This window comes from Crocodylus siamensis, chromosome 3 (genome assembly GCF_052110815.1).
Source record: "Crocodylus siamensis isolate JL-2025a chromosome 3, ASM5211081v1, whole genome shotgun sequence".
In the NCBI taxonomy this organism is placed as follows: domain Eukaryota; kingdom Metazoa; phylum Chordata; order Crocodylia; family Crocodylidae; genus Crocodylus; species Crocodylus siamensis.
The window spans coordinates 154,188,183-154,327,271 of NC_143397.1; the positions used below are offsets into that span (position 1 = coordinate 154,188,183).

At 44.4% G+C, this 139,089-nt stretch overlaps 3 protein-coding genes and 1 long non-coding RNA gene across 4 annotated transcripts in view; 1 reads left to right on the forward strand and 3 right to left on the reverse strand.

Annotated features, from left to right (window-relative positions):
- The window catches only part of ZNF407 (zinc finger protein 407), a 468,516-nt gene extending 450,334 nt beyond the window's left edge, over positions 1 to 18,182 (reverse strand). Inside the window, 1 exon segment of the mRNA XM_090039571.1 lies at positions 17,999 to 18,182. The gene's annotated coding sequence lies outside the window, so the exon portion shown is untranslated.
- A 144-nt stretch (positions 18,183 to 18,326) lies between these two features.
- On the forward strand, positions 18,327 to 25,635 carry LOC149869015 (uncharacterized). The gene is made up of 3 exons (XR_016441377.1): positions 18,327 to 18,511; positions 21,536 to 21,593; positions 22,348 to 25,635. It is a non-coding gene; the product is annotated as an uncharacterized LOC149869015 (long non-coding RNA).
- A 14,353-nt stretch (positions 25,636 to 39,988) lies between these two features.
- Positions 39,989 to 77,258, reverse strand: LOC149869016 (cytosolic non-specific dipeptidase-like). Its single transcript, XM_090037297.1, has 12 exons — positions 77,156 to 77,258; positions 72,586 to 72,696; positions 67,528 to 67,671; positions 65,321 to 65,483; positions 60,872 to 60,948; positions 60,576 to 60,773; positions 59,113 to 59,197; positions 52,321 to 52,481; positions 50,692 to 50,856; positions 43,925 to 44,066; positions 41,547 to 41,694; positions 39,989 to 40,116 (listed from the first exon to the last, which is right to left on the reverse strand). The coding sequence occupies exons 1-12, from the start codon at positions 77,192 to 77,194 to the stop codon at positions 40,053 to 40,055; spliced, it is 1,497 nt and encodes a 498-aa protein (XP_089893423.1). The 5' UTR covers positions 77,195 to 77,258; the 3' UTR covers positions 39,989 to 40,052.
- Positions 77,259 to 79,158: 1,900 nt separating this feature from the next.
- LOC149869017 (beta-Ala-His dipeptidase-like) lies at positions 79,159 to 103,799 on the reverse strand. The gene is made up of 12 exons (XM_090039572.1): positions 103,705 to 103,799; positions 103,419 to 103,535; positions 96,273 to 96,413; positions 95,224 to 95,377; positions 92,142 to 92,230; positions 87,140 to 87,337; positions 85,712 to 85,796; positions 84,711 to 84,871; positions 82,297 to 82,461; positions 81,862 to 82,003; positions 81,554 to 81,701; positions 79,159 to 80,427 (listed from the first exon to the last, which is right to left on the reverse strand). Exons 1-12 carry the CDS (start codon positions 103,744 to 103,746, stop codon positions 80,310 to 80,312), a joined length of 1,560 nt encoding a protein of 519 aa, XP_089895698.1. The 5' UTR covers positions 103,747 to 103,799; the 3' UTR covers positions 79,159 to 80,309.
- Positions 103,800 to 139,089: the final 35,290 nt, after the last annotated feature.

The following is a 139,089-nucleotide window of genomic DNA, read 5'->3' on the forward strand; positions in this document are numbered from 1 at the left end:
ACAAATACAGTCAAATATTTACATAAAGGATCTGCAAATGATGCAGACGAAAATTTCATGACGTAGAGGGCAGCAACTGTAGGCTTTGCAGCTACATACCAATAACAAAAAAGATAACAGAGAATCACCCGAGCTTGACCACAAGTTACCTCAATTCATCATAATAAGGTAACGCTCTAGCAACGCAAAAGAAAGAAAACAGCCAAAATAAATAAATAAAGGGGCAAGGTGGGAATACTTTTAATGTAGCCCTTCTTATTCAGTCAGCACAAAGATAATGCTAAGGGCTGAACTGCAGATCAGTACAGGTTTCCCCTCATTTTATGCGGGTTCTGCATGTGCAAATTCACTCTTATGCAATGACCCTTTTTATACCAAAAATTCGTTATATGCAAGGTAAATTCACTCTTATACGATCAGTGTGGTGGAAGCCCGCAGTCACCTGCTTTGTGCGGTGCATTGTGGGAGTGATGCACCAAAATATAGTCTCCAGCATGGATCTGTGCTTGCCTCTCATCGTCTGCGACACGTGTTTCTGTAGTTGCCAACTGAACATTCACCACCATCCTATGCTTGTGTGTACTGTCTGCTGTTGGTGAGTATCAAAATTGTCTTGTAAAAGTGGTAGATACAGGTCTGGGGGTCAATACAGCAGAGATCTTGGAATGTATCTCTATTTGTTACACTGTAAAGTGGGTTCTCTTTATGTGAATTTGAGTTATGCGCCATTTTCCAGGAACACATGTACAGCATAAAGTGAGGGAAACCTGTACAACAAGGCAGCAGGCTAATGGGACACAACGCAACCTCTTATTGAGCTACACTGGCTACCAACAACAGAGAAAGAGAAATCCGGTTGCTAAGAGATACTATTACTTTAACTATGCATGGATGGATGAAGACTTGGTTCTAGGCCCCACAAGTCACCAGCCAGAACAACACTCCGAAAAGGATGAGAAATGCACACTTCCATAATGATTACATTCCACGCTACTCTTGGGACAATGCAAAATCATGATCCCCTTACCCTAAGCATGTGGTAAAGCCATATTTGAGCTCTAGACAAACATACCTTACATCTAAACCAGCCCATTTGCACAAACGTTTTATAAGGCATATGCTCTAACAGCAATTTCCCAGCCCCACAATAAATAAATCAATAAATAAATAATCATTTTTCAAATGAAAGCTGTTGCATACACAACCATGAAACCTGAAACAAATTACACTGGAAAGAACAGATGCTCAGGTGACAGGAGCAAAATATGTACTGGGCATTCCATCCCTCCGTTCTTCCTATTTTCACTGTACTCATTTTGGTTGAAAGAGATCAAAATTGACAAGAACTCACCTTTCAAAGAGCTTAAGTCAAAGGGGGGCAAAATACAGCTGGTGGGCTGCACCAGGGCTCGGAGCCCTGGCACCGGAGCTCCATGGCAGTGGCAGCAGCACGCATGCCTTGGGATGCATGGAAGGAAAGAGGCCTGGGGCAATGCAACCCTGGCCCCTTCGCGACCGTACGCCCCAGAAAATTTAGAGCAGTAGTATTTTTCTGTCCCAGGCTGCCTCTCAAAGATGACAGGAGCCAGGGGCAGTAGGACCCAAGAGAAACCACGGCAGGACCCTGAACAGTAAGGCCCGCCGGGCCCCTCCCTCACCCCAGCCAGAAGCCCCTGCCTAGAAGAGGCTTCTGGCCTGGGACCATGATGCAGTTTGTGCCTCCCTGTATAGGAATGGGAAACTCAGGTAAGAAGGGGATGGGGACCACGAGTGATTGCCCCAGTCCTTGGGGCCAGGCTGGTGTCCAGGGCCAGCATTAGCAGGGCCCAGAGTGGAGCAGCATGAGTGCGGGCTGGCACGAGTCTATGGAGCCTGGCTGGACTGTGCCAGCAAGGAGAAGGGGAAGGTGGTCCAACTCCATAGAGCCCCAGCCAGCTGGGACCCTGCACTCCTGTCACCGTGCTCTGGGCTCCACCACTGGCTCAGGGAGACAAGCGCAGGCCCCACACTCCAATCCTGCTGTTGCTGGCTCCTACGCACTCGCTCACTCCCAGCCCCCATACCACCCCCTGCTTCATGGTACAGGTGGGGATTAGCGCGCACAGCCCCGACCACGTACACCCCACACTTACTTGCCCATCTGGGCTGAGCAGCAGCAGTGCAGGACAAACCACTGCTCAGCACAGGAAAAAAGCACCCCTGCCCCCTCGTGGCCACCGCTTCCTGGTGCAGCTGCCCGGAGCTCACAGGGGGCTGTCCTGCGTCTCCCCTGAATCACCGCCGCCTTTGGGCTCCCCATAGGGCAGCAATGGCAGCACACAGCAGGCATAGGCAGCCCTGTGTGGACTCCGAGTACCTGCACCACGGAGCACCGGCAGCAAGAGGGGATGGGACCACTTTTTTCCATGCTGAGCTACAGTTTGTCTCATGCTACCACTGCTGAGCCTGGGCCCCGCACCAGCTAGACTCCCCATCAGGGCTGAGCAGCAGTGGTAGCAGCACCAATGGCTGGGCAGAAACTGCTGCTCAGCATGAGGGGAAGCAACCCACCCCCCCGCTGTCATCAGACAGCTTTTGCTTTGACCACCAGGAGTCCACGCCACGCTAGGCTGCAGTACGGTTCCTTCACTGCCACTTGTGAGCTGCCCTGCAGCTGCTCCACAGTCACTGCTGCCACGCTGGGTAGCACAGAAGTGACTGCGAAGAAGCCGCACTACAGCCTAGCGTGGCACAGGCTCCAGGCAGACACAGCCAAAACTGCCTGGTGGCAGTGAGGGACAGCTGCTTTCCTCCACGCTGAGCAGCAGTTTCTGCCCAGGAGCACAGAGTCTGGGCCTGCAGGGGCTGTATGAAGCCAGGATGTGCTGCTCAAGCAGGGATTGGAGGAGCCAGACCGGGTCCATGGACTCCTGCTGGCCCAGGCCCCATGCTTCTCCTGCCCCGCTCTGAGCCCTGCCAGTGCTGGCCCCTCTGCACTAGCACAGGCCCTGCACTCCTGCCCAGCTGTTGCTGCACTCCGCATGCCCACTCGCTGCCCCATCCCCCACCTGCCACAGCCATTTCCCCACTTCCCCCCTGCTCACCCGCTGGTGGCTCCAGCACCACCTGGCTCCTGGCTACATCGCTGGGACTGCAGGAGTGGCTGGGACATGGTGCTGGAGCAGCGAGCAGGCATGGGGATATGGAAGCGGCAGGAGAAGGACAGCAGAGACAAACTAGGAAGTGGCAGCAAGCAGGAGCATGGGGCCCCGCACCAGTACCCCGGGGCCAGGAGCAGCAGGAGCGTGGAGCCCAGGCTTGCAGGAGCACTGGCAGGGGCTCTGCCTGTTTCAGTGGGGTGAGCTGTGGGCAAACCCTCCCCCCTCCACACAAGCCACAACCCTCCCCAGCTTCCTTCCCCCACAAAATCCATACACACTACACAACCACATCCCTCACACCCATCCACCCCCCAAAAATCCCACACAGACACCCACACCCTCCCCCACATAATACAAAAACAACATTTCATTTTAAGCTAGTATACTATCACCTCTCTGTACACTACACAAACACATGTAAACCAGGACAAAAATATTTTTTTAAATTAAATTAATGAATCGTGTAGAAAGTTTCATTTTTAGAATATAATTTGGTATTTTTCTGGTTCCGAGGTGGCAAACCCCTGTGCTGAAAGGAGTACTTCTGGGTGGCAAAGGTCAGGGGTTAGGAGGTGGGACTTCTGGTCCCAAGATAGTAACAAGGGGAGAGGGCACGACAGAGCTATCCATGTGGCCCTTGATGACTTGCCAAAACTGAGTAAGCAGCCCTCCAGCTGAAATAATTGCCTGAGCCTGAATTAAGGGAATCATCTCATACAGATACATGAGGGCAAAAATCTGAACGGCACTGAATAACAGAATAATTTTTTTTTATAAGGTAGTAAAACTTAGGGACTTCAGTCGTGATGCTGTCTGTCTAAATTGTCATTAGATGGATTGGATAATTTTCTCTACCCTTTTGCCATCCAGCCTTCTAAATGAGTTAAAAGAAAAAAAAAAAAAGAGAGGACTCAACTTCAGTGTGACCCCCAGTGATGCTGGTATGTATTTTGAAAATTACCAGGAGTACTGAATGGTACACTCCTCTTCAATCTGTAATAAAACATCAAAGAATAGAGCCCTGTAATTCACTATGAACTGAAATCACAGAACTCAACTGTGCACTTTCAAACAAGTGGTTTATTGCTCTGGATTTAAAATGCAAAGTTTCCATTATATTTAATAATTAAAATGCATGCTGTGTTATGGTTGCATTTGGTGACTGAATTAGTAGTACCCCAACTGAGTTAAACAATGCCTTTTTCCTATTAGGGTTCATATTACCATATCATCTATTTGTTTAAGAAAAGGAAAGAAAAAAGCACAGCAAGGAAGAAAGAATAAAAAAGAAATATGAATATCAAACATACTGAAAGACAGTGAGAACCAAGACAGTGAAAAGACCTGGCATCAGCAAAATATAAGCTAACTGAAAGTGGAGCAATTGAAGTATTTATGCATTTAAAGTTTCTGTGTCTTAAGAAACAGAATGTTCCCCATTTGTCAATAAGGAGTCACATTCGAAGTTGTAGAAGTAAACGGTTTGAATCTCAGTGCCTTCTCTTAGATACAATCATCACAAATTTATGGGATACAGACATCACTGTCAATGAATGGACTCTCACGGGCTGTCAGCTTCTTAATCAGGGTCTGACTTTGCTGGAAAGTGTGAAATTATGTAATTACCTACGCTTGGCAATTCTGATGGTTTAGACAATTCCAACACTCAGAACATCTTCCCGCATTTAAAAAAATAAAAATGTTCATGCAATTTGGTTCCAGGGAACACATTATTCTGTGTGGTTTCTTTCTTTCCTGATCCTTTGGTTTTAGTAAGCTTATTGAAAACAAAACTGTGGTATTATGTTAAATGATTTTTCCTTCCGAAAAGGTACCATTTAGTAAGGAAACAGAATTTATAAAGGATAAAGAATTAAAAAGTAAAGCCAAAATCCTGACCCCACTAATGCCACTAGAAGTTTGGCCATCAATTTCCACATGGTTAGAGCTTTAACTCAAAGAGGTCTAATGAATAAGAGAGATGTAATAATAACAGCAATCCATCGAGATCTAATAACAACAATATCAGCCTAATCAGGTATATGCACCACTCCTATCAATGTGTATTATCTGAGCTCTTAAGCAAATCAGTATTACATCTCTTCATACAGAGTTCTGTACTATTGCACTGTATTTATACACAAGCTTAAGAAATAAACTCTAATCTTCATGATAAATCTAAATGTTCACCCTCTAATTAACCCTCTGTATGCCAAAATGCAAACTGTGTGGTCTCTTAACACATTCAGGTTAGCAATACCCCAGGCGATAACAAACTGAGTGAACTCAAAGGAAATGCTTGACCAGTCCCCACTCCTCCCATATTCAAAGCTTACCTGGGGACAGAAAACTGTGAAAAGTCCATGTTCCTGCCACAGCCTACCACAACCCAATTCAGTGTCGATTAGAAATGCCTGCCCTTCCCCAAGATGTCTCTTGAGAACATACCGAAGAAAGTCAGCCCCTTGTAGAGACCTTGTAGATCTTCAAATCCGACCCCCTGCCTGGGCAGGAGAAAAACTGGGCTCAAATGACTCCAGCCAGGTAGGCATCACGCCTCTTCTTAAAGACCCCCAGGGTAGGAGTCTATGATTCTACGAACAACGCATGTCCCCAGCGGCTGGGAGGGCACGGCAGCAGCAGGAGCGCAGAGGTGGTGGGAGTGCGGCAGCAGTAAGTGGGGGGAGCTCCCACAGACACTGCTGGCAGCATCAGCAGGGGGAGGCCGGGAGGGGGCTTGACAAGCGCCAACCAGGGGGTTGGCAACCACTCACAGACGCTGCCAGCAGCAGCAGTGGCGGCCAGCAGGGATCACGGACCACCCGCAGATCCCGCTGGCAGTGTCAGCAGCAGGGTGGCAACTGGCAATGATCCGCAGGCACGGCACCTTTTTGTAGGGGGTGCACCACCATGTTCAGGGGGTGCACATGCACCTGCATGCACCCACTACGCCTTGCCCCGGCATTAAACAAGCCAGAAAAGGCAACTTGGCTATGCATATATTTAGGGGTACAGGAAAGCATATGAAATAAATGCAAATCAAAGACAGTTTGGATTTTCTTAGGGTATAAAGCTAGGTTCTGTTCTATCCAAACCATCTAACTGTAGGTGATATTTAGGTAAAACATTTGAATTTTGTTTAATCTCTTGTAACAGTTAAAGTGTTGAATTTATAAGATACAGAGACTGTTTTGGTCTGATTCTGATCACAGTCAGACTGATCATAGGAAAGTAGAGCTGAAAGGAACCTCATGAGGTCATAAAGTCCACCCCTCTGCTCAAGGCAGGATCATCTCTGACCAAACCCCATCCCAGGAGTAGTCAACCTGCCCAGCATGGGAGACCATTTTGCTCAGCATGCCACAGCCAGCCCAAGTTCTGGGCAGCTACCAGAGAGCCCTGGCTTGCAGCAAACAGCCAAAAGGCAGTAGACAGCATCTGCCCAGAGCCTGGGCTGGCTGTGGCAGATAGCCGGGAGGCTACAAATGGCTGCACCAGAGCTCGGAGCCCTGGCACCAGCTCCGTGGCAGCAGCAGCAGCACACGTGCCTTGGGATGCACGGAAGGAAAGAGGCCTGGTGCAATGCAACCCTGGCCCCTTCTCCAACGTGCGCCCCAGAGGCACACATGCAGCTGCCGCCACCATGGAGCTGGTGCCAAGGCTCTTGCAGCCTACCCACTGCCTGCTACAGCTGCCCAGAGCCCCAGCCCGGCTCCATGGTAGCAGTAGGTATACACACCTCCAAGAAGATGGCAGGGGAGTCTCTGGGTTTGCGCTGTCCCAGCCCCTTCCCCACTATGCAACTGAGGCCCACAGGCAGCTGCCACCAGCCACAGAGCTGGGCCAGGGCTTGAGACCCCAATGCAGCCGTTTGCAGTCTGCCCACTGCCTGCTGTGAGCAGCCCAGCCTCCGTGGTGGCGGCAGCTACATGCACAACGCAGGGCACGTAGCAAGGAAGGGCAAGGGCAGTGCAACCACCCCACCATCCACCCAGACATGCATGTGCACCTGCCAGCAGCAATGAGGAACAGGCCCCTCACAGTTCTCCTGCTGTCTGCCCCAGCATAACAAGGCAAGGTGTGGGTTGAGTTTGCAGTGTTTTTGGCAGTCCAGCCAAAAACATTGCCCACTCCTGGTCTAATCCACTCAGAAAAATCCCAGGGAATGGAGATTCCACAGGTTGGCAAGGTAGCCTGTTCCAGGTTTGACAATCCTCACCATCAAAGTTTCTCCTCATCTCCAATCAAAGCTTCCCCTGCTGATTTTTTAAAACATTGCTCCTAGTCCTGTCTCCTATAGCCCCAGAGAAAAGTCAACCTATAATCTCTTTAGAGAAAAAAAATTCACCCTGCAGGTATTTGAAGATCGTAATCAAAGGCTGATGGGTGTTAATAAAGAAAATCCATTAACTTAAATATAGTTATTCTGCCTTAAACTCAGGCTGAACAATAAGATTGTGCGCCCAGGTTTTCTTCTCTTTGGGCACATCTACATGAGACATTTACTGTGGAGCCGACTAATTAATACCTCAGGTAAAACATCAGTGTCTACACATATGCTCCTATTAGGGTGCAGTAAACTAATAAACGCCGCCATAGGATAATACTTGTCAATACAAGTACTATCCTGCAGCAGCATTATTTAGCACGCTGCAACACACATGTAGACACTGCCTGCTGGCTAGTCCCGCACTGAAGCACTCTCGTGCCCCAGCTGGCCCTTCCACAGCATGCTGAGCCAAGGCAGAGGAGCCCCGGGCTGGCAGGCTGCAGTCCCAGGCATATGTGCATACATGGCACCAGGAAGAATAAACTCCAGGACAAACTGTGCCAGAGTTTATTCAGCTGCTCTAATAGATATAATATAGATGTGCCCTTTCTGATTAAATCACATAAATATATCATACTCAAATCAAATCTATGCAATTACTGCTGATCCTACTACATGCTGGTTTTAAAAAAAAAGCAAACATTAAGCACTAACAAAAAAGGAAATCTCAGATGCAAAGAAATTTCATAAACCTTGGAAGGTTTCATTTCATAGCCCTATCATTTATCTAAATTTTTTTTAAACGTAAGCACAATCACAGTATCTGACTACCTACATAACCTGCAAACATTAAGGACAGAAGTAAACTTGAAATTTGTTATGGAAACTGGCATCTCTAAAAAAATGATCGAGACTGTACCCTCGCTTAAGAATGCTTAAGTGGTAACCTAAAATGCGGCTCAGACCTCAGTCCATAACTTTATGGATTCCTGTACATCATGGAGTTGAAAACAGACCTGAAAACTATATGTTTTACCTTTAAAATGATATAGATGGAAGAGCATTTAAGCTCTGTAGCTCAGATACAGACTTATTCCTAATTACATGCATTACATTTGTTACTATTGTATACCATCATTAAAAGCTGTAACCTGTTAAAATGTTCACCTCAATGAAAGGTATTGTGCAAAAATATCTTTTCCCAGTTTAGGTAAAAATAGGGCAACTCAAAATTCTAAGATAAGAGTAACTAAAAGACTATTTATTAAGGTCTATGGTATAAATTCAAAACATGAAGCCTAACACGCTTAAGGAAGAAGGAATTTTTTAAAGCATTCATTAGCTTCTCATCTTCAAGTCTCCAACTTGTAAATAATTTAAAATGAAAATTTGAACAACAGGGAAAAAAAGCAGAAATGCAATTCAAATCATCCCATTGTTATACTAATAAAACTGAAAACTGAAAAAAAGCCTGGCAGATCTTGAAGACAACATCCATAAAACATTTTTATGTACCATATCTTTGAACTAGGGCATTATGCTAGCACTGGATTCAATCCAAAAAAAATTAGCTCTGACTTGTAAAAATCAGGCTGCGCCCAGTAAAAGATATGTATGCTACCCCAGCATTTTTAGCATTCAGTGCTTTTGCTTCTGACAGTGCTGAAACAACAAACAAACTAAAAAAAAATGCTTCTAGGTACCTTAGCATTTTTTCCCAATTTTAACTTCTTCGAAACATACAACTCATTTAACAATTTACCTGACAAAAGGCAAGAAATTCTCTTACTTTTCATAAATGAATATATCTGGGGAAAAGGAAAGAATTGTCCTTTCTGGCATCCTTTTCCCCACATGGGGGCTCTAGAGGAACTAGGGTCCGAAAGTGAAGAAGACAGTGAAATAACTATTTTAGGAGGAGAGAGAGGCAAAGAGTGACCATCAATGCCTTCTTCTGCAACTTTTCACACTCAACGTGAGTGTGGCCAAATACCAGCATGCATGCCACAACTGGCACTGTCATCCTTTGTGTAGCACATGGTAGATTGAGGAGATAGCAGGAAGCATACCAGCAGATCAAGTTGGAACAGAAAACAGAGCAGCTGATCAGGCAAGGAGCACAGGGCAAAAAGCAAAAACCAGACCAGCAGATGAAGCAGGGGAAGGGAATTGGAGTGGCACAGAGGGAGGCCATGGGGCTTACCTTTGTGGTACAGCTGCCAAAAAGGCTGGGTCTCACTGTCCTACACAAACATACACACACATAAAATATGAAACTCATGCAATGCAACTAGTGAAAGTGCCCAGAGGAGTACCACCTTTATTAATAAAGCACTTCCGGATTTCCCTAAAGCAGGAGCCAGTAGCCTATGGTCCATTGGCTGGATCCAACCCCCAGAGACCTAATCCGGCTCGTGGCAGCATGCAGTGGCACAGGGCAGAAGAAGTGCCTCTGCAATGTCTCTTTGCCACATGCCATGGATCTCTTGTGCAGCATCCAGCAGGCAGCTGCCCCAGCCTTCCCTGCTCTCTTGCCCCACCCACTACTACAACCTGCACTTACCCCACCACTGAACTCAAGGTTACCTATCATTACTGGTGACACAGTAACCTCAGGTTGCAAGGGGGAGAAGGGGTGCGAGAGCAGTACTTGGCATAATGCAAGGGCTGGGGCACTGCATGGGGGAATCAGTGGCCCATGGTGGTGACTGGCTGTCAAGGGGCAGCCCACTATTCTTAAAGGTTGCCAGTTCCTGTCCCGTACCATATCCAGACCATTCTGGCCTAGCAGAAAACCTGGAGCAGGCATAGCAGCCTGGGGCAAGCTGAGAAGCACCACATCACGAATGCTACAGGTTGACACGAAGTTCAGTAGAGTGCATTACACGGAATTGCAAAATGTTATTTAAGGTCAATACAGGAAGCATTCAGTGTGCAAGTGTAAGGAGAGAAAAAAAGATGACCCTGTAGAGCAGCGGTCTCCAGCCTTTTTAAGTAGATTACCTTTGGCATTTAAAAGCAACCCAACATCTACCGTGAGCTGCCACCACCCCACCTCACCCCTGCCCAGCAGATAAGTCTGTGGGGAGGAATGGGGGGCAGATCGAGAAAAAATTATTTGGGAGCACACTTTTCCAACAGGTAAGTCCCACCTAGCCAGGACCCCGCTCAACTTACCCCTGCTCCTGCCTCTGCAGCAGTGTCCCTCACCATGGGGGCCTCAATCTAGCCCCAGCCCCTTCCCTCTCCCACAGGCTGACCTGTTGGGCTGCAGCGGGCACTCAGCCCGCCACCCCAGCCTCAGATTGACTCCAAGAAGGTCCGAGAGCTATCGCAAGAGGCTCCAAGATCTACCAGTGAATCGAGATCCAGTGGTTGGTGACCACTGCTTTAGAGGTATTCTAATTTTGCATCTCCATACGCACTCCTGGAAAGGGTCACCAAAAGTATGTAACCTCTCCGATAAAAGACAAAGGTCCAAACCCACAAGGGGACCTGAGTGGGCAGAGAACCACTCAGATAACCCAGCCTAATCTTTAGGCACCAGACTCCTGGAGGGGAATTCGCAACCTGAAGTGAGGCGCTTCTGTGATGCTACAAATTGGGTCCTGCATCATGCTCCAGATACTTTAGAATGGGATTCACAAAAGCCAGCACACTAAACTGCCTGCAGAAAAGACCAAAACCCCATCACTGTCCCAGGCTTTGGCATCTCATGGTAGTCCCAAGTTAGGCACCCCCATGAGACTGAGAAATGTAGTCCCAATTCTTCTGCATTTAAGTGCCTGAATCATCCCTTTGCAGAAAGGACTGGCTCATTCTTCTTTTATAACACAACTAATGGTGATGGCTCCCACCTCAGTATGCAACAGCTTAGTGGTACAGGCACCTGCATACAAAGTAGGAAAGGACAGTTTAATTCTCTCCATGGCCTGATGAGGTTTAAAACCACATATGCTGAAGCCAATTTCCTGGGAGGTGCTAGACTGTTAGCAAACTGCCACAGTACAGGAAAAAAATGAAAGAAAGATTTATGATGCCAGAAAAGAAAGACCAAGAAGGACCATAGTCTAGCATAGCACTGAGGGCACTCATCGGGGAATAGGGAGAACTGCATGTCAGTCCCCATTCTCCTTAGGAGTTTTACACAAACTAGGTTGGGGGGGGGAGCAAATTGTTAGCAGATGTGACACAGATTAGCCCCATACTCGCCTCCTCTGCTCCCTGTCCTGTGCTCCCTGACCAGTCTACTGCTCTGCTGCATGCCACTTGATCTGCAACGTACCACATACAGAAGCTGCCTATGCCACTTGTGGTGTACATGCCATAAGCTAGTCATGCTGATGCTTCTGCATTCTCCCCATCCTATCACTCCAGTCACATACCTTGCACTGCTTCTAGCATGGAAGCCTAGCTTACAGCAAGAATAATAGAGTGTCACCACTTTAACATCACCTGTATTTTGATGTTGAAGGCTGCCAACTGGGAGATGAGACACATAGGTTTGAAGCCCTCAAGCAGCAGAGAATATGAAACATAGCACTTCCCCTACTTCCTGGGGAAGTATACCTAAGACTTTTCAAAATAGCAGTACTTGTGTTGAGTTCAATCCTGTCAGCACGTGCTTGGCCTGGTCTGAGCATGTCTATCAGATCAGATCCCTCAGGAATCTCTAGAACAGACGCATCTAGTTTCAGAAACCCAAGTGGGTTTAGGCACTGAGATATTCTGCCTTACCAAGAGAGGGAAATCCCAGGCATTCACAGGATCAACACTCTAGGCACCTACAGAACTTTTACTGTTGGGAATTTAGGGACTTGGGGCCTTCTAGGTGCCTAAGGGGTGAGGCAGGAGTTTTGTGAATTTTATTCTTGGACTTGGTTACATAAATTCAGCCTAAGTCCAATCTTAGATATCTATGGCCTCTGCTACACATTACATGTATTACCCAATTAATTAGTTAATTGCACAATAAATTTAGACTACCCCCAAGTGCAAAATAGTCATCACATGATAAAAATGACTATACAGCTATAAAAAAGAGCCAACCAGCCATAAAGTTAGTGCTTGAAAATGTTTAACAATTCTATAGCTGGTTTCTGTCCAGCTTTAATTTTAACATGCAGCAGAGCCATAATGGCTTTGGTGGAGTAGGGCTTGAGTCCCCTTACTCATAGTTGCATCTGATGCAGTAAACTCTTATATAACCAGCTACAAAGAAGGAACAAAAGATCCATCTGCTTTCAGATGCATGAATTTCCCTTAAAATTTAATCCCAAAATAACCCAGCTATTTTTTACAGTGTTTTGTAAAAACTGTTCAGATTCACTTGTATATTTCTGGTTTTAAAAGGCTCAACCAGGGTTTTGGATCTAACTCTAAATTTCTGTTATTGAGATATCTGTACACAGGGAATGGGAGATTTGCGCACACAAAAAAAGCCAGGACAGGTTCATCTGCATCCTAGACTATGTGCAATTCAGATATCAAACATATAAACAACCTACACTTTTGCCAATCTAAAAAGCAGAATGCCGAGCCAGTACATATAAGATATATACTCCGGCTAAACATTTACATCTTTAGATTTAAAAACTGGTTATGATAGGTCTACAGTGCAACTGAGCCAACAATATTTGTAACCTTCCAGCCTACACAACTGTAACCCATAAGGCACCAGACCCTGGCTGAGCAACAGACCAAATTATGCACAGGGGAAGAAAAAAAAAAATCAGCCTTCTGTAGAACAAAAAAAGAAAAAATAATAATAACAGTTCTGCCATGTGTTGCCACAGAGCTATCACCTTTTCTAAGATGTTTTGGCATTTGCATCTTTGTAAAAATGAAAAAAAAATGAGCCAGTGGATGAAGAGTTTTCTTGCACTGGAGTTTAAGAAGTGGAATTAAGATGCATCTCTACAATTCAGTGTGCATTCCTGAAGGTATTCTCTTTAACAAAAACCTACAGTAGGGTTTTTAATTTTCTTTTAAAAAACTTTGGAAACACGTGACAACTTCTGAGCTTCTCTCAGAACACTTGACTAATTGCCACAAAAGACAAAAGAATCCACTTTAAACACAGTTATAGCTCTGACAGTTTCATGGTTTCTAGGGTCAGAAGGGACCTGAACAGATCATCAAGTCCCCTTGTACATGGTAAGAATCTTAGTCTCAGAAGTAATAACTTGCACTAAAAACAAAGCAGGAAATAAAGCAAGAATCCCTAGATTCAATTAATAATCCCAGAGAAAGTTCTCTCTTCAGACACGTAATTCTATTCTGCGGAACAAATGAAGCCTGTAGTTTCAATGGACGCAGGTTATTCGTGGCTGTTTCATACCTTAAATATTTGGGAGCATTTCATTCCTTATTTTAATCATATATAGGAAGCTAAATATACTAATTCATATCTTGGTGAGTCCCAGTCTTTTATTCCAATGTCTATTTATTTTTTACTTTTAATAGTGCACATTCATCAATACAAGTCTCTTTTTTGTTTGTACAGAACAAAAGCACGCCTACGGAAAATAGAACAAAGAACGTTCCAGAATTAGAAAAAAAATATAGGGTTTAGCGATTTTTCCACCAAAAGATTTACAAAAACTTTGTAGATGTTTTGTTATGCAAAAAAATTCCACCAGCTCAAGACTGGGTCAGGTAACACAGAAGTCTCTTATTGTTGTCCATATAGTACAACGCTTATGCCTAACCTGAGAACTCTGTTTTCCAGGGCTACTGTAGTCATCATGACCACAAAACATTATAACTTACTTGATGCATTTATTTGTTAAACATCTTTTATTTGTATAGGGAAGTATTATCTGTTGTTTGTTATACCCTAATGAGTAATTTTCCATGGAAAATGACACAGCTTTATAATATGGTTCCAGCAAAATTTAGATACAACTTCTGTAGCAGTGGCTCGCACATGCTATCCATAGTCAGGAATCCCAGCTCAAACACAAAACAGTACCCACAACATACTACGGTTTCAAAATATTCTCAAGAGTAACAGTGCTTCATTGGCCAGCTGGCAATAAATAACTCATCCAAATTAATGTTACACTGTACCTGTGCATTTCACTAGACAAAGTAAAACCTAGAGTAGTGGCCACAAGGCCCAATGGCACTTGTAAGCCAGTCAGCCCCAGCTTCTCTTTCTAAAATAACACTAAAAGGGAGCCAATAGCTATTGTGATCTCAATCTGGTCATTCTGTGCCGTCTTATCGCGCACATTGTGAATGATGGCTCGTGACCTAAAACATGCAGTCTGAGAAGCGTGCACAATGTGATTTTAATGCATACCCAAATGAAAGTTTCAATTTATCTGAATGGATAATGAGGAAATCAGCTATAGCTTTAATCACATGGAATACTACTGAAGTTAGGACACTTCTGGCTTTATTTCTAATGATTATTATCTACTATAGCAACTTCCTTTTCTTTGAAAACAAAGTTTTTGCGGTTCTGCTGCCAAAAACAGGCAGAAAATAGGGCAGGGTGGCACCTTAGAGACTAACTGGTTCTAAGAGGCACGGGCCTTTGGCTCAGGGCAAACAGTGGTAAGTCTATACACTGAATAGTGGCACCACCTGCAAGTACCCTCTTTTCCCTGGGCAAGTGACAACCATCAGCCACACAGTATCATGTTAGCAGACCCTAGCTGGAATTGGGACTGGCTGGCAGGGACCATCTGTCAAGCCTCCACCTTGGGCTGGAGGTGGTGTTGACAGCCCACATATGGTGTTGAGCATTGATGGTCATTTGAGCTGGCAATGCATCAAGACAGAGAACCTTCCGCACCTTTCCCTTAAGTACATCGGGAAGCCCTGAGCTGGGGGAGGTGGTGCTGTCTCTCTCTAATGGGTGTTAAGTATTGATGGGCATTTGGGACGGCGACATCCAAGGCCCTAGGTCTCTACTGCCATACCTTAGGGCCTTCAATCTGAAACAGATTTGACAGATGCCTTGTTTGGCAACCTGCCTACTTCTCCTAGCATCAAGTTTTGCATCCAAGTTTGACTATCCCCTGCTCTAATTTTCTCTATCCTGTCACTTCATGTCCAAGTTTCCCCTTCCTGCTGTGCTCTACAGCTAGGCAATCTTGTAATGATTAAAATAACCATGCAGTCAGCTAACAGTTGAAAAAGGATTCACTGCCACCATCACTGGACTTATGTCTCAGGTTGGACAGGCTGCCTGGGGCTTCAGTCCTGAATAACCCAAAACAAGTCCCTCTCAGGGGTCATCCTAAATAGACAACAACCTATTTTGCCAGATGCTACATAAATATACATAGGAAAGGAAACTCAGAATTATGGGTCCTCATAGAAACATTTCATGCACCTACTTGGCCATAAACTTGACAGCACGTACAGAAATCCAAGACTGCATACATGCAAAGGATCAACTTACAAATACAAAATAAAGAGCACCATATTTCTTAATCTGTTTAATCTTCAACCATAATACAAGTCTCATATTTCCTGTAAAGAGATGTACTGACCTGCCAAAAAACTGTTCCATTAACTCACACGCTTGGGTCCATTCTGTATTTAATGTGAGAATGGGGCAAAGTTTTAATTTTTAGAAGTTTTCAACTAAGAACATGTTCATGAAAATAAATCAGAAATGACTGAAGCTATTAATACACAGCGGTTTCTGCAGGACCGTAATAATAAAGATTTGGGTCAATGTTTTAACTCAGGTCATTTAAATTACATTTCCCAAAATGCTAATAAAACTGACATGTTTGAACATACTGAAAAAGTCACAGTCCATCATCCTGATGTCACATCAGTGCATTTGACTTTTTTTTTAAATGTATGGATTATTCAATTACTGCAGCCTCCATATATTATATATAAAAGCTACAACCTGATTATATATCCATGTAGTGATAATTTATGAAATAAGGATAGGATGATTATACTGTTACCTCTAGGAGAAATATAACTCACAGTGACCAATCTAGGAGATTGCAAGACTAAACTGAAGCCTGTAATCATCTTCCTTTTTCAAAAAAGGGTGCAACCTGTTGAAAATGTAGCTGCCCAACTTTAAATGCTCCATCTTGATTCAAGCAGGTTATTTAGACACCAGCAGTTCTCAACCTTGTTTTCACTCAAGGCAGCAAAGAAAGGCCTTATCTTAGCTTTCTCATTTCTTGACTACAGAAAAGTAATAAGAGCCCTGCTGCAAAGAACTCATGAAATAGAAATCAGATGCTACTGATCCCTATTTGAAATCTCTCATGAGTGATGCACAGATATTTGCACTCAAAGTGCTAATAGTGCGCAGCACCAGCAACACCCTTAAAAGACTCGCCTAGCACCCTTGTTGAGAACCAGTTTTAAACCACAACGGGAAAATGGGTCCTTCAGTGACTGTGGCTGCAATCCTCCCTAATTATTTCAATCTCCTGTCTTAGGTCTTGCATTCTGTCAGCACAGCCAAGGGGGTGAGATGATATGCCGCAAGCACGCCAAACCCACAGAAACGTAAGTGGTGTTAAAACTTGCTATGGGCAGGTGAATGTTGAGAGTTAATAGCAGTCCTTGCCCAACTTGCCAGGACTCCTGGGCTCAGGTGGAGAGGGGGACAAGGGGGTGCTGCAGTTGGTGCCTTCTGGGATGATGGAGGGCTGCAAATTGCTTTGTTTAGCCTCCATGGAGCAGGCTCAAGCTACCACAAGGACAAGTGAGGTCACTAGCCCAGTTCACCGTCACCTTAAGTGGTGTCACCATGACACCCTTGGAAGGCAGAGAGCACCAGGGAGGGTGCTGTGCAGTGCAGGGACTGGTGTATTCCCAGCCCTTGGCATAGTCTGAGTGCAAATGTGACCCTACTGAGAGGGGCTACTGCACACATAACATCGCATATTCACAGTCACAGTCGTATCACATCATTGCTCCCTCAGAGTCTAGGTCCCTGGCCAGCGCCCCGCACCCCTCACGTCACTACCCAAGAACAAGCCCCAGGCGCATGCGCACCAGGCCCGCACATCTTTCAAGGAGCAGCGGCGTGAAAGCCTGCGATCCCAGACAACGGTCTACGCGCACGCTCGCTCCCGCTCCCCCACCCCGCCACCACTGCAGCGCATGCGCAACCCCCTTTCCCGTGTCCAGAACCCTCGACACCGCGGCCTGCCTCTGCCCGCACAGCTCAACGGCCTCGGTGCAATGTGCGCCTGCGCGCTCTGTCTCCTGCTCCCTTCCTCCCCCCCACACTGAGCCCATCTGCTGCAGGAGGGAGAGCGGTCTCCACCGCTGTCGTCGCCAACCAATCGCCGCGCGAGACCTTCTTCCCGCCCGCTGCCCTCCAGCCACTCACACGCAAAAGAACGGCTTCTGGGGGCGGGACGTGGAAGCGGATTGGCTAGAAGGGGGGGAAAAAAAAAAAACCAAGAAAAAAAAAACGACGGCAGCGCAGAGGCCCAAAAAGCCCGAGGGAAAGGGCCGAGGCCACCGCCGGCCAGCGGCAGCCCGATCCCCCGCCAGCAGTGCCTACCAAACTCGCGAGCCGCGGCTTAGCTGCGGGCGCCTCCCTACGGTGGCAAACGACCGCGCCCCGTTCTCCTTCGCTTACCGCATGGGGGGAGCCGTCCGCCTCCGCTTGTGATGATCTTGGTCACAAGTGGCGCGCCGTAGATTCGCCGTCTTGCGTCACTCCGCGTCGCGCGGGGAGGAGGAGTGGGAGGAGAGGAGCCCGCTGGGTGCTCTAGTGACGTCAGGGCCGCATGCTGGGCCGCACCAGGGGCGCCAACGACCGCCCCGTCGCCATTTTGTTCTGCCCAGCACACAAAATACGCGCGGGGCGGGGCAGGGAGGGACGGGCGCAGGCCGGGTACTGTTCTCCGCCCGTCGGGTGGGTCGGAGCTGCGATTCCCTACACGGGAGAGGGCGGGGCGGGGGAGTCACGCACCCGGGGCTTGGAGGGCACGAGCTATGAAATGCTGGTCTTGGAAGCTCGGAATGACCGTATTTGCTGTAGAACTGGAGTGCGCCGAAACTATGCAAATGAGCATGCAAATAAGCTGCCGCCTATATGCTGTGAGCACCGGGTCATTGGCGTTGAAGCACGTGTTTCTTTTGAGGCCAGGTGAGCAGTGACAGGAGAGCAAGCCCAAAAGTTACTTAAGACTTTATACAGGTGCAGATTTAAGGCATTGTTTTCCAGCCCCGGGCACCTTACCTCAGTAACAAGTTTCCACATGCACGTGTTAAAGCCTTCCCCCTCCTTGTACCTCGTGCAGCTCACTGCCACGGCAACATTCCCCAGTGTGCCTATCTGTTTGTGACAGCACACTTGTGCCATGGCACGCTGGGTGAGAAACACTGATTTAAAGACCATTAGCCATTTTTAAGGTGCATTAAGGGCTTGGGTCTACACGTGCGTGCCCTTGATGCACGTTTAACAAAGCTATCCGCGCCTACATTTGACGATGTCCTAAATTTAGCTGCGAATAGATAAAGAACCTTAACGCAGGCGTAGACAAGCTAAGGCACATTGGTGCTCTGTGTTGGCTGACTTGGGGCTAATGTGAGTCCCAAGTCAGTCTCCTCACCAAGTTAATATGCCTTAGTGCATGCACTTGTCGATGTGTACCTAAATCGTGCATTGGGCAAATGGGCATTAAGTTTAGGCATGTGTAAAGGCATATGTAGACATGCCTTCTGAGAGTGACTTGGGTTTTGCATGTTGCATCAATTAGCCACTTTAAAACTTATCACAGTCTGAACACTTACACTATTATTGATTGTACATGGTACAAAGGTTGAAATATTGTATGCATACAATAATTATTATACACCTGGTAACACCCCCTGTACCCTATAGCTTGTGTGACATCAACAGCTGCAGGGGTAGGCCTCTCTTCCTGCACCACTGCACCGTGTCAGTGCGCAGCACCTCCACCCTAGCACTCCCACCCTCCCATGCATGGGTGGGCCCTTTGCTGCTGCATCTGGGAGGCAGTCCCCACCCTACACACAGCTTATTGTCTGCGGGCTTCTCTGCTGCACCATGCTCCCTCCACACTGTAGGCTGTGCATGTGCACCATGGCACCTTGTCCTTCAGGATGGAGAGGGAGGAGAAGCCTGGAGGTCCTGACTACAGCAGTAGCAGGAGGGATGAGGGGAGCAGTTGGCTAGTTTGGGCAGCCCTGCCTTATAATATTGTCCCATGAAGGAAGCAGCACGTTTGCACCTTTCCACAACAGAGCTGCTAGCGTTAGAGGAAACAGAGTAGGTTCACATGAGCAATGAAGATCAAAAATATTCAGTCTTTTCTCATGAAAGATGTGATAGGCATATTTCCTCAGAAAAAGAAACCTAGTTGAATGGCATCAAGATAAATGCAATAAGACAGCAGTTCCCAAACTGTGGGTTGCAACCCCAAATGCGGTTGCAACTTCAGCAATTGGGGGGCTGCGAGATTTGCAACATCAGCAGGGCGTGGGCTGCAACGGGACTGGACCAACTCAAGGCAGGAGCCACCTCCGCAGCCAAGCGGGCAGGACCCAGCACAGGAAGGAGTGCTACGCTGTTATGGCCGCCAAGGTGAGGTGCAGCAGTAGCAGCGGCACAAGGTTGTGCCTCCACTGCTGCCGAGTGGGCAGGGGCACCTCAGCGTGGCGGCCATGGCAGCGCAGCGCTCCCTCCTGTGCCAGGTCCTGCCCACTGGGCCACAGAGCTCCCGGGGGAAGGGCAGTACAGCAGGGAGCCCCAAACCTGCAGCAGGCAGCCGGCATCCTAGGCCCCCACCACTCTGGGCATGCTCTGGACATGTCACCCACAGGGGAAGGGTGGGAGCCCGGCTCCACACTCCGCTCTGGTCACAGCAGCTGCTGCCTCCTGCAGGTGGTAATTGGGGCTTGGACGTTGCTGGGGGGCAAGGATCTACGGGCCCTGGCTCTGGGGTACCTGAAGGGAGTGGGAGGCTGCAGGTTGGGAGGGAGAGGTACCAGCTGGACTAGGGGCGTGTGGGTTGGGAAGGAGAGGTACTGGCAGAGCCAGGGGCTGCAGGTTGAAATTGAGAGGCACTGGCAGAGTGTGGATTGGGAGTGAGAGGCACCTGGCAGGGGAGGATGTGAGCTGGCAGTGAGGGGCCATGTTGAGGAAAAGTTTGGGAAGCACTGCAATAGGAGGTGACCTGGAAGGGGAACACAAGAGTGAAAGAAGGAGGAAAGGATGAAACAATTTAGATAAACCCTAAATAGGCAGCCTGGATACTGTGTTTGAGGCAGGTTGACCACCTGTCCCAAATTGGGCAGGACAGTCCTTCAATGGGAACCTTAAGTCCCAGTTCCAAGTCGCACAACTCCAGGATAGCATTTGTTCCCAATTCACAGCCTCATGCAGGGATCCACGGGAAAGGACAGGTTTCCCCTTGCGGGCTGGTAGTGTTTCAGCCAGGAGTAGGATGTAGGGGGCACTTCATGCATGTGTGCACTTGCACATGTGTACATGGCTGGGAACATAGCCTGGAGAGCAGCTCCCTACAGGTAAGTCTGTGTGAGGGAAGGATATGGTGAGGTGGGGCAAACTGAGGTCCCTATGGTGAGGAAGGCAGTGGGGCAGGGGCTGGGTGCACTGCCCAGCCAGGGCACTACTTGGGGCCAGGGCAAGAAGTGGGACAGAGCTACAGGTGATTCATTAGGAGGCAAGGGTCATGGAGAGTAGGTTCCCCACCCCCACCCACAGATTTGTGTGCAGGGCGGATGCAGGCTGTTCATTGGGGCTCCTCACCCTGCTGCCTTACCCCCAGGGGACCCTGTGCTGGCCACACCACCATGGCAATGTGTCCTCTGCCCTCCCGACAGCAGCAGGACAGCAGCAGCTGGAGTTGTGCCCCCTGCTGCTGCCAGGCAGGCAGGGGGCATGTGGTCGGCACAGGGATCCGGAGAGAAAGGCAGCAGGGCAGTGAGTCCCGAGCTCACAGTGTGCAGCCCACATCTGTCCCCCACTCCGCTCAGCTCTGGTCTGGTGGTAGCAGCGGCAAGGGATGTTGTGGAGGTGAGCATGTATCCCACCTTCCCCTTTTGAAAAGGTGGTCACCTTAATTTGAGGGTCTGTTGATGTAGGCTCTTCTAGGAATCTATTTTTTTGACTAATATATTTCAGGAGCAGATGTTGGGAAGGAAAACAACTGAAGTCCTTTGTAGACAGTTGAAAGAAAAAGGTAATTTTACTTCCTGCATTTCCCCAACCTGTTTTACTGTTTAAATCAAACAATTTTGAAAATCTTAATGTTCAAATTAAAGCATGGGCATTGCTTCATTATCATTGCATCTATAATTCTCCCAAACATCTCAAACCATGCCTTCCAATTTGTGGTGGCTTGGCAGGCTGGATAGAGGGGATCTGTGGGCTGGATCTGGCCAACAAGTGGTATGATTGACACCCATGCCTTAAGCTGTTCAATAAGAATAGCTGATAGCAGTCATTGAAAAAGAAATAGGAATCAGGTCTCCACCATTCAATGGAAGGTATTAACCTCTAAGCTGTGGACTCATGTTCACATGTACTTTCTCAAATTTCATTAAAGTAAAAAATATAATATAACAGGGGGGATTCTTAATTTTACCAAGTAATGATTGAAACTACCAAAGCCAAAAAAAAAATCCTAACAATTAATCACCTGGCCTTTAACCTGTTTTGAATGTTAAGAATATCCTGCATCTAATTAACAAAAATTGCCCATTACTATATGTGTGTTTGTGTGTGTGTATATACAGTTAAAAATATACACAGTTTAATTTGTGTGTTAAAATAAAATCCCAGAAACAATAATTAGCAAGCCACTAAAATGTATCTGCACCATGCTATTATGTAGTTATGTGCGTTTATGTATACCTATATATTATGTATGTGTATGCATGTATGTATATATATAAAAGAAAAGGGAGAGGCAATTTCTTATTTTGTTTTTACAGGAAACAACGCTAACTTGGATGATTAGTTCAGCTAACTTGGATGATGGAACTTTTGGTGTTAACAATTGCAAGCAAGGAGACAAATGGATTGGCTGACACACACTGGCTGAACAACACACGTGCCATGACACAAACTCTGGACAGTAAATTCAGCACCATTGTATCCATTATCAGTTGTCTAAAACATAATGATGTCTCTTTAGCTATAAGAGTGTGTAATGTAGGAAGTAAAGTTGTTGATCTGGTCAAGCAGTGTTTATTGCAACTACAATCACAATAATGGCCTCATCTGTTAAACACTACAACCATTATTGCACATCCACATGAACAAAAGATAAGACATGTCATGTGGAACTTCTTACAGTTTGCTAAATGTAACCAGACCCCATCCCTATACAAAGAGGGAGGTGTCAAAATTCTAATGGCAGTCCCCAGATGCAATAATTCTCCTGGAAAAGTATACTATGCAAGCAGCATGGAAATCTTTGTGAATAATGTACAGCTGCTCCTCGCTTAACGTCATAGTTACCTTCTTGAAAAATGCAACTTTAAGGTAAACAATGTTATGCGAATCCAGTTACATCACAGTAGTTACCTACTAGCAGGTGGCAGCCAAACAACACTATAACCAAACATTGCGCAACTTTAGACAGGTATGTTCTCTAATAGATCTAATAGTAATAACAAAACAACGTTAACCGAGGCGATGTTAAGTGAGGAATACTTGTATATGTGCAGCATTACCCTAATGTTTGCCTGATAACAAAAGCGGTGTTAAAAGTTAATCAAGCTTGATGTTCAAAAAACAAAGGATGGTGGCTCTGTGAGTGCTATGCCTCTGTCATTGTCAATACAGTGTGGTTTGGGATATTCCCATTTTATAATACAGGAAGAAACCTGTCCAAGAAACTGGGAAAGATTCTGCCTCAATATAACAACTACAATGTAACTCAAGAACCATGCTTTTTTGCCAGCCAGTAATGCAAACACTCTATGTTTATCACTCCTATTAATAATATAAAGGATTTGATAATTGACTTATTTCCCCCCATCAGAGAATCACACCTATACCTACAAGGCCTAGTAAAACATAAAAAAGAGTCTTTCATTCCCATAGCTGAACACATACAATAACAAATCCCAGACACAGGAAAGGTACGAGAAGAATTAAAGACACCAGAAGATGTCACCTTACATCTAGCAGTCAGAACATTAAGTATGGTATTAATTAATGCAAAGAATAACTGTGATTGTGCTAATTGGGTTGTGCTGCTGTCTGCATCACCAATACCAGAATGTTAAATTATGAAACCAGATTGGAAAGAGATTAGCTTTAGCTATAAGTAAGGCTGCAGTAACCAATGATACTCATCTTACCTGACACTAGTACTCAGTCATTAACCAATGTTATTGCACTATGCTTTGTGTCATTGTGTACCATAACCAGGCATCATTCATCAGTTATTACTCAACTGTTTTATTTGTGGATAGTTTTTTCCTTCCTCTCAAGGTACAAACTAAGCCAAAACCAGTAAGGCTAACAGAGCTGCAGGAATGGATGTCATCTATTCCCACTGGACTATTGCACCAGAACTGTGGGGCTTTAGTGAATATGTGCAATCATTGCAGAATATTGAAAATGGGACTAAAATTATTAGTGTCTCATTCTGGCGAAGTGGTTCAGTGGGAATCTGCTCTGATACCAGAGGAGCCTAAATATGGAGACTGTCCAGAGAAATTATGAGTCAGAAAAATATCAACAGTAAATTATCAGCAACTAAAATGCCACCTGGAATGCGTGAAGACACAAGCAAGGCAATGTCACCTCTATGAACGTCAGGTTTCTTTGGTTTCTAACTTTGGGGCTCTGTGCATATTCTTTATATACATACATATTTTATAGTATGCACATGTGTATTTAGACTCAAGTGTCATAATTTAGTATGGCTTATGTATAAAGTGTTCCAGATATCCATAAGCAGGCCACTCCTTTTGACTTAGGTCCTAGACCAAACCTGTGGGACAAGCTGCTGGGTAAAAACTGTCTACAGGTTGTATGAGGAAATGTGAAGACAGGCATAGACAAATGGGGCATGAATATATAGACTGATGTAATAAGGTAACCTCAAAACAGTGTCTAGCCTGCTCAATTACCTTCTGTCTGTACATTAGGTTTTTCCTGGATCATGAGTAAACATCCTCCGCTATAAAAAGACAAAAAGGAGGGGATGTAGGCCTCGCTGGAACATTGATCAATATATACTGCTCACCCATAGGATATAATGGAGAAGGTCAAAACAACCTATAACTTTGTCATTTCTGGCCTGATTTCAATGGAACTTGTAGCAATGGTAGCGCCTTCTGAGGGCATGAAGCCTGCCAAGTGTCAAGGAGATAGGTGCAGGGGGTCAGAGAAACTGCACCCCAAAGTCTTGAGAGCAAAACTTGTGTCATGCATATGTGTTAAGTCACAGTGGGGTCAAAACTGCAGGCTTGCTAGCCCCTGCTGAAGCCACAAAGCCTGCCAGGTTTCAAGGAGATAGGTGCAGGGGGTTCAAGGAAACTGCACCTCAAGCTGTGGACAAGCAAAACTTGTGACATGGGTGACACTGTTTGTGTTAAGGTATAGCAGGGTGAAAGCTGCAGGCCTTCTAGGCCCTCCTGCGGCCATGATGCCTGCCAGCTCTCAAGGAGATAGTTGGGGACTCTGGGTTCTGGGGCCCTGCACCTCTGGCCGCAGGCAGGCAAAACTCATGACATGGGTGGGTGACACTGTGTGTTTAGGTGTGGTCTTCCTGGTGCTGGGGCCTCTGCACAACACAGCAGCATGCCCCAGTGAGGTCTCCTCCCATGCATCCTCTGCTCAGTCCACCACTGTAAACGGCGGCAGATAAAAATAACTTAGTTGGCTCAATAGCAATAACACCAGCAGCATCTAAGGTACTCAGATGGAACTGTCAGGCCCTTCTTTCCTCTCAAGTAGGAGCACCTAGTGTGTGTCTGTTAAGTGCGCCCTCACTGTGTGACTATGTGTGTATGTGTGTGTGTGTATTTGTGTTCAGGTGCACCTGTCCTGGTGCTGGGGCCTCTGCACAACACAGCAGTGTGCCCCAATGAGGCCTCCTCCCCTACAGCCTCAGCTAAGTCCACCACTGTAAACAATGGCAGGTGAAAATAACATGGGTGACTCAACACCAATAGCACCAGCAGCATCAGAGGTAGCCAAACGGAACGATCACACAACCTTTCTTGTTATAAAGTGTAGCAAAACCCCTAGTTTTTATTTTATTTTTTATTTATTTTAAAATGCATTCCCTCCCCTTCCCCAACCATTTCTGATGTTTTCTCTGCCTCTCTATTCCCTATAGATAAGTATAAGTGAGCTCAGACTTAGGAAAAGGTTTAACATTTTTATTTTGGGAGCAAGTTTTTGGTTTTGGATATCCACTGTTTTATATTGTATAATTATTAGGTTTGTACTGATTTTTACTGTTGTATATTGTGTTATTATCATTTCTGTATTTGTATTGTTTCAAATGGATATTGTATGATTTAGGCCTGTTTTTGTAAGTGAACCAAAGTCATGTCAAGTTTCCATTTTATATGACAAGCCTCCATCTTCTGTCCTTTGCCTGGCATCCCATGTTGCAACTGTATCAGTCACATACCCCTCACATGTAAATTGGTTCCCGGATGAATGAGAACGATTGGGAATGATTGAAATACAATGATAGCAGGCCTCTACTGAATGGCCTGTAATGACTGAGCCATCACCTCGTATTGATTCATCCAGGAACCACGGACCTCACCCAGGAACAGAGACAAGAACCCAGCATTTGAAAGACAAAAGACCCTGCAGAACCAACAACTCTACCATTGTACCCTGCCATTACAGACACCCAAAACTGCACATCCCTGCATGGAGAACACATGCTCAGTATGCCAGGGGCTGACCCTTGCCTGAGCATGCCTCCTGTCACTGGGGTCACACAAGGTCTGCCCCTATAAAAAGGGGCAGTGAAGACAGACCCAGTGGGACCAGCACCACGCCACACCACCTATCCACCCAGAGGCCCTGCCGGCAACCCCCTCTAGACAACACCTACAGGACAAGGACCCCTTTCCAGCCTGGGATAGGTAGATATTACCTGCACACCTCCTCCTACAATGTAGACTCTCTCTCTCTCCTCCTGGACTTCATTGGACTTCAGCCCGTGCACCAAGCCTCTCTAACCCCGCTGCGTGTGTGTGTGTGTGTGTGTGTGTGTGTACCAATAAGACATTGTGTCACCATCTCCCCAGTTCAATAAAACCACTGTCATTTGCAACACCGAGTTGGGCTGCGTGTGTGTGTGTGTGTGTGTGTGTGTGTGTGTGTGTGTGTGTGTGTGTGTGTGTGTGTGTGTGTGTGTGTGTGTGTACACCAATAAGACATTGTGTCACCATCTCCCCAGTTCAATAAAACCACTGTCATTTGCAACACCGAGTTGGGTCATGTTTTACTGAATCCCAGTCCTTCCTTATCTTAAATTCCAGCCTCATTCTCTCTCTCTCAGCTCCAGCCCCCCCGTTCTGCTAGTTTCCTGATCTCCTCCCAATTCCATCTCCCCTTTTCTGCCACCTCTTAGCCTCTTTGCTTTCCTGCTGTCTTTCAGCCTCCCATGCCATCTACTGCCTTTTCCCTGTGACCTTCTGCTGCCTTTCTCTGCTTTCCCGCTGCCCTGCCACCATTCAGTCCCCCCTGCTGCTTTTCCTGTGATTCTCTGCTGTCCATCTCTCTGTTTTCAGGCTTCCCCCACACCTTCTGTAGTCATCCCCTCCCCCCCGCAGGTTCCCAGCTCCTCATGGCTGTCCTTCAATTTTCTCCAGCAGCTGAAGCCTTTCTCCAGTTCCCAGCACCTAATGCTGCGCTAGAGCCATCCGCTGGCTCCCCACACCCAGAACCCCTCTTTAACATCCACACTTTCCCTTAGTCCCATTTTCCCTCTCCCCACCTACCTTTTCAGCTCCCCTGTAGCTCTGGCTCCAGTCCCAGCCCCTGTGCCAGCATCACTCCCCTGTTCTGTAGGCTTTCGGCATTGTCTTTTAATCAATTAAGATCAATTAACCTAAAGTTACCCCTGAGCCTCAGTTCTTTAGTCTAGGCCCCTCTAGTCTACTGGTTCTAATCCCAGTCCTGGTGACTTTCACTCCCTACACTTCTACTTTCTTACCTTAGCCTTTCCGCACGTATCCCAAGTACACCAGGCACATACATACATACATACACATCACAACACCCAACTTAAGAACTCACCTGTGTGTATGCGTAGGTGGGTGGCATGTGTGTGAATTAGTGAATAGACATATATAGATATCATTTTGTGTGTGTGGTATATGAATTACTAATCCACGTATGTGTATTGGATGTGCAGGTGTTGGTACCTGATTCTGTCTAAATTTGGTGTGTGTAGAGTGTATGGGCTTAAACTGGTGATAGGTGTGCATGAACCTAGACTGGTTATTTTGAACGTGTGTGTATCTGAGTTGCAAGTGTGCGTGTGTGTGTGTGTATGGCGTTGTGTGCATGATATACAAATTAGTGATCTGTGTCTAACTTTTGGGGTGTATATTGTGTGTGCTTGAATTGGTGATAGGTATGCATGTGTCTAGGCTGCTTTGGATGTGTATGCACCTAATTGATTTGTGTGTTTGTATATATACAATTGTACACCATGCCCTCCTGTCTAACAGCGCAATATTGAAATCCTGAGCGTTGCCCTGACCCCTCAGGGCAACAAAAGAAATGACAGCAAGAAGTAAAGATATTGTGTTGCATATCTGTTACACATGGTGTGTCTGATGATTTACCTTGTGTTTTATGTTTATTATGAAAAAAAAATGGAATAGTTAGAGAAATATATCTTAGGAAGCTTTCAGGCCAAGGAAGTACCTGCAGTTGGTGTGTCTCGTGGTCCTGGATGGAAGGAATAGTAAAGAAGCCAGAAGCTGACCTGGCACACTATGCCAGCAAGAAAGCCAGTCAGTGAAAATGGAAATGGAGGCATCAGGGGGTGAGGGAAAGGCTGGGGTGGGGAAAAGGGGATGTAACAGCGCAGATAAAAGTGCAGAGGTACCTGGGGAGTCAAATGTCCAGCAGGTTGCAGTGTGCCAGAATTCCACTGCATACCTGCCTTTCAGCAGGGGATCATTGGTCCTGGCATTTATGGGGCTGCCTCACCACCAGTCCCACCACACCTCCCTACCCTGGCAGGCTGCAGTTTTAGTGGTCATGCCTAAGACCTGGGGGTCTCCTCCTTCCCCATAGCCCCAGCCCATACCTCCAAGTTCGTCCTGGCAGGGTAGTGAGCTCAGCAGGGACATGTTCTTCCCCTGCTGGCTCGTGATGTATTTAGTGCCCCCTCCAGCTGAGAATAGGGCATTACCTGGTTTTAAAAAAATGAAAAAAGGAAATAGCTGTGGACAGAGTGAGGAGGGTAGCATTCAGTCTGTTTGCCCCTGGAGCTTGGAGAACCCTAGCAGTGGGAGGTTCACCCTCAGGAACACCAGTTGCTCCACCAAACCACCATCCAAGCAGGTGCGGTGGGGTGTCACTACATCCCCAGCGATGCTGAGCACCCTCTCGCTTGGAACACTGGTTGGTGGACAGGACAGGTTTTTCAGGGCAACTGTGGCCAGATCTAGCCACACCTGGCTGCACCTTGCCCAGTTGGCTAAGGGGTTGTACAGCAGTGGCTCCATGTCCTCGGCAAGATAGGCAGCCGCCAAGGTGTGAGTGCTACCTGCCTGATGCTGGGGTCTGGTGGCTCTGGACCCCACCATAGAAGCCATGCCCTTTGCCCATATTGGTAGTACCTGTGGTGGAGGACAAGACTAGCTTTTGGATGGCATGCTAGCATGTGACAGTGGATCCCCCTGCCTGCCCCATTTTGTTTCCCTGACTTTCTTTACCCGCGCCTCCATCTACTGATTCAGCCTTTGCCTGCCACATACAGTGCCCTTCACCCTGGGGTCACACATGGTGGCCAGCACATGGACTGTACTGGACCTCAAAAAATCAAGCCATTTCCTGATGCCCTCCTTCAGCCGCCTCACCAGTGCCTGCATGTCTGGTGACAGCCGTCTGCCCCATACAGGAACATTGATCCCCTAGAAGTTCTCCATTTGGCTTTGAAGTTCCCTCACTACAGGGATCACCTAGCTAAAGAGGGCATCAGCAGCCCTGAGGCTCTTGGTGGCCTCGAGGAAGGGCTTGAGGACCACCAAGATCTGGGAGATGGTATCCCATTCAGCTCTGTTCAGCTCTGTTGATCCCAATCTCCCTGAGCAAGGCCATCTCATGGATGGCCTTCTGTTGCTCCACCAGCCTCTCGAGCACTAGGTATGTGGAGTTCCACCGAGTCGCCACACCCTGCATGATTTTGTGCTGAGGGATGTTCAGCTCTTTGTTTATCCCACAGCATCTTGACCCCCTTGATGCTCCGGTGTAAGTAGCCCTCCACCTTCCTGCATCTTGAAATGAGCTTGCTGGTAGTGGCAGCGCCATCACCGGCAGCCCTGTCCCCCTCCAAGGCATCCCTGACAACAAAGTGTAACTTGTGTGCCACACAGCGGATGCCAACAAAGTTGGCATCACAGACTGCCTTGATCATATTGGCCCCATTGTCAGTGACCATGAACATATGGGTGAGCTGGCCCTGCCTAGTGAGCCACCCTTTCACCAAGCAGTTCATGGCTTACTGTGTGGGACTCATCCATCACCTCAGCTTGAAGGACAGCCCACTGACAGCCTGACTGGTCACACCAGTGCCCTGTGAGGGAGAGGTATGCATGATCTCCGCCCAGGCTGCTCTAGATGTCCGAGGTGAAGTGTAAGGTCACCTGTGTACCTGCCTTGCACAGCTTCTCCCTCAAGTACTCCATGTATGCCTCATACAGGGAGGGCACCACTGTCCTGCTGAAGGTAGTGCATGCAGGCACTTGGTATGATGGGATCATGAGCACCATGAGCCACCTGAACCCTGGCCGCTCAACTAGGGAAAATGGCTGGCCATTGACAGCAAGCATCTCCCCACTGCTCTAGGTGAGCTTGCTCACCTTTGGAACACGCCCCGCTTTCTGTCTGCCTTTCCCCTACTATTCCAGGGTGGCCTACCTTTGCTTTGGGGGTACAGGGGCTTTGGAGCGAGCGGGAGATTTTCCTTTGGGCATGCTCCTGCTGGTGCCAGGCTAAGGAGGAGCAAATGCCTGCAGAGATGCATCAGCATCCCCATGATGCTCATATGTTTTGTTCCCTTGCCCAGCTGGTTTTGGCTCAGCAGTGCAGGCAGATAGCATACATGGGATCATCTGCCAGCTCAAAATGATCCCAGACCATACTACCCGCTTGGTTCTGGGGTGCGGATGCATCTGCAGGTGCTGCTGCTGCACTTTCCCCCTCCTCAGCAGGTAGAGCCACAGCAAGAGGAGGAGTGGACTCAGCTGAGTCGCTTGCCTCCACCTCTGCATCAACCTCCTGCAAAGTGCCTTTTGGGGAAGGAGACCTGGCTCAATGGGAAACTTGAGGGGTGTCCAGCACAAACTCAGCTGATTCCCCCTCCTTCCCCAGAATTTCCCTTGCTGGGGCACTGAGATCCAGATCCAGCACCAGCTCTTCTTCTAGCACTGGAAGGCTCAGCATGGGAAGAGACATAGGGGTGGAGTAGGCTGCTGTGCTGGTGCTGCTGGTTGTGGTTGTTGTCATGGTGGGGGTAGGTTATGGCTGCTGCACATGAAGGGGATGCAGTCTCAGGCATAGGCAGTGGCAGTGGCACTGCTCCCCTCTACTTGCTGCTTTTAGCAGCCTCATCCCTTTTAGCTCTAGGAAAGATCCTGAATCTCAGTTTGGTGGTGGGGGAACTCTCCCTCTACCCCCACTTCCACCCCTCCCTGAAGGCTGGCCAGTGTGGCCACCTGCTTTCCCACCATGCTTCATGATGTGTTTCATGTCTTCCTTTTCAATAAATATCTAAATGTATTTGCGTTCCTATATAAATTTTAAAATGTAGGTGTGGTGCAGTCAAGAAATTTATGGAAGTGATAGAAATATATCTGTCTCTATATATAAATTCAGAAATCTAGGTGTAGGTGTGGTACAGTCAAGAAGTTTATGAAAATGATAGAAATATATCTGTCTGCATATATAAAGTCAATAATGTAGGTGTGTGTGGTACAGTCAAGAAATTTATGAAAGCAATAGAAATATATCCGTCTCCATATATAAATTCAATAGTGTAGGTGTGGTGCAAAGAAGGAATATATAAAAACTAATATATACAGTAAATTCCTATATAAAGTAAATTCTATAGTAATCCCATCCAATCTAAGTATAAAATTCACAAGAATAAATCAATTAATATAACAATAAAACAAAAGCATCTACAAAAAAGAAGGTATTCTGAAATCCCTCTTGCTAGGGTAGCAACCAGGGAATCCTTTAGAAAACCAGTGCTGCTAGCCATAGTGGTCTGATTGTGAGCTGCTAGAACAGACAGCTCAGTAAGTCACCCAAGGCAGAAAGCAGGGCACTTCAAAAAATACTGGTTTTTATGCAGTTTTTCTGTCCCTCCCCCAGAGCACTGGGGTTGGAAGGGACCTCAGGGAGGGGTGAGAGTCACTGGCCAGCTAGACAGTCAATAGTAAGAGCACTCCTTCCCCCGCAACCTTCCTCCCTCCTCCTTCCCCTTAATTTACTTTCTCTTTCTCCACAGGGAAGCCATTGAAGGTAAGCCCAGTTTCATAGTCGAAACTCGAAAAGTTTCAAATTTTTTAAAACGTTTTGACCTGCCCTGTTTTGTTTGACCCTATTGCGAGCCTGCCTGTTTTGTTTCAACTTCACTGTTTTGAGGTCAAAATGGCTCAAAACAGCGTCAAAACAAAACAGGCAACAAAATTTCACACAGCCCTAATGTGTAACTCCTGCCAGGAGATGGGATGGGGAGACAGCTCTACAAAGTGTAGCATAGCCCAGTACCAGAATGATAAGGCTGGAATGGGAACACCCAGATCAGGATTTGAAAAAAGCCCATGGTACAGGACAATTTAAGCTATTCAAGGTACAGATGAAATGTAATATATAATTTGTTTTGATCACTGTATAAAAAGAGGGTTGGAAACTATAGGAACTTTGTAGTGGCCTAGGGGAGCCTGGGTGGTGTTGTGCCAACTACTTTGTCACAGGCACAAATGCATTAACATCTGGTCTGATGTGCTTGTTAGGCCAAAATGTGTTAGGGCTGAATCTTTGCCATGACATAAGTCTGTGGTCAATCTTTAAAACTGCAGTTCCTGAAACTATAATACTGACAACATATTGATAACACACAACACAAGGACAACAGCAACAATGACAAATACTAATGGGGTGTGTCCAATCTTCTATACCTGGGGGCTGTCTCACTTGTTTGTAAAACATTTGTGAGAGGTGTTCGCAAAGGAAGAGACTAGATCTCTTGAGATACCTTCCAGTCTAGGATTTCTAAATCCTACTTATTTGTCTAAGTCCTTTTGTAATTTGGGCCCTACAGTTTATGTAAGTAAACTACTAAAATATTTGCATAAATCAGCCTTTATGCAAGCAAACTGTCTACTTGAATTGTTGTGAGTGTTTTAAAACTTCAAGATTGGGCCCCCAAGTCTTTAATACTCTACAGCTTGAAGAGAAGCCTGAAGAGGGAGCCATCGCTATTGCAGAAGTAGCAATATTAAGGGAGTATCTATATTACTGAGGATAAACAGATATGTAACAAACTCAGGTACTTTTCATTATTTCTTTTTTTAATAAGTACTTATAAAATAGTAAAGATGGAATGTATGCAGGAAAATTTAATGCATTCAATGCATTAAGTAAAGAATGTTAAAACAATTATGAAAATTAAAATATATTCATCATTTATTTTGAAATTAGTCTATCAATTAAAATAAGTTAAAATGAGATCTGCATTAAATTAATGTTGGTATAAATAAAAGCTTAGAATGTTTTTAATGTATTTTATTTTATTTTAAAAATAAAAGCTATTTTGAAAATACCATTATAAGTTATTCTGCCATCCTTGCGTTTGCAAAACTATTATTGATTTCATTATGAATACTTCTTGTATAAGTAATACAGGTTTTCAATGCCTAAGGTAAGCAGGGTGGCCATCACAGAGGACATTCCAGTTTTTGCTACTGTGTCCTCTATTGATACAAAGCCTGACACCTTTATGTCCTCTATTTTTCTCCTGATGAGAAAAATAGAGGACATAAAGGCATCCGGTTTTGTATCAATAGAGGACAGAGGACAACCAGACTGTCCTCTACGATGGTCACCCGAAAGGTAAGTAATGAATTAGTAACTCCATGCAATGTAGTCAGAAGAAGGTATTGTTTCTGCAGAAAAAGCTTTAATATTCTCTATTTTGTAATTTACATTAGAAGTGGCACAAGCCTCACAGTTAACATAACTAGAAGTCTTGTGTTATACCAACCCAACATCATAATGGATTTATTGTGATCAGTAGATTTAGTTTTGTAAATCTAGAATTACACCAAAGTAAAGGAAAACAGAATATATCCACATATAGCTAGTTCTGAGAGTCATTTATAAAAATGAGAAAAGCAAGGTCTTTTGGATCAAATTTTACATGGTGCAAAATAAATTATGTAAAATAAATTATGAAAAAATAAATTAATAAAAATAATTATATCAGAAATTACTGTAAATTATAAACAAGAACAGATTGGAAAGAGAATGTATTAAAGAGAGAAAAGAAGGTAAGTGTTAAAACCAAAAAATAAAAACCGAAGGAAAAATGGAATTTAAAGATATGGTGATTCTTGCGCTGTTCGTTCAGTTTAGTTATACACTGACTATGGAGAATAGAATAGAATAGACTAGATTAGGGTCTATAGCCATTAAAATTTTTTCACTACTCTTATAATAGACTAGAGTTTCATTATGTAATTACATATACTGTGCTGATTACTGGTACATATGAGAGAAAAAAATCAAACCACTTTAACATACAAAATACAAATATTCATTCTACGTTGTTGTGTGATGTTAGATGGAACACCAACCCCCACCCTCAAAAAGCTGCTTGCTAATGCAGGGTCCAAAACATTGTATTAAGTACAACTCTTTCAGAGGTCTTTATAAGTTCATATTATTCAAGTAATAATAAGAACAAATAATCAAAGGCATTCTTTTCATATTTCAAAAGGACAATATTAAATGTTCTATGTGAACATGGGAACCCAGTAAAGATGCTGTGTACTGTATTTCCAGGCAGGTAAATGAGGTTTTACTCTAATTCCACTTCTCCTTTCTATTGTCAAAGGAGTAGAAATGTTGTAGAAATTAAATGTATAAAGTTCCTAGCCATGTTGTAAAATTGGTGATTACATTATTTGTTTGTGTAAGCCACTTGAGCCAGGCTCTTAAGTCAGTTAAACTCTCAGTATGGGCTCAGTTAAAAAAAACAAAAACTGAAGACTGAATTCATTTGGTAGACTAGCACCTGATGCTAAGGATTCCACTTGAGGTCAGAAAGGAATTTAGTCATTGCACCTTGGGAGGAAAAACCAGCACCATGCATATGGGCTCGGTAGTGCTACACTGGTTAGCTCTACAGATGAAAGAGTCTTGGGGGTCATGATTGACCACAAGATGAACATGAGCCTTCAGTGTGATGCTGCGGCTAGTAAAGCAAGCAAAACACTGGCTTGCATCCATAGATGCTTATCAAGCAGATCCCAGGATGTCATTCTCCCACTGTACTCGGCCTTGGTGAGGCCACAGCTGGAATACTGTGTCCAGTTTTGGGCTCCGCAATTCAAAAAGGATGTAGAGAAGCTTAAGAGGGTGCAGAGGAGAGCCACGCACATGATCAGAGGTCAGGAAAACAGACCTTATGATGAGAAGCTGAGAGCAATGGGGCTATTCAGCCTGGAAAAGCACAGGCTCGGGGTGATCTGGTGGCCACCTATAAGCTTATCAGGGGTACTCATCAGGATCCGGGGGAACGACTGTTCACCAGAGCTCCCCAAGGGATGACAAGATTGAATGGTCACAAACTCCACTGTGACCAGTTCAGGCTGGACATAAGAAAGAACTTCTTCACTGTCTGAGCCCCCAGTGTTTGGAACAGACTGTCACTGGAGGCAGTTCAAGCACCCACTTTGAACACCTCCAAAACACATTTGGATGCTTATCTTGCTGGGATCCTATGATCCCTGCTGACTTCCTTCCCCTGGGGTGGGAGACTGGACTCGATGATCCTCCAGGGTCCCTTCCAGTCCAAATGTTTATGAAATCTAGGAAAAAATCTATGAAATGACTAAGAAAATATAGATTGCTTCTTCATTTATACTAATATCTGAAGCAATATGAAAAATATCACTGTTGTATTAGGGACTGTATCCTTTTCTCATTGACATATATGGTCCATGGGCCAGATCTAGACAATGTAGCTGTCATGTCGCCTCCTAGAGCAAGGTGGGCAAAATACAGCCAGCAGGTCATATCTGGCCTGCCAGGCAATACCATCTAGCCTATGGGGTCCCTCCATAAGCCCCCTGTAAGGCATGGCACCCTGTTCAAATTTGCTGATGACACTAAGATGTGGGGGGATATGGGCACGCTAGAAGGAAGCAACAGACTACAATCAGACCTAGACAGGTTACAAGGCTGGGCAGATGAGAATAGGATGGGATTCAACACAGACAAGTGCAAGGTGATGCACCTCGGGAGGAACAACTGGCACCATACCTACAGATTAGGGAACTCCCCTCTTATCAGCACGGAGGCAGAAAAGGATCTTGGAGTCATCATTGACTCCAAGATGAACATGGGCCGGCAGTGTGGGGAGGCAGTCAGGAAGGCCAACCGCACCTTGTCATGCATCCACAGATGCATCTCGAGCAGGTCCAAGGAGGTGATTCTCCCCCTCTATGCGGCACTGGTCAGGCCGCAGTTGGAGTACTGCGTCCAGTTCTGGGCACCACACTTCAAGAGGGATGTGGACAGCATGGAAAGGGTCCAGAGGAGGGCCACTTGTATGATCAGGGGACAGCAGGGCAGGCCCTATGAGGAGAGGCTACGGGACCTGAACCTGTTCAGCCTCCAAAAGAGAAGGCTGAGGGGGGATCTAGTGGCATGTTATAAACTAGTCAGAGGGGATCAGCAGGCATTGGGGGAGTCCCTGTTCCCCCGAGCACTGCCAGGAGTGGCTAGGAATAACGCTCACAACCTGGCAGAGCGTAGATTTAGGCTGGATATCAGGAGGCGCTACTTCACGGTCAGGGCGGCTAGGATCTGGAACCAACTTCCAAGAGAAGTGGTGCAGGCTCCTACCCTGGGGGTTTTTAAGACAAGGCTAGATGAACATCTTGCTGGGGTCGTTTGACCCTAGTGCTCTTTCCTGCCATGGCAGGGGGTCGGACTAGATGATCTACTCAGGTCCCTTCCAACCCTAGAGACTATGAAACTATGGCCCCAGGCTTCCCCTCTGCAAGCTGGGGCCTTAATGCAGGAGGTGAGGCTCTGTTTGCTAAGCAACCCCCCATCCCAACCTGGCCTGTCCCATCCCCAGCCCTGTGCTAGGGGGCTTTAGAGACAAGCCTCTGCCTGGAAGAACTTTTTCCTGATCACCCCAAAGCTATTTCCAGACTCCCTGCTTGCGAGACTTGGAATTCAGGTATGGGTTCCACTGGGCCAGGGCCCCGGACTTCTACTGAAGGAAAGGGGATGGGAGTGCAGGGAGCTGTGCACTATGGAGCTGGGTGGGGCTGTCCCTGCATCCTGCTACCACATGCAGCTGTGGAATGGGGTGGGAGCATGGGACCTGCATGCTATGGGGCCAGGCTGGCTGGCCCCACATGCTGCTGACATGTACAGCCAGGGATTTGGGTAGGAGCTGTTTATTATGGGCTGGGTGGGGCTGGCCCCAAACACTGCTGCCACCTGTGGCCAAGGACTGGGGTGGGAGTGCAGACAGCTGTATGGTATGGGGCCAGGTGGGGCTGGCTCCACTCGCACCATGTGCAGCTCCAGGGACTTGCACACTCCAGGGACTCCGAGGACCCCTCCAGACATACTCACACACTTCCACACACTCCACCTCCACCATACCCCCAATACACACACACATCCTCCCACAGGCCCCCACACACTCCCAACCTCCCAGCCCTCACCGCACACCCCCACCCCAATCACATGCCCCACACCCACACCTCTCCACATCCACCAATGCCCAACATCCCATCATATGCAATATACAAAAGTAAGGCTGTATTTTGAGCTATTATGCAGTCTCTAGATACACTATGCAAACACATAGATTAGGACAATTTTTTAAAAATAAAATAAGTGATAGTAGATGTTTGATTTTTTTTTAGTCTATAATGTGGTTTTATTTAGTGTCAAGATAGCAATCCCCCCCTCCCCCACCACCAAAAGAAGTACTTTCGGGGCAAGGGAGGGATTTCTGGTGGCAAAGGTCAGGGGTTAGAGGCAGGACTTTTGGTCCCGAAATGGTGACCAGTGGGAGGGCACCTGTCAAGGGGCAGGGCTACCCTTGCAGTACTTTACAGCTCACCAAAACTCATTAAGCTGCCCTCCAGCCAAACTAATTGCCCACACATGTCCTAGAAGAACCAGGAATTCAGAGGTGTGGCAAGAGGATGTTGGGCCTACCACCTAAATTGAGACAGAGCCCCATCTCCAGGTAGCAAGAAAGTGATTACAGGCCCACCTGTGAGGACTGAGCTAGCTGATGAGGAATGATTAGCTGGCCCAGAGGAAGTTAAAAGCTCCCAGGGAAGAGAGCTACATGGGGAGAGAGACAGATGGCTGTGAAACTAGAGGCTGGAGCAGTGAGCCAGGGTACTCTCTCCATGTCTGGCAAAAGGCCACAAGGTTTGGTTTACCCCTTTATTATTTGTACTTTATATTTGCAGACTCACAGTTTATGCTGTGCTCTGTGGATGGGTTCACCCAGGGAAAGACTGTGTGGTACAACCAGACAACCTGCTACAAACTCCTCATAGCCACCACTACTATCCACCCTGTGGCAGAGGCAGGGTCCCAGCCCCTTCCACGCTCCTGTAGGAATAACCATGCTGGCCAGAGACTCACCTGTCCAGGTCTGGATACACGGCATAGCCGTGGTGTGCAGGGGAATGCAATCCCAGGGGCTGGCAATCCCAGGAGCACAAGAACACCTGCTCTAGTGAACCGGCTCTGATTGGCCCATGGTAAGAAGCGGGCAATTTAAAGGGAGGATGCTAAGGAGAGCCCAGTGTTTGGTGTCCCCAGTGGAGAAAATGTCACTGGAGATGATGGGAGGGTACAAGCCCCAAAGAAGAAGACCTGTGTGCCGGAACCTTGGGAGCTGCCAAGACTGGGACAAGGCCTGAGCAGGGATCGGCTCTCTCCCCTGGAAAGATAAGTAAACGGGGACAGAGAAAGGAACAGAACGGGTCTTCCCCTGCAGAAATCCAAATTAATCTCCTAGGGGAAGAATACCTGGGGAAAACAGTTGATGTAAGCCAGCCAAAGTAGAAGGGAAAAAGAGACAGGAAGTGAGCTGGTCTGCAGGGAGGAGTGGGGACCAAGGAGAAAACTGAGGCAGCCAGCATAGAGAAAAAAAGTTATACACATCCTGCTGGTGAAAGAAAAACCAAGCAGAATCATGCTGCCTTGGAGAAAGGGAAAAAAGATCCAGGAGGTGTACCCACAAATTTTGAATTATAAAAATAATACAGGGAGAAGAGAACCGCAGGTAAAAAGCCTTCTCTAACATTTAACTTTTTCATATCAGTGGGAAACTTTTCCATATCAGTGGGTGAGAAGATTTGATTTAAAGTTAAGGGGAATCCTGCTCTCATTTTGCAGAAAAGAACAATTGAGAAGATACAAAGTCAGAGGGTCTGGGGCCTGCAGGGGAGGAACTACTAATGAGTTCATGAATATAATTCTTACTTGAACTCATGGGGGAAGTCATATCATGATGAAACTGGCAAAGAAAGAAGACAAGGCACTGTAAGTTAAAACCAGAGAGAGAGAAAGATCAGGATAGGCTCCACTCAACATCCATGGAGAATAGCGACCATCCACCCACGAGGAAAAGGGCAGGGTATAGGGGAGGTGAAGCCTTGCAAAAAAACTGGTCTCTTTCTCCCTTCTACTTTGGCTGGTTTACATCAACTGTTTCCCCAAGTATTCTTCCCCTAGGAGATTAGTTTGGACTTCTGCCGGGGAAGACCTGTTCTGTCCCTTTCCCTGCCCCCGTTTACTTATCTTTCCAGGGGAAATAGTTGATCCCTGCTCAGGCACAACAAGATCAGATGGACTGGCAAGGCAGAACATTCATCCTACCGAATAGATATTTCCCATCAAGATGTAGCAAATGAGTCACACCCCAACACCACATCCAAATCTGGCCAACAAGGAGCCCTAAGATCAAAATCCAGGCTAGGGGAATTGGGTGAGTTTGACACCCCTGCTTTATATGATACATAATGTTCATTTTTCATGTTCAATTTCTAGAAAAAAAAACAATTTAGGTTTACATTAGAATCTGAATTATATTTACTAATATATATTTATCAGACAAGACATCCAAAATTATATGGAATGCACACAGTAGTTTTTATTAAGACGTATTATGCCACAGGATGTTTTTCTAGAGAGTTGCAAGTTCTTGAAGAAAAGCTGCATATAGTTTTGTTCCCTCAATGAAATTGTATCTATAAGAAAACAGAGGAAACAGAGTAACTTAACTACAAAGCATGGGAGTTCTTCAGATACACACACATACTTGCTATGCTTCCAGGAGCCAGGATCATGGCTGGAGCCCCTTGCCACATCCCCTCCTTAGTCTCTGGCCCAACTGAGGGGGTACAGGGGTGATGAGTAGGGGGTGCACCCCCTGTGTGTGGCAGTGCACCCCCTGCGGGCAGTCACCACTTGCCACCCCACCACCAGCACCGCCAGCAGCATCTGCAGGAGGTCCATGATCACCCCTGGCCACCGCCACTGCTGCTGACAGCATCTGTGGGTGGTTGCTTGGTTGGCGCTTGCCAACTCCCTCTGTGCCGCCAACAGTGCTGGCAGCATTTGCGGGTGCTCCCTGCCCACTGCCACCGGCCTCCTGCCACTATGCTCCCACTGCTGCAGGGGCAGCCATGCCCCACCAGCTGCTGGGTGCACGTGCCGTTCATGGACAAGGGAAGCCTGCACCAGGGTTGGCTCTGCCTCTAAGAGCTGGGAGCCAAAAGCATGGCTGAGGGGCTCTCCTCAACCAACCCACAGACTGAGGACAGGGTATGGCTGATGGAGCTGCCATTAAACTCCGAGTGAAACCAGTGTCCATCTTACATACACACTTCACTGGGAGAAAAATACAAGCCTTGTGTCTTACTTCACCTGTCTGAAGAGAAGCTGGAGATTTGTATTCAGATTTCAAATAAAATATTTTTGGTCCAGAATTAATAAGGTAACTATTTAATCATTTTTATTCAACTATTGCTGAACATGAAAATAGATGGCCATGGATTTCCTTGCAAGTAGATCTTTATTTCATTGAAGTGTTGTGTCTCTATTTCAGCTTGAATTATTCACCACATTTATCTCTCAGCTGCTTCTAGTAACTCATATGTAATTCAAGTATTTATCACAGGTTCACTAAAACAAAACATTCACTTGCTACCATGCATCTTTTATCAAACTATTATTCCTTTCATAAACACAGGAAATTCTATGTAACCAAGTATACAGATATTGTGATAAAACCAATGTCAACTTAATTTCACTGCTCTTAGTCATTAGAACTGCAATATAAATGTCGAATGAATCAACAATGCTATGTAAAGGGACTCTTCAACCTGGATTTTATAACTGACTAATTCTTAAAAATTCCTAGTAGATGATAGCTTAGCTGTTTAAACAATTCTAGCTGGGACAAATTCTTTGGTGGGAGGGAGGAACCCCTATGTATACATCGGAGTTATACATGAAAATTTTAAAAAGTGGTGTCAGTGCAACATTCTCTTAAAATGCTAGCAAGGGGTTTTCGTAAAATTATATTTTAAAAAAATCACTAACATTCAAAGTAGCTTATTTCCCCCTCCATTAAGGTGTTCATTTTCATGATTCTTAAGGAAGAGAGTAAGAATACCTGCTGATCTTTTCATCTTGCCCATGCGTAGCATCATCTGGTCCTCCTATTCCTAATAACATTATACTCTTTCCAGTCAATTCCTCGAAATGTGTGACAATTGGAATTGTCCCACCTGCCCGGATCATTTCAGCCTCTTTGCCAAACACTAGGGAATGGAGAAAACAACATATGCTTTATAAAAATTAGCCTGATCTTTAGAAGCTAAATGTAATGCCCTTTCTGCCTATATATCTGGGTATTTTAGCACATTGTTCTACTACAAGACTTGATTCCTACTTTTTTTTTATGAGAATATCTCATAGATATTTTCTTTGTCTTTTAGAAAAGCTACTCATATCTGATGTTGTTAAGCCTGGGCCCAAATGATCGACTTTTTATCTCTGGGGTGTGCCCATTATATAATTTTAGATCCTGAACCTACAAATGACTGCACAACAGACCCTGGCTACCATCTGAAGTGTTGAAGCCAGTAGTACTAAGGGCTTAGTATTCAACCAAGTATTGAGCAGCTTCAAATAGTCAAATTACTGAAAAGTGATACGGGCAATCAGTGAATAGTTATGTGTATGATATATGATCATTCAGTACACTGGAATATTAATGAAATATATAACGTCCAGGGATCCATGTTTCCTGTTCACCACAGATTTTCTCTTTTTAAGGAGAAAAATGCAGGAAACCACAGGTTTCCTCTTGCAGGCTGACAGAGTTTCAGCCTTCAAGGGGCTGCTTGAGGCTGGGAGGACCATGAGAAGAACCATCAGCTGGGGGTGCCACATGCATGTGTGCACACACATACACGTGACAGCTAGGCCGCAGCAAAGTGCAAGTAAGTCAGGGGCAGTTGGAACTGAGGCCCTCACAGTGAGGGAAGGAGTTGGGCAGGGCTGGGGCTGGAGTTTGCTGCCCAGCCAGAGTGGTACATGGAGCTCAGGGCTGGGGCAGGAATTTGTGGCCATGAGGCCTGGGCAGAGAACGGGACAGAGCCAAAGGCGGCTTGTCCAGGGAATGGCGGGGGGTCAGCTCCCCATCACTGTGCATGCTCCCAGGGAGGGAGACTTGGAGGGGCATGTGCCCCCGAGATTTGTGTGCCTAGCAGGGGTGGATATGTGCTGACCGGTGTGGACTCGAGGCTCCCTGCTCTGCTATCCTTGCCCAAGGGGCTTCCATAGTTCAGTATATGCAACTGATCATGGCAGGGCAAAGCAGGGTAGGGACACTCATTGCCACTGCCAGAAACCCTGTGCCACCACGTGGCAAGGCGCCCCCTGCCCACCTGGTAGCAGTGGTGGTGACATGGAGTTGTGCCTCCACTGCTGCCAGATGGACAGGGGGCACCCCACCATGATGGCATGGGGCTCTTTGTGGTGGCACCAAGCCTCCCTACCCTGCCTTGCTATGATGGCTTGCACATGCTGGGCTGTGGAGACCCCTGGGGCAAGGACAGCTGGGCAGGGAGCCTTGAGCCTACAATAGCCAGCCCACATCTCTCCCACCCCCACAGGCTCCATTCCAGCTGTGTTGTCCATGGGGGAGGGGGAACTCTGCTCTGGCTGAAGCAGCCACCACCTCCCATGGGTGGCAGCCAGGGGTTGGGCACTGCTGTGGGGGGCAAGGGGCGATGGGTCATGAGCAAGGGGCAGAAGTAGGGCTGGGGGGTTGGGAGTGAGGGGCACTGGCAAGGCCAGGGGGCTGTAGGTTGGGAGTAGGTTGGGAATCCCAGTAGGGCTAGGGAGACAAGAGGTTGTGAGTGGGGTTTGAATGGCACTGGCAGGCCCAAGGGGGCTGTGGATCAGAAATGAAAAGCACCAGCAGGGCTGTGGGGGCTGTGGGTTGGGAGTGAGGGGCACCAACAGGGGCAGGGCACTGGCATATTGTGGCTGCTCAGCACCACAAAGCATAGGGGTGGGGATGGGGGGAGAACCACAGCTGGACCCATATCTTGGTGAATGAGGGGGCAGGGAGAGCTCTGATTTTTTATTATTAAAAAAAAAAAATCAAACACCAAAATATATAGGTATTTATAATGTATCATATATAGTGGCATTTCACTTTAATCATGGAAAAACACAGATTTGGAGGTTTTAAATCAGAGAATTTGGGGGAGGGGAGTTAATGAGAGAATTTGTAATTTTTAAACAGAGAAAACCCAGGATCCTTGATAATGACCAAAGGCTCAAAACAAATAAATATTATGATGTGGACAGCCATGTAAAAAAGTATAATTTGATATGAACACATCATATGCATAATACAAGCACCATGTGCATGATTCAAAATGAGGCACATAACCTGGTTTACATTTTGTAGTTACTACTTTTGCAGTTTTATAGTTTCAACTGTGCAATGTAATTGTCCAGTAAAAGTGACCAAACCTCTTTTAATTGCTTTCCTTGCTGCCAAAAACTGAGGATTATTTATATCAGATAGCCAAGGTTTAGCTCCCGCAACCTGGGTTATTTTAACACTGTTAGAGCTCTTCCGTTCAGCAAATTTCTTGTTCAGATAGTCTATCACCTGAAGGAAATAAATGTGTGCATAATAAAGTAAATTGTGTTCATGTGTTTTAAAATGGTGACTTGGCACAACAAACTCATGTAGGAGATGGTCAAGCCCAAGCATCCCACTGTTAGGACACAAACTGAAAGTGAAATGTTAAGTGTGACGGGCTAGCTGGCAGTGACCTAGCCCAGGGGTTTTGAAAGGGCAAAAGATGATTGGAGGACTTGGGATTCCCTTTCTACACCAATAAGGCCCCAGAGACTCACCCCCCCATGTCCCGATTGGTCCCTTGGGTCACCTGAGGGGGATAGAAGGGGCAGCATGGGCTGATGCAGGGGAGAGACCAGCGAGGGACAACAAGGAAGGAGCTTCACAGAGCTGGCAAGAGCTGAGCCAGTGGGTCAGGAGCAGTGCCTCGGAAGAGCCTGAAAGAGCAGGACCTGCAGGCAGCAGTGGGACCCTCAGCAGTGCGGTGTGTGGCTGGCAAGAGAGGCTCCCCATTGGGCTCCAGGATCCCCTATGAGAGGCTGCACCCAGCAGGAGAGGCTTCCCCCACTCCAGGAAGGATCTGAGCAGCGACCTGAGAGGTTCCCAGCTCTGCTTCCAGCTCCTGGGCGCAGTTTAAAAGGGCCCGCCAACAGCAAAAAAAGCCCGTTAGGCTCCAGAGTGGCAAGAGATGCATGGGTGAAAGCTTGGTGCTCCTCCACTCCCCCGAAGCCCCCTAAACACCCCCCAGCAGCCACAGAGCCCCCCACCAACCCCCAGCACATCCAGAGGCAAGCACTGCCCATGGTGGGAGGGGGTTAACCCCTCAGTGAGTGGGCAGAGGTGGCTGCATGGAGCTGGGCCGGGTCAAGCCATGCCCAGGACCCTACTTCGCCCAGCCCTCCAGGGAGCCACATGACCGGAGCCATGTGAACAGGCTATGCAAATAGGCGCACTTGCCTGCCGGTGCATGAGTTAGCACAGAGTTCGCGCAGGAGGGTGTGCGGGAGGGCCCGAGACCCTGCCTGCGAACCCCCCAGGGTAGACAGTCCCAGCCGTAGCCAGCCTACCAGAGGCATGACATGGACGGGCACACGTCGCACCCTGAGGGTCCCCTCAGGCTCTGTGGCCCCTCCTTCAGGCACTTCAGAGATGGCCACCCAGACGGAGCCCATGATTCCAGGCTCCATGCAGATGGAGCCCCTGGCTCTTGGCTGTGTCGGCTGCCTGTCTCTTTTTCAGGCTCTGGCAGCTGGGAGCATGGCCACCTCCCCATGTGGGTTCTGCTCCCTTTTGGGGTCTCTGGCATGCCAGCTGGAGGAGCTCCAGGCCACAGTCCAGAGACTGCATGCCATCAGGGATTGTGACCAGGAGAGCAACTCCTACTGCCAGGCCCTTCTCCCCTGGGAGCTGGAGGGTAGACCACCATCTCCCTCCAGGACAAAGGAGGACTCCGGGACTTCCCACTCTGTCCAGTCAGGGGCATGGACCAAGGTGGTCAAGGGCCCTAAGGCCCGCTGCACCAAGGCCCCTGCCCCGCCGGAGCTTAGCAACAGGTACACACCTCTTGCTGCTCCAGCAGAGCCTGCTGAGTTGCCAGCTCCCACAGGCAACACAGGCTCAACTGCTACAGTCCCCGCTCTCCCCAAGACAAAACGTAAGGTATTTGTTGTGGGAGACTCCATCCTGACGGGGACTGCGGGGGCAATCTGCCACCCCGACCCCTTAGTCTGGGAGGTCTGCTGCTACAGGGATTTGGGAGTGGGGCTAAAGGGTCTGGGGGAACAGGTGGTGTTCTCGTCGATCCTCCCAGTCTCAGGCTATGAGCTGAGGAGGGAGAGGAGAATCCACGTAGTCAACCAAAGACTGAGGTGCTGGTGTCATTGGGAAGGCTTTGGCTTCCATGACCACAGCCCGCTCTTTGGTGAGAGAGGCAGTGAGCTGCTGGGAAGAGATAGCCTCCACCTCTCTCCCCTGGGGAGGAGGGTCTTCTCAGCCAGATTGGCTGACCTGCTCCACCGGGCACAGGGGCTACCGCCACTGCTGGCTCGCTGAGCAACCCTTGCAAAGCCAGAGGGCCAAGGCACTTAAGGGAGCCCACCCTTGTCCCAGCCCTGGTACAATCTGTGGGCAAGGCAAGAGCCCCCAAGGGGACACTTGCCTGCCTGTACACAAATGCCAGGAGCTTGGGGAATAAGCAGGAAGAGCTTGTCCTCCTGCTCAGTACAAATAAGTATAACATCATAGGGATAATGGAGACCTGGTGGGACTCCACCCATGACTGGACCTTGGGTAAAGATGGCTATACCCTGTACAGGAGGGATCGTGTAGATAAAAGGGGAAGAGGTATAGCTCTCTATGTTAAGGAAAGCTACATGTCCCTGCAAGCTGATATTGGTGACCATGGTGGACGACTGGAGACCCTCTGGGTTAAAATCTGTGGGGAACATGGCACAGGGGACACAACAGTGGGAGTCTACTACGGATCTCCCACCCAAAGTCCTGAGCTTGACCAGGAGTTCACCTGGGAACTGGCTGAGGCTGCATGCTCCAGGACCATGGTTGTCATGGGTGACTTCAATTACCTGGATATCTCATGGGAGGATCACCCAGCAAAATCCGAGTGGTCACAAAAGCTCATGCATGGATGACTTCTACCTGACTCAAGAAGTATATGGGCCAACAAGAAGCAAAGGACTGCTTAACCTGGTACTGGCTACTAGGTCACTAACTGGCGACCTAGCGATCGATGGGAAGCTGGGTGACAGCGACTATGAGCTGATTACCTTCACCATCCACCGTAATGGCAAGTCAGTCAGCAACGCGGAAGTCCTTGACTTCAGAAAAGCCAACTTTGACAAGCTCAGGAGGCTTGTCAGTCAGGCCCCAAGGGACCATGACCCCAGGGAGAGGGGAGTTCAAGAAGAGTGGTTGCTCCTCAAGGGAGCGATCCTCAATGCATAAGCTAAGTCTATTCCATCTCAGAGGAAAGGCAACAAGAGGGCACAGCAGCCCCTCTGGCTTTCCAGGGACCTAGCAGACCTCCTGAGGCTAAAAAGAAAGGCCTACAAAGGATGGAGGACAGGATTCACCTCCAAGAAGGATTATTCTGCACTGGTCCAGTCCTGCAGGAAACAAATCAGGAAAGCCAAGGCTGCAATTGAGCTCCAACTAGCTTTGAGCATCAAGGACAATAAAAAGTCCTTTTTCAGATATGTGGGGAGCTGGAGGAAAAGCAAGGGCAACGTTGGACCCCTGCTGAACCAGATGGGGCAACTGACAACTGACACCCAGGAAAAAGCCAACCTATTAAATGGGTACTTTGCGTCAGTCTTTCATCAGTCCCATGGGACGCCCATGCCCGCTACAGGACAGGGAGGTCCGGGTAAGGGAGATCCCCTGCCCTCCATTAATGCTGACCTCATGAAGGAACATCTTGAGAGGCTGGATATCTTCAAGTCAGCTGGCCCTGACAATCTCAGAGTACTCAAGGAGCTGGCGAGCATCATAGCCCAGTCCCTGGCAAGGATCTTTGAAAACTCCTGGTGCTCTGGTGCCTGAAGGTTGGAAGAAGGCCAATGTGGTGCCTATCTTCAAGAAAGGGAGGCAAGTGGATCCAGCAAACTATAGGCCCATCAGCCTGACTTCTACCCCGGGGAAGATCTTAGGAAAGTTTATTAAAGAGGCCATCCTTAATGGACTGGAAAACGTCAACATCCTAAGGGATAGCCAGCACGGGTTTGTTGCGGGTAGGTCTTGCTTGACCAATCTCATTTCCTTCTACGACCAGGTGACCTATCACCTGGACAAGGGAGAAGAGATTGATGTCATATATCTTGACTTCAAAAAAGCCTTCGACCTGGTATCCCACAATCACCTCTTGGTGAAACTGCATCCACCATGATCTGCTGGCTGGGAAATTGGCTCCGTGGTTGGACCCAGAAGGTAGTAATTGACAGAAGTCAATCATCATGATGCCCTATGACTAGTGGGGTCCCCCAATGCTCTGTCCTTGGACCCATATTGTTCAACATCTTCATTAATGATTTGGACATTGGAGTCAGAAGCGGACTGGCCAAGTTTGCCGATGGCACCAAACTTTGGGGAAAACATCCATGCCAGAAGACAGGTGGGTGATCCAGGCTGACCTGGACAAGCTCAGCAAATGGGCGGACAAGAACCTGATGGTGTTTAACACCGAAAAATGCAAGGTTTTCCACCTTGGGAAGAAAAACCTGCAGCATCCTTATAGGCTCGGCAGTGCTACGTTGGATAGCACTACGGAAGAAAGAGACTTGGGGGTCATGATTGACCACAAGATGAACATGAGCCTGAAATGTGATGCTGCGACTAGTAAAGCAACCAAAATGCTGGCTTGCATCTATAGATGCTTCTCAAGCAAATCCCAGGATGTCCTTCTCCCCCTGTACTTGGCCTTGGTGAGGCCGCAGCTGGATTATTGCATCCAGTTTTGGTCTCCACAATTCAAAAAGGATGTGGAGAAGCTTGACAGAGTCCAGAGAAGAGCCACGCACATGATCAGAGGTCATGAAAGCAGACCTTATGATGACAGGCTGAGAGCCATGGGGCTCTTTAGCCTGGAAAAGCGTAGGCTCAGGGGTGATCTGATGGCCACCTATAAGTTTATCAGGGGTGACCACCAGTATCTGGGGGAATGTTTATTCACCAGAGCGCCCCAAGGGATGACAAGGTCAAACGGTCATAAACTACTACAAGACCGTTTCAGGCTGGACATAAGGAAGAATTTCTTTACTGTCCGAGCCCCCAAGGTCTGAAACAGCCTGCCATCGGAGGTGGTTCAAGCACCTACATTGAACACCTTCAAGAGTAAATTGGACACTTATCTTGCTGGGATCCTATGAACCCAGCTGACTTCCTGCCCTTTGGGCGGGGGGCTGCACTTGATGATCTTCTGAGGTCCCTTCCAGCCCTAATGTCTATGAAATCTATGAAATCCTCCAATCAAAGGCCAGGCAGTTTGACATGAGGCCGGGGCTCTGGGAAGGTCAAGACCCCTAGAAGGCTGGAGTAATGCCACCAGTGGTGGCTGTGTGGCAGCCTTTCTTTCTATCACATGGGAGATCTGGGTTCAAGTCTCAGCTGAGGTGACTTGGGGTGAGTGAGATAACAAGCAGCAAATCTTCTTGCAGTGGAAAGGGGCCATTGTGTTTTCTCCCCCCTCCAGGGACCAAGGCCCTATATTTCCTTGTCATTTGACATTTTGCATTTTGTGCCTTTTTATATTTCACCAACCCATATTGTTTGCTCTGCTGTTTGTGTTTTATATTTTGTTAACCCTGTTTTTTGTCAATGATTGTAAGTGTCTAACCTTTGTTGAATCCTGCCCCCTTGAGGCATCGTAGTGTCCACTATATCCTCTGATTTATGCCTATTATGTTCCCAGTATTAAAAGGTATATGGTTAAGTCCCCATTGGTGGTCTGGCTCTGCTCTATAGAGGGAGGAGAGTCCCTACACCTCCCACAGTGCTTGTGCACCTGCTTTGATCCCTTCAGTTGGAGAGGGTGTACTCCTTGGAGTGCCGCCCAGGTTACATAAGAGTCTGGGAAGAGAATCCCAGCTACATTGTTCTTGTATTGCCATCAAGCATCAACACCTGAACTGGCACTTACAGCCTTTTGTTGCCCAATTTTATTAGCAGGTCCTATTCAGAAATAAGTTCTATACAAGGGGTGTTAAACCCATCTGGGCCTGCAGGCTGGAGGAGTGGCAAGGGGCCAGTCCATGGGCCAAATTATGCCCATGGACCTTCCTGCCCTCCTCCCTTCCCTCCATGCCATATTGGGGACATTTTGGCCAGTCCAGGACCATCCTGTTTGCAGCACGCATTCTGGACTAGCCAGGAGAGGACACTGCGTGCAATGTGGATTCCGAATGAACTAGAATGAGCACCATGGGCAACACCGGTCCTGGAGTAAACTCCACATGTAGTGCAGTCCTGGACCAGCTGGGACAGGCACTACGTACAGCGTGGACCCCAGAGTAGCTGGACCAGGCACCGCACATGTCATGGACCCTGCCTGCAAGGCCAGTCCAGTAGCATGTTGGTTAATTCAGATCTAGGGGTAGCACCAAGGGGGCTGGATGATGGGGTTCCATGGACTGTGGGCCTCATCTTTGATACCCAGACTTGGCCAGAGACAGCAGTGGCAGGCAGGATCCTTTCCCTCATGCCTGCTCCCAGGCTGGAAGGAAAGTGATTACAGGCCTTCCAGTTGAAAGTGGGAGATGTCCATGCCACAGAACTCCCTCTGGATCCGCCTCTTGAAATAGTCATTAGTGTCAATGGGACATTGTACATATTGCTTCATCTCGAGTCAAACAAAAGCTAGAGACAGTATTGTTTGCTGAAGCTGGTAGTTTCTATTAATCATCCTATTGCAATTACATGCCAAAGCTCCTGAAAAATTTTTCATTTGATGTGAATTAATTGGAAACTGAGGGCTTTTAGCAAGTTGTCAGATCAGACCCTCAGATGGATAAAGTTCCAGTGTCCTCTCATGCAGGCAATAAAGAACTAGAGACCACTTTCTCCAAAGGATCATTGGTACAGTGTGGGTCAATGTGAAAAGTGATACAGCAGGAATTAATAAAAAATAGATCCATAACTGTACCTGTTTCTTCACTACAGAAGGCTTCATGTTTGGAACCTGACGTATTGAAAATTTTCCAATTACTTTTGCAGGGATTACAGTCTTAGTTCCAGGTGCAGAAAAAGCTCCTGTAATTCCATGGATGGAAAGAGATGGATAGTGTGATCTTCGAAGTAATAATTCTTCCTAAAGATGTGAAAAAATGTAAATGCATCAAAGCAGAGGTGGCATGTAATTAGCTAGCACTTCATGTTATTTCACAATGACAGATCACCTAAATGATTCCTAGACAAGTGGCAACATCAGTATTATTATTCACGCATACATAGTAAAACTGTGGGTTCTTTAAGTACGCTATATATAAACCTGCCTAGAGATTGACAATGCCAAATTTTCCATGACTTGTTTTTTAAAACCAATTTATTATAGCAACATGAAAGAGATCTATTTATTAAAGCATAATATCTATTATGTGTGAAGATGTCCAGCTTCCAAACATTTAGCTTTCTGCAACTATACAAATCATCTTTTCAAGTCCACAAAAGGAAATCGTAAAAAAAATAAATCTGATGTAAATGTTAGGTTTGATAGCTATTTTAACTACACATTTTACTGTGGTATTTATGATATCAGATCAAGCTAGAAATTAGTTTTCATAACAAACACACCACATCTGAGATTTTATATTAATTTGACATCTAATTCCAATGAGTATTTTCTCATTTTTATGAGTTCTATTAAGATGAATGGTACTATTAAGGTTAATGGTATTAGAAGAATAGAAGTGACATGAAAATAAAACAATGGCCAATACTTAATGAATAAGTTAATTTGAAAGATTATTTAAGCAATATTTTTGTTGGAAAAATTACATTCTTAAAATGTTATTTTATAAAAATCCATGTCCATATTTTCACACATTGATATATCAGATATCACAAAGGAATGTGTCTTTGCTGACAATATGCTACTTTTGTGGTAGAGATTCCAACACAAGTTCTGCCAGCCCCCTTTCCTCAAGAGTCAGGGCTTTTAGCAGATTAAAGAATTGGTAGTAGGCCCAAATTCTTTTCTCAGTTGAATGGGTATAATCCTCATGAAAACATCTATTTTACCAAGAACATAATTGTGTCCTTAGAGTTCTGGCGATATATGGATCTGTCAAAAAGTGAAACTATTCTTGGCAACCATTACTAGTAGTAGCATTGGTGCGGCCTCTACAATCATTATTATTTAATATTTGCAATGAAGTTTTGCACAGAAAGCATTCTGTTAGTTCCACACACAAGTCATTTTTCATGCCCTGAATAGCCCTAAGATTACAAATTACACAAAGGTTCTGAGAAGAATGATAGGAAAATTAATGCACAAGCTTCCTCATACAAAATTGCCCATTTTAAAGTAGAGGTTTTTAAAAAATAAACTGATAACCATCAATTGGTTGACTTAATATACCAGTTTTAACAGAGGTGGTGCTTGAGGAGAGGTGTGAAAGGACCACTGATCTGAGGGCTTGATTCAAAGTTCAGTCAATTCATTAGAGACTTCCATTGACTTCAGTAAAACACACAATTTGATATTTCAACTGAAAAGTCTGAAACCAGTCCAGGAAAATTCTATTACTAAAATAAAAATATAGGTATCATATACCTTAGTTTTGTAAAGAAAGTGTTTTATTCCATATTTGGCCTTGATCTGATCTACGTCATATTCATTTTCTTCATAGAGTTTCTTCTCTTTTTCTGTGAGAGGAGCTACAGCTTCATAAATTCCAGGGACCAGGATCTGCCCAGCAGAATCAACAAGACTGTCTGGAGAAAAATCCAACTGACTTTTAAGTGATTTAGAAATATAATTTTCATGTCCACTAAACACTACAGGGATAATAGAAATCTGCAAGACATTTTTGAACAAAGCCGTTTCAAAACTCTACAGAAATTGTTTGCGCTCCTAATACTCTCCGTGATCTTCCTGTTAGCTTTCACTGGGTGCATCTACACATGCATTTACTCCAGCCTTGATTTACTGTGCAGTAAGCTACTAGACAGTGGGTATGTCTACATGTTCATTAATGTGCCTTAGATACTGCACATTTAGTTTAGTACTTCCTTAATAAAGTACTAACTAAATGCACAGTGCCTAGAGTTACCGCACAGTAGCACCAGCACATGGTTATTTAGTGATGTTACTGAATATTAGCCTAATGACACTACACAGTTGTATTAGGCTAATGCATAGTAATCTCATGTAGACATGCCCAGTAAGGGTTTTTGGGTAGGTGTCTACACATAGAGAGATTAGGGAAAAAAATTTGTGCCAGGTCCCTGCAATATGCTCCTGTGGCCACTGGGGGGGAACTCCAGGATCTGGCCACAGCTGCCAGCACCTGGCAGCCATCTTTAGAAGCCAACTCCACTCTCTGCTCTCTGGGAAGCCCCTTCCCTGCCCAGGAGAAGTGTGCCCAGCACAGGCACAACACGTGGCAGCTCCCTCCTTCCCCACTCTGCCTTCCTGTGCCATGGCTACTCTATCCACTGCCCCAGCAATAATGACCATTGCCTTGTGCTCCTGCTGGCCATGGTGCTGGCCCTGCTGGCACCCAGGAAAGCCATGCACCCACCAGTGGGGGTCAGGGCACCAGGTTTGGGAGGCCCTGACTGACCACCTCCTCCTGCACTCCCTGCTCTAGCCCACTTGCACCATTGCCCACAAACCCTCCCACCTCTCCCTGCCCATCCCTTGCACCACGCTCACTGCAGGCACATGTCAGAAGAACAAGCTGGAGTACTGTGTCCAGTTTTGGGCTCCACAATTCAAAAAGGATGTCGAAAAGCTTGAGAGAGTCCAGAGGAGAGCCATGCGCATGATCAGAGGTCAGGAAAACAGATCTTATGATGAGAGGCTGAGATACATGGGACTCTTTAGCCTGGAAAAGCGTAGGCTCAGGGGTGATCTGATGGCCACCTATAAGTTTATCAGGGGTGGCCACCAGGATCTGGGGGAACGTTTGTTCACCAGAGTGCCCCAAGGGATGACTAGGTCAAATGGTCATAAACTACTACAAGACCATTTCAGGCTGGACATAAGGAAGAATTTCTTTACTGTCCGAGCCCCTAAGGTCTGGAACAGTCTGCCAGTGGAGGTGGTTCAAGCACCTACATTGAACACCTTCAAGAGTAAATTGGATGCTTATCTTGCTGGGATCCTCTGACCCCAGCTGACTTCCTGCCCTTTGGGCAGGGGGCTGCACTTGATGATCTCCTGAGGTCCCTTCCAGCCCTGATGTCTATGAAATCTATGAAATTTATTTCCTTCGCATATAACAGGCCTCCCTCTCCCCTCCCTTCCCAACACACACAGCCCCTTCCTTCCCTTTCCCACCCAACACACACAGCCCCTCCACCACCCACCCCACCCTCCAACAATAAAAAATGCTCTTTTGTGAAGAAACTACATAGAAAGTATCTTTTCTGTGGAGTCCCAGAGTGAGGGTGGGGCACCTAGGGGGCAGAGCCCAGGGACATGTGGCCAGTACCCTGGCCTCTGGCCATTCCCCTTCCAATCCACACACCACGATGACCTCAGCAGGCATGGGGTCCACCCAGGACAAAGGCACCCAATTCTCTTCTAGTGTGGGCGGCTCCCCCTCGAGCTGGTTGAGTCCAGGCCCAGCAGAGCCGATGTCTAGTCCTGGTGCTGCTCCACGGAGCTCTGGCTCCACTCCTGCTTGAAGCTGGGGTCAGTGATGGGCCAGGGCCAAGGTGGCTAGCAGTGGACCCAAATTGGGGCCAAGCCAGGGGCTCCAGCAGGTGGGCAGTGGTGGAATTCCTCCTCACAGGCCCAGGTGGGATCCTGCCTTGGAGGTGGCAGGTAGCTTCCAGGGGGGCCACTGGGCTAGGGCCAGGGACCAGGCAGCTGTGGGCACAAATGAGACCGCCAGGCCCAGGATGGTGTCCAGCATCTGACAGTCATCATCAGTGGCCTGCATAGCTCCCCCATGCTCATCTTGCAGGCTAGCTGCTCTGCTGTGCTGCTGCCCAGCCCAAGGTGCTTGGGCTCCTGGACAACTGGAACCAGGAGCTGCCCATACCCCCACCCTCCCCTCAAAGATTTTCTCTGAGAAGGCACCCTGCTGCACAGTTGCTGTGCCCTGAGTGAGCCCCTGCTGCATATGCCTCAGCTGGCACCCAGTGAGATGTTTGTGTAGGATGAGGGGTGCCTGACCCATTATGCCCTGCTGCTGCTGCTAATCTTCATGGTGCCCTGGGTGCACCTGTATTCCTGGTATAGGACCATGAGCTATGATGGAGCAGAGGCAGATCCCCTGTCCTCCTCCCCTCACTGCCCTGGAGGTGCCAGGGCAGGGCAGGGGCTTGGGTAGGCCACCCATGCTGGAATACATCATACAGCTGTGAGCTGGATTGACCTTTGTGCAACACTGCTGCACCCACCAGTTGTGCTATCACTCCTACATCCCACCCAACAGAGCCTCATAAATGTGGGTGTTGGAGTGCCCACCCTGCTCAAACTGGCACAGCACCTTGTTACCCCAGAGCACCATGAAGTCGTCAACCTCTTCCTGATTCTAGTTGGGGTCCCAGGTGGAGGGCACAAGTGTACATACATGGGCAGTGCTGGGACCGTATGAAGAGGATAAGGCCATGCTGCTGGATCCTGTGCCAGCCCTCTGGACTCCCACATGGCTGTCCCTTTGTTGCTGACAGCTACCAGCAATGCCCACTGCAAGAGCAAAGCAACAGACTGGCAGCCACGTGGCAGAGGCTATTCCCCACAGCACCTGCAGGCATAGGACAGGCTGCTGGGGTGTGCAGCAGGGAGGTGGTGCTGGCACTGCTGTCAGAGACAGCCGACAGGCAGCCCTGGGGAGCTGGCAGGGCTGGTCAGGGGCTGCAGCAGCCTGCAGCCCATTCAGCACCCATCTGGTCTGAAATCAGTGCCTTGGCAGCTGGTGGCAGCTTAGTACCTGGCAGCACTGCTGCAGTGCTGGGAGGTAGGCACAGCAGGGCTGTGGCCTGCCCAGGGGGATAAACAGGGTCTGTAGTGCTCTCAATCTCCCTGGTATGTGCGCCTCAGGGCACAAAACATCCGCAGGCTTTTATAGCAGACAGGGGCTGCCAGATGCAGCCCAGCTCTGGAGCAGGAGAAGCTCTTAGGTTGCGGTCCCCTGGTGGCTATACAGACCTGGCAGCGAATTTGCTGCCAGGTTGCGTCTACACATGCATTAATGTGCAATTACTAATCACGCTTAAATTTGCTACCTGCATTTACAGGTAACAAATTTAAGTGGCATTAAGGGTTTTTACTGTGCAGTAAGCATGTGCATGTGTAGATGTGCATACCTACTGAACAGTAAACTATGCAACTGCACAGTAATGCATCTCAGGTAGATGTGCCCACTGTAACATATAACTGTAGTATCTAATGAGAACCATTTAAAATGTATTTGTTAAGTTAGAGCTGTCCAACTTGTGTGGTCAGGGGCTGCATAACCTGGAGGCTGGCACACCCCAGGTTCCATGCTCTCTGCCTCCAGGGGCAGGAGCAGGAAGTAGAAGCTTGAAGGAATAGGGGTAGCCAGAGACCCTGACAACTCTAGCAGCAGGTATGAAGGGGAAAGTGATAGTGATAGCTGGATATTAATTCATTAAGCAGAATAAAAATGTATAGGTGTCCTGAAGTCATATTTCTGAAAAGTACAAATGACAGACTATCTATAATATTTCAGAAATTGGGATCATGATACACTATTACTTTAGTTTGTTTTCATTTTCTAAGCCTAGCTTAAATATGTATGTAATTTTTACCACTATAGGATGCCATCTAATAGCTCAAAGCACTGACACCTACCAGATAGAAATCTGGTCAAAAATTAATTTTTGTCTTTTGGGACAGTAAAGATTGGATAGGTACCACACTTTTACCTTGGAGAAAGTAACTTGTGACCCTTCCTTATGGAAAAAACACTGTTGACATTTCAGAGGGAGTTTCTTTTTGAAGGAAAAGTCTCCAAAAGATAGACTTATGAAAAAAGACAGCAAGAGAGAGAAAGTGCACTTGGATAGGGATGGAGGGATGTCAGTCATCCTGAGGCTCTTAGAAAAACCATTGGAGAAAAACAAAGATGAAAATAACTATACTTTACTTTTGAAAACTAAAGTTGTTTTCTTAATTAAGTTTATAATTATATTGCAATAACTAGAGGTGAGTGCCTGTCTATTTTGGTCTAAATCACTTAATGGGACAATCTCAGGAGAGAAACATGTATACACTTTTGCAGATACTTTACAGATACTGGCACTTAACATAGTAAAGTGATAAGCACATTGAAGATGTCATTTGGAGATGAGACTGAAAGACTAAATTAGGTCCAGTTAAAAGTTTTTACTTTGGATAAATAGTGCTGGACACTTGCATGCAGCAACATCCTTCCTTACTTCTCAGCTTGACATTTCTACAACTTTGTAGCAAATCTAAATAACACACCCTGAGATGAATAAATAACATGGGTCAAAGTATGTTTCAGTGCAAGAAACAGTAGATGAATACATGAAAAAAAAATCAAAGCAATCTGAGTAAGCCTAATCTTATATATTACACACTAACAGACTGTAACCTAGCTAACTCTGAGATAAGTGATCTCCTCAGACTTTCATAGTTTTATGGTGTTATTTGTATAATGTGTTCTCACTGCATTAGTTTCCTATATTGAGGAACCCAGGCCTCCTTTACTGATTTTCCATTAATTTCATCAGAACCCTCTTTACCAATTTTTAGTGGGTAGTCTTTTGAGATTAATGTGTTTTTTATGAACTTTGGTGTAAATCTGTGTTTACTAAAACAAAAAAAGCAACTTTCACACTTATTTGGATATCTAGACCTACTAGATAGAAATTAAGAACATCCAGTATCTTTCAGCAAGGACATACTCCCTAAAAATGATAATATTTTTAAAATTAAAACATCAACCTTAACACTACATTAATGTAATTGATTCCACTTGCTGTAAGAACACTGAAATAATCCCCTGTGTAGCAACCTACACGGAACTTGATATAGCAGAAGTTGCTGAGGGAGGAGTTCGGAGGCACCAAGTCAGTTAGTGTGCCCATAGCTAGAGTGACAGATGCAGCTGCTGTACCTCTCTGGTGATTCAGTTGGTTTAGTTCATTAGTTCCCAACCATTGGAGACCTGAGGCATCCCTCACTGTACTCAAGGCACCCCTTGAATAATTCCAGCACTTAGCTTTTACTAATTTTTTGACAAGAGAAAAAGAATAGAGCAATGTTTCTGTTGCAAAGAACTCAGAAAGACCACAACAAGTCAAAATGTTTTTAATACTGTACTATGGATTCACAGAAGTTTAGGGCTGGAAGGGACCTCATGAGATCATTGGGTCCAGCCCCCCTGCTTTTGGCAGGAAAGACTTCTGGGGTCAAATAACCCGAGCAAGGTGTGCATCCAGTCTCCTTCTGAAGATCTCCAGGGTAGGTGCCTGCACCACCCCCACATTAGAGGACTCTGTTTCCAGTTGCTTACAACTTTGCAAATAATAACTGGGCAAAAAATATCTGTGCCAGGTAACTGTCTATGGCTAACCTTTCCCTTTCTCTCTCCTTTTTATTTTTAATATTTTTGCTGGGAAGATGGGGGACACCTAATTGAAATCTCTGGGTTTATCTTTTGTATCGGGTTCTCACACCTAACAGTGCTAATATTATGTGGCACCCTTGAAAGGATCTCAAGGCACCCCAGAGTACCACAGCATCTTGGTTCAGAATAACTGTCTTAGATTAACAAACAGTTCTGTCACATTCTGATTCAGCATGCAGCACATGAATCAAATCATACTGGGGCTGTCGTGTTAACAAATAAACTAAAGTAAATACACACTGTGTTGCTTTAAAATAAAGTAAATATAAAATAAAATTCTGCTACCTTCACTCACATTGAGCCATTCTTTTTTGTGAGTATATTAAATAGGATAATTTAAATGAAGTACGCAGTCTAATGAAGTAAGCCGTCTAATTTAAATTAATCTGACCTTATATAATGAAACTGTATCCCTAAATGAAATTTGAAAATTTGCCTACTACTTGTCTGGAATGGTTTAGATGAAAGAGAGTCTGCCTTGACCAGAGCTTTGGACTAGCTAACTTCCTGAGGTCACTTCCAATCCTATTTTTCAGTGATTCTAAACCAGAATCCTCAGGCCTTAGTAAGAAAAAAATCCAATCAGAATGAATACGAATTTTGTCTGGTAATGTCAGGACTGAGATCACTACATTTAACTTGTGTGTTTTATGTTTTTGTGCCTTAAATTAGTTGGTGAAAGCAAGGGCAATATCTGACATGCTTTGAAAAGGAACGAGACAGACATGGAACATTACATTTCATATAAGTTAGACTGAAACAGTACTTACTTAACAGAAATATTAAGTCATTCATTGCTTCCTGTACTATTCCTCCAAAGCCTCCTGAGTGCAAATCTCGTTTAGCACATTCCACCTACAGAACCAGGGTAGATTAACACACTTTAATCTTTCCTTGGAAAAAACAGAGGTAAGCCTGCCAAAGTTTTCCACTGAAATCAATAAAAAGTAATTAAAATCGATGGTAGCTCTGTTCCAAGGTATTTCAAACATGTCTCCACAATTCAGATCCCATTGTTGTGTTTATGAGATGTTCATGTTTATCACTCAGGAAAAACAGCATATGTACAAATGTCTTTAAATACCATGCATACAATTTACAATTAAGAAAAAGAACATTTATCCATTTCCTTCTTCCAGCAATGACAGAATTTGGGGAACTGAGCTAGAAACCACTTTATATTAGAAAGGGAGACAGATATTTTAACATTTAATGGCAGTTCACACATCTTTAATTAAAAATATTTTTTGGGTAATCAGGAGGAAATGTTCAGCACAACAGTTATGTGCTCAATGCAATTTTTCCTGTCCTGCCATCGGTAGAGGGGCGGGGTCTGACAGTTTGTGATATCGCCTTTGCTTTAATAAAAAAAGTCTGGCATTTACCTAGCTAGGAAGCTGGCACACTATGAAGTATCTGCACAGTACTAGTGTTCCAACTGCCTTGGCAGAGGCTGAGGGAGAAAACTTTTCTTGATATTAAAATAATATTTATGCAAAATAAAAGGTACTTGGATTAAAATAACATAATGTGTTTTTCCTTTATTTTCTTTAAATTAATAGTTTACGCCTTTCACCTTTTCCACATTATCAGAATGTGATTTTTTTTGTCTGTTTTACCTCAACAAACAATTAACCTTACCAGTGATAAATCCAAATCACTTGTATCTCATGATCCCAGATAAATTCCTACAAGAACTGAGCATACAGGAAATCCTTAATTAATTAGCCCATGCTTGTAAAGTCCTTTGAGTATAAAGGCAGATATTGTCTCCCCAGTTAAATTTAGGCAAGTTTGCACTGGTATTACTGAGAGTATAATTTGACACATAAAGCAGTTACATGTGACCTGTCTTATTACTGTTATTTCTATGTGACAGTATTAGAAAGCAGCAATTCTTTCAGTTCAGCATTTAAGTTGTAGCCATGTTGGTCTAAGGACATAGGCAGGCAAGGCTCTTTGGGTAGATGTGATATCTTTTATTAGACCAACTCAATATTTATATTAAATATTTAATATATTTATATATTTATAAATATATTCATATTTAATAATTTATGTTAAATATTGTGTTGGTCTAATAAAAGATATCACATCTACCCAAAGAATCTTGCTTGCCTATATTTTCTAGGGCTATTACTTCACAAACCTAAATTCATATGAATCTTCTTTATGACAATCAGATAATATGCAGTAGTCAAGGAAAAACCCTGAACCTGTTTACATACTATACCTCAAGAAAGAAGTAGCAGTTTCCTCTTGTTCCATATGTAATACCAGGTTTGCTGCTGAGCCAAGGGGTGTCAGTGACCACAATGTAATCAACATCAGAAAAAAATGTAGTGTTTTGTTGCTGAAGTAGTTCAGGTAACCCTTGGGATCCTACTTCTTCCATGCCTTCAAGCAGAAGCTTAACATTAACTGGAAGTTCCTGACAGAAAATGTTCCAAACAGAGGCTTAAGCAATTGGTTACACAGTTAAAAATAGTGAATTTATCAATGAGAGAAGAGAAATATCACATCATGCACCTGAAGTGCTTCAATTGCATTTAGTACAGCCAGAACTTGTCCTTTGTCATCAGATGTACCTCGGCCATAGAGACTGCCTGGAAATAAAATTGAATGAAATTAGATGTAATAAAGGCAATTCCTATTAGACAGTGTGGGTCTTGGGGCTGCACAGATACGTAGTACCTGTGCCCAAGTCAAAAGAATCCTGTTTGGGTTTCAGAACCCATGCAAACTGCAAGGACACATACAGGAAAACCATTAATGCTGGGGGTACTGGGAAGGCCCTAGGGGGGTACACATGGGCAAGCAGGGACAGAGCACTGCCACCCACCACCCTGCGCTGCCTCATCCCAGGAGCAGGGCTGGGGTGGGGCAAGGCCATCAGTGCCCCTCTGTGGGCTGCACAGGCACTGCCCAGATGGTTGGACTCAGGGGGTGGGGGGAAAAATTTCATGCACTGCTGCCATCCACTACCCCACACAGCCACTGCTCCGCATTCAGCCGCGCCTCCCACCCCGCCACACTTTGTCTGGCCTCCAGGGGTACGCTTATTTAAAAAGTTTGTAAACCCCTGCATTAATGCATTTAACAACTGAGTACATTGGATACAGAAATCACTGAGATGCAATAAATAACTAACACCCAGGGAATCAATTTTTAAAATTAATTATATTTTAAACTATGAATGAAGAGAAAATCATAATTGAATTCATACTATATCCACCTTTTTATTGCCATCTCACATACATTTAAGGCAGTGTTTTAACATGTTGTGCCTGTAGATCAGAGTTCTACATGTGCCACAGGGAAGAGGAACCTCAGCCAGGGCTGTTTGGTCCTGAAATATTATATATAACTCCATCACTCACTCTTGGCCTTTACAAATTCCAGTATCTGGATTTTTAATTTAAAAATGATAAAGTCCACATATACCTATTTGGTGTTCACTGTTGGGGATTACTCCCTTTGCACACTTGCTTCTAATAAATGTTCTTTGTTACACTATAATAAGTGAGTAGAAGAAAATGTGTAATAAGCTGAGCAGAAGAGGCTAAAGAATGCTTTTTCCTAATGCTGTCTTTCACACACTGAAAAAAAATAATATAGCAAAAACAATGTAAGTGTAAGTGTACTAATATAAATAACAATATAACAACAAAGATAAGTGCCATATGTTGCACCATGTTCTTGCATAAGTGCATCACAAACAGGTCTAGGGAGGTGATACTTCCCCTCTATGTGTCATTGGTCAGACCACAGCTGGAGTACTGTGTCCGGTTTTGGGCGCCGCACTTCAGGAGGAATGTAGATATCCTGGAAAGGGTTCAGAGGAGGGCCACCCATCTGGTTAAAGGCCTACAGGACAAACCCTACAAGGACTTATTGAGGGACCTGAATGTCTTCAGCTTCCGCAAGAGAGGTGATCTAGTGGCCGTCTACAAACTCATTGGGGGGGAAAGCAGAAAATAGGGGTACAATGTTTACCAGGGCACCCATCGGGGTACCTAGAAACAATGGCCACAAACTGAAGGAGGGCAAATTTAGATTGGACATCAGGAAAAGATTCTTTACTGTGAGGGTTGCCAAAATATGGACTATATTTCAAAGGGAGGTGGTGCTGTCCCCTTCCTTGGAGGTATTTAAGAGGATATTGGACAAACACTTGGCTGGGGGTCATCTGAACCCAGCACTCCTTCCTGCCCATGGCAGGGGTTCAGACTTGATGATCGAATAGGTCCTTTCCGACCCATGAAATCTATGAAATACTATTTTGTGTTGTTATTTTGCCCAGCCCAGAAGTTGTCACAGACTCAGAACATCTACCCACAGAAATCACTCATCAAAAAACAAACCTTTGAAATGAGGGAGGTTCAAAAAGTATAAATGGCTGAAATCTGTATCCTGCCCCAGAATACTCCTGCTACTCTGACTATGAGAGACTTGTAGGATCATAGGAAAGTGGATCTGGAAAGGACTTCATGAGTTTATCTAGTCCAGCCACCTGTTCAAGGCAAGGTCATCCCTGAATAAACTATCCCAGTCAAGTGGCTGTCTAACCTGCTCTTGAAAATTCTCAGAGATGGAGATTCCACAACTTTTCTAGGTAGCCTATTCCAAAGCTTAACCATCCTCATAGCCTGTTATCTGCTCTTAATATTGGGGACTCAACCAAATACACCCGTCTCTTCTGGGAGTTAGCTAGAATCTCCAATCCTTTCCCTTCCACTCTGACTTCTGCCAGCAGAGCATCCCTACTTTTCAGTCATCACTATATTGTCCTCATTCCTCCTCCACCTCCTGGTTCTGTTATCTCTTCTTTTCTTCTTCTGAAATTAACAGTAGATCTCTTCTCCCTTGCTAGTCCATCTTCTGTTTCTGCCTGGTTTTGTTCTTTGTTTTTTAGTTCAGAAACCTGCTCGTCCTCTCTATTTCTCCTTCGTTTGACTGTCTCTTCCTCTGCTTTGTTGTCATGGCTACATACTTCCATGGTTCACCCTCCTTGAGGGGTCTGCCAGCCAGGTCTTCTTGTTTAGCAAGTGTCTGCAATTTGTTCAGCTACATGCGCATCTTCTTTTCTCTTCTCCACTAGAGCCTCAACACCGCTTCTGCACTCCAGCATTCTTTCTAGCAGTCTTACCACGTCTTTACATTTTCTCTTCCATGAGTCTGTCAGGTGACTCCTCATGTATACAGAGCAGTCTTCAGGTACCAACCTAAGGATAATGAACCATTTCTCCCGCCAGCCCTGCTTGTTATCTCTGCTATTTTTCAGATTTCTCTGCTGCTGTCTTACTCACCATCCTTCCTATGAACATCTACACAAAGACAAAACTCCGTTTGCTGTCCTTTGGTCATTAGGGTCTCACTCGTTGTGGCCGCTTGGATGTTCAGCTTCTTTTCTTCTAATAAGCCCCACCTTTTCATTTAGGCTCAACTGTGATCAAAGGCTGGGATCATGCAGGAATGGGTCTTTCAGCCTCTCACCTGCAAGGTCTCCAGGCGACTCTGGATACACACCCTGAAAACTCCCCACTGTGGATGAGTCCCTTTGTATATAGCTTGACTAGCGCTGCACACACCTAAATGGTAAGCTTCTGCCTCGAGGCACTCGTCTGCCATGACTTGATGGTAATAATTGGAGAATTCTCTCCCAGAGAAGGAACAACTTGCTCTACCATCAGGGCTGTGTCCAATATTTCAAATAATCAGTTATGGCCTGTAACAGAGTCTCACAAGCCTTACAGGGGGCTTCTCTAACCCCCAGTACCCCCACCACAGTCCTCTGGGTTCAAGTACAGGCTCCTGCTGTTAAAGCATCACAGCTAGAAGCAGCCCTCAGTACCTTCCTGGATGACTCCCAGGAAGCATCTGAAATCCATTAGAAACAAAAATATGGGTTGAGGTATTCCTCACCCCTGATTTCCATTGCTTTCCAATGCAGGGTTTTTCCTCTCACTACTGCTCGTGTCCTTTCGGGCTCTCGGCCCTGCACTCTCAGCCTATCAACGCTTGTTTCTGGTCCCCAGCTGTAGCTCATCTGTCCTGTGTTGAGGGGAGACACCTGGGCTGAGTTAACATCCAGTGACTCGTCCCCTAAGGTTATAAACAGCCTGAGCTGTTCCAGCCCCATCTTAGGGTTTCCAAATAGGGCCTTCCCTTTCCAGGGGTTCTGTCTCTGAGTGGGAACCTGAAGGAGGCTGGCCCATCTCTGTGTTCTCCTGGGGCTCTCTGTAACACAGGCTTTCCCTGCTGGGATACTTCTCCCCTTTGCTTGAGAGTAATCTTCAGGTAAGGTTTTAGTTCTTTCTGTGTTCCCTAACCTGTCTAGGGACTTCTCCTGTTTGCTGCCTCTGAGCAGGCTCTGCAGTTGCCCTGTTTCAACTGCTCCTGTGGCCTTTCCCTTTACTACTGGGGACACTTGACTTCCAGAAACTAAGGGAAAGGGAACGAGCATCAGTTTTCCTCCTCCCACTCTCCCTACCCTACTACACACACCAACCAAGGAGCAGGACACTCTCTCTTATTGTAGCTTTAGAGGTAAAATTCCCCTAAGAAGCTAGGGGGACTTACGATCCTAGGATCCTAGATCCCACTGACTATAGTAAATTTAGGGCCAGTTAACCTCTCATATCTGTGACAAATATAAATACAACATATACAACCTAAATTTGGCCCAAGATCTTCTATGCAACTATTTTTGATAAATTTTTGTTTCATATATAAGGAAAGTTATAAGCTTTTAATATGGAAGTGTTTTACAGACAAGGCATGCAGATCCTAGGACGGTTTCTCTTTTACCTAAACAAGCTATTTGCTTCTATGTTAACCTGAATGGATTTCCCTTTTTTATTCTTTAACAGATAGGGAAGCTGCCTTAATACATAAAGGGTCCAACTGTTGCTGCAATACGTCAAATGCCAAAGCTGTCTCTTTGTTGCGTATTCTTCAAGCAGCCCAAGTACTTACTGTTTTTTTCTGTTAATATATATGGCTCGGTTAACCATCCATCCTCAATTTTTGCAGGCTGCACATCCAAATGCCCATAGAAACAAGCAGTAGATTTTTGGGGATCATTTCCAATGCTCGCAAGAATAACTGGTGGTAAAGAGATTTTATGTCCATTGGGTAGCTAAAATAAAATGTACTTTATTATATAAATTGGCGTGATTTTTCAAAACAAACTGCAGAATAGAAAAGGGTCTTAGGAGCATGCAAATCATTTTGTTGCAAGACGATGATCCAATACCGGTCATATAATGTGAAAGCCAACACAACTGGTGAGTACACTGCCTTAGTTTGAGAGCAAGGAGTCCTGGGAGTTCAAGTGGCTGGAGATAAAAGCTGTTACTTGCACCTAAGTTCTCCTACATCTAACCTTCTGGAATCAGGAAAGTAAATCTGTTATTCCAGCTTTTCTCAACCCCTGGGTTGCAACCCAAAAGTAGGTCACAAGCATATATGAAAGGGTTGTGAGCAAACTTTAAAAATGTATTCTTCTTTAAAAGAGGAAATGTGGGTTTTTCCCTTGCAGGCTGACAAAGTTTCAGCCTTCAAGGAACTCATCAAACTTAGGGCCCCCAATTTCCCACCCATGCCCCACCCCCACCCCACACACCCACCCTTTCCCCCACAGACTGGGGCCTGTTTTCTACTTTGTCTATTTATGGGGTTGACTGGTCATCAGTGTTTACAAATGGGTCTTGTATGGCAGGGAACCTGCAGTGCCTGGTGAGTCAGGGCTTTTATTTTTTATAGATTGCATAGACATTAGGGCTGGAAGGGACCTCGGAAGATCATCGAGTCCAGCCCTCTGCCCAGGGGCAGGAGGTCAGCTAGGGTCAAAGGATCCCAACAAGAAGAGATTTCAAAGCATCCAAGTGCTTCTTAAAAGAGTCCAGAGCAGGTGCTTACACCACCTCTGGAGGGAGTTTATTCCAGGCCTTGGCGGCTCAGACAGTGAAGTTCTTCCTTATGTCCAGCCTAAAACAGTCTTGAAGAAGTGTGTGACACTTGGACTTTGTCATCCCTCTGGAAAACAGGTGTTCCCTCAGATCCTGATGCGCGCCCCTCATGTACTTAGAGGCTGCCATCAGGTCACCCCTGAGCCTGCACTTTTCGAGGCTGAAGAGTCCCATGGCTCTCTCTTTTTTGAAAGAGCCAGAAGCTGGGGCTGGGTGGGGGTGGGAAAGCGGGTGGGGGATGTGGCCTGTGTGATTCAGCTGATTTGGCAGCAACCAAATCTCCAAATCAGATTTGGCTGAATCTATTCGGGACAGTGATTTGAAATACCCAATTGAATCACTGTCCCCCAAATTGGCTGAATCCGAATCTGAAGTGAATACTAGCCGCTTCACACAGGCCTACTGGATATGCCAATACAGAATACTAGATAAAGGATGAAAGGCCCGGTGTGTGCCACCCAACTAGAGGTTGGGTGTTAGGCCACATATATGAAGGTCTGGTGTGTGCCCCAGGTTGGAGGCGGGGTGCTAGGCTGGGTATGAAAGGCCTGGTGTGTGCACCAGAAGGGAGGCCAGGTACAAGGCCAAGAAACATCTGTAAGGCATGGGGCACATGTAAGGGGAGGTTGGAGAGTGCATCAAGGCCCTTGGCATCAGAACAGCGAGCAATGGGCAGCCTCCCACCTTAGAAACAGCAATTATATTTATTTCCATTAAGGCATTGCAGGTGAGCAAGGCTGGGGTTTAGCCCTGAACAGGCAGGTGGCCAGCACTGAGACCTGACCCTTAAAGGCCAGCCTGTTACATTCCGGTCCAAAAATAGTTGAGAACCACTGTGTTATATGGTCTCCTGGCATCCCTTTTCTGGGTCCAAGGAATGAGTGGGAAGAATCCTTATAACTAGTAATTAGTCCATCCACTTCATAAATCTAATTTTTAAGTTGACAATGGCCACTGAATTTCTGAATCCTTAACCCACCAGGACTACTCTGATTGTTCCTCTGTATATAAATGAGGCTGCTACCTTTTTAAACTTCATCTTATTTACTGGTAGAAAAGACAAAGGAAGAAAAACCTACTTACAGTATTACCTTGTTTTACAGGGCATGAGTCTTAATTTTGTGTAGCATGTACATAACTTTTGTGTAGCAGTATACAAGACCATACTATAGATAGTTTTATATTCTGAAGAAACAGAAAAAAATACAATACCTCTTGCATGCCCAGTTCCACCATCTCCACCGTTCCACCTAATGTCCTTATGGTCTCTGCTGCTAAATGCATCATGTTTATCACAAGTGGTCTCTTTAGAGGGTCACTAGAGTCGCTTTCTATAGCCACCCAGTCTTTAAGTCTCTGTACAAGAAGAACATTACAAGTCAGTTTCTATATGAAATTGTCCTTCTCTGAACATGGAGCCTTCCGTCTGCTTTATTTTCAAAAACAGGGCTTTTGAAAGCAGGCCAATCCTGCGCTGAGCTGTGTGTGGATGCAGGAGTCATTTTTCCCCTTCCTGCACTGGGATCTTATTTAATTCACATCCTCTGCCAGCAAAATGGGGTCAGAGGGGCAAACTGAAGTACTCTGGGTCAAGATACAAGGGGGCCATGGGGAAAGGAATCTAATGGTGGGGGTCTACTACAGACCCCCCAACCAAGGGGAGGAGCTGGACCAGGAATTTTCGGGCCAGTTTGCAGAGGCACTTAAGGCAAGGGATGTAGTTGTCATGGGTGATTTAAATTACCCAGACATCTGCTGGGAGGAACAGTCAGCCAGGTCGGACTGTTCCAGGAGGTTCCTGGCCAAGATACAGGATCTCCACTTAATTCAGGAGGCGCACAGTCCCACCAGAGGAAATGCCCTGTTGGACCTGGTCCTGGCCACAGGCGTTGACCTGGTAAGGGGCCTCCTGGGTGATAGTGATCATCAATTGCTGGAATTCACCGTCCAGCGCAGGGTGTCAAGGGCCTGCAGCAAGGTGGTAGCCCTAGACTTCAAGAGGGCCAACTTCAATGAGTTGAGGAGATTAGTGGGAGAGGCACTGGGGTTCTCAAGGGCAGGGGAACTCAGTGCCCAAGATGAGTGGTTGTTCCATAAGAAGATGATACTCAGGGCCCAAGGGGTGACCATCCCAACAAAAAGCAAGGGGGGCAGGAGTGCCCAAAAGCCCCCCGGCTCACCACGGGTGTACAGAAATGCCTGATTGCCAAAAAGGCAGTGTACACCCGGTGGAAGGGGGGTGCTATCTCTGCAGAGGAGTATACCTCCTCTGCTTGGGCCTGTGGGGGGGCTGTCAGGAAAGCTAGGGCAGACATAGAGCTCGGAGTTGCATCCAAAATCAAAGATAATAAAAAGTCCTTTTTCAAATATATAGAGAGGATGAAGAAAGCACCGGGAAATGTGGGGCCCCTGCAAGATCCTCTGGGCAATCTGGTGATTGCGCCAGAGGAGAAAGCAGACCTCTTTAACCAATTTTTCACTTTTGTTTTCTTGGGCAGGGACTGGGACTTCCCCACCGTGATGCAAGACAGACTCGAGCGGAACGCCTCCAGACCTCAGGTTGGGGAGGACTTAGTTAGAGAGCTTCTGGAGGGGCTGGACATGTTCAAATCAGCGGGTCCAGATGCTCTCCATCCCAGGGCATTGAGGGAGCTAGCAGGACCCTTGGCACAGCTTTACGAGCACTCGTGGTGCTTGGGACAGGTGCCGGATGATTGGAAGGTAGCCAATGTGGTCCCCATCTTTAAAAAAGGGAGGAGGGAGGACCTGGGCAACTATAGGCCCATCAGTCTTACCTCAATCCTAGGGAAACTCTTTGAGAAGATCATCATGGAGAACATGTGCAATGGGCCAGCTTCAGGGATGATGCTCAAGGACAACCAGCATGGTTTCATTACAGCCAGGTCATGTCAGACCTACCTGATTGCCTTTTATGATCAGGTCACAAAAGCATTGGATGCAGGTGTTGCCGTGGATGTAGTCTTTCTGGACTTCATCAAGGCCTTTGACACCGTCTCCCACCCCATCCTCATTAAAAAATTGGGCGAATGTGGCATTGATGCCTACACAGTCAGATGGATTGCAGATTGGCTGAAGGGTCGCACTCAGAGGGTGGTGGTGGATGGGTCATATTCGACCTGGGGAGAAGTGGGCAGTGGAGTCCAAAGGCTCGGTCCTTGGGCCCGCGCTGTTCAATCTCTTTATCAGCGATTTGGATGATGGGGTGAAAAGCACCCTGTTTAAATTTGCTGATGATACCAAAATTTGGGGTGAGGTGAGCATGGTAGTAGGAAGGGAAAGACTGCAGCAAGACTTGGATAGGTTATAGGGATGAGCTAACAATATGGGATGCGCTTCAATACTGACAAGTGCAGGGTGCTGCACGTGGGCAGTAGTAACCAGCAGCACACTTATAAGATGGGAAACTCCCTTCTTGAGAGCACGGAGGCAGAAAGGGATCTTGGAGTCATTATTGACTCCAGATGAACATGGACTGACAATGCAAGGTCATGGTTGGCAGGGCTAACCGGACCTTGTCGTGCATCCACAGGTGCATCTCAAGTAGGGCCAAGGAGGTGATCCTTCCCCTCTATGCAACACTGGTCAGGCCACAGCTGGAGTACTGTGTCCAGTTCTGTGTGCCCCACTTCAGGAGGGATGTGGACAACATTGAGAGGATCCAGAGGAGGGCCACCCAAATGATCCGGGTACAACGGGGCAGACCCTACAATGAGAGACTGCGGGACCTGAACCTGTTCAGCCTTCACAAGTGAAGGCTGAGGGGGGGCCTGGTGACAATCTATAAACTTGCTAGAGGGGACCAGAAGGGTTTGGGAGAGACCTTGGTTCCCCTAGCGCCCCCTGGCATAACAAGGAATAGCGGCCATAAGTTGTTAGAGAGTAGGTTTAGATTAGACATCCGTAAGAACTACTTCACAGTTAGGGCGGCTAGGATCTGGAACCAACTTCCAAGGGAAGTGGTGCTGGCTCCTACCCTGGGGGTCTTTAAGAGGAGGCTTGATGCCTACCTGGCTGGAATCGTTTGATCCCAGTTTTTTCTCCTGCCCAGGCAGGGGGTTGGACTTGGAGATCTACAATGTCCCTTCCGACCCTACTTCTATGATTCTATGAATTCAGAAACTGAAATTTACATTATACAAAGTGGCAACATATGACTTAGGAGATTTGCTTTATGCCACATTTGTTGACAGGGACAAAAATAACCTTCTGCTGCTTTTTACTAAGGTTAAAAGCAGACATCATTTTAGTAGCAGCATCAGTTGTGGTGAGATACATCCTGGCACAGTGGATCCGACTGATCGGCAAAAACAGATGTCATTGTTGTCCTGAAGGGTCAGGCCCCTCCTGCTCCTGTGGGGCAATGGCCCCAGGTGCCCTGCTCTGACTTGGAGTGCAGCAGCTTGAAAGCATACCCCAGGAACCCCCTGCAGGGTGATTCCTCAGGTTCAGCAAGGGAAACTCCCATGGGGGTTCTTCACACTTGCAGACCGTGCCCCAACTCGGACACAGCAGTGAGATAAGCATGCCTGGGGAATCCGTCTAGAGGGTCCCTGAAGACCCCCAGAAGTGCCTAACATCATTTGCAGATGCATACTGGGGCTTCAGAGAAGACCTTGAGTACACAGGATCAGGTCCTGGGAACACCTTAAGAGTGTGTGTAGCTCCAGGCTGCCTGCACTTTCCTGCATAAAGCAACAGGTAACTGCCACAAAAAAGGAGCACAAATTTATACCATCTCTTGTCATGGCCACAATTTTGGCCATTTGTGGTGTGACAAGGGACATAGACATCTGTTTTCTTGGGCTTTGTGCCTCCATAAAATATATACATATGGCAGCACAAAGGTAATGTCTGTTTTCAACCTAACATTACCCTGTAAAGGCAATGTTATTGAGAGAAATTGAGCTGTATTCTGTTGTTTCTTATGCCTCCTTAACAGAATTGTTTGTGTATAATATTCCTACCCATTCCATGTATGGGCCTGCCCATGTGTCATCATATCAAAGACATAATTTTGAAACAGTGAATGATATTGTACAGGGTCAATGTGAGTTTAGTTTCCCCCTCATCACCCTTATTACTGAAGATCTGTTGAAGTGGCCTGGGTCTGCCACACTAATTCATATTGTGTTATTTTATGAGTTCCCCTATTAAAATCAATGGAAAGCCTAATATTCACACTTAATGGGAACAGGGGCAAGAAAGAGGCTTCAACCCTACAGTCCTATGAGGCCATTTGAACATTTAGACTGAAAATTAATGGCAGCCTCATTTAAATATTTTTAAATTGAGCTTTTTAATAAATTAAATATGTAAATGCATACAACCCATAACGGCTTCTGTGTTATTAATTCTGGTATTGCAATCCATTTATTTTATGTAGTCCCCACGTTCCTGTTACTAAGGCAGTGCAGCTTTATTGTACTCAGGCTGTAAAATTGGATAGCAGAGGTCATTACGGGAACTATAGGTTTGGGCAGCTGGGTAGAGGACAGTGAGTCATTTTGTAAGAGTGAAGAGAAATGAAGCAGCTTGGAGTTATTCTATAAGCACATTAGCTGAATGTTTCTGCTAAAATCATTAACAACAGGCTAGGTAACAATTTCAACATAGAGTGTAATCTTTAGGTTTCAGGGGTAATGATTGGAGATGAATGGGACAACTCCCACATCAGTGGCATTGTTTCAGGTGGCCTGCAGTCAGAAAAACATTTCAGCCTTTTGGCCTCAGCTTATGCTTTCAGATTTTCTTCTCAACTGCACTAGAATATATACATTAAAGCTTGCATTTCAGAGCACACTCTTACCATAACAGTTTGGCAACAGGCACATTCTGGAAAATTTTCTATAGTCTCAGATTCTGAGCAGCCTCAACAAAAGCCTTGCAGACTTAACCCAGGCAAAAAATGCTGTGGAAAATATTGAACCCTTTATCATCTCTCTGTACTGTTAAATAAAAACAATTTCCTGTGTGTTGCACTTTTAGAAAGGTGAAGTTTATATCCAGAAAGACACAGAAAATAGTCTGCAAATTAAAATATGCAATAATATTATACAAAATAATTCCTTGTATCCTTTTTAATAAAAAGAATAGCAAAGAATATTACTACCAGAAGGAAAAAAGCAAGTGTACTCTGATGATTAATTTATCCATTTCATTTGTGTAAGTCTAACCTTTTTTGAGAACAACCAGTTGTTAGACATTCATTTAAGACGCACATGTTCTTATATTTTGCAGCAATTGACCTACCTCTATATATCCATTTTGATGTTCCTCGATGTGTTGAAATACTTGATCCAAAGGCACAGATATGACGAAGGCAGTAAATGACATGCAAAATATGGCAAGTACTAGGGGAGTCTGTAAAAGAAGATGGAAATATTGTAGAACAAGGTTGTCCTGTGATTCTCACATTTGATACAATGTCTAATAATATTCCTTCCAGGAAGACAGATTTCCATTGCAAAGAATGGTTTGGATAACTTGCTTAGTACCAGTGAAAGCCAGGGCTAAAACAGGAGGCCATTTATTTTTCTTCCTATTTCTGTTCAAACCACAATACATTTCCCTAATAACTCAGGAAAAAAAATGCCACTTATGTCACCCAAATGCAAAGGCAGAGCAAGCTCATTCAGCATCTGGGGGCATGCCAACCACTGTAGAGGTAGGGAAGTGAGGGGAAGGGAAATCTTACCAATCTTGACTTTCTGCACAGTAAAGGCAGCTGCTGCCACTGGATGAGCTCTGGCAGCAACAGCCCTGTGGCATGGGCTCCCGGAGAACCACACCTGGTACCCTCTTTGCTCCCTCTAACCCCAGATATGTGAAAGGGTACAGGGCTCTGCCTCCTGTACCAGAGTCCCAGGGCAGAGGAGCACCATTCTGCTCCCCTAACTCATTCCTCACCCCCTAGATACACTGCCAGGCATGGAGTTGCACTGCTCAACTCTGCAGCTGGGTAGTGCAGGGCTATAGACTCCTATGTGGGGATACTGGTACTGTCATAGTCAGTGCCTGGGCCTGGTGCCTCATCCTGTCCCGTACCAGTTACACTATACTATTATACCCACAATAGAAGGTTACCTTGCATAACTCAAGTGGGGCACAGCACATACTGTTGTCCAAACCACGGACCTCAGGCACACTCTGCGATCAGGCTGAGATCATGTCTTCCTCAAAGTTTCTGCTCCTGCCTCCAACATACCTGTACCTCTGTACAGTACTCTGCCTGACCCAGCCAAGCAGCTGTCCCCTGGGCCAGCAATGCCACAAACAACCTTCTGTGCAAAAGATTCTGACTTAAACATGGTTACTTGGTTTTCAACCCTAGCTGAAACTACCATATGGTTTCACCTTCCAAACAGGTCTCCACCCATTTTTCCATAGCCTTACTCCACTATGAGTCTTGGCTAACCCCCTCTAAAGAGGTTCACTCTGTATCAACATTCCTGATCAGTCAGGTTACCACCTTCAAGTCCTGGTCCTTGAGTCCCAGTCCCCAGTTGTTGGCATTGGACCTGGTCCCAGTCCCAGAGTCACCATCCTGGTGGAGTTACCAATTGTTGGCACTGGACCTGTGACCCAGATACCTTGTTCCAGGTGGACCCTAATCCTCAGACGGATCATGACTCTCCATTCAATAATAGGTATATTTTATTGATACACAATGACAACAGATACAAATAATGCAAACAATTTATATCTACCAGTCTTAGAGCTGTCACAGAGGGAAGGCCTGTATGTGATCTTCACCCCAAGGTTCTCTCTTGAATGTCAGATGTCAGCACCCTGGTGCTTGGAGACTGAGACCCACTCTCCCCCACTGGGGTGAGTGAGATGGGCATAGTGGTATGCCGTCTATCCATGGTGGCCTCGGGTTCCTCTCTTGGGGACCCTTTGCTCCTCTGAAATCCCTCCTTTTGTATCCTTTTCCTCCTTGTATGACTCTTCATCTCTGAGCATCATAGATTGATTGGTTTCCCTGCAGTTGTCATACTGTCCACGTTCTGTTTTGTCAGTAGATTCCTTTGTTTCAAAAACCCATCACATGCACACATCTTAATTTGGTTGTTTACTGGTTTCTCCTAATTTAGTCAGTCCACCAAAACCAGAAATCCAAAGGGCTCTGCAGTTTGACACTGTGACCTAATGTCACCTTATCTCATGTTATAGAAAAGTGTGGTACATCTTCAGTTTCCCAGCCTGTGTCTGGTGGCTTTAGACATTGTGGGCCTTGAAGAAAACTTTGTCTCAAACAAGCTTTTAGACAAACAGGCTTTTTAATCAATTAACCTTTGCCGTTCCCCTGGGCCATTGTTCAAATGTATATCTACTTTGCCTATAAGCCAGTTTTCAAAAGCAACCCTCTAAATACCATTCATTAGCCATCACTGTCCAGCTGACATTAGTGCATCTCTGCTCAGTGTTGCAGTTTTGGAACTAAATTACAGCCAGCAAAGAGATTGTGAACTCTCCATCCTTGGAGGTTTTTAGGACCTGGCTAGGAAAAGCCTTAGTTGGGATGGTATAGTTGGGGATGGTCCCATTTTGAGAAAGAGTTTGGACTTGATCAGTGATTCTCAACCTTTTCCCCACCGGGACCCATTAGCATAATTATCAGCTTGCCACAACCTGCGACCTACAACTCCCTGGCCCTGACCCACACAGTCTCTCTCTCCTTCCCACCCCTCCTCTGGCTGCTACATCTCCCCTGCTTCTTTCCTCTCCAGCTCCTGGGGCTGCACTCACAATGCTGCATGCTTGCCATGCCCCTGGCTACATGCCAGCTCCATGCAGGCTGCCAGTGTGCAATTCCCTGGGACCTCCTTGCAGCCGTTTACAATATTCTTGCGACCCACATTTGAGTTGTGACCCACAGATTGAGAAACACTGGACTAGATGACCTCCTGTGGTCCCTTTGAACCCTAATTTTCTATGGTTATATGAAGTCACAGGAAAGACATTACATTTCTTTCTGGAAACTTTTTTTCTGAATGGCAGATTGTATTAACAAGGAAAAATTTCTCATCATGGGGGGGGAAATCACCAGACACGTTTCTTATCGTTCTGCATTATCTGTAGATAACAAATCAGCTGTTATATATAGAGACAAGAGACTGGAATCCTGAGTGATTTTTCTGTCAAATTGTATCACATTATATAATAGCTTATTTATGAGCAATCCCATTTAAATCAGTGAAGTTTTTTGTGAAATAAAGTACAAAGTGCCAATAAGTTTCTTAATCTGGCCCGTAGTAATGAAACACTTCAGTGAGCCGTATGTAGCCAGAGGGAGTTGCATGGTAAGCATTATAGGACGTTAATGCTCCTGTGACGTGCGCTACACAGAGACCACCAAGACAGGCACATTAAACAGAATTGGCAAGATTAGATAGTGAGGGGTAGAACAGACTGGCAACATTCTAGAAAAAGAGGTGGAAGAAAAAAAATGGGGGGAAAGTACCTGAGGGGATTAAAGCTCTCACAAGCTTTGATACATTGTACTGAAAAAAGTTTCTCCCACTCTGAGAAATATTACCAGTAATAGTAATAGAAATCATAGTAACTTTGGGGAATATTTAAGTCATTAGGACAGGCTTTACAGAAGAAAAACAAAGCAGGAAAGAGGCAGGATTAGGTGGCAGGTGGAAGTAGTATCTTGAAAAAACAATATTCTCTCAGATGTCCCCCTCCCAACAGCTAACGTGAAAAAGCACATGCTTCGTGTATTTGTAATTATTTGTAATTATATTCCTGATGCAGCAGAAGTCAAAGATATATTAATTTCATTTTTGTGGGTCCTCAGTCCTAGGAATGACTGGGGGTGCTGAGGGGACCTCCTGGCAGTTGACAGTTGGAGGCAGCTAGGAATGTAGGACGTAGGGGAAACGTAGGAACTACTATCATAAGCCTACATCATTGAGAAATGTCCCCATGGCAAGGCATCCCTCTCCAGCTGGATCTGCCATCTCTACAGCCCTTTTGCACAAGGAGACAAATATAAAGTAGTCCCCATGCAGGAGGTAACCTGGCCTATGAGATCTACACAGATTAGGGCAGGAGTCTTCAACAAGTATCAGAAAGTCCCAGATGGCCACCCTGTTTCCTCCTGTGCCTTCCATCACCACACCCAGCAGAAAGAAAAGGGGGGGAATTAAAGAGCATATTAAGGTGCTGCATGGACAGGATGAGGGCAGCCAAGGCTACTTCTATGAATTTAGCTTCAGTAATTGTGCTTTCTTTTGTATGTAAATCAGAAAAAGGAGATTTCTTGTTGAGATTTCCCAGAGCAGAGCCTAGATTTGCAGATACAAAATGACAAAAATCACCAGATGACTTCAGAGACAAACAGAAAATATCCTTAGGGAGACTAGATTTTTTCAGCAAGTTGCTTTTAACCCCCAAACTTACCCAAGTACCCTTTAAATTATTTTAAATGAATTGGGTTCTTTAAAATTTTCTTTAAAGTCTTCCTAAAGAATCCTTTGAAGACCTTTACTCATTGTATAATTAATTCCCACCTCTATTTCCTTTTCTGTAGTTGATATTACCCCTTTTATGATTGCTATAATTACAAACTTCTTAATCTCACAAACATACAGGTACACATGTACATTTTTAACTGAAAACAAAATGCCTAGTTTTCTCTTACAGCCTCTGCCTGCACCATACAGCACTTCAAATAAAATACTAGCCATCATCATGACTTTTGAAAACTGCTTTTTTTTTTTTCCAGGAAAGCTTGAACTATCTTTAGGCATAATTACTTTATGCAAAACAGCAACAACAATGCATAAAAATGAAAGAGGAAATGCTTTACCATGGCTGTGGAGTGAAACAGCTTCCAAAATTGCCTCATTAGTGCTGCCAAGTAATGGTCTCAGGCTGACAAGCTTTGGACAGTCTCAGGCTGTAGCAGATTGTAGACCAATAAGCCATTCCCTGACCTCTGTCTCCTACTTACCATTATGTTGGTTTATCCAAAGAGTTTGTTAATGATTCCTTTAGAACAAACAGTTGCTTCAGTGAGAAATATTCTGTGTAAATGAGCTGCCCTGATCATCTTGAACCCCTTTTCAGGTTCTGCTTTCACTGACAGCAGCCTGCCTGGGGAATATATTCTTCCTACCCATTGGTTCATTTCCTTTCATTTCTGAGATGTGGCATTCTATTTCTTGAACTGGCTGGATTAATGCAAAGACGAAATTTTGCTCAAGATTTGTAATCTTGCTATAATTGGTCTTACCCCCTAATTTCCTGCCAGTCTTGCCACAGTGTATTATTTTTCTATGCTGATCAATGATAGCCAGAAATAATTACACACACAAAATATATTGCCTGGCTTCTGACCTTAGTATAGTTGCCTATGTTGTTAACTTAAGACAGCTCTCCAGCCCAGAGCTCTATTCTGCAATGAATGAAAAGCAACCAACAGCATGGAAGCAGCTGCCTTTTTTGGAAAAGGATGCAAGCAGTTAGTGCCTCACAAAGAACATTATCAGTTCAGAGAAGTACAGTTAAAGGCTTCTTACCTGCTTTAGTTTATAGACTTCAGTTTATAGACAAAGCATTCATAGCAGCTGATTAAGTCAGCTGCAAAATCTTATGTCTCTCTGGCTGAGCTGGTTTCTAAGGTGCCACCCTGCCCAGCCTTCTGCCAGACTTGACAAAGGTACTGGTGCCAGCTCAGGGTCGGGGAGGGGGGAGGGCATGATGGCAGGATAGAAAATTGTCTAGGAGGATAAAATATTTGCAAAGAGTAGTGCCAGTGAGTTTGAGGAATTGTAGCAGAATTGTGGGTAAGCCACGGGCAGCAGGAAATATCAGTGGGACTGGATGATTCTTCATGCCTTCTTGCAGCCCAAGATGGTCGAGTTAGGGAATTCAGTGATCCAACTGGAGGGAACTCCCAGAATCCCAACCTTCAGGAAGCCCTGAGCAAAAGCTGCCAGAGGGAGTGCAGCTTCATGGTTAGAGTGTAAGGCCAGTTGTTAGATGTTGTTTACTATTCTTGACTAGTCTAGGACTCGCACCTTGTTCATATCATTTCATTAACCACTCTGTCTTTTAGTCTATTCATCTATAAAATGGGTATAATACTGCTATCTCCTGCTGAGCAGTAGCAGATGTTGGGGCCCTACATATCAGTTTCCTATTGGAGAAGAAGTTGGTGATATGGGCTCTCTATTTCCCAGGTGCAACTTGTTTATTTAAACACCATACTCCAGTTTGAAAAACAGGTGGTTCCAAACGGCACATAGTTAAGCTAAGATTCCTAAGAGAAAGTGTTGCCTATCAGAAGAAATAAATCTGACCCAAGAATTAACTGCAGTCTGAGAGTTTAAGACAGAGAGCAAACTCCCTTCATTTTATGAGAGACAGTTTCCTTTTGTGGAACCTGTCCAAAAAAACTCAACCAACCAACCAACCAACCAAAGCCTTCCACCTCCTCCCAGAAAATCCCTAAAAAAAAGGAATAGAATGTTTCTTTAAAGACTATATACAGTGAATGCATCTACACGAGACACTAACTGCACTGTAGGCTAACAATACTGTGCAGTAATGCATCACAGCACAGTGCTAATATGCTACTGAGCAGTATTTTTAGGCTACTGCATAGTAGTGTCACTAAAAATGCAAATTTAGTTGAAGATTTTTCTATAAGTCAGCCAAAGCATTTTACCCTGAAAACTTCTTTCACCTCAGCAGATTCCACAGGCTTGCTAATGACTATTTTCATGGTTGACTCCAAACCTTCTGCCCTTTAATCACCCTTGTTCTCCCTATTATTGGGGGCGGGGGGGAGAGAGAGAGAGACACTGCCCAGTTTCTATTATTTATTATATATAAACTCTCTATGATAATAGCAAGGCAGACTGTTTACACAAAATTATTTTCTTATACAAAATAAAGCTCTTTTTTTAAAAATTGGATCGATAATGTTCTTTCTGTGTACATTGACTGTGTGTGACTTTGATTTGACAAAGATATAGATTTGAACTAGACACACAATTCTGAACTGGACACACAATTCTGTGTCATCTTTCCCATGAAAACTGTTCTAGACATTTGACTCAAACATCTAACAAAAGTAACCTTTTCATAATTATTAACTTAGTTTCAAAATATATCACTTGTCTTTGTTCAAGGTATCAGCCTAAAACTTATACTTAATAAAAAGTTAAGGCTATGTGGAGTCAGTTAGTTTGAAGCTAAAACATCTACTCAGGTCACAGGCTTTTAGTCAGAACAGATATTCATGAGTGACTTCATGTCTGATTTACAGGAAGTCACATCTAGGAAGAGAGTATCACAGGAAAATCTGTAATAACGTGCCAAACTGCAAAACAGCAGGAGATTCTGATCAAACAGAAAAAAGCTGCATGGAGACCTGCAAACTTTTATTTATGGAACAATCCTATTGATTTCAGACAAACTGCTCATAAGAGTAAGAGTTTGTAGTACAGGGCTATTCCTTGCATCAGGTAACCTTGATGGAGAAAAAGTGGATGGAGAAGAGGTTAATTCAGTGATATCTTTTTTCCCCCCAGTTCATATTTAGCCAAGAGGGAAGAAGCAGTGCTGTGAACAGCTTTTGTTTACGAACTGGAATGTGAACTAGACAACACTATGCTGGCCAAACTACAAAACAGGAAATAAAGTTAATTTTAATAAAATTAACAACATTTTCCTCTTCCCATTGCCTTAAAGTCTGATGTTACACAGTGAAACATTCCATTTGATAAGCATGACACACCTTTGCCCCAATTTTACTGCCTTAGGACTAAGATCCTTTACCGGCTGATAATCATACATATTTAGTGCATATTCCAAGCAGTTGCATACATTTAAATTTTTCAACAGCTTCAAGCATTTAGTGCATTTCTAAGTGTTTTTAATTATTAATACATGTTTCTTCAAAGAGGCAAAGCAGTAGGTTAGTTCATAAACAGGTATTTAGCTGTTTTCCTTTTTCAGGGTTCCTCAGTTGGCACACTCGTTGTGTTGGAAGCTATCTGTAACTGTCCATGAAGCTTTGAGATCTCCAGGAAGAAGGCCGCAAATAGTTTTGTTCCCTGAATGTAATTATACCTATGAATAAATACAGACATACAGACAATGAAACAAAATGAGCAGTGCTGTCAAACTGATTCTGCAGATTCAGAAGGGCCTGATTCTCTGACTGGCTGTTTAATTGGGAGAAAGGGTAAGAAGGGACAAATAAAGTGCTTGAAGTGAAAAGTGCCCAGAGTCCCATAAGCACGCCTCTTAGTGCCAGCTGTGATGCCAAATCTCTCCCCATCAATTAACAGCATATCAAACATAGGCAAAATTAATTGTTACACTGGAGACTTCGAATCTTCCTCTCTGGTCCTGAAGACACAGAGTTGGCATGACTTACTTTGTGCACATGGCAGAAGGATCCTAGGGGCACTAGAGGAACTGAGTGAGTTAAGGACTTAAGGGACATAATGCATCTTTCTGGGGCACTCCAATTTTACTTTAGCCCTCCTGCCCACAGCATTATAGCATGGGTCTACACTGAAAAGGTGGAGGATGAGTGCTGCTGTATTCCCTACTTATCCACAGCCATATGGAGCTCAGCATGGGCTGTAAAGCCCACCTGAGAAACGAAATAAATATTCAGGTGGTTAAGCCCAGCTCAATGTTGTTGTGTCTAAACTTGTACTAATTCCTGAACTAATTTAAAGCTACTTTTACATGAGATCTGCTTGAGCTGTAGTCACTGCAATACAGACATATGCTTAGCTACATCTAGCTCTTCAGGCCAACACAAATAAAAAGCAGTAAAATCTTTTCTCCTCCCCCCAAACTAAGCTACTCATATAAATAATATCCCATCGTAAATTTTCTGATTAAAATGCTGTTATATAACATACTGATCTCCAATGGCAAAAGCATGTTTTTAAATCACGTTGGTAACAAAAAATACCTGTGATATATTTTAAAGGAAAGCTAACTGGTTTGTGAGAAATTGTGTGGTTTGGATTTAAGGTGACTCTTTTCCCTATGGGGCACGACAACAAAATCTTGTTGAAGATGATAGATAAGAATCGGCTATACTCTGTGGCCCAGAGATGGGGCTGTCACCAGAATCCAGGAGGTGAAGTTCAGTGTCCTGGGATTGCTCTGAGTGTTGGAGGACTCCAGTTTTTTCCCTACTTCTTTTATGGTGCTTGAAACATAAAACTAAAACCTGCTTATTTTCTCATTTTGAGAATGCTCCCCGTCATCAGCTGCTCCAATTGGAAGCATCATCACGCTCTTCCTTGTTTCATTCTGGAACATTTTGGCAATAGGGATTGTTGATCCATCCCGGATCATATCTGGTTCTTCTCCAAAAACTGAAACACATGGAAAGAATTGATTCCTGCATCTACAGAATTATGTTCCTTAGAGGAGAATTGTTGGTTTTAGGAAAGCTTCTTACCTTTAGTCGAAGTCGCAATTCTTTCAAAAAAGGTCTAAGACAGGTGTTAAAGATGGAAAAAAACCCAAACAAACCTGTTATAATTGCTGTTCTGGCTGCTACGTACATAGGACTGTTAATATCAGCAACCCAAGGCATTGCACCCATTGGCATAGACACTTTCAGTTTGTTGGGACTGTTTCTTTTAGAGAATACTTCCTCTAAATACTGTGTCACCTACAAGGAAAATGCCTTTTTATTACGAGTGTTTATAGATCTTTCATCCTTCAAACAAAAAGGTACACATAAATTATGTTCATCTCTATATCCAGTGAATGCTACTTGTTTATATCTGGTTGAATATGATCCCAATGATGCATGAGCAGCCCTCTGCTTACACACCTAACCTCATAAACAGGCATGTATTGGAAACAGACCATTAATTATTCTGATTGTTAATTTTAAATGTTGACAGGACATCTGAAATTACCAAGGACTTGATTTGCACTAGACCAAAGGTTAAAATTTACCTGCTTTTCCACAGTTGCAAGAGCCATGTGTGGGACTTGCCTAATAGAAAATTTTCCTATTACTTTTGCTGGTATAACAGTTTTAATTCCTGGTTCATAAAAAGCTCCTTCGATACCATGGATAGAGACACAAGGATAATGCCACAAATGTAGAAGTATTTCCTCCTTTAAAAAACAACAAATGTACAAAAAAATGTACAGCAATTCACAATTGGCAGGATTAATTTACTCAAAAACCAAACGTCTTGCATTCCAAAATTTGTACCTGATCATTCCTGTAATTTACAGCTCATTGATTTGTGACTAAACCCCCCTTTGTCAACAACAAAAGGTCTTTCCAGGTAAACGCTGCTACTTCTTTTTAATCAACATTTTCCTAAAGCATAGAAATAATTGAAAGAAAAGAGAGATTCATGTGACAGAAAGAGCAAATTATTTATATATTTTCATATTTCACATTTTACAGAAAGATTACAAATTTTGATAATCTCTAGATGCAGTGTATGCTACTCATTCATATTTGGTTGAATAATAATTTGAGTTGCTTCCCCATTTATAAAACTGTACTTTTATCCTGAGCTATACAAATTCTGATGCCAATGACCTGACTTCAAAAAGCGAAACAAAAGCAAAGCACACCACTAGTCTAACTGGCTGTTGATTTCAGAACTAGTAGCCTACTCAGTATAAAATGGAATTTTTTCAAATGGAATTGGCTTGACTAAACAGAATTGAGAAGCTTTCATATTATAAAGGAAAACAATCTTTTCTAATATAGCATCCCTCATATCTAAACAATGAAAGCAATAATGGGACAGTGATCAGTAAATAATTCCTTCTACTTCTCTGGAGGAAGAGGAGAAGAAATGAAAATAAAATCTTTAAGATGGCAACATAAAAAAAATATATATAAGAAAATATATAGGAAAATATAGGAAAATAAATATGATTGGCATTCACACAAAAAAACCCTTATGAGTAGAATATATTATTTTCTTTTCAATTTCCATTTCTGTTGATAGTTATGCCTCATTTACACATGGGAGTTTAATGCACTTTAACAATCCTGGTACAGAAAGGGCACTTACACACGTGCAGGAAGGCTGCTCTGATGCACTGTAAATTCAGCATGTTGGAGTAGACTTGATTAATCGAGTTTGCTGGAGTGCGGAAATTACCGTGCTCTAGCACCCTCCAGTGTCATGTGTATCAGCATCCCCACACTGAAATATGGTGGTAGGGCACTTTGAACTAGAGCTTGTTGAATGCGCTTTAGTTCAAAGTGCCACACAGCCATTTTTTCAGCACTGGGATGCTAATATACACGATGCTTTGGTGCTTTTAAGTAGTATCGCTCGCTAATTAAAGTGTCCCCCCCACCTTCCCAGAGCAAGTCTTTAAATGCCCAAAGTGGCAAAATCTCCTTAGTTCAGAAGAGTGATACTCAGCCAGGATGCCAAGACAGTCTGGGGATGCCTTGAGATCCTCTCGAGGATGCTGCAGGATGCCATACAATGTTAGCACTGTTAGGTGGGCAAACACATTTTGCCAGATGAACCCAGAGATTTCAAGTGGAAATCCACAGTATTAAACACATTCTTACCCTTTGTGATCTGTCTGTCTTGTTGCAACAGAAAAATTGCTTTGTTTTCTGGTAGCCAGGAAATGAGTGAAAACTAAGAGCTGGCATTTGATGCCTTGAAACTAACTAACTAATATACATGCTGGCAGTTGCAACGCACTAAGTTCACAACTTAGCTTACCTTTCATGGCAGTTTGTTTGTCTGGCCACATTCATACTTTTATACAACTGTTTTACTGGTATAGCTTGTTCCAGTTCAGGGACTTCTATATGGGAATAACTGCATTCACAGCAGGGCTCTTAGCAGTATAAATATATTGGGAAAAATAAAAGTAAAAAATCATACCCTCACTGACATATAAACGATAGTTCGCTATTTGGCTTGCAATTTAAAGGCTTGTGAAGGGGGACTATTTTGCTATGTCTGTCAGACATCAACATCTGAACTAAATATATAAAGATAGCAAAATCACATCAACTTTTCTGCAGCTATCCACTTCCCAATCTTGCTTAAAAAACAGTGTTTACCCATTTTACCTTATGGCTTTTCTTTTCTTATGGTTTCCTTGTTTTTCTGCATTATCCCTTTTCACTAAAAAATTATAGTTCAGATTATATTTCTCCAGATATCTTAGTTTGCATTTGACCAGATGGGCACTCTCTCTCTCTGTTTCTCTTTAAACTTTTTACTCAAGTCTGAAATGATCTAGATTCCTTTGTTTTATTTTGTTGTGTTCACTATTCCTTGAAAAAAAATCAGTGAAGTCTGAAGTTATCAAGTGAAGGTAATAGGTCATTTAAACATTTTCTACAGATCAAGATGCTACCATACCTTGGTGTCATAGAGGAATTTTTTCACACCAGCATTAGTTTTATGTTCCTCTAGATCAAATTCAATTGATCCATACAACTTCTTCTCCTCTTCTGTAAGGGTAGCAACATCATCATAGATTCCAGGGATCAGAATATGACCCGACATATTCACAAGGCTGTCTATGAGTAGATACCAACAGAGAGATACAGGTGCTGGTAGTCTGAGGTAGACAACATCTTCTTTTACATTTAAAGCAATGGTTCCCATTCTCCATAGTGGGATTCCACTTTTCTGTGCCAGGACTTCTACCCCCTTTCCTTCTAACCTACACACCCATTTACCTTTTATAGTATGTGAAAAGTCACAAGGCCCTAGAAACTACTTGCTGCCCTCAAGGTTGTGACTGCCTAATGTAGAGTATTTTTATTTAAAAAGCTGCTACTGGGCTGCTACTGACAATATGAATAGGAACAGAGCCAGTAGCTGACATGGATCTTTATTCCACATACTTAAGAATTAGCCTAGAATTCAGAAACCTTCACTAATGGCATATCTAGTCTAGCTTTCAAGCTGCCACAAAATCCCTGTCCATAGAAGGAAAATCTCCTACCATTGCTGATGTCCTACTAGCTACATGAGCATCAAGAACACAAGAGTCCTGCTTCACTTAGGCTTTTCTTGAATGGGTCTAAGAAGCAGGCCTAATAAATATTATCAGGTCTATGGCACTGAAAATAGTATCAGCAACTGGTGAGCTGTCTCAGCTGGTGCTCCCAATGCTGCTAACACCAGTGGAGATGGTAGAAAATATCTGTATTTTAGGTAGGACAATGAGGCCAGGACAAATCAAGATTCAGCAAGGTACTTAGAATGACGTGTATTTTTAAGCACCCAAGATTCCTGCCGAAGGCAACAGGCCAGCTTCACAAATTCAGCTAAGACATATTATCCCCCAGTAGTGGGAAAGGGTTCAGCCTTCCCTATTAGTTACTATTGAGTAAAATGATGCACAGTATTACCAAGCAGGGCTACTAGATCAGTCATTGGTTCATGAATGATGCCTCCAAAGGTTCCTGAGTGAAGATCTTTCTTACCACATTCCACCTATATGAGGAAAAAGACTCAAATTGAGACAAAATATACCATTTCAATGCTTTTAAATCATTAGTGTTCCATGGAAACTGAGATAATTACAGCTTTATTGCTTCTGGCCTCAATTAAAAAACAAGAAAGTAGATACTTGTAGGAAAACATCTGAAAGACTTTCCTACAAAAGGGAAATCAAACAGTCAAAAATTTGGTCTTGTGTAATTTCTGGAAATGAAAGAGTAGCTTTGTGACAAGGAACAAGGGAGACAGATTTGGTTATTTCGACTTTGCAGGGTCCTTTGAAAAGTACCTTCTTCCTCTGATTTCCCCCCTGCCTAAAAATACTTTTTTGAGCAAAAACATTTGCAAATTGCTAAATGTCTCTAACCTTGGGTGACCAAATCCCTCATGTTAAGCTTATTTGTTTCCAACCTAAACATATTTCAGACTTCAACATGTAAGAGCTAGTTTAGGAAACTTTTGCATTATAAAGTTCTGGAGTAGAGGAAAATATTTGATTTAATGATTTCCTTTTCAGATACATTTTTAGATAAGTTTCTTACCAATTAAACTTTTTTTCCAATAAACTTGTCCATTCTTTTCCAGACATTGTTCTGTCAGACCATTTAGTAACAGATGTGGATCATTTTTGTAGTTTTGATGATGCTATTCTTTTTCACCATGGCTTGTTCAAGTAGAGGCACAGAAGCAGATTTTGAGGTAGTTCTTTAAGGATTATTTTGTAAGATATTTCCCTTATGAACTCCTCAATTTTGTGAGTTCAAGTACTTCCTAACTGGTGAATTTATTATCCTTCCCTACCCATATTTAAGGGTGGTTTGCTCTGCTTGCTAAATACGTTACAGTGGACTATTTGCATTGGTCTTCTCTACCCAGGACCTCCACCAAGCTGTGCACCCTGTGGCAGATAGCTCATACTGAACACTAATCATACCGACCAGTGCCAAAAGCAGCAGCTACTGATTCTGAAACAGGGAATAAAGGAAAACGGAGAGATTGAGGTGGTCTGTGAAGGAGAATGTAAGAGGGGGAGAACATTTAAGGGAAGGAAATGGACATTCAGAGAATGAAAATGAGGGCCTAAACATGGGGGAAATGGTGAATAGAACAGGAACATGACAGGGTTAAGTGAATTGAATTTGGGGGAGAGTATGTGGAGGTCAGATAGAATGAAGAGGAAAGACCCCTAGTCATATGTATTACATTTGCACTCAATCAGTGTTGCTCTATACATAAAGGTGTGTGGTGGGGTTAGATGGGAGTGGACACAAGGTATATCACTACCCTCTGCCCAAGGACCTATGCCAAATACAAACCACTCTCATTTAGTCTTGTACCTCCACAAAGAAGCAGGCATTCCCACGAGTCCCATAGGTGAGGGCTGGTTTCATCTTGCTAAGCCAAAGGTTATCCGAAATCACAATGTAATCAACATCAGAGAAAAAATGCTGTTTTTCTTTGACAACTTTATCTAGCCCTAAAGACCCTGCTTCTTCCATACCTTCAATAATGAACTTGAAGTTCACTGGCATATCCTATGGGGGAAAAAAAATAAAATAAAATAAAAATCAAAGCCTGGGTAAATGGCCAGTTTTTCAATAATGAAGAGCAATAGTATACTTTGAAGAAAGGGATATTTAAGCAGGTGGCCTATTCCATCCCACTAGAAAGGCAAGCCTGGATTCATGCAAGATGGAAACAGATGTCGCATGGTGTCTTATTTGTGCCACCATAAACATGTTTATGATGGCACATACAGTGAGCAAATAGACATTGCTACCCTTTGTCGTTCTGCGTTAAAGGAAAATCAGTGGTGTGACAAAAAGTAGTAATAGACTCTGTTGCTTTATTGAAGGAAATACGTATTAGCTCTGTGGCAAAAGAGTATGCTTGCACTCTCCAACCAACCTGGGTAGGTGCTCTGGAGGCTTGATGGCCTCTTTCCCCACTTCCAGAGATACACCCCCAGGGAATCTCGAAGTGCCTCTCCACAAGTGGGGAAGTTGGGCTTCCCCACTCAGCTGGACCCATTCCCCCAATTGCAAGTGAGTGTGGCTGAGTGGGGGGAGAGTCTCACCATCCCCACTCAGCCAGACTTGCTCCTATGATCATGGGGGACAGGTCTTGCTGAGTGGGGAAGCAGGGCTCCAGAGATCATATCAGCCCATAACTGCACCATCAAGGGTGAAACAAGGAATGATGTGCATTTTATCCAATGAAGTGGATCAGATGTGTTGTAACACACTCCAGCCCAGCTGATATGTTTAATTTGGCAATGTCTATTTCTAGCTGCAGTGTCACAGATGATATTTCTTTTCCTTATGGTATTTCTCTCTTTTCATTTTTCTCAAGATGGCACAAATCAGCTTTCTTAGCCTTCAGAAGATTTCATAACATTGCATTTGTAAGTGGGTACCTTAATCAAGTTGCTAACTGTTTTCTCTAAGGGGCTAAATTATTTTCAATTATTTTCTGTAGCTGCATAAGGTATGTGTTTCATCTTCACTGAAGAATTCCTCTGTACTATCCATTGCTACATTTCCACCAGTGCTCGCAGCTGAGACTAATGGCAAGATGATTGACATAGGTCTACTGATGGCTGTTTAACTACCATATGGCCCAAACAGAAGTGGTTAGGTCTCATGTTAGTAAAACCTCTGCATCCTGTTGTACTCCTGATATCTTGTGAGCACCAGTGAAGCTGTAGAGTTGGTAGATTATAAGTGCTATTTTCAGAATTACTCAAACAATTTCTGTCATGGCCATCGAGTGTTTAGAAAGGCTTGCACATCCCACGCAAGTCAACCTCAGCTTTCCAATCTGATTCATGTTCTGATTATGGAGGTTAAGTTTCATACACAACTTGATGTTTTGTGTTTTACTTCAGTTCTCACATTGCACCCAGGTGCAAATGCCTGGACTTCAACAGATTTATTTAACTTCATAAATGCTTTACCAAATGACCAAAACTAAATTTGGATTAAACTGTTCACATAGGTTGCATAATGGCCTCTGCTGTTTTCTAGAGAGACGCTTCAGGAAGACAGATATTCTTAGCTTCAGTTGTTAAAATGCCAGTGTGGTAGCTATTGATTTCAATGATTAGCACAGTGTAGAAAGCTAGCCACAACCTCATTAGCTTATAATAGGCGACTAGTGCTGCATATGAAAACTGTGAAAGGTTGTACAGTGTCTCTTGTACAAAAATGCAAGAGACACTGTAAAAAATGCAAGAGACACTGTAAATGCAGAGTCAAGACCAGACTGTAGCAACAGGACTGCCACAAGAAAATCAAACTCCTCTAATGACTTGCAACCCATTAGGTGTTCAGACAGTGGAGTGCTTGCAGTACCCAATACCAGACCCATGCCATAAAATACTAAAAGTGATGGTTAAAATTGTTAACAGAGACTTAACATTCCAAGCTAAGAGAGCCAAACGAAAGGCTGAGCCAGTGAAGGCAAGGTAACTAAGGAAGACAAAAGACTAAATATACATTTCTAGCAAAACCTGTAAAAAGTGCATTGAATAGAGAAAGGATGCCGTGTACGTGACATGCTAACATTTTTCCAAACAGGGCATCCAGTGTCTAAGGCATTATACATATCTCGATCATTTAGTGTATGTCTGGAGTTTTGTAAATAAACCATCACCGGTTCAAGCTACTGCAAATTTGCCCCATTGATATACAAATGAGCCAAAACAGGTCTCGTGAGACCTCTAAGCATCCTGTTGGACCACTCAGGACCCATCACCTGTAATTGCAGTGGCTGCAGAGAAACACAAGTCTTCACACCTAGAGAAATCCAAAAACAGTATCCAGACAATTTAACAGTTGTGATATGATGGTTACTAGGCCTGTGTGAAGTGGCTAGTATTCATGTCAGATTTGGATTCGGCCGATTTGGGGGACAGTGGTTCGAATCACTGTCCTGAATCAATTTGGCCAAATATGATTCAGAGATTCAGCCACCGCCAAATCGGCAGAATCTCCAAATCAAACAGGCCCCATTCCCCGCCCACTCTCCCAGCCCCATCAATGGCTACCCCACCCATCCCCAGCGTCCCAGCTCTTAAAAAAAAAAAAAAGCCCGGTACTCACTGGTTGCTGCCAAGCAGGGGAACAATCCCCACCGCACTCCACTGTCCCAGACCACATGGCGGGGGTGGGGCTGTGCCACAAGCCTCCAGAAGCTCCAATGGCCACTGCAACAGCTGGTGAGTACGAAGTTTTGGGTTTTTTTTTAAGCATTGGGATGCTGGGGCCAGGTGGAGCAGCCATTGATGGGGCTGGGAGAGTGGGTGGGGGATGAGGAATCATGGCAGAGCTTTCCCCTCCCACAGTGAGACCCGCTCTCCACCAGCCCTGGACCTGGGCATGGCTCTGGTGGGAGAAGAAGCCACTCTGCAGGTGCTCCCAGGTATGGCATCTGCTTCGGAATGCCCTCCATTCTCCCCATGGTTGTGTCACAGATCAGGCAGCCACCAGGATCCTTCCAGGGGCATATCTCCCCCTGCCTACCTCCCCTCTGCTCCTGGACATGACAACACCAACCGGGCCCTTTTTTTTTTTTTTTTTTTTAAAGAGCTGGGGCAGCCATTGGTGGGACTGGGAGAATGGGCAGAGATTGGGGGGGCTTTCAGAGGGGCTGGGGGAGCAGGCAGGGGATGGGGCCTGGTGGAGGTCCCCCAATGGTCCTCTCCCCCCACCTCTAACCCCCTCCCCCCACATCCTACTTACCGGCACGGAGCCCAGGTCCAGCTCCCTGCAGTGGCAAGTGGGGACAGCCTGAATCTTTCTCCAAATCAATTTGGAGGCTTTGAATTGACTCAGACCTTTTTATTGGTCTCCTGATTCAATTCAGATTTGGAGATTCAGCTGCTGAATCAGGCCAAATCTCCTTGAAATCGAATCAGCACCTGAAGCTTTGCACAGCTGTAATGGTTACCCTTTTCCTCCCTGTTTCTTTGGACTCCAATTGGCCAACTATCAAGAAAAAATGCTATGAAGTTATACAGTTAAACAGTGTAAGAACTAAGCAAATTTTCCAGCAAGATGTGCACTCCAGGAGAAGCAGAGAGAGATTGCTGCTTCATTGCACCCAGCTTAACCAGTAATGGATCCTACTTAGTGAAAGCTGCAAAATTTGACCAGCTTCCTTCACCTGCATTGCTGAGAAAACACTATTGCTACTAAGTATGTACTAGGACTTTGTGGAGTAGCTCATTTTATTTCTGGAGTTTTTTTCTGTCATTTAGTTTTATAGCTTGCTTGTAGTATTGTTATTAAAGCCTTTCTGCTATTGATCAATTGGGTGTTGTGTCAGTTCTTGGGGCACTAGGTTTAAAAATCCGCTTCCTAAGTGCAACAACTAGGACAGCAAATAACAAAGTATAATGTCTACATTTTCAGGCTAGCTGCTAATGGAAGCAGATCCAATAGCACTACTGCGAAGCAAACTTCCAATGATCTCTTTCACAGAGGGAAGAGCTGCAAAGATTAAGCTTCCGCTTACAACCGTGCAAGAGCATATTAAAGCCCCACCTTGTTTTACCACACTGTAATTTATTTGCATGTCCATAAGATTTATTAAGTCTTCAGAAATCAAACCCTTAAGTTCAGCGTAACTTATAGCTGTAACAGAGGCAGGAGACTGATCTTCAACTGTTGTCACCTAACTGGCTATAGCACAGCTAAAAGCTGTAGGGGACAAAGACCTTAAAGATGTCCTATAACTAGGTTGTAAGATGGACTGTCCTAATTATTAAATATGCAAAGCTAGACAATAACCTGGTAGGTTAGATGAGGCTGTAGTCTAAGAGGCTGTTGAAAAAACATATATTCTATTTTGAATGAGGATTTTCTAGGTGCTTTCTTATCCTTATTCTATCCATGAATACACACTGACGACTGAAGATGACTTGTAGCCAAGAACAATAGGTCAAGAGGCAACAGCAATGAGATCCCATGATCAACATCTGTTTTAAAGTCAGTTTTTCAATTGTAAAATGCTTTCAAACTAATAGTCTTCAAGGGAATTTGCCAACTTAATGAAAGAAACATTTTAAGTATTTTCCTTTTCCTAGGAACATTTTTCAAGGCAGGACAAGGGCTGTGGTAGCCATGACATTACATTCAGTATATAAAATTCGCAAAGATAAACCAATATTGGGGTGGGTCTAGAATTTTAGAAGAAGCATTAAAAATATCCTAACATTTCAAAATACATGTAATCTATTTGTTAGGATAAGGTGGTTTCATCTGACATCACAGAAGTGTAAATTCACTCCTACACGGTGCCATTGTAATAATAAAATTGTTTCTCTTTGCTACCTACTAATTTTAGTGCTCTGAATGTTTCCACTGCATTTATCCAAGCTAAGACAGGTCCTTTGTTATCTGTTGCTCCACGCCCATAAAGATTTCCTTAAAAAAAGAGAAAATTAAAAGCTTATATCAAACTTTAGAACCTCTCATGCATTCAGATGTAATAGGTGAAATTCAGGCTTCAGTGAAGTTCAATAGCAAAACTCCCACTGATCCCACTGGAGACAGGCTTTCAAAGAATAGTTTTAAATAAAGTACTTGATGTTTCTCCACTGATTACTGCACTGGCCTTTCATCTCTTAGGACTCTGTGATAATTTTGATGTGTGTCACAAGTCAACTTTATTCCGTATTTTAGATGAGGTTTGTCTGCTCCATAAATTTCTATACAGGTTGGCACAGTGTGCAGTTCCTGCACACTGAGAATAATTGTAAAGATTATACTATTCTGCACTGATTTACCTAAGGACAAAAAAAAATGTCTGTAAAATGCCTCTAAGTAGAACACGAACACAGTGGAAAGATGAGACGAACCAGAAGAGACCAATGTGGTTATATAAAGATCTTCTTACTTATCTGAAAAATCAAGAGTTAGGGACAGGCAATACAATGAAGAGTGTGGCACTGAGGAAGTATAAAAAGGAACAGCAAAAACATGTAGAAACAAAGTCAGGAAAGTAAAGGTGAAAATAAGTTAAAACAGGCAAGAAATGCTAAATGCAGTAAGGAGGGGTTCCACAGATATGTCAGATGAAAAAACCTAGGGAAATTGCAAGTCCATAGCTCAAAGGAGAAGCCACAAAGGAGGGAACTGCTCAATACCTACTTTGCTTCAGACTTTACCCCCCGCCCCAAAAAAAGCTTTCCTCGGGCCACTAACAACCTAAGCATAGAAGGGGAAGGGACACATAAGTGAGGGGGAGAAAGGGGAACTTTTGACAAAACTGACTGAATTTCAGCTGGTTGCATTTAATGGAATTCATCCCTTGATGCCAAAGGAACCAGCTGAAGAAACCTTCGAGCCTCTGGCATCAATATTAGCAAACTTTCAGGTGAGATGTGAAGTTTCAGAGGAACAGGAAAGTGGCTTAAAATAGTGTCTATCTTGAAAAGCAGGGAGGGCCCAAGAAAGTATAAGCTGGTCAATTTGACTTCAATACCTGGAAAGTATTACTTGCAAATCCTGTTAATCAAGGGAAGTGATTCTTCCACACTATTCAGAACTGGTGATGGTGGTGTGGGGGGTGTATAATACTATTTTTCAAATAGTTGAAGGTCTGGGGGAAGGGGGAGAAACTTCTTTCCCTTGCCATAGAGAGCATGACACATGGCAGTGTGTCTAAACCACAGTAAAGCAGATTTAGAACAAATGTCAGGCAAGACAAATGAAAGGACAGTGGGCCAAGCTACCTAGGGAAGTTGTGAGAAGAAGCTTTCCAAAAGAGGCTGGCCTGGTGGAAGAATAGCAAATCCTGTGTTTGTACAGGGGGCTGGAATAGATAACACTCAAGGACAATTCTAACCCCATGGCCATACCAAACAAGGGCAGGTATTTGGTTCCGTGGGGACAAAAAGCAGTGACACACTTTGTGCCGCTGCTACTTGTCCCTGGGCAACACCTGTGCTATGCACTGTCTAGCACATGATAGGTTACCCCAGGTGGGATAGGGGAGGCTGGGGCCAGCAACTATGCTGGCCCTTGCAGCCTTACCTGGGGTCCTGGGGCCTGGGATACACATGCAGTACTGCTGCAGCTTGGAGCCTGGCCAGCAGCCTGAGCATGGGTCCAGTGGGCCAAGTTCCAGTTTTGGGTGGTGCACAATGAAGCCACATTTGCTGCCCCACTTTTTTCCATGCAAGTTTCTTTGACCCCGGGATTTCCTGGGGTCAACCCATGTCCTCCACCTCTGCCCTGTCCCCCCCCCAACACACACACTGCAGCACAGCAGCATGGGAAATGCCTGAATGTGCGGTGTGTAGTGCAGACCTGTCTGCAGCACCACATACTGTATGGCTGCCCTCATCTGGGTGTGGCATGAGTCTGTAGGTACTAGTCAGTGCTATCATTTTTTGGAGTAATACATTTACACATATTTATAAAGTGATAGGTATTGTTCCCTTTTATGCCAATATAAATATAAGAGTGACTTCAACTGAAGTAAACAGAGTTATTCTGGTCTCAGAGACTGAGAAGTTTAACAGTGGGCATGTTTATGTGACACATTTAGTTTGGAATGGACTAATTAGCTCTGAAGTAAACATCTCATGTCTCCATGTGCAGTCCTATTAGGCTGCAGGAAATTAATTAACTCTGCAGCAGGGTATTACTTATAAATACAAGTACTATCCTGCTGCAGAGTTTTTTACTCTGCACCAGTCCATGTGTAGCTTCTGATGTGACTGCCTGGAGCATAAGGGTTGCTTCAGTGTAGGAACTGCCTGCTGACTAGCCCCATACTGGGGCACCCTCATTCCTCAGCCAGTCCTTCCACAGCACGTTGAGCTGGGTCAGAGCAGCCCTGGACTGGCAGGCTGACCTTCTAGACACCCTGCCAGTCAGAGCTACTCTGACCTGGCTCAACATGCTGTGATCTTGGGTGCATGTGTAAATGTGAGACCTGAGAACAATAAACTCCAGCACACTAAACACCAGAGTTTACTGTTTTGCCTTAATAGCATGTGTAGATGAATCCAGTGAGAACAACGGATTAGGAATCAGGGCTTACGAGCTGGCTGTTCTACTCTGCTACTAACTCCTTGTGACCTTAACTCCACATTTTCCTCTTCCTCAGTAAACAAAACTACTTAGATGCAGCTAATTTCCCTTACTGGTGTGTGAAATTAATGGTGTGATTATAAACTCCAGCTGCCTTTACTCCCACTGACCCTTTCACAGGGATATTGTGCAGTCACTATGGGATTCACCAACAATAGTGTGGCTCGTAAAGGCCTGTTTCCACAGAACTTGTTCCAGACATTTCAATAGGAGTAGCACCTTAGAGCAGTTCTAAAACTCCTGGGAGCTTCTTCCCGCTTCATAAGTCAGATCCATGCATGCAAATCATTGTAGTAGAATAGCAACCATGTACAGACCATCAATTTCAGTCAGCGTGTAGGGGTCAGTTTTCCATCCATCTTCCTTTTTGGCAGGCTGAACATCCACATGTCCATAGAAACACACAGTGGGCTTGTGTGGATCTTTGCCAAGTTCTGCTAGAACTACAGGAAGAGTCCAGCCATCAGGCAGCTGTGGAAGGATATTAACAGAGCAACAGACAAAAGGCAACTCTGAGAACTCACTAAGAGTTGTAGTATCTTCAATATCTGAGTTACCTTTTGAACTTTTAACCTGCTCTGATTTCATATTTGACTCTTATCCCCACCTCTAAAGTTTGTACAAAACTGACTCTTTTGCAACCCAGGTGAAATTATTGCTTGTCTTACAATGATAGCAGAAACTCCTTGCTAGACCCTTCATTTCCCCCATAGACTAAACCCGTGATGGAGAAGGTGAAAAGCTATCTATATGTTGTGACATTAACATTTATATAAAGGCAGAACATAAGGCAATGTTGTATTTGTTTTTGCAACACATGTATTTGAAGAGGCTCATTTTAAAAAGTGAAATATATTGCCTTCTTGGCAAGCAGCACTGGCAACTATTACAGACTGATTTGAAAACAAGCTAAGGTCTCCGGCTAATATTGCAATTTACTATCACATTGGATAGATCTCAAGAGGAGGCTGGATGTCTCCCAAAGGTGAATCCCAGTATCAGAAAAGGGTGAGAAAGTTAGTGAAGTCATAAGAATTTGCAGGCTGTTTTGCATTAACAGCTGATACTAGTCTGTGTTTAAAAGGAAGGTGCCTGCATTAAAAGGGCTGAAAAAAGATGTTAAAAGTAGTCTAGCAGTTTTCTTCCAATTATCAAATGAAGAAAAAGTTTTTAACAAAACCCCATATTTTCATCCTCTGCATAGAAATAAGACTTCTATGATATCTACTGTCTTAACTATAACAAAGGGTGTCCCTACTTGTGCTACAAATAAGAATTTGCTATACATTACATTCAATGAAATAGTTAGAACCCAAGAAAGGATAGATAGTTCATATGTTAAAACATGACACTGATAATTAGGTACCTGGTGGAGTTGATTTACTAACATAACAGAGGCTCCTAAAGCTCGAAGTCTGTCTGCTGCTAACTCCATCATTCGTGTTACTTCTTTTCTGAAGGCTGGTTGAATGGAATCACTCTTCACAGCCACCCAGTCCTTAAGATTCTGCAAAGGAAGCCAGCAATATGATCTACAGGGGTCAATGGGTCACTACATTTGATGAACAAGGAAACAGGCCGTAGGTACTATTGGTCAGCCTTTGATCTCAAAATGCAATCCATCAGAAAATATTTTCCTTTTAGTTCTGTCACAGCCAAGCTGCAGCCTCTTTTTTTCTTCCAGATGATAAAGGACTGTCAGGACATTGCATCACTTTGCGTTAAAATATTCACTCTGAATTTAGCAGCAGAACCATGAGAATCCAATTCTTTTATCCACCTTTTGCTGATCCCTTTAAGAAAGCCATGGGGGTGCCCACAGGGCTGGCTACCTTGTTTCTTGGCCCTGATGCTACAGCATTTGGAAATACCGTATTTACTTGAATATAAGATAAGGTTCTCCCCCCGAGCCCTCCCCCACTGACCAGGGAAAAAGCCCCTCATCTTACAATCACATACAAGGAAATCTTACTAAATACATTGTCTGTCATTAAACTGTTGCCAAAAGCAGCATGTGCTCAGAATGAACCTATAAACTATTAAGCTGATTAAAAGGGCCAACACTGAGCATGACTATAAAACATGTGTCCCGTATTAGGGAAATATGCTGATAGGAACCTTCCTTTTTATGTGTGTGGCCCTTAAAAAAATGGCCAGGTGTTCCCTCCATAGGGAACTGGCACCAGGCCTGGAGGTACTGTAATACCAGGCCAGTACTGGGGGAGCCAGAGCCAGCCCTGACACCATCCCCTTGGTGCCAAAAATGCTACATTTGACACTAATTGGGAGAGGGGACTGTACTCAGCTAAAAAAAATATTTTTTGCAAAAAGATTATATATTATATATATAAATAAAACTGTGCCTCTAACAAGCTGTCAAGTGACCACTGTGGTTCAATTGGCAGATCAAAATATACTTTGCCAGTTAAATGATTGTAGTCCCGTTACACAGGCCCACCCGCACGCCTATCACCATTGCAGTCTTATCACTCATTGTTCTTTTAGAGGGTTTGCCTCTGAAAAAGTCTATGCCAGTCCCCTGTCCACCATATGAGGTCTTCCATTTCTTTTCTGTTGTCCTCTTCTGTCTTCCTATACTATATTTCACCCAGCCCCATTTTAATACAGTCCTCAATTGTGGGGTCCTAGTTTATGAGTAGGTTCCTGGCTTTCCACAGGGCACATCTGAAGCAGGAGATGAATTGGTCGAGCTATTAGGCAGCCAACAGCACCAAACAGTGCCTGGCTGCAACAAGGAGTCGGGGTGGGGCGCAGCTGCTGCTGCCATGCGCAGCCCCGACGGGTGAGCCCAGAGCTGGTGTGGTGCCCAGGCTGGCAGCAGGGCCAGGTTACAAGCTGGTGCTGAGCAGAGAGAAAAGCAGCCCCTGCCCCACCCCATGCCCGGTGCCCCGTGCTACAGCTGCTCCCCTGCCCCTGCCCTTACCTGAGGTTCTGGCCACATGGTCCCAGGCCAGAAGCCCCTGCTGGGGATTTCGGCTGGCGGGGCAGGCCTTGCTCTTGTGGGAGCCTGCTGGGCTTCCCCTGGGTCCTACTGCCCGTTTTCTGTCATTTTTGACAGGAACCAAAGACAGAGAAATATTAATTTTCTAAATTTTTTAGGGGCCCCGTGGGCCAGATAGAATGGCTTCATGGGCTAGATCCAGCCCGCAGGCCATGTTTTGCCCACCCCTGAGACACACACACACGAAAGTAAAAGTGCTGCTTAAAAATACATTTATGGAGTACCTGTGCCAAAACTTGCAGCAGTTTCAAAACAAATGTAACATGCATCAATTCTGGATGAACAAATATATGGGTACTATATGAAAATTACTAAAGCTTTGTTTATTTCAAGATGTAGCAGAGGGGCCCTGCCCCATTACTGAGATGGGGAGGGAGCCTGGGGTCCACTGGCCAGCCCAGCCCCTTGACCAGACTAAATGGAAAAAAGGGACCTTAAATAAGATAGCCACCTGCCCCAGGTGTAGGCTGTGATTGGCAGGCCTGGGGCAGAAGTAGGTGACCCAGGGAGAGGCTCAAAAGCCCAGGGGTTGGCCCAGAAGGGGTTGCCTGGTCCTAAGAGCCACAGGAGGCACAGCTCCAGGAAGAAGCCAGTGTTAACTGTCTAGAAGAAAGGACTAATGTGCCACAGGAGGGCAAAAGAGACCCTGTGCTGCAAGCAACATGAGATAATCATGCTGAACCTTTTGTATTTGTGCTACCGGAGGCTAAAGATTAACCACAGACAGGGAGTATGTATTTGGCAAGCCTTACATTTGGGAGTGGATGCTCATACTCTTGGTTTACATTTGAACCAGAGGACCAGAGTGGCTATAAGGGGCAGATTGGAGGCCACTGGGGTGCAGCAGGGGGTGTTGAGTATGGGCAGGAGTCCAAATACATTTAGAGGGAAGATTGTGGTGCATCAGAGGACTGGGTATCTGATGGCAAAGATTGGGGGCGTAATTTCCATGCCTGCAAGGGGCATGCTTAGGGGCCAAGTGGTCCCAAGCCCTTGAGGGGGTAGAGCTAGAGTCCCAGGACCTAGGCAGTGGGACCCAGTCAAATTAAAAGTGAGCCAAGACCAGGAAGAGCTTGGGTTCAGATAAGGACCTACCCCAAAACTTGCATCCACCTCCTGGGGGCTGCCTCCCTACGAAAATATAATGTCAAATTGTGGCAGGCAAGATAACCTTGAGGAGGAAAGGACCCAGAGAGTCCAGAAGAAAAGGTGAGGAGGTCGGAGCCCAGTGGTGAGCCAGGCTGGGAACCTTGTCACAAACATCCTGGTTGCACAAAGTTAGTTTTTTCAAATTTGGTCCCCATGCTCATGTGCTCAGGGAGAACAGGGTGTGACAGTAAGGAGAAGGGCTTTCCAGGGTATAAAGGTCGGGGGAAGCAAAGGGCAAAGGGGTACTTGACCCTCCAGATTTATTTTCTCTGATGTAGCAGTGGGAGGGGAACAAACTAAAAGCAAATGTCCAATAATCCGATTCTATACCTGGAATATTATAACAAAATTGAAAACTTTTCAACATATATGATCTAATTATTGGGGGGTCTTCTTCTAATCAGGGTCAGCTTCTATTCAAGTAAACACTGTATTTAATGCCCCTAGTATACATCATGAGAGCACACACAGTAAGTAGATTCCTTAAAGATAAGGGGTTTTGAGAGGTTTTTCTTTTCCAGGGTCCTTCCATCTTTCATCCAGCAGCTAGGCAACCTGTTACTGTGGAATATAAAAACCAGCCTAAGAGGATGTAAAAAAAGATCTAATCAATGTTAAAGATGAGCATGCAAGTTCAATTTGCTTCAGGTAACTGCATTTCACCAGAATTTTCTAAACAGTTCTCATCTAGGTTTGGAAATGTCCACTGCTATGGGGAACGACGTAAGTGCTCTTGATTTAATTCCCACAGAAATGAGTTTTTGCAAACCAAGATGTATTATTTCATAGATTTCATAGACATTGAGGCTGGAAGGAACCTTGGAAGATCATCGAGTCCAGCCCCCTCCCCCAGGGGCAGGAAGTCAGTTGGGGTCACAGGATCCCAGCAAGATAAACATCCAATTGACTCTTAAAGGAGTCCAGAGTAGGTGCTTACATCACCTCTGGCGGCAGTCTATTTCAGGCCTTGGGGCTCAGACAGTAAAGAAGTTCTTCTTTATATCCAGCCTGAAATGGTCTTGGAGGAGTTTGTGACCATTTGACTTTGTCATCCTATGGGGCACTCTGGTGAACAGGCGTTCCATCAGATCCTGATGTACACCCCTTATATACTTATAGGCAGCCACCAGGTCCTCCCTGAGCCTACACTTTTCCAGGCTGAAGAGTCCCATAGCTCTCAGCCTCTCATTATAAGGTCTGTTTTCCTGCCCTCTGATCACACATGTGGCTCTCCTCTGGACTCTCTCAAGCTTCTCCACATCCTTTTTCAAATGTGGAGCCTAGAACTGGATGCAGTACTCCAGCTGCAGTCTCACCAAGGCAGAGTACAACAGGAGGATGACATCCTGCGATTTGCTAGAGAAGCATCTATGGATGCAAGCCAGAATTTTGCTTGCATTGCCAGCTGCAATGTCACATATTTATCTTGTGGTCAATCATGACCCCCAAGTCCCTTTCGGCCGTGGTGTGAGCAAGCGTAGCACCGCCGAGTCTATAAGCATGCTGCGGATTTTTCTTCTCAAGGTGGAGTACCTAGCATTTTTTTAGTGTTGAAGGCCATCATGTTTTTGTCTACCCATTTTCCGAGCCTGTCAAGGTTGGCCTGGATCACCATCCTGTCATTGGGTGTGGACGCTTTATCCTGAAGTTTGGTGTCATCAGAGAACTTGGCCAGTCCACTTCTGACACCAATATCCACATCATTAATGAAGATGTTGAAAAGAATAGGTCCAAGGATGGAGCCTTGGGAGACCCCACTGGTCATGGTGCACCACAATGATTGACTTCTGTCAACTACCACTCTCTGGGTCCAACATCAGAGCCAATTCCCCAGCCAGAGGACTGTAATGTAGCCAAGGCTGCGGTTGGCCAGTTTTTCTATGAGATGATCGTGGGATACCAGATTGAAAGATTTTTTAAAAATCAAGATATATGATGTCAACCTCTTCTCCGTTGTCCAGGTGATACGTCACCTGGTTGTAGAAGGAGATGAGATTGGTCAGGCAAAACCTACCCGCAACAAACCCATGCTGGCTATCCCTCAGGAAGTTGCCTTCAGCCAGTTTGTCAAGAATGGTCTCTTTGATGATTTTTTCCAAGATCTTCCCCAGAATAGAGGTCAGGCTGATGGCCTGTAGTTCCTCAGATCTACTTTCCTTCATTTCTTGAAGATAGGCACCCCATTGGTCTTCTTCCAATCTTCGGGCACTTTACCTGAACACCACAAGTTCTTGAAGATCCGTGCCAATGGCAGAACTATAATGCTTGCCAGCTCCTTAAGTAGCCTGGGGTGTAAGTTGTCTGGGGCAGCTGACTTGATGGTGTCCAGCTTCTCAAGGCATTCCTTCACATGGTCAGCATTGATAACAGGTAACAATTCTCTCTCGCCCTAGCCATCCTGTACCATATTGAGCAGGGCTGTCTCTTGGGGCTGGTGAAAGACCAATGCAAAATACCTGTTAAGCAGGTTGGCTTTTTCCTGGGCATCGATTGTCAGTTGACTCATATGGTTAAGCAGGGGTCCAACGTTACCCGTGCTTTTCCTCTGGCTCCCCACATATCTAAAAAGGGACTTTTTATTGTCCTTGATACGTGTAGCCAGTTGGAGTTCAGTTGCAGCCTTGGCTTTCCTGGTTTGTTCCCTACAGGTCTGGACCAGTGCAGAGTATTCATCCTTTGGGGTAGATCCATCCTTCCATCCTTTATAGGTCTTTCTTTTTAGATGCAGGAGATCCTCTAGTTCCCTGCAGAGCCAAGGGGGCTGCTGTGCCCTTTTGCTGCCTTTCCTCTGAGATGGGATAGACACTGCTTGAGCTTTCAGGATCATTCCCTTGAGGAGCATCCACTCTTCCTGATACCAACTCCCCTCCCCTTTGGGTCGAGGTCCCTTAGGGCCTCGCCAAAAAGCCTCCTGATCTTGTCAAAGTCAGCTTTCCTGAAGTTGAGGACTTCTGCATTGCTGACTGACTTACCAGCTTTACAGCAGATGGTGAAGCTGCTCAGCTCATGGTTGTGGTCGCCCAGCTTCCCTTCAATCATTAGGTCACTTATTAAGTCATCCCCCATTGCCAGTACCAGGTTGAGCAGTGTTTTGCCTTTCGTCAGTCCATAGACTTCTTAAGTCATATAGAGCTCACCCACACACAAGGAACCTTTGCGACCATTCGGATGTGGCCAAGTGCTATTCCCATGAGATGTCAGGGTAGTTAAAATCTCCCATGACACCCATGGACCAGAAGCACACAGCCTCAGCTAGTTTCCTGATGAATTCCTGGTCAAGCTCTTGATCCTGGCTAGAAGGTTTGTAGTAGACTCCCACCATTGTGTCCCCTGTGCCTTGTTTGCCATGGTTTTGATCCAGAGAGTCTCCAATCATCCCTCCTGGGTGCCAATGTCAGCTTGCAGGGATGCGTAGCTTTCTTTGACAGGAAATTTTTGACAGGAAAGCTACCCCCACCCCTTTTTGCCAGGAAAGCTACCCTCACCCCTTTTTTCACATGATCTCTCCTGTACAGTGAATAGCCATCTATACCTGTGGGTGGAGTCCCACCAGATCTCCATTATCCCTATGAGATCATAATCCTTTTTGTTTAGTGGGAGGACCAGTTCCTGCTGTTTGTTTCCCAAGCTCCTGGCCTTGGTATACAGGCACATAAATGTCCCAATGGGAGCCCTTGCCTTTCCTACAGATTGCTCTGGGACTGGGGTAGGGGTGGGTTCCCTTGAGTGCCTTAGGCTGCTAGGTTTACAAAAACTGCTTGCAGTGGCAGTTCCTGACCATTTCCTCAAGTTCTTCTCTTTACTCAAATTGATCCTTAGTTCTTTTAAAAGTACTGCTCCTGGAAAGGGTAAATAATTCACAGCCCAATAGAACAAGTTGCACACTTAAGAGAAATGAAATGAAACTTCACAGGGTTGAGGAAAAATAATTCTCATCTAACAAACTCCAACCCAAGCACAAGTGGCACATCTGCTTGGTAAGGTAGTGAAGGTGGATTGTCTGTGGTCTGCTGCTTCACTTGATATATGGTTCTGGCTTGGTGAAATCTTTTTGTGTTGACTTAGGTTTTGCAGCCCATCCAGATTTCCCTGTCTCATGGTACTTTGTACTACAGATCTCTGTAGTGTGGGAACATAAAGCACAGACTTTCCCTTGCTTAGATTCCCTGCATAGTGAAATGTCGCATTTCCAATATGCCTGAAGCCATCTGAAATCATGAAAGCCTGCTCTGTATTTCCCTTTCTAACATAAAACAAAGACATAGCCTGAGGAACATGTATTATTAGTCTTTCCAACTTCAGTTTTACGTTATAGCTGTTTTACAACATTACATCTCCTACCTCAATAAATTCATTTTGATGATCGTCAATATACTGGAATATCCGTGTTTCCAAGTCCAAGGAAGATGGGGACACTCTCGGCTCAAAGAGTAGCATTACGGCAGCAATGGACAATATCTGTAAGACAAAGTCCAATGTATTAAAAGCACTCCTAAGCACATATACTACACAGTTTTCCACTGAACTGGCAGCCACAAAAAACTGGTGTGATGGGCAAGTCAGTTGGTTTTAAAGTCCTATGATACTAGAAGAAAGCATTTATTTCATTTTAGCACAGACAACATACATGAGACTTAGTCACACTGCAGGGGGAAAACCCCCCAAACATCAGTGGGCTTATGGGTTTTGCACTTTCTGAATTAGGAGCAATTCTGAGAACCAGTTCTAAAGGTCAGTGTTTTATAAAGAGATATCCACTGCATCATACTAAACTGCAAAGCAATCTCAATCTGTATGTTCTGCCAAAATACAAGAAAAAAACTGCAAATACGAATACAAGCTGCCCAAAGGGATCAGCCTTTCCAAAGAAAAAAGCTTCTTCCTTTCCAAAAGAAAAAAACCGAATAGGGTCTATAATGTACATTCCATATTTTACATGCAATTTGTTTAAGGGATAACGTTCCTGATGGAGAAGTATATGAAGCAATAAATAGCTTTTGTGGATGATTAAACACTGGGGCAAAGCTGAGACATTTGATAACTGCAAAAGTCATTTATTGCTGGTATACTCCAACTGCCACGAACATTATTTCTTGACAAGATGAAAGAAGATTTAACAAACCACAGCATTTAAAAAAATATTTTTCTTCAGGGTTTGACAGTTCTCCTCCTGCTGCTTCCTCAGTGTTTCTGCTGTTGTGTCTTTGGGAGTTAGGTTAGTAGGGCTTGAAGGGTGAGGCTAAAATCAACAAACTTGTCAGTTTATTTGGAGCAAGGCCAGGGAAGGTGGGGAGAGAAGGTGCTGGGGTTAGCAAGAATGAACCATGTTGCCAAAAATGTATACTTAAGTGGTGAACGCAACATATGCAGCAGTGCACCCTGTAATTTTTTTAAGTTTGGTTTCTGTACAGGAAACTCAAAGATGCATTCCTGAATGTTTAGCCAATGGCTATAAAAACAGTTCAGCAATGCTTGGAAGTGGAGCAAGAAGTAGCAGGTCAATATGACAAAGAGGAGAAGATTGATATAAAAATCGCGGTTCGTTTCTTTGGAGGCTCACGAATAATAATTCTTCAGGCACACATTGTTAGTAATACAAAGGATATATTTGCAAATAGGGTCAGAGTGAAGACAAAAGACCACACTCTGCCCGTGAGGAAAACTCTCAGCTGGGTTTTATCCCTTCCCTCCTGGGCACGTGTGCAGAAGCAGGAACTCTTACAACTCATTTCCGGTTCATACAAACATATATGAAATGATGTCACGTCATCCGTCGCATGTGCATTGTAATTAACTACTTAAGTATGCGGGGCGGATAGGCTTATATGCATTAGCTAATTACGCATGCTTAGAAAGCTCTCCAGGTTACCAAAAGTTCAAACCCCGCCCTTTCCCAAGGACACAGTCAATTAAATCACAGCCTTTGTAGTTTACAAGAGTAGAGGCAGAGGAGTTTGAAGGTATGTGTGATTTAGTGTTACAAAGAGATAGTAAATTAGCGAGATGTCCTTGGTGGTGTTTCTTCTTATCAGGTACGAGATACAAACTGTGCAGCTTTAACAACACTCTATTCACTATACATTTTTAATAATATTTCTATTTTAATAATATTTCTAACAAGACAAAGGCAGGAGAAGAAAGGATTAAAAGGAGGACTGTGTGGTAACATAGGTAGGTACCTGGTGGACAGCCTGATAGTTCCAAATCTCTTTTTTTTTCAAAAAACACAGATTAAAATTGTCCAAACACAAATGTTATACAGGCTTACAAACTTTCAGCCAAAGTTTTTATTGGCAGAAGAGAGGAGGCAAGAGAATGTGAAATAAAAGAGGAAAAATAAAGAAGAGCCAAGTTTTGAAGGCTCTTGGAGTTGACCAGAAGCCTCTTACAAACTGGAATCTAGTAAAAGACTTAAGAGGGCGTGGTATGGCTAAAGCAATGGCCAGAGATGACAGCCATCGCAGCTATGATTGGGTTTAAGCAGACAGGCTTGATAGCCAAAACAATATCATTTTTTTTCAGATGTAGTCAGACTTCTAGGTCTGCTCAGGGTTTTCATATGGGCAATATGTCTAGAATTTAATTAATCTGCAGAGATTGGAGATTTAATGCCTAAAGTCCAGCTTCAGTCAACGAGTTCCCCTGATCTCAAAACCAGGAAATTCAAACTTTCCTGGAAGCTTCTACATATTTTCAAATCCTCCATGGAAATGGCAGAAACTATTTTTCATGGATAGCACACTACAACTTGCCATAGAAGTGCAATGTACTGAAAGTAGGTCTGTGGGGCTGTCAAGGCAAGTGGAGTGCAATGGTTTCAGATGGATAACAAGCTCTAGACACCACTATTTTTTCAGTAGTTTAGTGAAGAATAGATCTTAGATAGTCATTTGGAATGTACATATACAGTCTAAGCTACTTAAAATGCCTGTGTGTAATCAGGCAGCCTTATAAATTACAGAAACGATACTAGCCATTTGCCAAATCCTTTTCATTTCAATATTAAGAGGCACTGTTTAAAACCCACGTATGTATCCTTGCTGGTTCCTGCAAGAAGAGCCTGCACTCAGCTCTTGCTGCCTGCTGTCACCTACCTTACTCGGAGTCTGTCACAGCCTCTGCTCAACTGCTCGCACCTCATTAAGGCTCTTTATCATGATTCTCAGATCAGTTTGGCTTTAATAATAGCCTTGAAACTAACAGGGCCTAGTAGTCCCAACAATGACAAATAATAACACAGCACTGAGATCTGCTGAGACCAGCTGGAAGAATTAGCTGTCCACCATGCAAGCTGCATAACTGCCAGGTGAGCTCTCCATCTGTAGCTTAAACTGAATCAATAAGTTAGGGGAGCTAGCTTGGTGATCTAGAATCAGGATGGGAATTCTGGCTGTATTGAATACGGGTGCAGACTAGGGCTGTGCCAAACAGCACCGTTCTGTTTCGCCCAGCTTTTTGACGGAACAACGTTTCATTTCGATTCGAAACTGCTGTTCCGTTTGGTTCCTTTGAAACAGTTTTGCCGTTTTGATGCTGTTTTGACGTTTTGCCCATAGGCTATAATGGGAAAGCTCAAAACAGCCTATAACTTTGTCATTTCTGGCCTTATTTCGATGAAACTTGCAGAAATGGTAGCTCCTTCTGAGGGCATGAAGCCTGCCACGTTTCAAGGAGATAGGTGCAGGGGTTTCAGGAAAACTGCACCTCAAAGTCTTGAAAGCAAAAAACTCATGTCACGTGTTTGTGTTAAGCTACAGCAGGGTCAAAACTGCAGGGGTGGTAGCCCCTGCTGAGGCAACAAAGCCTGCCAAGTTGCAAGGAGGTAGGTGCAGGGGTTTGGGGGAAACTGCACCTTAAGCTGTGGACAAGCAAAACTCATGACACAGGTGACACTGTGTGTTAAGATGCACAGGGTGAAAGCTGCAGGCCTGCTAGCTGTCAAGGAGATACGTGCAGGGGTTCTGTGGCCCTACACCTCTGACTACTGACGGGCAAAACTCGTGACATGGGTGGGTAACTGTGTGCATGGTAAGGTGTGCCCTCACACAAACAATGCCGTCTTTAATGCAGTTTTTCCATCCCTCCCCCAGGGCACTGGGATTGGAAGAGACCTTAGGAAAGGATGACAGTCACTGGCCAGCTACACAGTCAATAAAGAGAGTGGTCCTTCCCGCACTTCCTCCTCCCTCTCCCTCTCCTTACTTTAGCCTGTTTCCCTGCAGGCAAGCCCAGCCTGAGCTTTAAAACTTGACACATTTCGAAATTTTCGAAATATTTCAACTTGCTTCATTTCATTTTGAAGATCTACGTTTTGTTTCAATTTTGTTGTTTCGAGCTTGAAACAAGTCAAAACAGTGTTGAAATGAAACTGCCGGCAAAATTTCGCACAGCCCTAGCTAAGTTTACAAGATAGGGTGGTATTAGCAAATGTAATATTCAAACAGAAGATTGTAACATATTATAACACTTAAAACATTGACATTTGAGACATCGGAGTAATGCGAACAACTGGAACGGGGTGTCTGAGAAATAGATTTAAGCAAGGTAACAACAAAGGATGTATTTTGTTTAGAATGAGGTAGGGTCATGTCGCATAAAAGGCATTGGATTGTTATTGGAAAGCAGGGGAAAAGAAAGCATAAAGTAGTGTAAGGGAAGGTATGCTCCAGGAATGTCTTTGCTCATTATTCAAGGGAGAACCAGAGATAGAAGAAGCCAAAAAGAAAAAAAAAATATTTAGGGATTTTAAAGTGTAAATTTACCTCAAGTGCCAATTAGAGGAGTAATTTCTGCTATTTAGAAAAGCAAAACCCTAGAACTCTTGGTTCGGAGATTATATTTTTTATTAGACCTACTAAGAAATTGAAGAAAGTTATCTTCTTCTTAATCCTTTTTTTTGTGATTTCTTAGTTGGTCTAATAAAAGTTCTCTCTAAACCAAGAGTTCTTGAGTTTTGCATTTCTTTTTGTCTCAGACCAACACAGCTACCAAATACACCCCTCTTCTAGTTAATGCATTTTTCTTCAGATAAAGAAAAGCTGAATACTTCTCCCAGCAGGTGGAGCTAGTCAGCCATTCACAGTGTATAAAAATTCTATTAATGAGTTCCCATAACAGAAATCTGGAATAAAAGCAAATGGAGATAGTGAAGAGTTCTTTGAAAGAAGCATTTAAAAAATGCCAGGGAAAACCCAAACCCCTCTCAGACAGCTTACTGAGAAGTGAGTGATGAAGGCTATTTAGTTAATAGTTTGGGGGTATTTTGAACTTTGGGACAAAACATCCACAAAGTGGGATATAACAGCAGGCAGTTCTGCAGCTGGAGAGTAGGGCGTGGGGAGGGGGAGAAGCTAGGGCAGCAGCCTCAGGCAAAAATAGCTGCTACCACAGCTGCCAGCCGGCCACACCACTGCTGCTGCCAGCAGCGGGGCAGCTGGCACTACTTGTGCTGCTACTGGCCAGGGCCTGGAGCTGCCCTATTATGCCTGTGAACAGAAGTGATGCAAGAGATGGGCCTAGTCTGAAAGTCCAAATCTGAACCTCTGGGTATGAAAAGTTCAAGAGACATCCATGGCTGACATCTGTCTCGGAGTGCAAGCCCCACACTCTGAGGCAAAAGTACTTTTGAACTGGAAATACTATTCAAGACTTGGGGGAGGGTGTGGGGGCAGTTTCTTAAAATGGAAGGGATTAAAATCAGACCCACAGGAAACACTGAGAAGGGGGATGTTTCTTTCCGGAAGGGCTGTGGCTGAATGAAGAAACAGTCACCATTTATTTTGGAGTATAAGGAGAGAGAGAGCCTAAGAGAGGCTTTGGCTATAGATGAGATTTTCGGTCAGATGTGAAGTCACTATAATAAATGTGAAAAAAGTTTGAAAGTTAGTGTTCAGTTTCAGGTATCCTGAACAGGAAAAGAAAATTAGCTTGTACCCATTTTGTTCTTTATGATACTTCAAAGGCAACCCAAAACTTGATCTTCATTTTTAAAGGCTTTTTTTTTGGTTATTATTTATTTCAGTCACTCAATTCTTATCCTCAGAGGGAAGATGTCGCAATTCATGAAATTCACGACCAAGGCTCCCAGGTCCATGACCATGACCACTGCCACAGTACAGAAAAACAATATTTTCTTTCCACCTTTTATCCAGTGATCTCAGAGTATTTTTCTACTGTTAACTGAGCCAATCCCACAACAGGAAGGGATGGTAATAGTTATGTTTTTACAGATAAGAAAGCGAGATACAACACTTGCTACTTGACTAAGGCCATTTGGCAAGAGCGGCAGGAATAGAACCTAACTCTCTGACCAGAACAAGCCTTAGGGGTGGGCAACGTGGGTAGCCACCCAGGCACCACGTGCATGCACACAGCAGTGCCCAGCCCCCCCGGGTCAGCAGTATTGCTGCAGGCAGAGGTAAGTGGGCAGGGGTGCAGGGTGCAGTATGGCAAGGAGGCAGAACTGCCCACTCAGCCCAGCCTGCCCTACCTGCCTCTAGCTGCTGCTCAGGAGGAGCCAAGCTGGGCCATACGGGCAGCTCTGCCTCCGTGCCGGATTGCACACCATGCTCCTGCCTACCTGCCTCTGCCTGCAGCAGCGCTGGAAACTTGAGGGAAGAGGATGGGCACCATTTTCCCTAAGGCCAGCTCTGCCTCTGACACCTAGTCATTTGGGACCACATTGCCTTTAAGTTTTCTGCTACTTCATGAACTGAACTGAGATCTTCAGTTCTGGCCCCCACTATTTCCTAAAGTTTAGTTTTCATTCTTTTTCCCCTGCTCAATAACATCCACTTTTGAGTTTCTGCAGCACCAGCTCTATCCTTGTCCCCTCCAAGATGCATGTCACAGCCAGGTCTGTTCTAGAGAAGGTTTTCTAGTATTCTGGACCTTCTTAAGCGTGTTGGAGGCCCTGGGTACATGCTGTTTAGGGCCCTCCGTGCATTTATTCACTTCACAATTACAGCAGTGATTGCGCATGAGTATGCATGAAAGCATATTTGGCACTTGGCTAATTGCATATATAGATTTGGGTGTAAGTATGTGTGCTCATGAAGAGAACCAAAACTTATGGTGGTCCTGAAGTTCACACTCTCTTCATGGGCACATATTGCATATACCTCATTCAGTGCTGACTATTGGTTCTCAAGGCTTTGTCCCGGTGAGCTTGTGTGTTAAGATGGCACTGCTAGTGTATTATACCCCTAAACCTCAGAGTGCAGACTCAGCTTATACTGCCAAGTGTGCTTTTGCCAGTATAACTTTATATGGCACTGGAAGTAGGGGGGAATGAAACTGCACGAATAAAAAATAATCTACATGAGTATTTTTGCCATCATACAAATGGTGAACATATGCATGCATGCACACACGCACTACCCTCTAATCAAAAATAACAACCTTGGAAAAAGTTTGCCATTCATGTTGCCACAATACTGCATCAGCTCTCTTAAGCATAAAGAAGGTTCTTCAAAATATTCATCCAGTGGCACAAAAGGCCTACCATGCCCACTCACAATATATTTCATTCCTTAATTTCCATTAACCTATTTTTTTCTTCACTTTAGTAGCACGTCAGCATCTATTTTAACTGCTTAGGGGTTGCATCCTTTATTTCTGACACCATAATAATGATAAAACATGGTACTTACATGGTGTTTTAGAGCACAGCACTTTACAAGCAATTGGCAAGTAGTACTGAAAAGTACTTATTCTTATTATCGTTATTACTGCTACTATAACCAACCATTATGATGCTATTATTAAGCAGCGCAAAACCCTGTTCCTATTCAGTGGTGTTTTACCATTCATAAAAACAGCCAGTGATTTCCATTTACTTTCCCCTACAGCCCAGTTTCAACATCTTTTGTTTACCTTTAACTGATCTAGACAAATTAGAAGATTATTTACTGGGTATATAGTGCTTTAAAAATATAAAAGCACCTGTGATTAAGTACCATTTAAAGTGAAAAATGTCCCAATTTATAATGCAAGGATTAAAGACTCTTATTTTTGAATAGCAAAACCTTGATTATTCTAATTCAGTGAAAAATTTCTTTACTGTATCATTAAAGATACTGCTTAATGTCCTAGAGGTAAGCAGTCATCCATCAGTTTCTTGCAGGAACATTGTTCTGTATAGTTAAGACCAAATCCTTTGCTTTTATCTCAGGGATTCAGCTGTAACTGATGGAAATTTTTCAATTAAATGATTTGTTTGAAAAAATAGCAGAGTTTTTATGTTAAAATGTTTCACTTTGGTTTTGTTTTTAGTGGAATCTGAAAATTAAAATAAATATTCCCCAGATTCAGTTGTAAACTTTTTCTCTGTCTTCCTCTTACAACTACTGCCAGTGATGTATTGGGCCATTGAGGGCAAAGAAGAAAGGGAAAAAAGAGGGCTCTAACAACTAAAACTCTGTCCACTTTTTAAAGGAAAAGATCCGGGGAAAAAAATCATTCCCTTTTGAAACCTGCTAAACAGTATATTGAAAACTTTTTGCAAAAAGTCTTTAATATTTTTCAGTCTCCAGAGTCCAGACTTTGGGACGGTAGCCATCTAGATCAGATCAGGCCTGGCACAGATTGGCAGTAGCATAACTGAGCACTGTTTATGATTAGGGCTGCCGCCCTGTATGCCACCTTTTTGCAGGGAAGGGTGCGGTGGAAGGCAGGCACATTGATAGGTGCCACTGCAACAGCAGCTGACCACACCACAGCCATTGCCACCGTGGCAGCTGGCACTGCCCCATGGGACACAGCAAACCTGTGATGCTTCTGTAGATTGGTGCACATTGCTGTTTTTGGATGACTCTTATTTTCTGTGTTATTACTGCATACATTTAATAATGCAGTTCAGTATTACCATTGAACATGGACCCAGAGACTCACTTGGGCAAGATATGAAATCTTGCAAAAAAAACCCAAAACCTTGTACAAGGTTACCTAATGAGCTCAGATTTTGCACAGGAAAATTAGGAGGAGAGCTCAGCAGTGCTTTCAGGAACTGACAGACAATGCATGTGTGGTGAATGGAGAGTGGATCTGTAATAATTTCATGAATGTGACCTACCTGTGAGGATAGTCAGGTGGCAGGTGTTCCATGAGGTAAGTCCCATACCCTTCTCAAATGCTACTCTGATCCCTTTCCTCTGCTGAGTCTGCTGCTCTGCTTTCTGTTCCCCATTCTATCTGCTGCTGTGTTCCCTGCTCTCTCCCCTATCTGCCTCATGCCATGCACAGAGACTGCCCATGTCACTTGTGGTACACATGCTGCAGGTTGACCATCCTGACATTGTCAATCCATAGCCAAATTGGGGCCACAGGCCAACCCCACTTAACGCGGTTTCACTTAGTGCTGTTTCGCTATAGAGCTTATTTAAAATTCATACCCAATTTCCATAGCACTGAGCCAGTTTCATTATAGCGCTCAGTGAAGCAGCAGCGGCAGCAGGAAGAAGTGAGTGGCAACAAGTGGGCAGGCGGGCATGAGCTCAGGGCCACACTGGTGCCACTGGGCCAGGGCCAGCAGGGGCCCAGGGCAGGGCAATAGGAGCAGGGGCCCGGGCTGGCACATGGTGCCGGAGCACCTGCTGGGCACTGGGGGGTGGGGAGAAGTGGCGGCTGCAAGAAGCAGCAAGTGGGGGGACAGGCATGAGTGCAGGGCCCCTGCCAGTGCCAGCAGGGGTCCAGAGCGGAGCAACAGGAGCACGGGGCCTGGGCTGGCATATGGTGGAGCAGCTGGCGGAGGGTGGGGCAGGGGGAAGAGAGAAGCAGGGGCAGGGAGAAGCAGTGAGTGCGGGATCCCATGGTGCCAGAGCCAGCAGGAGCACGGGCTGTGGGCTGGCACGTGGGGCTGGAGTGGCCAGCAGGCAGGCAGAGGGATGGAGAGCAGTAGAGCAATGGTGAGAAGCCATGGCAAAAAGCAGCAGTAACCAATTATTTCTATTTACATTAATGCCTATTGGGAAGTGGGTTTCACTTAATGCGGTTCTGCTTAACGCTCAGTTTTCCTGGAGCCAATTAAGAGCGTTAAGTGGGGGTTGCCTCTATTGAAATAAGCTTCAATGTAGAGGGATTAGTTTAAGGAGTTGTTAGGAAGAGCAAGTAATATATATACTGCTGCAATGCTTCTGTAGATTGGTGCACACTACTCTTTTTGGATGACTTTTATTTTCTGTGTTATTACTGCATACATACAATTGTGTGCACGCATGTGTGTATGTGTGTGTGTGTGTGTGTGGCATTCATGTGCGTGTGTGCATACACACCTGGCTAGGATCGTCACCTTGTTGTGGTGGAGAGGCTTGCATGTTCCAATGATGCCGAGAGCGACACCAGCTGGAGCTTATGTTGCTGGTAGGGCCACGCATGGTGGTAAGGTTGAGGGGGAGGTTCCAGGCAGAGAACAATCCAAGAAGTCCTCAACAGTGGAGCAGATGGAGGAAGGCTGTGGCCCCAATGGCTGTGAAGGTGGAAGAAACCACAATGGGGAAGTGGCCCCAGTCATCTCGTGGTGCTCGGGCCAGGTGCCAGATGATTGGAAGATAGCCAACGTGCTCCCCATCTTTAAAAAAGAGAGGAGGGAGGACCTGGGCAACTATAGGCCTGTCAGTCTTACCTCAATCCTAGGGAAACTCTTTGAGAAGATCATCAGGGAGCACATCTGTGATGGGCTGGCCTCAGGGATGATACTCAAGAGCAACCAGCACGGTTTCATTAGAGCCAGGTCATGTCAGACCTACCTGATTGCGTTTTATAATCAGGTCACAAAAGCATTGGATGCAGGTGTTGCTGTGGATGTAGTCTTTCTGGACTTCAGCAAGGCCTTTGACACTGTCTCCCACCCCATCCTCATTAAAAAAATTGGGCGACTGTGGCATTGATGCCTACACAGTCAGATGGATTACAGATTGGCTGAAGGATCATACTCAGAGGGTGGTGATGGACGGGTCATATTTGACCTGGGGAGAAGTGGGTAGCAGAGTCCCCCAGGGCTCGGTCCTTGGGCCCGGGCTGTTCAATTTCTTTATCAGCGATTTGGATGATGGGGTGAAAAGCACCCTGTTTAAATTGGCTGATGATACCAAAATTTGGAGTGAGGTGAGCATGGTAGTAGGAAGGGAAAGACTGCAGCAAGATCTGGATAGGTTACAGGGGTGGGTTAACAAAAACAGGATGCGTTTCAACACTGACAAGTGCAGGGTGCTGCACTTGGGCAGTAGAAACCAGCAGCACACTTATGAGATGGAAAACTCCCTTCTTGAGAGCACAGAGGCAGAAAGGGATCTTGGAGTCATTATTGACTCCAAGATGAACATGGGCCAACAATGCAAGGTCACGGTTGGCAGGGCTAACCGCACCTTGTCATACATCCACAGGTGCATCTCAAGCAGGGCCTTTCCCTCTATGCAACACTAGTCAGGCCACAGCTGGAGTACTGCGTCCAGTTCTGTGTACCCCACTTCAGGAGGGATGTGGACAACATTGAGAGGGTCCAGAGGAGGGCCACCTGCATGATCCAGGGACTACAGGGCAGACCCTACAATGAGAGACTGCGGGACCTGAACCTGTTCAGCCTTCACAAGAGAAGGCTGAGGGGGGACCTGGTGACCATCTATAAACTCACTAGCGGGGACCAGAAGGGTTTGGGAGAGACCTTGTTTCCCCTAGCACCCTCTGACATAACAAGGAATAGTGGCCACAAGTTGTTGGAGAGTAGGTTTAGATGAGACATCCGTAAGATCTACTTCACAGTCAAGGTGGCTAGGATCTGGAACCAACTTCCAAGGGAAGTGGTGCTGGCTTCTACCCTGGGGGTCTTTAAGAGGAGGCTTGATGCCTACCTGGCTGGAATCATTTGAGCCCAGGTTTTTCTCCTGCCCAGGCAGGGGGGTGGACTTGAAGATCTCCAAGGTCCCTTCCGACCCTACTTCTATGATTCTATATGATCTTGGTTCACCATGCACTGAACCTGGCCACCAACCGCCAAGATCATGTGTACCTGACTGTGCACTCAGGTTCCCATGTTAAACATGCCATATGCAGGCTTCCATCAGGTCCAAAAGCCCTGTGGTGGAGGACTGGTGATGGGGACAGAGCTGTTAGGGCAGAGCTGATACCTGGGGGCCCCCAGCCAAGAATCTGCACACAGGTGGTGGATGAGCAATGATCATTGGGCACCTGTGTTGGGGCAGGGGTGTCCTTCGGGTATCCGCGACCAAGCAACCCTTTTTAGGTTACCCTCTGCTCACCCTGATGGGGAGGGGGCTAGAAAAGGTGCCCTAAAAATAGGCTGGGAAGCCACTTCCAGCGGGATCACCATTCCTGTGATCGAAATAAGAAAAAGCTAAACTTCAGAACCTGGAATGTGAGAAGGCTTATCAATAACCCAAAGAGCAATCACCCAGAAAGACAAATTGCCATTGTGGCTCAGGAGTTAGCGAGGCATAACATCGACATCGTGGCTCTCAGCAAAACATGACTCACTGGGGAGGGACAGCTGATGGAGGTCAACGAAGGGTACACCTTCTTCTAGAAAGGGAAACCAGACCACAACCCTCATATCCATGGAGTTGGCTTTGCCATCAGGACCAAGATCAATGATGTGCTCCTCCAACTCCCTTTAGGTGTCAATGAAAGGCTGATGACCCTTCACCTGCACCTCAGACAAAACCAATGCACCACTGTCATCATTGCATATGCTCCAACTCTGTATTCCAATGAGGAAGTCAAGGAAAGGTTCTACTCCAATCTTGACAATGACCTTGCCTCCATCCCCAGGGATGACAAGTTCATTGTCCTGGGTGACTACAATGCCCAGGTTGGACATGACCATGAAATCTGAAGCAGAACTATCAGCAAGAATGGCGTAAGGAAGGCCAATGTCAACGGTATCCTGCTCCTAACCAAATGCACCCAACACAGCCTGATTGTGATGAATACTGTCTTCCATCAGAAAGACCAGCTCAAGACCATGTGGAGACATCCAAGGTCAGAGCACTGGGACTTCTTGGACTACATCATCTTCTGAAGTAGAGACCTGAAGGATGTGCTCATCACGAGGGCCCTGAAGGGATCTGAAGACTGTTGGATGGACCACTGACTTGTGCATTCACTGATGAACATCTGCCTAGCACCAAGACACTGGAAGACCCAGAAGGCCACCTGGAGACAACTGAATGTCGCAGCTATGAAGAACCCTGGACAGTGGGAGGAGTTCTAGGCCCAGGTGTATAGTGCACTGGAGCAAGTCCCTACTGCTGATGACATCTCCATTCAGGCACACTGGGAACAACTAGTCCACTGTCCAAGACTATTGGGTTTGCATTATGAAGGAACTAGGACTGCTTCAATGCCAATGACACTCAGATTTGTGATCTCCTCTAGTGGAAGCATGCAGCCTTCATCACCTGGCAAAGCCATCCACAAACTCAGAGAAAGATAGCAGTGTACCACCAGCTGAAGGCTGGGATCCAGAGATGTATCCATGACATGAAGAACCACCACCACTGTGGGTGGAGAAGGTGTGTGAGGTCCAGGACTGCATCAACCAGTATGACATATCTAACTTTTCCAAGATAATCTATGGACCCCACTCCGTTGGGCAAAACCCCCTCCGATCACAGGACTGTTCCTGGCTTCTCAAAGATGACGATGCCATCTGTCTACATTGGAAGGAGCATTCTGAACTCCTCCTTAACTGGGAGTATACCAAACTGTCCCTCAGTTCCCTGTGGTGGATTCCCTTGGCAATCCACCAACTATCGGAAAGCTGAAGTGGGCCATCCAACAGATGAAAACCAACAAAGCCTTCAGGCCAGATAGTATACCTACAGAGGTCTACCATGCTGGTGGCTTCCAGCTCACATCATGACTCCACCAGGTTATCCTCTGCCTTTGGGATGAAGAGGTCATCCCCCAGGCATCTCAAGAACACAACCATTTGTTCATGACCTACAAGAAGGGGAGCAAATCTGACTGTGGGAACTACAGCGGGGTTTCCCTCCTGTCCATTTTGGGATAAAGTCCTGGCCTGCATCCTCCTGAACTACCTTTGTCCCATCGCTGAGGAGATCCTTCCGGAAACCCAGTGCAGCTTCTGACCATCCCAGGCCACTGTGACCAGGCAGATCCAAGAAAAATGTCGGGAGCAAAATCAAGAACACTGTTCCTCACCTTCATTGACATGACCAATGCCTTCGATTCCCTAAATCATGAAGCTCTGTGGACCATCCTCCAATGCCTTGGCTGCTCGCTGAAGTTTGTCATCATGCTGAGACTCCTGCATGACAATATAACTGCCACTGTCCTGAGTGGCAGATCTGAAACCAACACCTTCCACATCCAGACTGAGGTAAAACAAGGTTGTGTGATCACCCCCACCCTGTCCACCATCTACCTGACCGTCACCATCCATCTCATCCGAGATGATATACCATGTGACATCAGTATCCACTATCAACTGGACAGGAAGCTTTTCAAATCTTGTGCATTTCCAGACAAAAAAATGAAACTTACTACCAAGGACATCCATGACTCAGTTTGTGGATGATTGCTGCATAATGACTCACTCTGCACAGGATGTTCAAGTGACCCTAGAACTCTTCAATGCATCATATAAGAGACTTGGCCTGTCTCTGAACATCATGAAGACAAAGGTTCTCCACCAACCCCCTCCCCACCCTGGCCAACTGAACGTCCCTTGTGCTATCTACATAGATGGGGAGGCTCTGGAGTATGTGGAGCACTTTCTGCATCTTGGCAGACACCTCTCTCAATGGGCTACCATCGATGAAGAAGTACAGCACTGGGTCAACTGCACCGGTGCCACCTTCTTCAAGCTGCAACACTGTGTCTTTGAAAATAGAGATGTTCAGAAGTCAGTGAGGGTCCTGGTTTATATGGTTGTCGTGCTGAACACTCTCCTCTACTGCAGTGAAGCCTGGACTGTCTACCGATGCCACATTAAGATCCTTGAGAGCTTTCATCAGTGGTGCTTGTGTCAAATCCTGGAGATCAAAAGGGAGGACCACTGGACCAGCACAAGCATTCTCCATGAATCTGCATCCTCCAGCATTGAAGCCTCGCTCTTGAGACATCAACTCCGATGGATGGGCCACTCCATCCAGATGACTGAGAACTGCCTCTCTCTCCAGATTCTCTTTTCTCAGCTCTCCATTGGCCAACACTCAAAGGGCAGCCAAAGGAAACAGTACAAGGACTCAAGGTCACCTTCAAGCACGGAGAGGCATCAACACCAACGGTTGGGAGGAACAAGATGCTGAATGTTCGGCATGGCACCACCTGGTCCACCAACGCGTGCGTCACTTCAAGGCCCAACAACTGGATTCCCAGGCAGAACGGCAGCGTCAGAGGAAGGAGAAGGAGACCAACCTAGTGCTGCAAATCCCACTCCCTTGTGCAACAACATGCTCCCATTGCCAAAGAATGTATGCATCCATAATTAGACTTCTCAGTCCCCTGAGGACCCATCAAGCCTGACAGACATCATCCTCAATTTTGAGGGACTGCCACACACACACACACACATTTTGGTTAGTCTATAGGATACAAATCTACCCTATGTTCTCAAAGAAACAATGGAGAAACAATGGCCAAAGACCAGACATTTCTTGATAAGCCTTTTTGAGAGAGAAAAATCTAAGACAAGATGCTACTTCAAGGTATTTGGCAGGATGACTCAGCTGGTTTGCTAAGAATTAGGAGCAGAGTTCAGAAGAATACTAGAAAATTAATAACTCCCTCCAAAATTGGGAGTGTAAAAGGTTATTCAATCACCAGGACTATTCATAGAGAGCTTTCAGAGACATGGAAGGCTTTAGGTAAGATCCAAGCATGCCTGCTGTGGTTTTTATCCTTTTCTTTTTTTGCTATGTACTTTCATATGTCAAGACAATGTGGGTATGGACTCACAAAAAAGTCTTTCAGTACAAATGCTCCAATTTTTGCCATGCATTTGAATGGCTGTCAGCTCCTGCACATAAGTCATACCAGCTGCTGCCCAGTTGAAACAGGCTCCAAGTGTTTTGTGCCTGTTTAGGAAAGAGGTGCTTTAGAGTCGTTTCAATCAGCTTTGGTTAGAGACTCCTGGAGGGAAGTTTCTTGCTTGTGTTAACACAGTTTAAGAACAGGGTGGTTGCCACCTCAGAACCAAGGGTGAGAGTGAAGCCTGTCATCTGAGGGGTACGCTTGAGAGGACCTACAAAAGTGTTTAATATACTGCATGCATGTTGTGCAAGTATGGCAAGGCAGTAAGAATAAGGACTAGCATAACCTGGAGATCAAGTTTAAGATGGGTAACTTATGGAGGTCCACTCTTTAATTAGGGGAGGTAGGAGTGATGCGAGAGACTGGAGGAAAGCACAGCACGTGACCAGCTTAATAAGATATTTGCATCAGTAAAGCTACAGATGTTTCTTTTCACCTACTATAGCTTGACAGGTTCCCTAGTTTCACATTTAGTCTATTTCTTCTGAAATTGTTCAATTACCTCTTTCTTCTCAAACCTCAATCTAGGAAAGACTTGCAACACTGATCTAGGTCATCTGTCCTCATTTCACTTCACCCTGAATTACAAAACAGGTTTATCTGGGTTCTGTTAGTTATACAGAATCAATTTTGAACTCAGATAAAAGCATAGATCAAAGAGATTAAAATAAACAAAGGCAAACAAGAAAGAGGCATCTCTGATTCTTCATACGCAGTTTTCCCATTCTGTGTATGTATAAGCTTTTGCTGTTTCATATGTATACCATTTTCATTGCATAAAAAGGGGAAGAAAGGAATTACGACAACCAACAGTTTCACAGCATTTTAAACCCATAGTAACACGGCATTTTAAAATACATAGAGATAAGTGCTGAAAAAAGATGATTTTTATATGGTTACTTTTAATATGGTCCTGATGAGCTTTCCTTTGTCTGCCGCATATACAAATGAACCTCGGAAGAGACAGGCTAGCATGTGTGGCCACCATTCAGTTTTCACTAGCTCTTCATTGTTCTGGGGGGGAAAAACCTCCTTAAAGTTCTGCGGGGGAAAGCAAACCAACCAACCAACCAACCAAGACTTTAATGACTAATTCAGTACAATGTCCAAGATGAGATCTACAAGCTTCTTATTAAACATTGTGCATGTGTGAAATTTAACTTTAAGCTAAAAAGCAAGCATGAATTATGCAGAATGCTGAAAAAAGTGAGAGAAAATACTTACGGAGCCCTCAGAAGTTGCAGGGTGGACTAAATACTGTAAATCCAAAAAAGAATTAGACAGCAGCTATGTTGTATTGTACTTCAGGGAAGGAGGGAGGTGTGCCGAAGAGATGAATCTGCATGATTCTGCACACTACCAATGCAGAGGGCATCACCATTTAACTAACATTTTAGAGCAACCAGGAAGAACTGAAGAAAGGGAGTAAGTTTAATAAAAAGAAGTGAGCCTTCTGGCAACATTAAAGTATCTCACTGTTGCAGCCAAAAATATCAGCTTAAATGAATAGTACAGGCTGGCAATAGAGAAGAAAAAAACAAAACACTAGTGTTCAGATCCTAATAGGTTTGATCTGATCTGACTTTGAGGAACAAGTAATACCCGTTGGAAAAAGTTAAACAGCTATTTTTAGAAACAATGCCTGACATTCTTAGCGCTTCCCTTCCTTCACTACACTTACTAAAGGAAAGACTCCACCTTTGAGTCTCAAGTTTTTATTTATTTACTTGGCTTATGCAATATGGTTGTGTCTATAAACAAATTTTATATTGCTTTAATTAGGTAGTGTAATTAAAGGACCATAACACACTTTCTAATTATGACACAGCTTTATTCATATGAAGGCAACTCATACTGGTTTAGCTCTTCCTGAATGCAGTAGGATATAGGCTATACAAGTAGGTTACCTTAGTTTAACTGGTATAAAAATTGTGTGTAGACCAGACTTTAGTTCTTGCTTAGGTTATATTTGGTTTATGCCATCACAAAGCAAAGGGGAATCTATGGATCTGGGCTTCATTATTTCCAGTAAACAAGCCAGTAATGCACAGAATTAGCATGTGTTGACTTGTTGAAAGGATGCAGTGAAACATTTCTCTTCTTACTAATTGACGTAAACATGAAGAATGTCTGGTCTGCATCTTGCTAATAGTAAAACGCACCTTTGAAACACAGAGACTCTTCAGTTACAGCAAGGGTTGGTTTCCCTAATAAATGGTGAGTCTTTCAAAGTGAAGATCTTCCTAATGGAACCATTAATCAACTAACAATTTCTTTAAAAACATAACCTTGAGAAGCTCTCTCCTGAGCAGAGAGGGTTAGTGATTGTCGGGATGCCAGTGGGATTGAAGTGGTAGGACCCCTTGTGGCCACATAGATGACTTCAGCATTTTTGGCTCCTCACTTGATAATTCTCCATGGGAAACAGCTTCCATTATAGTCAACATTCAGCAAATTGCAAGAGAAATTCAGCTCCTCCCAAAATCTGACAGTAACTAAAAATGGCTAAAGAAATAAGAGTCTAATCTAGTTCTGCTAATCTTGTAGTTTCGCTAAAATTCTACATGTGAAGTGCTGGCAGGTTCGTGTTTGTTAGTAAGGATGAAAGTAGTTTCACACTCCAGTAACAGTCTCATTTTTATAAGTCAGTTTATCCTGAGTTAGCTTGTATAACTTTATCCCAACTGCAAAGGTTGTCCAATAAAGGATATCACTCTAAGAAATCCTATCCTGCACAGGCAGCAAAGTTATTGAACGGACGGCCCAGAAAATAAGAATGGTAAGTCCTGTGTTTGATACTCAAGCAAATGAGTGAGACCCTAATGAACAGCTTTCTTTAAGTATGCAGCATGCAAAAATAAACTCTTACCTCTGTGTGTTCTTCTTATTCAACTTTGTTTATGGCAAAAGTGGTGAAGGAGAAACTCTGAACTATGAGATATCCTTCTTAATTGTTGTAAAACAAGGACTTAAGCAAAACAGTATCTAAGTTCATTAAACATTTGTATATTAGGAAATGGTACTAACAGGCTAAAAATTAACTCTTGGTTCAGAAGTTTATGACAGGTTTTAAGTTGATCTGTCAAATAATAATCCAAGCTAGGGGGAAAAAAAAAATCAAGGCACTGTTTCCTTCTACTTCATTCTAGGCCATTTTTTCAGGGATACTAGAATCTGACAGTGATCTAAGTGCCTGAATTTGCTAAGTGCCAAGTATTTAGGGCCCTTCCTCTGCTAATTATGGCACTTCGAAAAAAAAGAGAATGAAAAAAATAATATCGCACTAGACCATAACAGAATTCCCCCCCCCGGGAAAAATGTTTTATTTAATTGTTCTAACTAAATAAATTATTTGAACTTACTCTCTGTGGTTTTTCAGTCACTTATATGAGTGGTTTTCAAACTGTTCCACAAAACCTTGGGGTTCCACAACTAGGGGTTCTTGCAAAGAGACTGGGAATAATGGCAGAGCAGGCTGAGAGGTAGTGCACTGCCGTTACTGGGTAAGGTCTCCTGGCTCCAAGGCAGCTCACATGGCCCACAGAGCTAGTGGCAGGGGTTCTGTAGCAGAAGTAGTGATACAAAAGGGTTCCATGGCAGGAAATTTGATTTACACCAATGCAAAGTATATGTAAAACAATCCCAGACTGGAATGGTAACTGTCATATCTTTAGTCCTTCACACACACACAAAAAAAGATGATGCAGAGTAACTGTATGGGAATAGGCATATCCCAAATAACTTGTTCATGAAACACAAAACCTACTTACATACATATATACCATTGCTCTTGGCTTACTTCTGGACCCTTCTAAAACAGAACGAGCTTCGTAAGTTATTTAAAAGAATACTAACCAATTCCTGTGTATTACAGCAGCATATTACATCCACTTAGTTATCATACACTCACTTGTGGTATAAATGACTACACAAGCTACAGGGCAAATAAGAATCAGGCCACTGTCTTTAATGCGTTTGTTGTTACAAAGGGACAAGCTGAAGAAAGCTTGATATTGCTATTGTTTCAGGTATTTGTATCCATGTAAAAGTGTTTCTTGTTATGGAGACTGAATACCTCAAGAGGTACTGGGAAATAAGAATTTCCAGTTAGGGGACCAATCCTGTATTTCTTGTTCCAGTAAAACTGCCATTGCCCAAGTAATCACTTGCACCTTCAGCCTCTAAGCAGACTGGTAAGTGACTGACTGATGCTTCCTTCTGATGACTATTTAAAGACAATATGGTGGCCTCAGTCCAGCTCACAGAATGTCCACTCACATGACCAAATCTGATATCAACACACTGTACTCTCATTCTTACCAGAAAAAGAGGAGCAGTAGGCACCCTCTTTGTCTAGGTGCTCACACTTTGTTTAATGTAACTCATACAATCTGACAAACGGGGCTTTAGTAAATGAAATGCAAGTGATACTGGAATGTGTTTGCTTGAATAGATTTCTTTAACAATAAGCTGATACTGATCCTTGGCCATTCCTATAGATATGCTGATTCTGACCTCACTTATCCTGTTAACTCAGTTTAACTCCGGAGTTACTCTTGAATTAAAGTAGTGTCATTCAATGAAAAGTGGAATTCAATGATTTGCGAATTAGTCACTACAGAATAACATAGTGTTAAGAAAGAATGATGATTTTCATGGATTCACTACTAGTAACTCTTTTTATTTCATAATCTATACCTTGGAATAAGGTTTAGAGTCCATAGTGTATGAGCTCTATAATTTTATAGCTATAATTCCATTTGTTGGGTATCATAAACATTACAAACTTTGCTTAGCAGCCTGTTTAAATGCAGGCTGCTTTATCTAATAAAACAGTCTCTGATGGTAGCTTATTAACTACTGTAAAGGCTAACTTATGAGGAAAGAGTAAACAACTCAACATGAATAGTTTGGTTAAATGCAGATTTAATGTGTTCAGGGGAACAGTTGTCTCCAAGTGTTTAAACAAAGGGGGAAGCATTATTTAATGCCTCAAACTCCTGGAAGATCGATTCAGGCTCAACATGATGAAAAACTACTTCACTACTAAGGTGTCCAGACTGTGGAATAAGCTCCCTCGAGAGGTGGTGCAATCACCTACCCTGGAAATCTTCTAGGGGAGACTAGACAGTCACCTAGCTGGGGTCACTTGATCCCAGTTGTCTTTCCTGCTTGGTGCAGGGGGCTGGACCTGGTGATCCTCCAAGGCCCCTTCCAGCCTTACAATCTACGAATTTACAGAAAAGAGTAACTATAATAAAAGGGATAAGTAAAGGAAAAAGTCTTAATATTTTTGTCTGCCTTGTGCGTTTAGAACACACACCAGAGATGACGGTCTCTGCTTGTGCAGTGCCTCTACTGCATGGACTGATCTCAGGAATCAAGTGCTAATGCAATAAAGATACAAAATAAGAGAGCCTCTCCCACAGCTTAGTGGAAGCTAAACAGAATAGTGGAGAAAGCCCCTTTGCTTGAGAGAGTTTAATATTTGACTGAACAGAAGCCTAGGAAACAGGCTACTGGAAACAATCCTTCATCATATGCAGGGAAATCATCTGCAGGTATGCCTATCAGATGCAAAATATGAGCTCCAGTTGCTGTCCTGTTTACAGATCCAGAAGATACTGTAATGCTGTCGGCACCAGGATGCTTTGCTAGGAGTCCAGAGGCTGTTCTAGTCCCATCACATCCTTCACCTGCTGAAGTAACTCAAGAAAGCCAAGCCAGCCTGCTGCCCCCCAATCAATTCCCTGAATCAGGTTGTGAGGTGAGTCATTGTCCAGCTGAGGTACTTAAAGTACTCATATACATTATTGTGGGGAAAGAGAGGAAGCAGTGGGATGTTATTCATATATAATAAAAGTGTTTGGTATATGTTATACACTCCAGTTTGGACATGGGGCCATTCTGTATTTCGCTCCTCTCCTCTTTCTGCCTGCCGTATTGCTTGAGAAGCGTTCTAAATATTCTGGAAAAAAATTGAAATTTGTGCCTAAACTTTCAGATCCTTTGAATACATGTAGAGGCATAAGGGGCAGATCCGCAGTAAGATTTGCTGAGCCTGGGAATGTAGCTGCAAAACTAGTCCCCCATTCAATAAACTAACTCTAACCACGTTTTAGAAGAACATGGCAAATGCCACAGTACTTTGTGTCAAATGAAATCCACGTGGAAGCTGTACAAACACATACTGGATCAAGCCCCTTTGGTGGAGGGAACACCATTTTGTGGCTCCTGGCAGGGATTAGGTGCAAGATAATGCTCAGCAGTGTAGCACCTGCAATGTCAAAAATGGAAATAGCAAACTTCAGGTACCTCTCAGGCTAATTAGCTGCTGAAAGGGGATTTTGAAGATTGTGGTTTGGCATTAGGCAATTAGGTCCTCCTGAAGCCTGCTTTTATGCCCAAAGGTCATGCCTCAGAATCTCCCAGCCTTCTGCAAAGGCAGAGTAGAGCAAATGGGTGGGACTGGTTGTGCAGCTACATTCCCAGGCTCAGCAAATCTCACTGTGGATCTTCTCCTTATGCCTCTACATGTATTTAAAGGATCTGAAAGTTTAGGCACAAGTTTCAATTTTTTTTCAGAATATTTCGAAGAATCCAAGGAGATAAACTCATTTCACATCCTTTTCCTTATTACGTTGCAGGAGGATTTGAGTTTCAAAGCGAGATAAAAACACCTGCCTTTTGCTAAAAGACCCAAGCTCAGAGACCTTACTGAAGACCGCATCATAGAAGAAACCTCATGAATATAAGAATTGTCATTTACTCAATCAGAACACAGGTCTGTCTTTCCCAGCACCCTGTGTCACACAGCAGCAGAGTGCAAATGCTGAAAGGAAGAGTGTACTGGGTCTGAGCAGGGTTTTCCCCCCACAGTTCCTCTCTCACTTGCAGCCTCCAGCATATAAGGTCTAGGAAATTCTAATTCAGAGGCTAGGACTCTATTATTCAGTTTATGATTGAAACAAAAACAACTATAACTTAATTGGAATGAGTTAAAAACAGTCTGCACAACTGTGAAATAGGAGCTACATTACCAGGAGCAACTAGGACAGCAAAATTGTAGAACAAAGATAGCCTGAATGGTGGGACATTGAGACCATTTAAAAAGAGAGCGTGACATTAACACCTGTGGAAAAGTTTAGAAGGAATCAGGTATATTATAATGAGTCCCTTATTGCTGCCCGACTACAAATGGTACTGCCAAAGCCAGGTAGCTGGTTTTAAACTTTGGGTAGACCAGGAATCAGAAGTGCATCCTTCCTGGATCTATTCCTGGAAGCTCTCACTGGAATTGTGTGCATTGAAAACATCTGTATCTTCCCCCTTAATGTTAAAGATTGAACCAGTTAAATATCAGTCATGTCCATATTTTAATCTATATTAAATACTCTCTCTATTATATATATAAGCACATGAAAAGATGTTGGAATCAAAATGCCACACAGATAATGTGAAGTCATGCCACTTCCTGAGGAAAGCAAAAACCTCTCAATTCCTCTACTCCACTCTACCCGCCCCCCCCCCCCCCCCACACACACACTTCCCTTCACTGGAATTGAGAGACCTACTTGCACATAATGCCCTTTATTAACAGGGCTGTGTAAAATGCTATTGAATATTCCAGCTGAACGCAACTCCTCTGGTTACTTCAGCTACTGTTTCACCCTTCACAATGTAGCCCCGACTGCACTGCTGCAGACCTCATTTGCTGTTTCTTTGCATGAATGTGATGCAATATCTTTTGTTCTCCTGCATTTGAAGAAGGGCATATTCCATTATATGGGTGGAGGTTCTTATCTAAAGCCACAGCAGATGGTGAAATCAGAAAGACTTACCATAGTGAAGTCCAGAAGATAAAAGCAATTTTTCCCCACTTCTCTGCTTACATGGAAACTACGCTATAGCTGTCCTGATTTTGGTTAGCAGCAAAAATACCTAGGTGATTGACAAATCATATTAACCCTTCAGTGTATTGTGCAGCTGCTGCCTTTTTATCAGAATACAAACAAGTTTAACCTATGAACTATAAGAGTTTGAGTACTCCAGGTCAATAAACCAAGTTACAGAGAAGGTTATAACATAAAAAACCCAGGGTACCTTTTCACTACCCTTTCCCATTTCCCTCAGTCCTCACATGAATTTTTTTGATGCTGTTGTTTCCTTTGCATATCTTTTAAAATCACAATTCCACCTCACAGATATTGATCAGATATTTACAAGCATTTTAATTTAGGACATGATTGCTGTCCTGAAGACAAAACTGCCTAATAGAGTGTGCCTGTTGTTTTCCCCACTACATATTTATTATATGCAGAGGAGTACAAACCAATTTATAAAAGTCAGTCTTTGTATCTTCCTGCTGCACAAGATCTGTATCTCTCTAAAAACTTTTGCTCATTGCTGAAGTAAGTGAGAAATTAGTAATGAAAATGCTGCTGGAGACACACTGTTCCCAATTCCTGCCTGAATCCAGACTGGTACATTGCATGATGAGGGGAATAACATGTGAAATCTTAGAACACAAATACTCATTAACACTCACACAAAATGTCCTATGCTGCTTCGGTTCCAGCTTTGTCTTCCTTGTGTGCCATGGGCCATGTATACAGCTCACAGATGTCTCAGGCAAGATTCACAAGAAAGACTCCATTATGTATTTGATCCACAAATTTGATTTCCAAAACGTCTGACTAGCCCTGGAGGAACCTAAGCCCCAGTTTTTCATTAGCAAAGTCTTTTTGGTGCCAAAATGCTGGGCACTCACACAACTGCCTAAGACTTAGGTGCTGCTGATGTTTTTGGCCTGCCATCTCAATGAAGCTCCAACAGGATACACCCTCCTGTTTTGCTTGTTGGGTCAGATCTGGTAAGTATACTGTAAGACTACCTCACCTCATCAGGAAGAGGTGCCAGTGCCCTACTTTAACCTGAAGTACTCACTTTAAACCTCTGCTGGAGGAAACTGAATCCATATCCCAGGAGTGTCATAACCCACCAGGCTACATCGTATTCTGGGCTAGAGCTCTCTCTCATTGCTTTACTCATTCCCATGTATACTTATTTATTCATTCATTCATCCTTTCATTTAAGAGAGACAAGGACACACACACAGAAGTTAGACAGTCCTGCAAAGGTTAAGGTGTTACCAAATTTCAAAGTTGCTCAAGGTCAGTCTGGTGGCCAGCCAGGCTTACCAAGAGAATTGGAGTCAGGTCTTGTTGGACATGCCCAAAACTCCTTCTTGCAGGTGAAAGAGACCCAAAGCCTTGTCTTTGTGTTTATTCTTTATAGTAATAGCTGTCCATACCAGCCTATGGATTCTGCTGAGTCAGACAAAGGCCATCCTTCTTGTCCTGTTGGCAGGCTGGGACTGGCAGGTCATGACCTTCTGGCTTTGTGGTCTGCAATCTTCAGGGGCTGTAGCTTGCAGCTTTTAGCCATCAGGATGGAGCGTAATTTAGTGTTTGGTAATCTTTCACTGCTGACGGCATGTCCGCTGCAGCCCTTAACTGTTAAACCACAGTAAGCTATTTTCACCTGCTACAAGAGGCCTGTCCTCCTCTGTCACTGGCGCACAGGTCCATCATTCATTCTTTTGTTATCCCTTTCCACATAAACCAGACATCCACTCACACCAGACATACCACAGACCCTTACCCAAGCATTTTCCTTGCACCAAATTTAAGTTCTAAAGTCATGAGACCAATAGGTCAAATGTGTCTAAAATCATGAGACCAATATGTCCAATATATTTCTGCTAAGCAATAAAAATTTAAAATAGTTATAGTAAAAAGTAAATCATAACAAGATTAACTTTATCCTGTTAATTATATCTTTTCCTTGTATAAAAACAAAAACAACAAATAAACAATCAAAGCAATTATAGCCAATAACAAGATAAGCAATCAAAGCAATTATAGCCACTGCAACACTACAGACATGACTATTTCTCTTGCTGCCTCCTGATTGGTGGATGGGCTCCATGAATCAAAACAGCAGAATCTCAAGCCTGGGACTCAACCCAAGCTCTGAAAGGTGAGCTGGCTACATATGAAAAGGATTTTTGACACTACACGTTTCCACAGCTCATGTAAATCACTTGCTGCTTTGATTTTACCATATGAGTATTTAAATTTTTAAAGTTGCATATCTGTGAAAGAGTGATAATCTAGTCTGCTCAGTACACCATCTGTCAGTATATTGCAAGCTACCTGGAATATTATTCTACAAAGGAGAAATATAATTCTATATGCTTGATGGAATTACACCTGGGATAGAGAATTTTTATCATCTTTTGAGCTATGACAGGGGTTTTCAACCTTTTTTGGTCCAGGTACCCCTGGTGGCCATGTTCCCCTACACAGCTAGTCAACAAGTGTGTGTGTGTGGGGGGAAACAGGGGTCCCCCACACAGTGCACAGCAGCAAAACTGGAAGTGCTGGTGGCTTCTCCACACTGCTGCTGCGTACCCCCTGGGGCCTTCCAAACTACCCTCGGGGGTATGCATAGCCCCTGGTTGAAAGCCCCCGAGTTACGAAATTGATGGGAATCAATTGCCCTTTCCTTCAGGTTGATATTGTTTTTGTGCCTGTTCCATGACAACTGGCTGTGTGCATATAAGAGGTACTTTTACTTAATACAGCAACTCCTCACTTAACATTGTAGTTAGTCCTGAAAAAATGTGATTTTGAGCTAAACAATATTAAGTGAATCCAATTACTTCACAGTAGTTATCTACTAGCAGATGGTGGCCAAATAACGTTCTAACCGAACATTGTGCTTCTTGAAACAAGTACGTTCTCCAATAGATCAGCAATGTAATAACAAAACAATGTTAACTGAGACAAGGGTAAGTGAGGAGTACCTGTATAGCCATTCCCCAAGTTTTCCCTCCATTACACCCCTCAGATCTGTCGATTTTAAGATTTTCATTGCTTTTTACTCCAGCCAGTCCTGAAGAAACAACGTGGTAGTAAGGGAGATGGCCTGTATCACTGTTATTTTACTTAATTTTGCACATAGTTCTTGTACAGTTATACCGTTCCACAGTATTTGAGACTACAGCAAAGAATCTCTTGTTCACCTGTTCTTGCTCTGCAAATGCCAAACCCAAAAGTGAACGTCGCAGAAGCAGTCCAGAGCAGTGGTTTTCAACTGTTTTTCATTTGTGGACCCCTAGAAAGTTTTGAATGGAAGTGTGGACACCATTGGAAATTTCAAATGGATGTGTAGCTCTTTGAGTTGTAAGTGTGGGTATTCACATACTTTTGGGTGATCATAGTCTAGAGAGAGCAGGTCATACAAAGGAGAGGCTGAAACACTTGGGACTGTTCAGCCTGGCGATGAGAAGATGCAGAGGGGACTTGGTGGCAGCCAGTAAGTACATTAGGGGTGTACATCAGGGTCTGAGGGAATATCTGTTTACCAAGGCCCCCCAGGGAAAGACAAGAAATAATGGGCACAAAATAATTGAAGATGGCTTCAGATTGGACATATGAAAAAACATCTTTATAAGTTGAATGCCAAGGGTCTGGAACAGGCTCCCCCTAGAGGCAGTACAGTCACCCACTCTGGCAATCTTCAAAAAGCATCTTGTTGCCCACCTTACTGGGGTCATCTGACCCCAGTAGTCTTTCCTGCTGAAGTGCAGGGGGGCTGGACCCGATGATCTTGTAAGGTCCCATCCACCCCCTGACATCTATGAATCATTATTCACAGACTCCTTAGACATAGTCTGCAGACCCCCAGGGGCCTGGACACCACAGGTTGAAAACCACTGGTCTAAAGGATTCTTTTTTTTCCCCCCCCTTTCAGATTTATTAGTTAATAATAACTTAGATTTACCAAGTTAATTTTGAAAATTCAAAGGCACTAAGGGCACTTTTACACATGCTTTAGGGGTAGGGGGTGTGCTGCCTTAATTAGAGATGCTTCAAGCACAGCCATATCTCCTATATCAACGTTCATTTTTAAGCACGCCATTTTTAAGCACAGGGACGCCAATACATGAGACACAGGAGGCTGCTGGAGCACAGCAATTGCCACATACCAGCAGACTCAACCAATCTGCTGGAATTCCAGCACGATAGTGCAGCCTCCATACTTGCGTATAGGCATCCTAAAAGGAAAGGTGATGCTATACCAAACAGGTGAAAGGTTCTTTTGGAGATTCATTAGAATTCATCTTTAAGATTAGCATTACAATTCATATTTTAGCTAAGCAGTGACCAACAAATGTGGAATTATGAATTCCTGTCCTGCTTTTCAAAAAAGTGAAATGTGTTCTGAAGATCGTTATCACAGTTGAAACCACTGTTTTCATGTGGCTTTCCCAACACTGTCTATTTTCGTGGGAAATAAGTAGAAGAATAATACTTAACACAAACATCAGTCCACACAACAACTCTGTATGAGGCTGCATAGTGGTTTTTGCTTTAAAAAGAAAGGTAGTTTGCATTTTAAATATTATGAAGAGAATAAATGACATCAGATCCTGGTGCTAGTTGCAGGTCTACAGCTCTCTGATTAACTTTCTGGGGGGAAGTTCTGCCTTCAGAAATGGAGACTGATTTTTGATTTCCGCAACTGAATCTCACTTCCTTACACAGTGCTTGGTGGCTGAATCTCCTAATTGAATCAGGAGACCCTTTAATCTCTCCAAATCGAATCAGAACCCTCCAAATTGATTCAGAGAGATTCCACAATTCAGATATAGACACAGCTTTAAGTGTTCTCTATTTACCTCAAGGTACCAGCTGGCTTGTGAATCCTGAGATGTTGGGGCAGGTGGAACATCCCACAAGAGCGTGGGGGGCTCCCCACTGCACTTGACAGCAGATCTGGAAGTGGACTAGAAGCACTTCTGGTCCAACCAGGGAGCCCCACTGCGCACCGCTGACTGAGTGGTCCAGTCCACTTCTGGTCCAAACCCTGAGCCCCGCTGACTTAGCAACTGGTGCCTCCTGGGCCTAAAAGGACACCCAGGATCCCCCCCGTGGCCAATTGTTGAGCTGGGGCAGTGGGGGGGGAAGAGGGGGGAGGACCACCAGCATGCTTGGTGGCAGACACGAAAGTGGACCAGAAGCAAGTCTGCTCCACTTTGGGGTTCACCCCCAAGCACATGGGATGCCCCCCACCCCCTTCCTCCTGTAGGATGCTCCATCCACCCCAGCATTGCAACATTTACGAGCCATGCCTGGTAGCTCGAGGTATGTAGGAAAAAACCCCCCCAAAAAACCATTTAAAGCTGTGTCTATGGCCGAATCACTGATTCTTTGAATCAGCATTGAATCTTCAGATTCAGATTCAGCCAAATCAAATTGGGGACAGCGATCTGAATCCATGAACCTAATCACTGTCCCCAGTTTGGGCCGAATCCAATCTGAACTGAATATGGCCCATTTTGCACACTACTAGTGGATACTCTCTCAATTGTATAGATGAGGAAATGGAATCAGAAATTTAAGAAATCTGCCCAACCCTAGAGAAAGCAAATTGTTTTCAAAACTGGGATCATTACTGAGAAGTTCTAGTACCTTATTCTTGAACTCAAATCACCAGACTGCTTTTATTTATATTGCAAGCTTTTATCTGGAGCAGACCCATTCCACTGTATATACAAAAAGGACTTAGTTTTAACCTACCATTGACAATTATTCATCGCATTTCACATTTCTCCTTTTTCCTTTTCAAAGTTTAAGATGGGTTGTTTTGGAACCCTCCTACCATTACTTCGGAGAAGCTTGTCCTGATACCTGCAGGGATGGTGGTATTAAGACTTTTCCTGTTATGAATCAAATTATTGGAGGGAGCTAGGAGGTGTGTATTTATTACTAAGCCCCTCTCATCTACCTCTAATGAGGTCAGAGAGGCTAAACTTGTTTTACATTTTGAATGGATAATGCTAATCAACTGTTAGTGAACACAGCTTCAAGGTGACTGCTGTGTCCCAGTAAATCTGTGTCATATTTGCACACAGATAGATGTGAAATTAGAGCATATATTAAGAAGGTGGAATAAATCACCTTAAATTTTAATGTTTTATGTTAATGACTATTGCCTGCCTTCTCATAAAAGGATGCACTTTCAGAGACAGTTGACAATGTTATACTGGAGAGCTAGGTTCTTTGTTCTCACTTCCCATACAAATACAAGAGGATGTCAGCAAATTTTGGAACCAAACTCTAAAGTGTGGTCATCCAGTAAGCATCATCCCCCAGATTACATTGCATACACATCTACCTTTTCATCATCATTGCCCCTCTGAAGCCTACTCCTCACCCACTTTTGCCATGCTGCGTGCACACACAAAACTGATAATTCAAGTTCTTCCTGAAATGCTGTTGCTTGACAGTTGGAAGCCAGTATCCAAACATGTTAACTCACATACATGAGAGTTGACATACAACATATATGAACTGTATTGTGGTTATGGTTTGCAAAGCTCCTTTTACAAATTTATATAGAACAGAAGGCAAGAATGAGATTAAATTTTACCCTCTCCTGATTTGGTTATTCTGATTTCAGAATAGTAAAGCTGCCTTACCCCAATAATGGAGCTGTACCTAGTTGTACAAGTCTGTAACATAAATGTCTTGCTTAGAAATTACCAGACTTAAGATACATGAGCCATTTCCAGGTTGCATAGAAATAAGGTCAGTGTTGTGTTTTGCCCTCTTTCAATATCTGCAATTGTCATTTTAGCCTTTTCATTTTGCCTAACACAAAACCAGTATGTGCCCCACAATTTTCATAATATTACCAGTATTTTTCAAGCCTCAGAACTAAGTTTTCTAGTTAGGTCTCTGTTATACAGAACAGAAAGATGGTCCTTTGATAGATACTCCTGGAAATGTATGAATAAAGACTTGACTGTCATTAAACTGCCTCGTATATCAAGGGATGAAAGAACAGTACTGCTGGTCCACGGATAGCTAACTGCCAGCCTGATGATACCGTTAAGTGTTGCTACACATCCAAATACTAAAGGGAAGGACACGTATGGAAAGGAAAGTTATTGCTCAGAAGAAAACATAGAACAGGGGTGAGCACTTTTCCAGGGTTGTTTTTTTTTTTTATGTTGTTTTCTTATACCTTGAAAATTAACCATGCAAAAATGGCAGTTTAGATAAGAATGAACAAATGAATTAAAAAAGTCACTGTATACTAGCATTTTTCAAGCCTCCCTTAACAAGCAAAAGGAACAAAAAAAAACATGAATACAAAATGACCATTCAAAACAGGACATTAGAGCCAATGTATAAACCACATCTACTACAGAGAAAAAATAAGGCTTTGCACCATGGCAAATTCTGTATAGATCTATACAATGCAACTAGGAAATGCATAGGAAATTACAAAACTAGCATGAGGGGTAAGGAGCACAACCATGAACCTCTGCTGTAGTTAAGAGCTGCATTAGCAGCGCTGCATATCTGCATAGTTGTAGGGAAAGAGGAATGAAGAAGCTGAGTCATCAAAAGAAAATTTAAATAAATAAAGCAGGAAACTAGAAAACATTTCACGTAAGATGCTCATAATTCTTTTTTTTTTGGCCCAAGACTGTTCAGCGACACACTTGGAGAGGCCCAATCTAATCTGTGAAATCAGAGGTAAGTGTCAAGGAAAGGGAATGCAGGGCGATAAAAGTTCAAGTATCACAGATATGTCTGTAGTACTGCATCAATCCCTGCTTAGAGTTGAATGTTACCCAGTATCCCCACTTGACATGAAGCCTAACACTTTAAGCTTACCAACATTAACCAACGAATCAAAGTTAGCAGGAGACATTAGAGTAGATAGTGAGGCTGATTGATGGTGTTGGTAGCTTCAAAAGAGAGCGAGAACCCAAAAGTAATTGTTTAAAGTAAAAGATATATTAGAGACAAAAACTGATAAGTCTGGCCACTAGCAGACTGCTATGGATTCCTGTCAGTTAGAAAAGATGGCTATATTCACTGCACTAGTCACTGCCCTCAGACAAAAGCACAGGAGCCTACAGACATCATCAGGCTCCTCACTCTGCTTTTAAAAGGAACCACTGGAGTTTGAAGTCCAAAAATCTCCAGCACAAACACCAACCAACTTCCTAATGAACTTGTTTACCCTGAGAAGGTTTAAACCTAAGGCAATTGGGTATCCACTTTGTCTTTATTCATTTCTCTACTCTAGATTTTTGGAAGCTGAATGGGAAAAAAAAGAGCACCTGGGGTGGATATTCATTAAGAGAAGTGCATTCATTATGATCAATGCAGTTGCTAATGGACTGTATAGTTTTTCTAAATTACTGTGCATGAACTTTAAAAACAGATTTCTTACGTTGGCAAGGTAATGAAGGAAGATTAATTTTTTAGTTATTCCAAGGAAGACATTAACATCATTAGTATATTGAACAAAAGTATCACTTACTGTTAAAGACAAAATTATTTGTCTTTACTTTGCTGTGTTGATTCATGCTTTTAAGAACCTTTCAATACATTGATCAAAGTTTCATTTTATTCATTTTAGATTCCTTAGGCTTTTCTGTTGCTGCCTTCCAAGTCACAGGAAAAATATATTAGGAGGTGGTTGTCTTTATGCAATTTAAATTAAGAAGCACAACCCAAGATGCCAAGCCTTCTCTACTAGGCTTTCAACATCATCAAGAATAGTAGCAATTCCTTCTAATAAATACCTCTTTTTTTACTTCACTCTTCAACTGAATCATGTACATTCAGTCAGCTACTTCTGATCTATAGATTAGAGTTAGCGCCCTTGTGAGTTATAGGCATCTCACTCCAAAGTTGGAAGTCAGAAACTGTGATTTTGCATATGCTGATAGTTTACATCTATGTTTGTGATTGTCTAAATGTTTTCTGTACCCAAAAAGACCAATGAACTTTATAGTCTAAAACTGATCCTTATGTTCCATTAGAATATTTCAGATTTTATATCAAGATCAGCTTTCAAACTTTTGTGAATCACACATGTGCACTTATAAATGCTTTCATATCATTTGTTCACTGCATATCAAGAAACAGTGAATGACTACTAAACATGGTAGTCATTCACTGTTTCTTGATATGCAGAGTTGGGAAGGAGGCATCTTCCAAGCTCTTGTTTCTTTTTTGGGCTTGAAAGATGCCTCCTTCCCAACTCTGTAATAGGCTTTAAAACAAAAATTAAGAAGTCATAACAATTAAAGTTCAAAACACTTAATTGATAGGGATTTAGTTTGTACCTACTGAATATTCACAGCCCTGTTAGAGATACAGTAGCTGTCTTGCCACTGAGAACTACAATATTTAGTGTTTTGTGAAAGAACCCTTCCCCACCCCATGCAAAAAAAAAAAAAGAAAGTCTTCCTCACACAGCAGGTCTCCACAATTCAAAACATACTGCATTAGCACAGTCATCTTTCCAAAGGAGAAAAAGCACAGTAACGATGACAAAAGAAGCTGTTCCAGTACATTTGTTCTCTCATTTTTCAGTCTTCAGGGAAGAAAATTTAAAGGAGGTCCATGTGCTGCCTCCTTGATTGAGAACACAAGCTTGATCAGACAGAATGAGGACACCATGTACCAACATAATCAGCATCAGCTGGCCCATTTCATTGGTAAGGAAACCTCTAGAGATATGCAAAATTAATATAGAAATGAATATTTAAGAAGTACTAGAAAACATACATTAGCATTTGGAGTCTATCATCGTAACATGGTGATATAGAATGGTATAATCAAAATTACTTACTAAGATTTCCTATAAACCTCTGCCTATTTTTGTTAATGACAAGGAAAGTGATTTATTCAGGTTGAAGGGCAACTCAGTACAAAAACATATTTAGTACATAAGTCCATTAGATTTTAATAGAAAGTATCCATTTTACATATTAAAAAAATATATAGTATGGTTATTGATTTATTTCTGCCTAGTACTGGGCCAGAAGTAGAAACAGAATTTAGTGGTCCTTATTGAAAAGGAGAGGCCATATCCACCCTTTTACATTCTCTCCTTCAAGAGACCAAAGCTCTAAAGCTGAGGTTATTTAATATTAGGATGGATTTAATAAGATGGGTGGGAGATAAGGTGGGGGAAAAGAAGGAAATATTTGTAAACTCAGAAATTATGCCAAATTATTAAAGAAGGGTCAATCTAAAGTGTTATGTTAAACGCATCTGAAGTTTGAGAGACGTACCATCAAGATTGTCAGACTACAAGTGGCCTGACTTTAGTACTGGTCTTTTAGAAAGAGCCCTTGCAGTTATGTAGCTAGTAGTCAGGCTACAGGGGTGGCTGTGACACCCCCTGGTGGCCACACAACCCTTGCCCTCCCCTGGCTCTAGGGTATCCTCCCCTTCTCTCCTGCCATGCCTTAATATAACTACTGAATGCTAAAAAGGGAGGCTGCCTATGGGTCCTAGATCCAGCCCCAAGTTCTTCTGATAGCCAGCCAGTTCCACGCAGACTCTGCTAGTCTCTGCCCAGCCTTGAGCTCAGTAGGACACCCATGCACCTGAGGATATTTGTAGCCTTAAGGGCTATTCATGACCTCTGACTTCCCTATAGTCATGCCTATGCCTTGCAGGTGTTACTGCATGATCACTCCCTTGTTGGGAGTGATCCCTTGTCTCAGCCTTCAATCCTTTTCTCTGGTTGCAAGTCTCCAGCCCTGGCCCGTGGATTCAGGTCCAGGTCTCTTGACTACAGCCCTATCAGTCATTAGTATCCTTAGGCCCTTGGTCCCAGTCTCCACCCCTTTTGGGTTGCTCAGCCCCTGGCCCTGGTTCCTGTCCTTTTCAGACTGGGCCCCCTGGCCTAATCTAGCTTTTGCCCTTGCTAGGTTTCAGCTGCTTTCACCAAGCTTCAATCTTCTGACTAAGCCTGCCCTGGCAGGGTTCAAGGCAGCCTCATGCCCTCAGGCACTATTGGGACCTCCACCTTCCAACCCAAACCACTAGTCAAAACTCAAACCAGAAACATAAGCACACTTGCTCTAACTTTACCCCTCAGCCATATACCAAAAAACTCCTACAGCCTTAGGCCTTAGGGCATTTTTACATGTGCTTATGACAGTGCCAGGTACTTATAATTAACCAGCTTTGCTAATTAAAAGCACCCAGTGCTGCGTCAGGATCATGTGCATTAGCAGTGCAGCACTTTGTGCTGAGAAAGTGGTGGCAGTGCATTTTGAGCTAAAACACATTCAATATGTTGTAGTTCAAAGTGCACCGCCACCATTTTCTCAGCGTGAAGGCCTGCTATGCTGCCAATACACGTGACATGCAAGGCTGCCGGAGCACATCAATTTATATGCTCCAGCAAGACTCAGTTATGGTTTGAGCATTGTTTTCTCTTCAAAAAGCCATAATTTCTTGATTTTGCGATTATGGAATGGGAAGTTTGGGGTGGGGGAGAAGCAAGAAGGATAGAAGTTCACTGCTTTTCACCTTGTTTCCTTTTTCTCCCCCGGCTCCCTTTGCATCTTAAGATACCCAACCACCCCCTGGAATAGCTGACTTGCATTTGTGGTAAAGCATTTATGGTTGAGTAAATCAGCCTTCAAAAAAGGTGAAAAAAAAATCTAGAGGTCCATCTTCAGGCCAAAAAACTCTCTCAAGCAGCCACAGCAGGAACGACCTCCTATACCATTTTTATTTAGTGCAGCCAGGCTAGTGGCAAAAAGCATACGTAACTAGGTATGACTATGTGGTACACACCCAGGCTTTAGCTCCTAGTTCAGGAGGTACTTCACAGCCTCAGCTACCCAAGAAATTCTTTCCTGGTTTAGTGATGCATATTGTATGCATGAAGTTTGTTCTTCAGGCTATATCACAAGGCACTAAGCATGTGCTAAGTACACTTACAACTCAAGCATCTGCGTGATCAAGCAGGATATTAAAAAACAAAACAACACACACCACACTCAGCACATGTTACTGTATCATATCAAGTTATACTTACTCCAGGCAGGAACATTTCCAGATAGTATTAAGTAACTGGAGTTAACGTGGGACTACTC

Bases quoted from the DNA above. Each gene is read 5' to 3' on its own strand.
- LOC149869017 (XM_090039572.1), bottom strand. From the start codon at position 103,746: ATGTTTGGGGGGTTTTCCCCCTGCAGTGTGACTAAGTCTCAT. The intron at 92,231-95,223 runs GTCTGTACATGG...TCTTTTTTTAAG, and splicing joins CACGCTGACTGAAATTGATG to GAAATCTTTATGGGCGTGGA. The intron at 82,462-84,710 runs GTATGGTAGCAT...TGTTTTTTAAAG, and splicing joins AATTCCTCTATGACACCAAG to GAGGAAATACTTCTACATTT.
- LOC149869016 (XM_090037297.1), bottom strand. From the start codon at position 77,194: ATGAGGCAATTTTGGAAGCTGTTTCACTCCACAGCCATG. The intron at 72,697-77,155 runs GTAAAGCATTTC...CTTCTTTTACAG, and splicing joins TGTTTCACTCCACAGCCATG to ACTCCCCTAGTACTTGCCAT. The intron at 44,067-50,691 runs GTACAGTTATGG...TATTTCCTTCAG, and splicing joins CTTCTGTAGTGAAGAAACAG to GTGATAGACTATCTGAACAA.